This window comes from Helianthus annuus, chromosome 5 (genome assembly GCF_002127325.2).
Source record: "Helianthus annuus cultivar XRQ/B chromosome 5, HanXRQr2.0-SUNRISE, whole genome shotgun sequence".
NCBI classification, from domain to species: Eukaryota; Viridiplantae; Streptophyta; class Magnoliopsida; order Asterales; family Asteraceae; genus Helianthus; species Helianthus annuus.
The window spans coordinates 134,269,912-134,414,090 of NC_035437.2; the positions used below are offsets into that span (position 1 = coordinate 134,269,912).

Here is a 144,179-nt window from a genome sequence, read left to right on the forward strand (position 1 = left end):
TCGGATCTTTTTTTTAGTGACCATCTAATGTTATTTGGATCATGTTAGACTAGTAATGGTCACTTAACACATTTAAAACACTTAAACACTTGCACATATAAGTTTCCTAACATTACATCTAAGAATTCTAACACTTGAACACATGAAACAAGTTCACAAGGCATGTGGGACCCCCCCCCCTTTTACCTTGTCTCCACAAATATCTTGATTTTTACCTTTAGTTGAAAGTGGTTAAACCAAGTGGACAAGTTGGTGAATTTGGTGAAGACTTATAACAGTTAGTTACCATAATCAACAAAGCACATCTCCTGACTTTTCACCATCTTTTACACACACTTAAGGATCCTCTCAACATTCATACATTAACCAAGAACACCATCAAAAACCTTCATCTTTTTTGCACTTCCTTGATGATAAAAAATGGAGCTTGATGATCCTTAAGGTGATCTAAGGATACTACAAGAATAAGCAAGCCTTTTCTTCCATTCCATAGCTTCCAAACATCAAGATCAACAACTTTTCTTTTCTTTGATCATCATATAGATCATCCCTAGCCACAAGTGCTAGTAGTAAGCTTCTAAAAATCCTTTTTTTTTCATACCTATTTATGTATTATTTGTTTAAAGAACATGTAATACACTAAATAATCATACAAAATAATATGAAAATACAAAGAAGCAAAATAATAATCATGATATAAAAGTTGTATATGTTGTGATTTAAGGATGATTACATGCATATTTGATATAGTTTTGATGATTATGTTAGTACATATGTCTGTAGCTTCTGTCTGGATCGAGTCTTATGTATTTTGTATTGTGTATGTATTTTTGTATATGTATGTATATGTATGTTTGTGTCTAGACAATTCAGGGAACGGCGCTTATATGTTTAGGTGAAATCCGTCGGGCGACTAAGTGTCAATCGAATGGATGGCCATCCGAACGGATGACCAACCGACCGGGTGACACTAACTCCTTCCCTGATTGCCAATAAATAGTAGACTAGTGGTAGTTGTTTAGAACCTTTTGCTAATCATTGTAGCGAAGCTCTGTCTGTCTGACTATTATTTTTGACAAAATCTTTATTAGCATAAAAAGATTTAAAAGAATAGTTTTTATAAAAGCAAAAACTACATATAAATATATATTTTTGAGAAAATATATATTTAGTTATCTTAACAACTTAGTGGAGAGTTCAAATTAAAAGAAATTTTTAGTAAGAAGAAAAAAGAACAAATTTCAACCAATAATAATGCTTTATTTTACTTCATTTAATATAAGTATTTAATTTTACTATAAGGGTACATTGGTAAATCTACCTAGGTCATTAATTTGTAGACTTCCTCTTTAATAGCTAACTACACTTATCTTCAAAATACATATTTTTCAAAAAAATAAAATAAAATAATTTAAAGTGTAAGATAAATTACGAGTTGTGTAGGATAAATTACGAGTTGTGTATGATAAATTTCAATGTGTAGGATGAATTTTGAAATATGTAGGATAACTTTTGATGTGTGTAGTCAAAAAAAGTTAGTGTGGAGGATAATAGTCTTTATGACTAATTAATTAGTAAAAAATATAATAAATGAGATAAGAGAAAAAACTATTTAATGTTTTACAAAATTACCCTTTGTTCTTTTTCTTCTCAATTAAATTTTCTTCTCAAATCCCTAACAACTTATGTGCTAAGTGTTATTTGTTTGTATTAGTTATATACTTGAAAACTAGTAACTTGAATACAATGGTACAAATAAACACAAGACATGTTACAACTAAAGTCTTACAAGACTACGTATAAAGACACCTTAAAAACAACTTACGGACGATCCGAGTCTTCGGACACAACTTATGGACAAATCGGACTTACGGACTATAATACACAATATTTCGACGACTTGGTAAACTACATTTTTTTAAACCGAATAAGTAACTACATATTTTCTACCATATACAAAATATATTACTTATGGTTTATAATAAAAAGGTATTGTTTTAGAAATATATAAACATACATATATGTTTCTTACCATCTAAAATATATTGTTTTAGTAGAAGACTAAAAATTATATTTTAGAACTAATCTTAAAAAAAGATTATTTTTAAGATATTTTCTATACCTTTTACCAAGTACAACATATATATTTTTATGAAATATATCTTAGAATATATAAGTTTATATATTCTAAGAATACAAGAGCACAAATAACAAACACGCGGGCATACGTATTCCTATACGTGCAACGATATGCATATTCACATTCACCTAACACTTGGTGAACACACATTTATACAACTACGATACAACTAACGATACAAGAAAATATATATATATATATATATATATATATATACTTGGCGAAATATATATATACACTAAACAGTTAATACATCTAAGACACAGTTCAACGAACAACAAAGACATACAAGTCTTACACATATTCAATATAAAAGACTTGTACTCAAGTTATTACAAGACCGAAGTGTCTAACAAATATAGAACTTTTGTAGGTCATAACACTATTCAGGACGACCGCACTTGAGATCACACTTATCTACTATTCACGGACGCAATTCTATGAGTTCATGTCCCCTATTCATTTTAAATGCTTTGCAACTTTACCAATATAGGGGAAAATACATGTTCATAAGTATGATAAGTCATGGAATGAAACACCTTAGATCATGTGCGAATAGGGTTATACAACTAAGCACCATTAATCCAGTTTGGACCTAGGTACAGAGGGTTAGATCTAATTGGTTTTGGCGAGCCCCACTCTTGGCCGTGGACCCATACAGAAGAGTGCATTTGTGTCCCAGTCGATAGTAGTCGGCACAAAATCGTCTAGGTTTGGATTGCTTCCTATTTCGTCACACATATTAATGTCCTCGTGAAACATTAATGATCAACAATTTCATTGACGCTTTACATACTACATCTTTACATACAGATATAACTCACATTTACAGATACATTTTATACAACTCACATTTTACAGATACATTTTATACAACTCACATTTTACAAGATACATCTTATACAACTAAACTACATGAACTCGCCAACTTTTGTTGATGTTTTTAAACTCACATGTATTTCAGGGAATTAGTGGACCATGCAGACATTTCAGTCAAAGAAAGCAAGTATCAAGACTCCGTGCCACCATTTGAAGGGTTTGGCCGTTATATACCGCCTCTTTGCGGTAATATAGTGGTCAAAGCCTTGACATTTTAAGACTTACATTTTGATGTATAAAACAATGAAAACTTATTTTCATTTGATGGTTTGTAACCAATACATTTAACTTATGTTGCGTTCTTTTGAAACGATTATGACAATGGCATTGGAGCTTGTTTTTATTCGTTTAGTATGTTCACTTATATTGTTATGCAATGAGAACCGATCAGATCACACCTCGCGCTTCCGCTATGAGCGGGTGTGACATATGTGGTGGTTGTTGATGACTCGAGACCGGTGATGATGATGGAGGTTGCGAGTCAGAACCGCAAATGAAGATGGTTGCGACTCGAGACAACAAATGGACTCGGAGCAGTATCAACAATGCGAGATGTGTTGGTTGCGACTCAGAACCGGAATCGTGGATGTTGCGAGACAGAAGGTTCCGACTTGTGAAGATTGATGACTCGAGACCTTATTGATTGATGACTCGAGACCTTATTGTTGATGACTCGAAAGCGTGGTTGCGACTCGGAATCTAGGTTGCAACTCAAGACCTTGAAATCAATTACTCGAGACTAGTGATGACAAGGTTGCGACTCGAAACCGTTTTTGGAAGATGATGACTCAAAACCAGAAGTGAAGTTGTGAAGATGACTCGAGACCGTAGTGAAGTAGTGAAGATGACTCGAGACCGTAACGATGGAAATTTTTTAATTATTATCGAAAAAGTCTTTATCTTTTAGAGAAAGTAAACAAACTATGTCGAAAATTGTGGTGGAAAGCTCTTCTCGAAGATGCAGCCCCAAAATACAAGAAATATCAAAACAAAATTGACTTTTTACTTTATTTCAATTTTTTTTAAATACCGAATTTCCAAAAAAAAAGGATTTAACAAATCTTTTAATAATTAAAAGATATCTTTACCAATCTTTAATCAGATCAACAAACCAGAGTATTGCGATTATTTGAAAAACTCAATGAATATCAGCCTTAAACATGAAGAACACGATGAACACAAGTTCAAATCCTCAAGTTTTCGAACAATAAACTGACAATCCTTGATCCAAAACCTTCAAAAACTAATGAAAACACACTAAAACTCAATAGCTAAGAACCAAAACAGTCAAACTTTTCTTCTTTTCTTCGAATATCTTGAACCTTTAATATCACACCGAGCCTAGAAACGGGTTCTAATGGCTCTGATACCAATTGTAAGTCTCGAAAACTGGATCTTTCAATGATATCAAATAATCACCAAGTTTGTTCGGAATTCAAACTTGGTGAGATTCAAGAAAAACTGAAAATATGAAAAACGAAGAACAATACCGAATCACTTTCAACACTTGCACACGATTCTATTACTTGAATAAGCAAAACTGTCTAGTGCAAGTGTTCACAACCAAATCGAATCACCTCTCTCTAAACTCTAGAATTTTGTAACAATTAGGTTCTAACCCTAAAACAAGTTGAAAACTTGTTTATATACCTACTCAAGCCCACTTCCCTACATGGGCTCCCCTTGGGCCTGCTTGGCCCACATGGCCTAAAGCTTGGCCCAAGTGACCTATAAAGGTCCAAAACCTAATATAAACTAACCCGGTAAGGCCGAGTTCCAAACCATAGCCCGTTGTGCTAATTTGATGCGTCAGTCTCACACTTTAGGGCCTAACAGTTATAAAAATATTTTTTTCTAAACAAACTAGTGAGTTTTATTTTTATGGACTTGAGCTATTAAAAATTAGTAAAAATAGTTTGGCGGCCTTGTGTTAGGTAGAAAGAGCCACCAAAAGTTAAAAAAAACTACCAAAAGGCCCACCCATGGGTTTTAGTTAGTTCAAAAAAAACATAACCTAACCTTAAACCCTCAAATACGTATGGCAACCCCACCTCCACCATAATTTCGAAATTATTCCTTCAAAACACATTCCACTTTGATTTGTTGCTTGGATCTTGCAAGTAGTGGCTTTCTTGATCGATTTCAATACCCTTTAACGCTTACAAGTAAGTTTTCTTGATCAATTTTGATGTTTCTCATGATTTAAAAGTTAGGGTTTTGATTATAACTTGATATTGATGATACTTGGTTGTTGAATCTGATGCATTTGGGGTTATGCATGATGTACGGGTCGGATTTGGGGTAAACAAGATCAAAAACACGTTTTTGGGAAGAGTTAAAGTAAACAGATTCCAAATCTTTACAGCCGATTTGTGTTGGCTGTAACGAGGTTAAAACATAATGAAATCCACTTTTTCTTGAGTTTAAAATGTAGTGTTTTGAAATACGCTTCAAACTCCACTGGAATCATAATTTTTCGACGTGATTTGGTATTTTAAATGATTTTTTTCATAACAAAGGTCCAAGCTGCATTTTCTGTTAGAATTTTTCAGCCCATTACGAATGTCATAACTCAATGTAGGAAATAAGTTCTGCTCTAAAACATTTACTGTAGGTAATTCCAGGTGATCATGAAAATCTACCACTGGAATTTTGTAAAAAGAATGAACGAGGAATTTTAGATAATTTTTGGCGTAAACTATCATTAGAAGGTTATAAATCAGACATAGGTCTAAAGAATGATTTTTAGGAGTTTTTCAGTAAAGATTCAGGTCATGAGAAAAATATACTGGTATTCGGGGAATTAATAACATGTTGTCTTAAAATATCATAATTTTCTGAGTTCCTTAGTATTTTATATAAATTCTGGAAAACTGCATAAAATCTGACATAAAACTGCAATGAGCTGAAAGTGTTTGTGAATGTTTCAAATGTGCCTACATCTTATCAAAAGGTGTTGAATGTTACTAGAAACATTAGTAGGTGACAATGAATGTGTTTATGGAATGATATGATCATATGCACAAACTTACCTAAACATGTAATTGTATGACAACGTGATTTTGTGGCTATGTGTTATGTGACAACTCGAGTTTTCAAGGCCTTTCCTCGACGCACTATTATTCACTATTGTGTTTTGCATAACTTGTTTGCCTTGTATTTGTGCACGATTAGTTATATGTTTGAGATGTTTGTTTGATATGTGGTGTTATTATTTAAATAATGTAGTTAAGGTGTTTAGTGGCACAAACTTGTGAACTGTTTTAAGTTAGGAACTACCTCAACGAAACATGGTAGTTTCGCCACTTATACTGCTCGACGAAACACCACCCTTACACTAACACCCTTACCCGACGAAACTTGTGGAGTTTCGTCACCCCCACCTATGTTTCGTCATCACTAAGATGGACTCCCGGCCCAGACAAGGCCCAACTGTGATTCGCATACATATATTTACGTAATCTGCATGGAGATTTCTTTTAGCAAACCCTAGTATCTGATTCTCCTCTCTATCACCGACGGCAGCCATTCCCTCACACCGAGCTCTTCCCCTCTCACCGATTTGAGTATTGTCAAACCTTCGATTCTCCGGTGAGTGCGACAATGCTTGCCCTAATATGTATTGTTTGTTTAAGTGTTATATAAATTGTTGACTGCTTACTGTTGATGCAAATCATGATCATGTATGTGAACTATTGGAATATTCTATTGATGATACAGATATAGAAATCATCTAGAATGTAAATTAAAAATATCGATATGATCATACATGAAATAATCTGTTGCGAAATTCTGAAACCTGGTTGTGTTAGGGATGATCTTGTTGTATGTTGATGATCAAAGGGTTTCATGTTAATTAGGGAATGATGATAATGGCATGATATAACTGATGATTAGAATGGTTTAGTCGATGATTGAACCTTGAACGGTAGAAGATGTGGTAACTGTTGAAACACATGTTTTGACGAAACCCAGGTAGAGGAAACCCACATCGCGGCGAAATTCCTTGCTCAACGTAACCCATGCATATCGACGAAACATGGGGGGGTTTCGTCGATGAAGGATCACGACGAAACAGGAATGTTTCGTCAATGGGAGGGTTTCGTCGAGAGGTCAAACGAAACAGAGGACTAGGTTGATTTCTGTGATGGATGTGTATGATCATGCTAATAATCAAGGATGTCTACTGTTACTGAAATGTATTGTTAATGATACCTATTGTTGGTGAGGCCTACTGATAATGACAATAAATGTTAATGTGCTCACTGTTAACCATGTGTAGTTATGATCACGTGACATAAGTAACCTTTTACATCTAACACCTTTAACTGTTAAGCAATATGTTGGAACTTAAATATGACTTGTGGACTTGATGGGGCCATGTAACTGCTGTGTGTATTCAGAAACTGTTATAAACATAAACTTGTACAATGCGAACATGAACTGATTATGTATACGTGTATACCTTAGGCTTTGACTGATTAATTGGAAAACGAGTAGTTAAGCATACCGAGCAAACCAAGGTGAGTTCACACTTTCACAAGGCATGGGATTCCCAAGGGTTTGGGAATGGGTAAAGATTTAAACCAGCGGTGATCTCCTAGTTTGGAACACGTACACACCCTCTTAATTGAAGGGTGACAACATGTGATAAGGATTTAATTGGAAACTACGTGATCTCCTAGTTTGGAACACGTACACACCCTCTATACTAAAGGGTGACATAATGGATTCTAGACCAAAACTCTATCATTAAGTCCCTCATTTTTATATCGACTTAATCGCCGGGCCAATGGCGAGCGGGTCATTAGTTAGATAGCGCTATTTAGATTTGACAAGCCTCACACCGTGCCGCAGAGGACGGGCGTGAACTAATGGATTTGGGCACTGGTTAATGATGATATACATTGACGTCAGGGCACCAACTTACTTTAGTCAGTGATCGATATGGTAAACGGGTCTAGTGGTTCACATGGGGAACCCCCACCAGCTATGAATGTGTTTGGGAAACAGGAAAAATGGGGTAACTATAACCTATGAACGAACTCATGGTTTTTGAAACAACTTAACAATGAACACTAACTGTGAACTCGCTCAACTTTGTTGTTGACTCGTTGTTGCATGCCTTGCAGGTCGTTAGATGCCTATGGAGCTTGCACGAGGAGGACAAGTTGTTGTGGGATATGGACTGTTATGTCCTATGCTTAACATTTGAACTTTAAACTACGTTTTGGTTATTTAAACATTACTATGCTTCCGCTGATTTCTTAAATATGTTTGGGTTATTTTGAAACACCAATTATATTGCGTTTGGTTTTAATTACTTAATTGTATTGTTCAATATGATTGGTGGCTTGATCCTGGTCAGTCACGCCTCCAAGCGGTGATACTCCGCGAGTGGATTTTGGGGGTGTGACATGTTAGACTGCATGTAGAAATTCATAAATTAAACTAACTGAAACGGTAAACATATCAGGAATAGATTATTCATGATCATCTTTCATGTTTAATGCCAAGCAAACTAAGGTGAGTTCACAACCTTTTTCCAACAGCATGCGACCTAGTTGGGACAACACTTTTTTTACGGGAGACCTGGTTGGGGCTACACGCGCGTTCCTTGTTGGAACCACTGAAACATACTATCCACTGGAGGCTAAGTAGTACACTTGGACTAGACGAAATGCTCTATCATGAAAGTCCCTACATTTTACCGATTAGATTGTCGGGTGGGTATATGCGGGGTATTAGTTGATAGCACTATTAGGTTTGACAAAGCTCACACCGTGCTGGAGGTCGGGCGTGAACTTTTAACCTTTCTAGTTGGGACAACACTTTTTATGGTAGCCCTGGTTAGGGCTACACGCGCGTTCCTTGTTGGAACTAGTGAAACATACTATCCAGTGGAGGTGGAGTAGTACACTTGGACTAAACAAAAAACTCTATCATGTAAGTCCCTACATTTTACCGATTAGATTGTCGAGTGGGAATATTGGGGGTATTAGTTGATAGCACTATTAGGTTTGACAAACCTCACACCGTGCTAGAGGTCGGGCGTGAACTTCTAACCTTCACTCTTGCATTAATGTTGATAGACATTAATGAGGGCACAAAGAAAATGTCTGCATTCGTTACATAGTTTAGTCATGTGATGAGGGTTAGCTACCCGAGTCATACATACACCAAAAACATTTGTGAACTTTACTTTTGCTATACTAAAATTTGTGAATTCACCCACTTTATTGTTGACACGTAGTTGCATGCTTTCCAGGTCAGTAGGTACAACTGTTGATGGACGTTGCAAACTGATGGAGTGGTGTGGTTCGTTAAAACTTTACGTTTTGAAACATTTATTAAACTTGTGGTTTTTAAGTTCTTGTTAGGTTTTAACTTTATTTTTTCGCTGCAACATAATATGTGTTTTGGACAATTAAAACTTAATCGCTAATCATGTTGTTAGTGATGTTTTTATAATTTTAAATGTTTGGTTCTACATGATTTGTGGCTAGATCCTGTTCGGTCACACGGCTCGCGGAAAAACTCCGCATGTGGAAATTGAGGGTATGACAACTTATACTGATAATAATATAATGGAATATTGGATTTTAATAAACTCAACTATTCGCCGTTGACCACCAACAGTCCCAACTTCAAAAATAACCATTGACAGTCTCAACTATTGACATATTGACCACCAATGGACTTTGGCTAACAGAACCCTCACGCCGTTAGTCTCTAGTCGCCAGAAAACCGTTTTTTGCCAGAAAAAGGTTCCTGAAGATCCGATCTAAGGTTACACAGAGGTTTATGACAAAAATGTTGAGTTTTCCGCCAAAAAGTTGTATTTTCTGGCCGATAAGAAGTTTTTTGGTGAAAAAGGAGTTCTCTGGCGACTTCAATAATTGGAGCTTTTACTAGAAAAAAGGTTCCTAAAGGTCCAGAATAAGGTTACAAAGATGTTTGCGATTAAAAGGTGGAGTTTTTCAGCAAAAAAATAGTTTTCCGTCCAAAAAACGTTTTTTCGGCGACCGGAGACAAAAGGCATTAGGGTTCTGTTAGTCAGGGTCCATTGGATGTCAATATATTAATAGTTGACACTGCCAATGGTTATTTTTTAAGTTGGGACTGTTGACGGCCAACAGTGAATAGTTGTGATTGTTAAAATTCAATATTCCTAATATAATTTTTAGAGGTAATTACTATTACTATTATATATACAAAGTAATTTAGATCTGAAATCTTAAAGCTTAAATCTTAAATATGGAATTATAAAAAAATATTGTATATATATTATTAAAATTAGAAGAAGAGGTTTATATATAACATTAAATTTGGGAGAAAAGATAAAAAGTGAAAATAAAATATAAATAAAATTTTATAAATTGAATGAGAGAATATCATATGGCATTACTTGGAATCCTTTATTATAAGTTAGAAGAATATATTTAATGTTAAAGATCTCAAAATTTTGAACAAGAAGTTAATATTGATAATTATTATTTAATTATTCTTTTCAAATTTTTTTATTATGGTACATAGATATTGATTTTTTTGTTAAGTTTGATTTTTAAATAAAAGATTAAAAACGATCTATATAATTTAGTAGGGTCAAATATATTTTAAAACTTTATATATGTTTCAGTATGGATTTGATTTGATAAGGTTATTATTTAAATATATTTATGTAAGTTTATACATGAAAGATATATTTTTTCTTCTAATCCCTTTCGTGACAACCACAAATCTAAACATATCTGCAATAAAAGTTAGATATTAAATTTAATTAATATATGTGATTATAAATATGAGAATTATGGATTTATCTCCAAGCTACAGGCGTAAACGACAAACAGCCTGATCTCATATTGTTCAACACTTAAATTATATTCTTTTGATCGAATCAAAACACCATTCAAGTTCAATAAAGACATCAAACTGAATTATATCTACGCATTTCAGGTTTGGACAAGGAACAACATATGTGTACGGATTTGGTTTTTCACTACCTCGTAGTCGGAAATTTGAATTTGTTATTATGTGACTTTGAAACTGTTATTGTTATATTGTTATTATTATATTATAGTGTATTGCTATTCTGAATCTGCATCTGAAATCTGAAGCAGAGCCGGCCCTTGAGAGCGGGGAGGACAACCGAACAGGGCCCGTGATTTCGTAGGGCCTGTAATTTTTTTTAAAAAAAATCCGATATTATATATGTAAAAAAAAAAATTTTTAATAGGGTATAACCAAAAAAATATTAACATAGGCCCACTTAAAAAAAAAATCTTATTGTTTAAACTATTTAGCCCATTAGGTTAGTGAGCCCAATACCCAAATATTATCTAAAAACTAATTAAAAAAATAAAGTGGTGGGCGGCAATCACTGATCCAGGAGAAGAAACGTCGGAAGTCGGAACAGAGGATTGACGATCATCATTCATCATCAGCCGATCGGCGATCATCATTCATCATCAAGAGGCCTTCGATTTCATCATTTCAGTCACAACAAGCAGGTAAGCAGTAGGATTGATTTCGGTTCATTTATGTCGATTTCATCATTTCAGTCACAGCAAGCAAAACTTCAATATGAACTATGAAGACATAGTAATCAACTAACTTTAAACGTGTTTAATACATTTAATTTATCTAATCTTAAGAATACTTTTTATTCTGATTTTGATCCATAGACTTGTTTTTAGGTAAATGTTCATACTCATATATTTTCTAATGGAAAAACAAAGATCATGTGTACATTTCTTGTTCACAAATAAATAAATGAAATGTTATACGTAAGTTTTTTTTAAAGAGAGTACCAAACAGTTTCTAGTGTATTCGAATTCACAGCAGGTAAGCAGTAGGATTGATTTCGGTTCATTTATGTCGATTTCGAATTCACAGCAGGATCGATTTATATGTCGAAATTATTTCAGTTATGTCGATTTCGGATTTCAGTTCATTTATGTTGTTGTCGAATTTCAGTTATGTCGTTGTGGATTTCGGATTTCAGTTCATATATGTCGAATTTCAGTTATGTCGATTTATTTAGTTAACTTATGTCGATTTCGGATTTTAGTTAAAACCTAAGGGCACGTTTTTCGAGCTCGAACAAGGTACATGAATTCTCAGGGCCGGCCCTGATCTGAAGTCTGAAATCTGAATGTGAAGTCTCAGTTTAAAATTGAAATCTGATTGTGAAGTCTAAAGGTGAAATCTGAACGTGCTACACTCTGAAACTGTTATTATTTTGATATTTATATTATATATGCTATAGCTGTTGTCCTATCGAGTAAATTTTACTTAGATGTGCATATGTTTTTTATGTACGTTAGGTTACAAGTTGGAGCCCTTGAATAAAAGGCTTACAAGATTTTTATAAAGTTTATATTGTTCTGTATTTATTTTTAAAACTTATTGTAAAAAATTGTAATGATTAAAGTTTTAATAGAATTATGTTTATTATCTGATTATTGTTAAGTGACATGTCAGCTTTAGTCGGGGCAGGGTGTTACAATTATGGTATCAGAGGAACCTGAGCTCTTTCCTGATGAGTTTTTAACAAAACCTACGGGTAATGGGTGGATATCGAGTTAGAATACTAATACTGGCATGAGTTTAGGTTTGTCGCTATTATATACATGTGTTTATGTCTATAAGTTTGTGATATTTTTTTTTACTTCGTGTCACTCTCCAATGACTTAGATTTTGTATCTTCGCTATTTGCGAGCATGTTGGTATAGTATTTTTTTATATATTTAAGAAATTTCGGGGACAAATTTTTTTAAGAGGGGTAGTATTGTAACATCCCGAATTATTGAAAGTTTAATGATTTTAAATATTGAGATTAATAGTTAACCATTGTATCTAAATAAATGTATCTACTTAAAGCACATAAAATCATAACTTTGTATTGAGTAAATTGCTAAAATCGTCCCTGACGTTTATTCACATTTGCTAGATCCATCCAAAAAAGGTTTTTTTTCTTATAGGAACCACTGAGGTTTCAAAAAAGTTGCTAAATCCATCGAAAATGACTAATACTCTAACAATACTAAGTTGATAAAGGGGTAATTTAGTCATTCTTTTAATTTATTTAATTTACCCTTTTTTTAATAGGTTATATCTTGCCCCCATTTTAACCTTAATTTCAATCCTTCTTCAATCCTCAATCTGGCAACCATCTAACGTATGTCAGGTTACCTCCCTCGTATCTTAATTATGAAAGAGTAAGGTATGGGGATGGGGGTATCTTGTGATTCACTATCGAGCATGGGCTCATGACCGGAGAGTCTGTAGACATGGAGTTGTTTGATATCAATTGTTGGGTACAATCGGATAATGAAAGCAAAACAAACAACACGCAGGGTTAATGAAAAACTCAAAGATCACAAGTTACTACTCTATTTATAAGTTTATATTAACTTGGGATGGAAGCTAACTAATTTGAAATTAAAAACAATTCTGTCTCCTATCAATATGATATTCAAAATATTTAAATGAGTTGCATGCATATCAATCTCATGCATACGATGACTTAATAATCATCATATTCAACTAGGATAAACCATCTCAGTTACGAAGTGATGACTTTACATGTGGAGTCGTTCACTTGCTACAAACGCTATGGTACATCTTCAATTCCTAACATTTACATTTACATCATATAAATAAGTAACATGTTGGTGCATGGAGGCGTTGTACTCCATGCTTAGAGGGCCTTTCAAAAAAAAGTTGATATTACATTTTTAATCCACAACTATTTGAATTTTTACTTTTAGTCCAAAAGTTTACATCTTTTCAATTTAACCTCACAACATTTTACTTTCAACTTTGGTCCCATACATTTTTCATATGTGGCAAATTTTTCGTTTTGTTCAATATTTTGTGAGTTAACATGGTGCAACGTGCGTGTGTGGTTCAACGTTCTTACTTTTCGTTTTACGCTTCGTTCTAAATTTTGCGAGTTAACATGGCGCAACATGCGGGCGTGGTTCAACGTTTTTACGTTTCGTTTTACACTTCCTTCTAAATTTTGCGAGTTAACATGACGCAACGTGCGTGCGTGGTTCAACATTTTTACGTCGTTTATTTTTTCCCACTTGACAGGTTCGCCATAACACGCAGTTCCTAAATGGACTTAGTTATTATTTTCTATATTTTACGTTTGGGTCGAATTTCTTCCAATTAACACACCCCAACTTTAATGTTAGTGGTTGCTGGCGATGGTATGACATTAGTGCTATTTGTCACGGTTGTACGCCTCCACCGCAATGCGGGGGCCTTAATACTAGCTATACATAAAAATAAACATGGCAGATGAAAAGTCTCTGTTCAAATCCGTCTTCAAAATAAGGTTTCTTCCAAACTTGCCCCTGTACGGCTTTACCTCCCCTCGCCCGCTCCCCCCATTGATTAGTCAGGCTCATACATCGACGAAACTCATTATATCAAACGACGCCATTAATCCTCCAAACCTTAAATTCATCTTTACATCTTCTCTTCCGTTTTGAATCCCTGATTCATTCTTCTTAACAATTTAGGGTTTCATATTCAATCGCAAATTCAAGCAATTACGTTTGTATTTAATGTTTAACTAAGTTTTAGGGTTTCATTTATACGATCTCTGTTCCAATTAAGGTTTTCTTATGATGAATTGTGTTTGATTTTGTGGATGAAATAGAGTATGCTTTTAAAGTTGTTAAAGCAGTAGGAGTCACCTCAATCAATGTTTGAGGCAAAGACTCAGTGTGTGTTGTGACTCATAAGAAGGTCCCGGTGAGTTTGATTTCTATTTTTAGTTTTAAAGGATTTAGATTTGATGGTTTTGTAATGTTTTAATGATGGTGTAGGACTAGCGTTCGGATCAGGGGCGGACCTATGTGGTGCTGAGAGGTAGCCCGGGATACCCCTGAACTTTCTTGACATAGTGCAATCTTCTATTTAATCTCTGTTTTATTTATTGAGGATACCCCTAATCAAAGGCTAGGATACCCCTAAATGTAACTGAGAATAAGATGAAATTAAATTTGACAGATGGAAACGAAAATCTCCGGTGAGATAAACTTGAGAGTTTTGCAGCAGCACACCGGAGAAGATGAAGTTCTATTTTTTTAATATAATATCTCGAGTGTTGTTGTGATATAATTAATGTAAAAGGCAAAAGTACATCACATTAGTCAAAACTTCAATTAACTTTTTCTCGAAACAACAACCTTTACTTTATTTATTTTAAACATTCATTTATTTAATATAATTGCAAATTGCTTATTTGATTTATTTTTACTTTTGCAATCATTTATATGTTTTATTTTTACTTTCTTTGTTTGTTTATGATCAAATACTAACCATATTTTATTTAAAAATTGTAGAAACTATTTTAAAAGTGTTATTTAGCATCCAATCATATGTTCTCACGGTTTTAGGATAAATATCTCATATCATTTTACCTACATAAAAGGTTCTTTGAACATGCTATGCACCCACACTTTTCACATGTGTAGGTAGGTTACTTTTTGAACAATTAAACGGTTAAGAGCGAAAATAATACAAGAAAAAACGTTAAAATAGTTCTTTTTAAATATATGATTTAATATATTGTATTTTTTGTTTAAATGTAAAGAAATATTATATAAAATGAAGAAAATATAAATGTTTTAGCTATATGGTTCTATGGATATACACGAATAAAAAAGTTTTTCAATTCCAATTATATGAAATTAAAGATAAAGAACTTAGATACGATTTATTCTAAAGCCTAGCTAGAATTTCAAATATTAAAAAGTCATATAAGACTACATGTACATGCTTTAACAAATATTGAAGGACAATGAGTTTTCGGTTCTTTTTGTTGTAAAGATATTTTTATTACAAACTAAATTATTTATAAAACTTATAAATAACATTTAAAGTTTTATAAGAAAAAATGATAATGTTCTCGTGTGTGTAGTACACGCATTAATAAAAAAATGATAATCAGCATATGCACTTTAGAATGTAAAAAGAAGAATTTAAGGGCCCATTTTTACTAGCCGCACAAAACCCTTGAATTCTCAAGAAGGGGTCTAGGTAAAAGTTTTTTGGGATGCCCCTGAATTTTCTTTCTAGTTCCGCCACTGGTTCGGATCCAACCAGTGTTACACATCTTGGATTGTTGGCTACTTGCACTACATAGCATCAATATATCATTCTTAGGTTTCGTATTCTTTATGTGCATTTTTGCCATACCGTAGATAAATTTAGTTAACAATTGCTTATATTCGTACATTGAAAAGTCTAGTTTTATTATTAAATTTCAACTAAATTTGTTAAATCTAATCTAATAAATCCTCCGTGTGGTGTATAAGAACATGATGGAACTTGACATACATTAGATGGTTGCCAGATGTGGATTGAAGAGGAATGTATGAATGGTAAAAAGGAACTAAGGGTGAAATTAGGATTAAAATGGAGGCAAGATATAACATGTTAAAAAAAGGGTAAATTAAATAAATTAAAAGAATGACTAAATTACTCCTCTATCAACTTAGTATTGCTAGAGTATTAGTCATTTTGGATGGATTTAGCAACTTTTTTGAAACCTCAGTAGTGGTTCTTATGAGAAAAAAACTTTTTTTGGATGGATCTAGCAAATGTGAATAAACGTGAGGGACGATTTTAGCAATTTACTTCTTTGTATTTAAATAAATATATCGTACTCAAAGCACATAAAGTTTAATAATTCTTCGGTTTCCCTTCGTAGGCAGCAATCCGGTAACCACTCGCCCAACTCTTTTGATATCCAAACCTTAAACTTAAGATTTTTAAATAAATTACTAGTATCACTATGAACGTTGAACAAAGTTATCTTTTTATAACAAGCAAGTAAAAGTATCCGTTGCCGAAAAATCACCAAGTCAACAATCATCAAACGTAATTTAAGTAGTTTATTTTTCAACCTATACATCTTTTGATACGACTATATACATCTTTTGGAAATCTCAATCTAATTTTAATAAAAGACTCCAAATAATGTCACGTGTCATTTTCTCCTTTAACCTCATAATTTTTAAAGTAAACTTCTGTTTTGCTCCCTGTGGTTTGGTCGCTTTAATGGTTTTGCCTCAATCCTTTTAAAATAGTCATTCCACTCCCTGATCTATTTACTTATCTCCATTTTACTCCACGCCCCAAACGGCATTTATTTGCAACGTTAAAAATAGTCACATGCCCCTCACATGAGGGGCATTTTAGTCTTTTTCCCATATTTTTGATATTTATTATTATAGGGTGGGAGTTGGCTACAAAGTCTATTTTTCCTACAAAGTATAAAAAGTCATAAAACACCATAATGTCAACCATAAAACATACTCAAAACCCCCCAAATAACAAAGTGAAGATTGTTATAATGTCATATTTGTGGGTTTTGTGTTGTGTTTTGGATGATAAGGCTTTGATTATCGAATGACTAACATTAGTGTGTTTTATGTTGATTATCCTGTTGTGTTTTATATTCATAGTTCTAGGATGGTGTGTTTGAAGTTTTTATGGATTGTTAGGGTTTGGATATTGTGTTTTAGTGATCTTCACTATGTTATTTGTGGGTTTTGAGTGTGTTTTATGGTTGAAATTGTAGTGTTTTATGACTTTGTACACTTTGTAGGAAAAATGGACTTTGTAGCCGAACTCCACCCTTATTATTATATATAATAATACATATATAAAACATACATACACTCTATCTCTCTCTATTTTCTCTCTCTAGATGCTCTCAAATCTGAAATTAAGTCTGAAACTAATCAATCTCAAATCATATTCTGTGTTACATAACAAGTAACAACAATCAATTAAAATGTGTAGCATATACCTTTAAGCACCTCTAACAGATCTTTTTTCCTCACTCTCCAACTTTTTATCTTCTTCTTTTTTCAAAGTTTCTGCTTTTTCATATAAAATGTGTAGGTTTCCATCAATCCCAGCCAATTCTGAAAGCCCTGCATCTCCACTATCAAAAATCTCATATCCATATTTCTCATCTTCACCTACGATTTTCCACTCATTAAACCCTTCCACTCTGCCCTCACTCTCTGTCAATCCAAGAACATCATGTTCTTCATCCTTCTCCTTCGACTCGATACTGAAAAAAACCTCTCGATGTCTACTCTGTCGATGCTTTCCGATGAAATGTTCCATGAATCGGTCGATTAACACCGTTTTTGTGGTTGTTGTTGTTGTTTCCATGATTGGTGGAGAAATAGCAGGTGTTGAGTAAGAATAAAGTGGAGAAGGAGGTAGGGTTTTGGATGAGTGGAGGATTGGGGGGGGGGGTTGTAGTGAGAATGAAAGGATGAAATTAGGGTTATGAAACAGAGAGTTGAGGGTTTAGAGAGTACACGAGAGAGCATTCTGCCGGTGTGTGGTTGGTCAGATGGTTAGTGGGGTGGTGGGTGGTGTCGGCAGGTGGTGGTTAGCAGTGGTCGGTAGATGATGGTGCAGGATGGTGGTTGTTGGTGAGGCTGATTGATTGAGGAGAGAGAATGTAGAGAGCGAAAATAGAGAGAGATAGAGAAGATGATGGAGAAGATGATGGGGTGGGCCCATCTCCTTTTGTTTTATCAATAAAAAGATAGTTAAAAATATTTAGGATGGGAAAAGACTAAAATGTCCTCATGTGAGAGGCATGTGACTAGGATTTAACAGTTGAATTGGATGGCGTTAGGGGCGAGAGTGAAATAGAGATTAGTTTCATAGATCAGGGAGTAAAATGGATATTTTTAAAGGTTTAGGACAAAACCGTTAAAACGACCAAATCATAGGGAGCAAAACGGAAGTTTACTCTAATTTTTATTTTTATTTTATTAATAATTAAAATATATAAATAAATATCACTTATCTTTATCCTTATCTAACTTCTAATAAATAATTTAATAAATGCCACATAATAACTCATTATTATTATTAATCTTTTTTTGAACGGCGTACGGTTAGGATATCGCTAACTGGGTTAGTAGTTAGTATATTAGTATCACCAAGTTAGTATTAAAACCCCCTTGTCTGGACTTGAACCCAGGACCTCCAAGAGAAGCAAAGCTTCCCACCTCTCCCTTAACCACTAGGCCAAGAGATCATTGGTTTTATTATTATTAATCTAAACAATTATATCAAACCCTATGGCTTTAATAATTTATTAATTAATTAAAGTAAGATAAATAAAATTATCTCATAAACAAATTAGATTTAACATATAAATTTCATATTTACAAAGATGTCGGTAAAAAGTTATGTTGTTGCTACTATATTATTGTTTTCTAATATAATTTCTACTATTTGAGCTAATGTTATTATTTTATTATGAATAATATATTTTTATAGTATTTAAAGCATATGTTTATAATAATAATAATAACTTTTATATCTTCTAGCATGTGTTTTTGTAATTTTAATCCCTTTTTAAAATAAAAAAAATAGTTAATTTATAGATAACAATTTTTCTTGTCTTGTCTACAAATCAAATTTTAAATTTGCTACCTAATAAATTGTTACAAAAACTTTGAAACTTTTAAGATGTGTGATATCATATTTTACCTCACATCTTTTTCCTGTTCAAACCCTTATCATTATTCAATTAAAGGAATGCATTTATGAGTTTTCCTAAAAACAAAACGACTGGTAAACCATGTTTTGCATATATTGAAATTGATTTAGAAGATCTTTTATATAAGTATTAGTTAGTTAATTATTTAATTGCATTGCTATCTAAGTTTTCAAATTATGTAGTTCAAACATATAATGTTAATTGCCAATAACAATATATATTTATAATGATAAAATGATAAAAATATATAATCGTTGTCTTCATCTCTAGTATTCAAAAATTATAACTGTTCAAATTATAATATAAATCAATATAATTTCAGAACACCGAAAATTTAGAAGTGAGTGTCATATATATTCTATCCACATTGTTACATATGAAATTTACGAACAAATATAAAAAAAATAATGTGTATCTCCATTTAGACATGACATTTAGTTCCGATCATGTTTCTTGTATGGTGATTTGGATTTTACTCTTAATATGTGGATTATTATAATTATTATTGTGATATTTTTGTTTTAAAACATGTATTTTTATCGATGGATTAAATGTTTTAATATTTATAAACTTGGTAAACATTACATGTTTGATCATACCCGACACAAAAAAAAAATTATTCAGATATTTGAAAAGTGTCTCAAAAATATGGTTTTGTAATTCTAAAATCTTCATTACTAACTATTTAATTAATTTATTTATTCATCTCGTGTGATACACATGGGTTTTAACCTAGTATGCAATATAGTTCACTTTTTATTTTGACATTTTGTTAGAGCATTCACATCCTATCAAAAAAAAATTTAGTGAGAGGGGTTTTCATATTATCGAAAGTGATTGTAAGTGGTTGTGAGTAGAGAAGAGAGAAAATGTTGCTGTTCATCTGTATATTGGAGGGGACATTGTTCACCATCTATAATTTTTAATATATTTTGAAAGTGGAGGTAAGAAAAAATATAATGATAAAGATATTAAAAATATTATTTAATTGAAAATAGAAAAAAAATCTAGTTGTTTTTAGTGTAGTTATACTAATTGTGAGTTTTCAAGGGAAGACCAAAAGCGCACTTGGAAAATGGTTACGACACCAAATTCAAGGAAAATGTTATAGAAAACGGTTCCCAAAAAAAGACAAAAAGCATAAAAAGAAAACGGTTTGGACTCCTAATCAAGGGAAATGTTATAGAAAATGGTTCCCCAAAGGAAGACAAATAACGTAAAAACATGTTTATGAGAGTTTGAACCCATTATGTGAGTAGGTGAAAGAAAATAGAAATGAGTTGTTAAAAAGAAATGGCATAGTAATGCGTGGCTTTGTTAAAAGATTTATAATGAGTTCGGATGAAATACATGAGTATAAAGGATTGTAAGAAACATGTGAGACATGAATCCATATGATACACATGGTAACCTCATGTGATTGCAAAGCGGACTCGTTGTATGAGTTGGATTGAGGATTAAAACGAGGCGACTTGCGTTGTTTTATCCTACAAACACATTTTTAGAATTTCATAAATAACTAATCTTCTAAGTATGTGTACAAGATCTTAGATATATCACATGACATAACTTACGTACTCGAGATGTTTGAGCCACTTTATTCTTACCCATACCCCTAGGCCTTAACATCAGTAAACTAGATAGGATAAACAAACTAACATTAAAAATATATACTAGTGACGTAACACCTAACTAAATCTCATATATATTATTTTTATGCTCCACTAAATCATATATTTGATTAAAGTGTTGTATTAAATTTTTATGATGGTGCGTGAAAATATTACGCTTTTTGAGGAGGTTCTTCTCTATTGATCTGTCAGTGTAATTTTACTCGTTTTCAAATCATTTTATGTTAAAAAGGTTCAACATAATTTCATCAAACTACGGTTTAGCATTTTCAATGTTGTTGGTTTTGCCGTTCATGATATTTTTTGCCAAAGGCTATATATGTCTCAAATTTTAGTTGTTGGATCAATAATGAGGAGATTAACCGTAGTCGCATCTTCATTGTATTCATGGAAGGCGTTTTGATTCCATTGTTAAACATATTTTACCATTTTTAATGTTGTTTGTGAAATGATAAAATATTTATTTTGTCAGTATATAAGTTGTATATTTCTTTTTCTAATAGTAACAATAAAAAATGCGTATCAATTAGTATATAAGTTGTAGTTTCAAGTTCATTTTAGTAGTTAATTTCAAATTAGATTTGTTCAAATATACGATATACCTTTATGAATACATTAATACATTTGATAGTAAATAACTATTTAATGATAAAGAAAAAATATAGTATATAACATAATGTGTATATATTAGAAGGATTTTTTTTAACATCCTAAGCAAGAATTATAAAACATATAACGAATAAGTTAACCAATAAGACTACAACAGCATATTGAATTAAATTTTATTAAGATAAATGTATAAGGCAAATTTAACAACCGATAGGTTAAACATTTATCATTCATAACAAGCCACCAGATGTTGACCATATCATAATTTTATTAATTAAATTAAATAGGTAAACAACTAAAGGGGCCCTTGCCAGTCTAGAAGCCACAAAGAGTTCATATATGGCCTCTCAGCAAGAACAGCTAGATACTTCCTCACTATATCGCTTTTGGCTGCGATGATCATATGGTAGATTGGGTTTGGATAACCTGAAGTCTCACCACTTACCAAACTATCAAAAACAACTCTACTTTCAGGATGCCCTTCGTTGTGTGCATTCACTGCAAACTTTGCAATATCCACCATTGCTGGGTCACTCGGTGAGATGGGGCTCCATTTTTCATCAAGTTTTTTGACACCAGATGCAAGGGAGATGTTATTGATAAACATCCCCAAAAAGAAGACAACTAAAGTAAAAAGAACCTTATGACACTTTAAACCCATTATATGAGTAAGAGAAACAAAGTTAGAGATGGGGTGTGAAAAGGAAATGTGCAAAGTAGTGGTTGGCCTTGTTAAGAGATTTATAGTATTGAGTTCACATGAAATACATGGGTGTAAAGGATTGTAAGAAACATATGAGGCATGAAACTCCATGGTGTATTAATTTTATAAATCATGTGAGATATGATATGTAACACCCCGAATTATTGAAAATTTAATGATTCTAAATTTTGAAATAAATAGTAAATCTTTGTATTTCTTACAAATCATGTGAGATATGATATGTAACACCCCGAATTATTGAAAATTTAATGATTCTAAATTTTGAAATAAATAGTAAATCTTTGTATTTAAATAAATGTATTGTACTAAAAGCACATTAAATCATAACTTTATTTGATGGTTTAATAAATAATTTAAGCAATGTTTAGTAAAATAGTTGTAGTTATCTTGTTACTTAGAGTTTTAAAACAAATATGTAAAGGTATATTGATATATATTAAGTCTGCTAGGTTATAGTTTCGTGTTTTACACCGATTAAATAATGAAAGTTATTTGTTTGCAGAGCACAATAAGACAAGTAGGTGTATTTGATAATCATCCCATAATCAATACCTAACACGTTTCCAAAGTGGTTAACAACTCTCATCATAGTCATTAATTATTTAGGAAAATTCTTAATTATTTTCAGATCGTTAGCCAATTAAGTAATAAAAGAATTTACCTCAAATACATTAGAGAATTTGATATAAGGGTGGGTATTAAGGTAAAGATTTAAAAATAAGCAATATTTTCATTCGATGATATTAACCCGGTTTATTAAAGATTAAAAATCAATTTTGATTAAAAACATTTTTTTGAAGAATGGTTTAGTGTTGACACATGACATTCATTGGAATTGTTTATTAAAAATAGTATATGATAATACAAGTTTTATATATTTTCCATGTTTACTAATATACAACGTAATTTAAGTCTTTTATTTTGATTGCGGATTGACAAGATAAAGCTTTAGCCATATTGGGAAACTTAAATATCACAAACATATATTTTAAGATTACTTAACAATAATTGTTATTGTTATTTGTGTTCTATATATGACAATAATAATTATTGTTATTTGTGTTCTATATATATATATATATATATATATATATATATATAATAATAATAATATAATTTTTAAAGGTCCTTTCATAGTAATTACGAGATTGAGAAGTAAAATTTCACAAACATATACCTTAGGATTACTTAACAATAATTATTATTGTTATTTATGTTCTATACATATTTCTTGTAAAACTTATGTGACAACTGAGATTTTTCAGGTTAACTCCGTTGTCTTTAACACGATTTAAAACATTCACTATAGCATTTCACCTCATATTGGTTGGTTAAGTGTGTCGGTTAGTACACAAACCCTCACGTAACAATAATTCAGCGAATCAACCTAATTACTAAACTGCACACAAGTCTGACCCCGAACGTTGGTGAAACATGGATATAGTATTGCAAACATAGAAATAATAATATAATTGAATGGAATTATATGTTATTTGATTATATGGACTACTTGTTAGTTATTTCTCGTAATTGCGAACAATGTGCGCTTTTTGTGTGATCTAACGTTATAAAAATATTTTTTATAAACAAATTAGTGGGTTTTATTTTAATAGACCTGGGCTATTTAAAATTAGTAAAAATAGTTTGGTGGGCTTGTGTTAGCTAGAAAGGGCCACCAAAGCCCACCAAAAGGCCCATCCATGGGTTTTAATTAGTTAAAAAAAAAAAAACATAACCGAACCCTAAACCCCCAAATACGTATGGCAGCCCCACCTCCACCATAACTACCAAATTATGCCTTCAAAACACCATTCCACTTTGATTTGTTCCTTGGATCTTTCAATTGGTGGCTTTCTTGATCGATTTCAATACTCTTCAATGCTTACAAGTAAGTTTTCTTTATCAATTTTGATGTTTCTCATGATTTAAAAATCAAGGTTTTTATTATAACTTGATATTGATAATACTTGGTTGTTGAATCTGATGTATTTTGGGTTATGCATGATGTATGGGTCGATTTGGGGTAAACAAGATCATAAACACGTTTTTGGGAAGAGCTGAAAGTAAACAGATTCTGTCCAAATCTTTACAGCCGACTTGTCTTGGCTGTAACGAGGTCAAAACATAATGAAATCCACTTTTTCTTTAGTTTAAAATGTAGTGTTTTGAAATACTCTTCAAATCCCACTAGAATCATAATTTTTTGACTTTATTTGATATTTTAAATGAATTTTTCGGTAACAAAGGTCCCGGCTGCATTTTCTGTCAGAATTTACAGCCCATTACGAATGTCGTAACTCAATATAGGAATTAAGTTATGATCTAAACTTTTACTGTAGGTAGTTCCAGGTGATCCTGAAAATCTCCCACTGGAATTTCGTAAAAAGACTGAACGAGGATTTGTAAATTATTTTTTGCGTAAACTATCATCAGAAAGTTATAAATCAGACATAGGTGTAAAGAATGATTTTTAAGGGTTTTTCTTTAAGATTCAGGTCATGAGAAAAATACACTAATATTCGAGGACTAAATAACATGGTGGGTTAAAATATCATAGTTTTCTGAGTTCATTTACTATTTTAAATAAATTCTGGAAAACTGCATAAAATCTGACGTAAAACTGCAATGAGCTGAAAGTGTTTTGTGAATGTTTCGAATGTGCCTACATCTTATCAAAAGGTGTTGAATGTTACTAGAAAGATTAGTAGGTGACAATGAATGTGTTTATGGAATGATATGATCATATGCAAAAACTTACCTAAACATGTAATTGTATGGCAATGTGATTCTGTGGCTATGTGTTAGACTGCGTGTAGAAATTCATAAATTAAACTAAATTGAAATGGTAAACATATCAAGAAGAGATTATTCCTGATCATCTTTCAAGTTTAATGTTGAGCAAACTAAGGTGAGTTCACAACCTTTTTCCAACAGCATGCGACCTAGTTGGGACAACACTTTTTATGGTAACCTGGTTGGGGCTACACGCGCGTTCCTTTTTGGAACCACCGAAACATACTATCCACTGGAGGTTGAGTAGTACACTTGGACTAAATGAAATGCTCTATCATGAAAGTCCCTACATTTTACCGATTAGATTGTCGGGCGAGTATACGCGGGGTATTAGTTGATAGCGCTATTAGGTTTGACAAAGCTCACACCGTGCTCGAGGCCGTGCGTGAACTTCTAACCTTCATTCTTGCATTAATGTTGATAGACATTAATAAGGGCACAACGAAACGTTAGCATTCGTTACACAGTTTAATCATGTGATGAGGGTTAGCTACCCGAGTCATACACAAACCAAAAACATTTGTGAACTTTACTTTTACTAAACTAAAATTTGTGAATTCACCCACTTTATTATTGACACGTAGTTGAATGCTTTCCAGGTCAGTAGGTACAACTGTGGACAGGCGTTGCAAACTGCTGAATTGGTGTGGTTCGTAAAAACTTTACATCTTTAAACATTTATTAAACTTGTGGTTTTTAAGTTCTTGTTGAGTTTTAACTTTATTTTTCCACTGCAACATAAACTGTGTTTTGGACAATTAAAACATTATCGCTAATCATGTTGTTAGTGATGCTTTTATACTTTAAAATGCTTGGTTCAACATGATTAGTGGCTAGATCCCAATCGGTCACACGCCTCGCGGTAAAACCCTGCATGTGGAAATTTATGATGTGACAACTTACACCGATAATAATACAAATTTTAGAGGTAATTACTATTACTAATATAGATACAAAGTAACTTAGATCTTAAATCTTAAATAAGGAATTATAAAAAAAATATTGTATATATATTATTAAAATTAGAAGAAGAGGTTTATATATAACATTAAATTTATGAGAAAAAGTGAAAATAAAATATAAATGAACTTTTGTAAATTGAACGAGAGAATATCATATGGTATTAATTAGAATCCTTTATTTTAAGTTAGAAGATTATATTTAATATGACATTAATTAGAATCCTTTGTTATAACTGAGAAGATTATATTTAATGTTAAAGATCTTAAAATTTTGAACAAGAAGTTAATATTGATAATTAATGTTTAATTATTGGGGTAACTTTGTAGAATAGTAACCAAGTTTTAAAAGTGTTCCAATTAGGTCACTGAAGTTTCAAAAGTGTTCCAATCAGGTCACTCAGCATTCATTTTTCATTAAAATTAAGGGTTTTTTCATCCATTTCATAAGTAACCATGGTGATGTGAATTTTTGTTTCTTTTTTCCCTTTTATTTAATGCTAACTTTGAGTGATGACGTGAATTGTAACTTGTTTTTTTTAATTTTTAATGTAATTAAAGTGTTTTTATTTTTAATAAATATAATTTCATATATTAAAATAATCCGACCCCAACATCTTATTCTTCATTTTTTTCTTGACACACAGAAAAAAGGACATGACTCGATTTGAATGTTAAGTTATCTAATTGGGACAAAAATGATACGAGTGACCTAATTAGAACACTTTTGAAACTTGGTTACTATTCTGTGACATATTCCCTTAATTATTCTTTTAAAAAAATTTATGGTAAATAGATATTTTTTTTGTTAAGTCTGATTTTTAAATAAAAGGTTAAAAATATATTTTAAAACCTTAATCTATACTACCTTATTAAGTAAATTGGGTTTTTGCCCTTTTGGTAATTTGCCACACATATAAATTTTAAAGCATTGTGTACAAGAGAAAGAAGCTATGTTAGAAGGGGTGAAATGGAACATTCTCCAAAGTTTTAAGACGCCTGGAGGGCGATCTAGGGATTTCACCTCTGCTCCAATCCTTCTAGGCCTTCAACTAGAAGAGGTAATGTAAGAGATTGAATGTAATCGATTGCCTATTCACTGAATCAAGATTACAATATATACTGAGATACAATCCCCTATTCTAGGTAACAAATATTTACAATGAATGCATATAATAACCGATGCTAAATCATAGGCTAAGATAACCCCGCAGTCGAAGCTGGAGGTTTACGGATGCTGAGACTGGATCGAAAATCTTCAAATAGATTTCGAGGGAGCCCTTTTGTGAAGATGTCTGCTATCTGATGGCGAGAGGAGACATGATGCACACGAACTAGACCACGTTGAACCTGTTCGCGAACAAAATGAATATCCAATTCGATGTGCTTGGTTCGCTGATGCTGAACTGGGTTGTCTGACCGGTAAACAGCACTGACGTTGTCACAATAGATGAGAGTAGCTTTCGTAGGCGGGTGGCGGAGCTCGAGAAGAAGGTTACGTAGCCAACAGATTTCTGAAACAACGTCAGCAACGCCCCGGTACTCGGCTTCAGCACTGGACCGAGAGATCGTAGGCTGACGTTTGGACGACCAGGAGAGATGGGTGGGTCCAAAATAAACACAGTAGCCAGAAGTCGAGCGTCTTGTGTCAGGGCAGCCAGCCCAATCGGCGTCCGTGTAAGCAGTCATAGTGACGGAAGAGGATGGTTCAAGTGTAAGGCCATATGAAGTCGTGCCCTGTAGGTAACGAATGATTCGTTTGAGAGCCTGCCAGTGGGAGTGCATTGGCGCATGCATGTGCATACAAATCTGCTGAACTGCGTAGCTCAGATCAGGTCTGGTGAAAGTGAGGTACTGAAGCGCACCTGCCAAGCTACGATACAGTGATGGATCATCAAACGGCTCTCCTGATGTGGCCGATAATTTTGGTTGGGTGTCAACCGGTGTATCGACTAGTTTACATGACTGCATACCTGCAAGGTGGATAATGTCATGAGCATATGCCTGTTGAGAGAGAAACATAGAGTCTTTGTGCCGGGTAACCGTAATTCCCAAGAAGTAGCTCAAAGGCCCTAGATCTTTCATTGCGAATTCACTTGCGAGATTAGCCATGAGTTGTTGACGAAGCTGAGCTGAAGAAGTAACAAGAAGGATATCGTCAACTTAAAGGAGAAGGTAGGCGGTGTGTTGCTGATGATGTAAAATGAAAAGAGAATTGTCACTTTTGCTTTGAAGAAAACCCATCTGTAGGACATAATCTGTAAATCGCTGGTACCATGCTCTAGGTGCCTGTTTTAAACCGTATAAGGATTTCTTAAGACGACAAACATGATTCAGAAATTGCTTGTTGCGAAATCCCATGGGTTTATACATGTAAACCGTTTCATTGAGGGTGCCATGTAGGAAAGCATTGGTGACATCAAGTTGGTGAACCGGCCATGCTTTGGTGAGAGCGATAGTGAGCACCATGCGGATTGTAGCGGGTTTTACCACAGGGCTAAAAGTTTCGCCACAATCGATACCTACCTGTTGTAACCTGCCATCACAAACTAGTCGAGCCTTGTATCGTTCCAAAGAACCATCAGAATTAAATTTGTGTTTGAATAACCACATACTATGGATTACATTCATCTGCGGGTGTCTAGGAATGAGTTCCCAAGTCTCATTTTAATAAGAGCATTATATTCAGTTGTCATGGCGTTATACCATTCTGGTGAGGACAAGGCATGGGTTGGGTTTTTGGGAATGGGTGCAATGGCAGTAGTGTGAAGGTCAAAGTGTAGCTTTGGTTTACGGATGCCATCCATGGCACGAGTGCGCATGGAGCGAGTTGGCGGAGGGGGGCTGTGTTGAGGAAGAGGAGGGGCGTGGGGAGTGGGTGGCGGTGGGGAGGTGGATGTCATAGGTGTGGTAGAAGGTGTGAGTTGTTGAGTCAAGGGAGAGTAGGGCGAAAGAGTTGGGCCTGGGGTAAATGGGCCAGTGGTGGAGGTTGGGGTGGTTGGCGAATTCAAGGGGGTGGTAGGCTGGGAAGGTTGTGGGTGGGTGGTTAGTTGGGAGACAGGATTGGTGGAGATGTGAGACCAAACAATTGGGTGAAGAGGGGCGGATAGAAAATCATACTTGGGAGGGGTGGAGAACACGTGTCGAAAAGGAAAGATAGTTTCGTCAAAGATAACATGACGAGATATGGTGATTTGATTGGTGTGGAGATCGTAGCACTTATACCCCCGGTGTTGCATGGGGTATCCGATAAATACACAGGGGTGCGACCGGGGCTCAAGTTTGTGTGTAGTGGTGGACGGGATAAGGGGGTAGCAAAGAGAGCCGAAAACCTGAAGATGTTCGTATGAGGGAGTGGAACGATATAAGATTTCGGTGGGAGTGTGGTTGTTGCGAGTTTTGGCGGGAATGATATTATGTAAGTATGTGGCCATGTCAAGGGCATGATGCCAAAAGGAGGGTGGGAGGTTAGCGTGAGTGAGTAGGGTGCGGATGATGTTGTTGATAGAGCGGATTTTTCGTTCCGCCCTACCATTTTGAGAAGATGTGTGAGGACAAGAGAGACGAAATAACATTCCATTTTGAGCACAGTATTGTTTAAAATTGTGGTTAATATATTCGGTGCCATTGTCACACTGAAATGTTTTAATGGGGCGTTCAAATTGGGTGGTGATTTGGGTGGCAAAGGTTGAGAAAATAGAGTATACTTGGGACTTGTTTGAGATCGGATAGGTCCATAAAAAGTTAGTATAATCATCTAGGAATAATATATAATATCTGTGACCGCTAGTGCTTAACACTGGCGATGTCCAGAGATCACTATGGACAATATCGAATGGTGCAACAGTATTAGATGTAGAAGATGTAAAAGGTAAACGAACACTTTTTCCCAAAACACAAGAATGACAAATAGTTTTATTATCTGTTTTATCAAAAGAAATCAAACTAGATTTTTTCAATGAACTTAAAGGACTAGATCCGGGATGGCCTAGGCGTTGGTGCCATAGACGTTGAGTGAGGGCAGCAAAGGTGCTTGGTGTAGTCCGTTGCGAAGCAGGAGGCGGCAGAAGTGGGTACAAGTCACCGCTGCTGTTGCACCGGAGGATAGGGATCCGGGTCTTGAGATCCTTCACAAAAAAAACCAAATGGGTCAAATTCTATAGAAAGAGAGTTGTCGGTGCATAACCGATGAACGGATATTAGGTTTTTGATAAGTTTAGGCGAATAAAGGACATTATTGAGTTTAAAAGGGGGATAGGGTGGTGGTAAGGTAATGTTGCCTTGTCCTGTGACCGAGATGGTATTTCCGTCACCGACAATAATATATTGATTTTTACTCTTATTTAAATGAGATTAAGATGTACCTGACGGTTACAGATAATGGCCCGTAGCGCCAGTGTCCATCACAGAGTTCCAGTCTGGCGGGTTTAAGCTCAACGTGTACATAGCCTGCGCGATGTCGGTAGGGGTGTAGGCGGTGTTGGCTGTGTTGGGACGTAGGCCTAAAACTCCCTGACCCGAAGTGTTAGAAGTGGGCTGTTGAGTGGTCGGGTAGGGGCAGGGGGTGAGGCCCAAGTCGGCCACTGTGAGACTTGTTGAGAAGCATTGGGCCATGCTGGCGGGCCGTATGGCCAAGGGAATGGGGTTGAAAATTGTGGAGCAGATTGGTTTGGGTTGCGATTGCGGTTCCAGGAGGGTTTGCCCCGACCACGTCCGCGGCCGCGAGAGCGACCCCGGTTGCGGTATTCGGTAGGGGGAGTGGTGGGATTTGGCGAAGTGGTGTTGGGGTGGGAGACAGCAGGCCGAGATGCGGCATGAAGCGCGGAGCCGGCTGAGTTAGCAAAGGTGAAGGCCTGATTGGCTTTGCGGGTCTCATTCATGCAAAGTTGGGAGCGGACCTCGTTGAAAGATGGCAGGGGTTTTGTATTACCAAGGACGGTGGCCACGGCTTCGTAGGAGTCAGTTAGGCCAGCGAGAGTTTGCAACACAAGAGATTGGTCGTCGACAGGGGCTTCAACATTGTTGAGTTGATCAGAAATCACTTTGAGTTCCTGACAATACGTGGCCATGTTGGAGAAATTTTCAAAACGGGTAGAGTTGAACATTTGTTTCAGGTATAGGGCACGAACAACTTTGTTGTCTTGAAACAATGTTTCCAGGGCAGCCCACGCGTCATACGCAGTGGAACCCTTCTTCATGATGGTTTGAACAAGATCAGGGGAGATGGTGCCATAGATCCATTGCAGGACTATGGCATCCAACCGCTCCCACGAATCAAGAGGGGACTTCGGAGGAGATGTTTTGTCTGCGTCGGTGTCGGTGGTGGTTTTGCTGGTGTCAGTGGTGGTGGTTTTCGGTCTTGGTTTGAGATGGTCAGAGACGAGGAAAGCTCGGCAGTGGATACGGAAGAATTCCGACCACGTCGAGTATTGGGCAGAGTCAGATTCAAGGACGATAGGAATGCAGGTCTTGATGTTGGTGACGGTAACCGCCGGGTGAAGCTTGGAATCCATGGGAAAAAAAGATGATTGTGAAGGTGAGGGGATGAAGTGTCGACAGGAAGAAGAGGTTGACAGGAAGGGGGTGGCGGCAGATGGTGGCCTAGGGTTGGCCTGATACCATGTAAGAGATTGAATGTAATCGATTGCCTATTCACTGAATCAAGATTACAATATATACTGAGATACAATCCCCTATTCTAGGTAACAAATATTTACAATGAATGCATATAATAACCGATGCTAAGTCATAGGCTAAGAGGTAACTAGAAAGCTCTCTCAATTGAATGAGGCTTTTGAATATTGGAAACGGCTGGATGCACTAAAGAACATCAAATCGAAGAATAATCCTCCTTCTCAAACGAAGAACAGGAAATCGATTGGTGATCCGTAGACAACTAATCAAGTCATCACCCCGTTCTTTCTCCTCATTCGGCCAACAATAAACTACTCCTCACAGGTGATGATAAACACTGGGGTAGCGTTCGTTTCATGGAATGGAATTAGGAAGTTTTTCTTTGTAAAATTGATCTTGGTTGGGGGAGGGAGGAATTTGAAATCCTTCACTCTAATGAAATTTGTGACTATTTCAACATTCCTTAGAAATCCTTCACTCTAATAAAGGAATGGAATGGAATGTTGAAATAGTCACAAATTTCATTGATTAAAGAAATTCATTGGATTTCAAATTCTTCCCTCCTCAAAACAAGATCAATTTTACAAAGAAAAGCTTCCCAATTCCATCTCATTCCATTCCATGAAACGAACGCTACCTGATAGTATGATTATGGAACTAATTTGAACTTCCCTTTTTCTGAAACTTTTTTTATGGTCAGTGGTTGAAAAAATCATTAAAAGAAGCATTATCTTCGTTTGGAGATGTATAAGAGGTAAACAGTTGAAAGTATTAGACCTTGAGTGTCTGTATTTACTTTGCTCGCCAGTTGTTTGATGAAATGTTTCAATGAGAAACTGCGCATTTAAGAATGTTGCGGCTATGGGTAAACGTAAACCTTACTTTTGGTTCAATACTTCATGAGTTCATATTAACATTGCCTTGTTTGAAACTTGAAATATTTATCATCCAGTCATTCGGATGGATGGCTTGAGTGTCAGAAAACCCATAGATTTAAGCAACATATTCCCCATAAATTGTTGTAATAACGGCAGAATATGTAAATACAACCACTAAGGTTGATACAAAAGAAGATACATGCACTAAACATGGCACAACTGATTACAAAAACAACCTTGCTAATAAGAAGAATACAGGAACATAGAAGACATGCCTTTTTGGGACTTTCAGAAAGTCAAAGCTGGTAATTCTCATACCTCAGTTTGATGCAGATAGAGTAGTTTTGTAATCTTCAAATTATTTGGATTCTAATAATTGCATTATAGTGGTTCGTAATCAAAGGGCATAGTGATTTTTCTTAATCATAAAACGGCTATTTGACTAATGTTTGTACATAAATAGTCATTTTGACGGACATCTATAAATAAACATGAATGGGTGGCGGGCCAAATTGGGTCGGTTAGAAAGTGAGCCTCGCTCGGATTTAGCTCGGAAAAAGCTCGCTCGATATGGCTCAGTTTGAAAGTGAGCCGAGCCGGCTCGGCTCGGTTAGAAAGTGAGCCTAGCTCGGCTCGGCTGATGATGAGCCAAATTGGCTCGGTTTGGCTCGCTTGGTAGCTTGACTCAGCTTAGCTCGAATTATTTTACTTATAATATATTTTATTTTTATATACATATAATATATTACAAAAACATGATTATTATTTACATGTATTTAGGCTTCTAGTTTGATATTATGACATATTTAAAGGTTGATTGTTGTGCTAATGAACAAATATTGTATTTACTTTAAATATAAAACTTATTTTGCGTTGTTGAATGTGATTTTGGCTTGTAATGTATTAGGTTGAACTTATTTTGAATATGTTCTTTTGAAGTATTGAATAATATTTTAGAATATTGAATTTTGGGAGCTATGTATTAATTTTTATTTTTTCAATTGAGCCAAACGAAGCTGAGCCGAGCCAGCTCGGTTTAAAACCAAACCAAACCGAGCCCGAGCTTAGATTTTCAACTCGGTTTCAATTCCGAGCCGAGCCCGAGCTTACCCTAGCTCAGCTCGGCTCGACTCGGCTCATGAACAGCCCTAGTCAAGATCCCACTCAAAAAACCTTCAATTAATATATGTATACAATGAAAATTAATTAATTCATGTTATAATGTCTCGAGATAAATAAATGGTATCAATTTGAATTAGAAGGGTGGGAAGTTTATTTGGCTAGGAAGGCTAGGAAATGATCTTGACCATCCATTAAGTTAATCAATAGCTAAGATTAAATCAGGGAAATTGAATGAAAGAAAAGAGGCGCGTGAGTTTGTTCAAGGGCATTCTAGTCAATCCAAGCCAATAGTTTCTCTCTCTTCCAATTCCCCCCCCCCCCATTTTTTAAACGTTAATAACTCTTTCATACGACATTATTTTTTTATAAAAATTGCACCAAAAAAACGAGCGTTTTTTTATCTTTAAAACGAGTATACTATTGCTATATTTAAAAAAAAATACGTAATAGAAAAACCACCGGTTACGTAAAACGCAATGAAAAAAAAACCTAAAAAATGACATTTTTCTAAAACGCAATGGCCAGAAAACACACAGAAATGACTTATTTGTAAAACGCAATGGCCAGAAAACACACAGAAATGTCTTATTTGTAAAACGCAATGGCCAGAAAACACATAAAAATGTGTTTTACCTAAAACGCAATGCACCAAAAACACAAAGAAATGTCTTATTTGTAAAACGCAATGGCCAGAAAACACTTAAAATGTCAGTTTTCTAAAACGCAATGGACTGAAAACACATAAAAAAGTGTTTTACCTAAAACGAAATGCACCAAAAACACAAAGAAATGTCTTACATGTAAAACGCAATGGCCAGAAAACACTTAAAAATGACTCATTCTAAAACGCAATGGACCGAAAACACCTAAAAATGTGTTTTACCTAAAACGCAATGACTAAAAACACTTAAAAATGTGTTTTTTTCTAAAATGCAATAGCCAGAAACCACATAAAACTCTCTTATTTCTAAAACGCAATGGACACATAAAACTGTCTGTCACTGTGAACTGTCTGAATTGTCTACGAATTACTGTCTTCGAAATGAGCTCAACCCCAGCCAGGGGCTCTGCCCCTTGGACCCCGCCAGGGGCTGCCGCCCCCGGACCCCCGCAAAGATCGTAAAACGCAATGACTAAATCAAAAACCCAGATCGTGAAAATGAAATTAAAGAATTTCTTACATGGATCGAAGCCGATTTCTTCATCAATTGACGAAATTTGAATGATAAAAACACTTATCAACGCTCGAATCGAACGAATCGAGTGATTATCTCTAAAATCACCGGAAAAAACGAGATTTTTTTATGAAATTAAACTGGGTTTTCTTCAAAAAAAAAAAAAAAAAAGCTGAAGAACACGTTGATCGGGTTTTGAATCATTGATTGGTGATGAAAACCGCACTATAATGTAGTGATTATTGAGATAGAAAGTGAAGAAATAGTTGAAGATGGTGGGTTTTGAAAATGGTGGGTTTTGAAGTTACTGGGTTTTGAAAAAGGAAGAAGGAGTTGGATTGACTAAAATACCCTTTCTCTTTATTTTAAAATTTGCCACATGTCATAATCCTATGGTTTCCTATCCTTCCTAACGAAAATTAACTTCCTATTTTATCTTTTCCCTGAATTAGAATTCTAAACATTTTAATGTTTTATGATTTCAACAACATGATTGTTAAGTTTCAAATTTCATTCGTTTTTAGCTCGTTTTCACCTGAAATCATCGAACCTCAAATATAAACTAAATACGAGTAGAATTTTATAAAAACAATCATAAAATTACTTAAAAGTGTAGGAATATTTATATAAAAATATGTATATCTTAGATCACATCAGGACTCAACTTAACACCCGGCCTTTTCTTTAGGGACGCAAATTGTAGTTTACTCTATACTAAAAATGATAAAAATGCATGTAGTGCGGGCAACCCCAAGTCCCCAATCACCCGCAAGTAGGTCGTCCCATGCTTACGATGGTATTTAAATTAGATAATCGTAATATTAAGGTACTTTCTCATTCATATAAATGAATGATGATGTAAAATTTCTTTAAAAGAGTATGATGACACTTTCTAGCATATGAAACGTAAGAGTTCTGGTGTTGGTGATTGCTGACAGTGATTCTATTTGTTTGAACACTTTTCTAAGGGAACCCTTGACCGAGAGGATGTGATAAGCTAGATTATTATTGAGGTGCAATTTGCATACATCGACTATCATATGGAACACATATCTTTGACACAAAGCCGGCTCAACCGTTTTGGAGGCCTAAAGTAAATTGATAATTTGAGTCCTTTCTGGTTTTCATTATTCAAACTGTCGTCTTTTATCTAAACTTTGGAACAACTATCGAAACACCATTTGACATTTAAAATTCAAATAAAATGTAAACTTATATGTAAGACCAGGGGCGATGCTTTGAAGGGGCCGGGAGGGGCGTCCGACCCCCCGAACTTTTCGGCCAGTAGTGTTATATATGTAGTTTTCGTATAGAAATTTTTTGGTATATATGTTTTCGACCCCCCGGCCATTTTTGGTTTCCAGTTAGACAAGCTTAGGACCTTCTCTATGCCAGATTCGTGGGTTTGGGCTTCTTTCTGACCCGTCTAAGGAGTTTATGGTTAATTCAATGAGAAAACTTGTTTCTAGCATTGGTGCTCAGGAGGCTACTTTGGTCTTTAAGTGGAATATGTGGATTCCTTTGAAGGTAAATGTGTTTAGCTGGTGACTTTTCATGACAGATCGCCTACGAAAGATGGGCTGCGGTTTTTTTTTTTTTTTTTTTTTTTTGCCCATCAGGTGTTTGATTATGTCTGAAATAAAGTTTAATTCTTGGACCCAGTCTTCTTCTGTAATTGGGATCTTTGAGGGTTTATCTAAAGGCCTGTTGGTTTGCTTCTGGTATGTAATATGTTTGCGCATTTTTTGTGTAGCTATAGTGATGTGCATTGAGGGAGTACCACATTGCAAAATTGACCTTAGATGTGTTTGGATTAGGGTTCTAAACGAGCCAGCCGAGCAGAGCCAGGCGACCGGGCTTCCGTCGTTCATCAAAAACGAGCTGAAATGGTAAGCTAGCTCAAGCTCAACTCTTAAAAAGCTCCGAGCGAGTGAGCCTCATCGGGCCAACTCGTTTATTTTTAAGATATTCAAGTTTCGTATATTTTACACATAATATACAAAAAATATACATTACATAACACAAGATTTATAATTCTCATAAAATTAAATTTTGGGTAACAGTTTATATATATGTTATATTCTTTGCTTTAGTTTAAATGAGCCAAACAAGCGAGCTAGCGTGCCGATAACAAGGCTCGCTTACCTTGGCTCGAGCTGGCTTGTTTATATACTCGATTGTTCTTCGTTAATTGATATACTAGTTGTATTAGCAAATTGGTTTTAAAATAAATTACATGAATCACGACCCACAACGTGTGGCAAAAAAAACATAAATACCCGCGGCAACACGTGAGCATCACCACTAGTCTACGGATCATCTTTTTGTTCTTTAATATTAAGCAATGAGCAATCACATGCCTTGTTTATACTCAATTGTTTTTCGTTAATTGATATATATCAGTCGTATTAGCAAATTGGTTTTAAAATAAATTATTCATTAATTGATATATAAGTCGTATTAGCAAATTGGTTTTAAAATAAATTACGTGAACCACGCCACACATTGTACATAAATACCCACGCGGGCATCACCACTAGTCTACACAATGGATCATCTATTTATTCCTTAATATTAAGCAATGACCGATCACATTATGGTACGTGTTTGTCCATTCTTATACCATGAGTATGCATTACCTTCAATTTTGTTATTAACAAATTTCAATCAAATGGTGTATTTGAACAGAGGCATATATTACAAGAGGGCCTCATCATCATATTCATATTTCTCAATGTGTCCCCAAACACATCATCTTCTAGGTAAATTCGACCTTTGCAAGTCAAAGTCGTATTATAACCCATTTGCCTCTTCATGCCATTCTGACTTCGCCAAATCATTCATCTACTATAATTTATAAAAACAAGTAAAAAAGGGGAAAATATGATTGTTAATCAACCGAACATAGCTAATTAAACCAAACTCATCTTGCCACCCTATATACACATTATGGGGCGTCATCCCCATGCCACCTCAGCATAGTTATCGATAGCGTCCATAGCGGACGCTATAGCGAATAGTGTGGCGGCCAATCACCACTACGAGGTGCATATCGACCACATATCGAGCATATAGCGACTCCGACGAAAAAATACAACTCCGGTGATGCTTTCTGCCGGAAACCAAGAAGAAGATGAAGAAGAAGATAGCGGCTGGTTATTTTAGTTGTTTAGGCTTTAAGGGTTTAAATAACTTTATGTATTTTAACATTTAACCCCTTTCACAAGTTTCCATTTAGTCTCTAAAACTTGTAAACATTACTTAAAAAGTGTAAAATTAGTTTGTATATTTGTACATTTAACCCCCTTTATTTTCACTACTTAACATTTGGTCCTTAAGTTTATAAACTTATATATAAAAAGGTACAAAATTAACAATATATATATATATATATATAATAATTATAGATAGCTATTTTTTATTTCTTAAATTTTTAACTACCTTATCACTATACATGAAATAGCGGGCGTTATCTCATCGCGGTCGCTACGTAGCATATTCGCTATCGATAACTATGCACTCAGCCAAAAAAGATCAATAGTGCCCCACCCCCAACCATACTGCGAGCGCCATTAGAGGGGCGCTATTGAATGGATGTTATTGCAATGGCGGACAATAACGAGATTATCGTGTGTGGGGGGAGGGGGTATTGGGGCTCCATTCCAAACCTTGCAGCCTAAACACGCCTGCAATGGTTCCACAAATGAACTTGACATCGCCCAAGGATGTCCACACACGCCCAACCCCTTGCTTGGTAATCATCCTTGAACAGAATCCATAAGCTTGTCCTAATGGATAGACGGCCAACGATGATAAAATCCAACGATGGGGTTACAACTTACTAAGAGTTAGTTAGTGATACTTAAAAACTAACATTCAAACTAGGCTTAGGCCACTATCGCCTCAGTGAGCATCTCGCCTTTTAAAACCAAGGCTTTGTGTCTAATTTCCACCAAGGCTCTGGTGATTCTAGACTAAAACACTATCTCAACAACATGATTTTGCTATTAGCATCAATAATCAATTCCTATGAACTCATCAATTAGGATTATCATAAATCTAGATCTCAAAATAGGAGTTTAACAGCATATAGTAAGTATAACATAATGGGTTCCAAAACCCTAGAAATGACCATACGATTATAACAGCAATCCATAAACACAAACTCAAAATTATATTAAGTAGTTAGTAGATCTGAAAACCATAACAATCATGCATTCATCGAAATCAAAACCCTAGAGCAATATAACCAATTCAACAAACAACATTACACATAACAGACCCTAACCGTTCACAATACCTGCAACATTAGGCCTCCACCGTCGAACCTTCCTCCTCCTTCACTCCACCGTCACCGGAGGCAGCATCCACCGGTGCACCGTCGTTCACCGATTCAACAGATCTAGACTTCACAAAATCAAGCATCCTCTTACTAATCTCCTTCGAGTACGACTGCAGAATCGCAACACCGTCGTCACCGTCCGTACCAGGCGACGCAGGGACGGCGTTGAAGGCTTCGTTCTCGATGCTGCGGGCGAATCCGGCGGCTTCGTCGGCAGGAACGGTGCCGTAACGGTCGGAGAGTACGGATTTGTCGGTTAGGGTTTCGATTAGGCGTTTGATGACGGCGTCGCGAGTGCGTTGCGACGGTGGCCAAATGCTGAAGGAGGTGGTTAGGTTTTGCATCTTGGTGGTTGTCTCATCGAGGTTGTGATCTGGTGATGGTTCGGTGGCGGTTACTTGTGGTGTTTGTTCTTCCGTTTGGTCCGTCATTGTGCTGTGACCTAGTGAAGATGGAATGATGTGAATATATTATGTGGGGAATTTTTGTTAGAGCCCTTATGGTTTGATTTTGGTCAACTTCACCCCCTTGGAAAGTAGTGATGTTCAAGCTTAGTATATGTGTAACGGTTTCACGTTTACGATACCACATTACCATGGTGCGGAGAGTTTAGTAGTGTATGTGTAATGGTTTCACGTTTCCCATACCACATTACCAGGGTGCGTGTGAAACACCATCCAAGAGCATACTCATGCTAGCCTCGAACCTTGCCTAAGCCTTGGGTGACACCTTTCTTCAAATTATGGCATTTATGAGTTACATCAAGCCAAAGAGGGCATCCTCCTCCTCTGGAAAACTCTCTTGTCAGGCTACTATCGTATGGAAACAAGCCTTCTTAGAAAAACTTGGGCTTGGTGTGGACCATTGCGTGAAAAACAACTATAATATTGACGGAATATCTGCTTATCTTTATTTTGCTATAAAAGCATCTAACATACATAATTCGTTCTTACTTTAGCTAACTCCTAAACATAATTCTTCTTATCTTTATCTTTATTTTGCATTACGTTGTTTTAATTATGTCTTACCTTTTTTTAGTACAGCTAACTCACACACGCTCTCAAAATCTACTTCAAAATTTCCATCTATTTTTGTTACCTCATGATTGTAATTAATTCATAATAAAAAAAAAGTTTAAGAGGGGGTGGACACACCTAGAATTTCAAGAATGCGTATTTGATATATCTAATCTAAGTGTAAGTGTGATATATCCATGACATAATTATATAGAGTAAATTACAATTTTGCCCCCTATGGTTACAACACTTTTACTATATTAGCCCAAAATAGGATTTTTAACATATGTGCCACTATGGTCTCTATAACTAACTAGTTTGGCCCCCTGAGTCTAACTCCATCCCTTACCCTGGTTAATTATTTCACATGCAAGTCACATGATGGGTATTTTTGTAATTTCTACTCCCCTTTAAATCTAATTTCTATCATCTGCACATCATCATCTTCTAAACCAGATCTTCAAGAACACATCATCATCTGCATCTATTTATCCTTCCCCTCTTCACTTTCTCAAAACCCTAGCCCCAACTTCCCTATTTTTTTCTACAACACACACACCTTATCTCCATTTTCACCGCACATAACACACACTTGCATGTGTAGTTACCAGAGAGATCGAGAGAGAGAGAGAGAGAGAGAGAGAGATATGAAACCAGTGGATTTCTAGCCACCCATGGCAGCCGCAGGTGGCGGCGCACGATGGTGCACAACGGTGGCCCCACCATTCTTCTTTCCCCTTCGGCGGCGTGCTAGGGGACTGCGGTAGTCGCTGTGTGGTTCGAGTCTGAAGTGGCGGTGATGGTTGTTGTAACTCAGGTCTAATACTTGAAGATAAACGGAATTGTTAACTAAACTCGCCAGAATATTCCTTTGAAGAGAGTTGTTTCTTATTGTTAGTTCTATTAAGTTGACTATGAATGTCACCGTCGTCGTCGCCGGAAGGTTGCCGGGGATGAGGTTTTTGCTGACGTCGAGGAAGTTAAGGTTACTGAGTCGACTCAAGTTAGGGAACTCGCCAGTGAGTTTGTTTGTGAAGAGGATATTAATTTGTTGATTGTATGTTGGAATTTTGCAGAACTAGAATTCGTATTAATTTGTTGAAGATCTGGAAATTTAATTTGTGATGAAAAGATGTTCTTTAATTTGGGTTTTGTTTTTGATTTGTTGTTGTTCATGAAAATCTGAAAATTTGGGTTTTGGTAAGGGGATGATGATAATGGTTGAAGGTGGTCATGTTCTTGAAGATCTAGGTTTGATGATGTGTTCTTGAAGATCTGGGTTAGAAGATGATGATGTGTAGATGATAGAAATTAGATTTAAAGGGGAGGAAAAATTACAAAAATACCCATCATGTGACTTGCATGTGACAAATAATGAACCAGGGTAAGGGATGGAGTTAGACTCAGGGGCCAAAATAGTTAGTTGTGGAGACCATGAGGGCACATATGTTAAAAAATCCTATTTTGGGCTAATATAGTAAAAGTGATATAACCATATGGGCCAAAATCGTGATTTACTCTTATATATATCTACTTAATTCAAGTTGAGTTTGATTTTAATGGGTTAGTTTCCAGTACAAATGAGTCTTAACATACAAACGCTTAACAAGAGAAGTGAAGGAGGAAAATTTCATTATTTTGAATTTTTTGATTTTTTTCGCATCTTATTAACTACGTATTTTAGTCCAAAATTCTAAAAGTAAAATTGTGTATTTATACTAGTAGAGTTATTTCACATAATTACTCTATTAGAGTAAATACATGATTTTTTTTACATTTTACAACTAAACATCATGCTTAAGTAGATGGGAAAAAAAATAAGAAAAAATTCCTCCTTTTCACTTCTGATGTTAAGAGCTATTTGTATGTTAAGATCCATTTGTATATGATGTTTACACTTATTGTAAAGAGAAAATTACGATTTTAACTCATATGGTTATAACACTTTTACCCTTTTAGCCCCAAAAAGAATTTTTTATCATCTGAGCCCCCAACATCTTTTTTTCTAACCCTTTTGCCCCTAACACTAACCTCATCCATTAAATGTTAGGGGCCAAAAGGGTTAGAAGAAAAGACGTTATGGGACAAAAGGGTTAGAAAAATATACGTTGGGGGCTCAGATGTTAAAAAAAAAAATTTGAGCTAAAAAGGTAAAAGTGATATAATCACAGGGGCCAAAATCGTAATTTACTCTATTGTAAATATAAAAAGTTAGTTAATTTAAATTCAATAGTTGGCTTTGCAAAATTCGATTAATCGGGTTAGTGTTAAATGATGTATGGCGTTCCAATCCAGTAAAAAATAAAAGGGGAGGTATTCAAATTCTTCAATGGTCGATTCACTGATCCAATACCAATACAGTCGAGGCCTCCATTCACTTGTCATGGGATCAAAAAAGTATCGGTGGTGGACAAAGAAAGCCTAATAGTTCCCTTTACAACGGAAGAAATTAAATAGGTGATTTGGGATTGTGATGGAAATCAAGCAGCCGGGCAAGACGAATTCAATTTTGTCAACATTTTGTTGATCATTATTTTAATACATATTGCAGGAAACTATGTGATGACGATCGAAGAGACATATTTAGGATGGATTAGAAATACACCTAGATTTTGAACTTATGTATTTTGTTTTATGATTGTTACGTTATTTGCCAAACTTGTTGTACTTTCCATTTCGAACAATATACTTGTATTTTAGTATCAATGAAATTGAATTATTTAAATATTGTCACAATTAGTTGTAATGAAATCTCTTGCAATCTTGTTTCCGTCTCACTCCGATGTTTCCGGCATCGGTTGGGGTGTGACAGTCGGCTTGGCGGGTTGAATAAAAAACGACCAATATTTTGGCGGGTTGAATCCTGGAACCCAAACACGACCCATATTTTTATTCTTGTCAATATACTCAACACCACTCGGACACCATGTATAATATCGTGTAACCGAACATAATTCGTTTAGCCAATTTTTCTAAACATGTTGACGGGTTATAGACGGATTGATGAGTTGTAAATGGATTAACTAAAAATACAATTTAAATAACCACCATATAAATAACATATCAAAGTGATAAAGTGCAAAATCCAAATGAAATTCAACCACAAAATTTATATACATATTCTCAAAATATTCAACCACAAAATTATATCCATATTCTCAAAACAAGCAACAGTTTCCAAATCAAAAACAAACAACAGTTTCCAAATCAAAAGTTTAGATATTGTAACCAATGAGAAAGTAACTAAACTTTTTGTTTCTTCTTCTACTTGCATTCCTTTCTTCCCCACTCTAAAGTCTATTCGAATTGTCATCCTCAATATATCATCTTTGCTGATGTTCACAACCATATATTGCGGGTCATTCATGATCATCATGTGATGTTGCCATATAGAAAAATAAAAATAAAAACTAATGATCAATATATAACTTAAATCATAAGCCCATAAGGTAATTATAAAAGCTAGAGGTCACAAAAATTGTAAGTACTATCTTTTATGACAAACAACCAATCTTGTTGAAACCAGACCACAAAGAATGTCTATAGTTAATCTAGCAACATTATAGATACCAATATTGTTGCACTCTCCAATAGTCAAGAATACGGAGCGGAGAAGGTGTTTGAGTCCTTGGCTCATCAATTGATATTTTTGTTTCGAGCTTGAAGATGAAATAGTATCATACAGATCAAACTCCTATTATACAAAAAATAAAAGGGTTATTGGATTTTATCACCCTCAACTATCAGCCTTTGGCCGTTGCCACCCTCAACTAACACTTTGACACCTGGCACCCCCAACTTGACTTTTAGTTTGTGCTGGCACCACTCGGTTAAATCTTTACTAACTGAGTTTGTTTCTTATCCTACGTGGCACAAACTTGATGAGATGGATAGGATGACATGGCGAATCTTGATTATGTGGCACTATATGTATATATAAAAAGCTGCATTTTATAAAGACTTATAAAGACACTTCAGCCACAATACATTATCATCACACGACACCACACCACACTACCAAGCTCTCACTCCTCCCACATCGAAGATCATCCATGGCGGTGCAGGTGCTAATAAAACTACTCATTCTACTCCTCTGCATCTCACTCATCTTACAACCTTCACATTCTCAGCAGCTTTCCACATCATTCTACCACAAATCATGCCCCATATTCGAACAAATAATGCAAGACACCACCACCAACAAACAAATCGCCTCCCCCACCACCGCCGGCGCCGCCCTCCGCCTCTTCTTCCACAACAGAGATGCAAACCCTAACTGGAACCGATCTACTCAGGGGCGGACTTACGTACAAACTACGGGTTCCCGGGAACCCAGTCTTTTTTTAATTTTTAGTGTAAATATATATAAAACGCTGAAAAGGAACCCATAAGTATATTATAAAAGGAACCCATAAACGTAAAAAGCCTTGGTTCAACTGGTTATGCTTGCGCTTTTCTTACTAATCCACCCGAGTTCGAATCCCGTATTTGATGTTTCTGTCCGTTTTTTTTTTATTTTCTGTTTTAATTTTTTTTCTTTAAAGTAATAAAACATTAAAACCCATTTAGGGTTTAAAACCCATTTAGGGTTTAAAACCCATTTAGGGTTATATCTGAAAACATATACGCCGCACACAAACACAAGCAGCGACCAGATATCAAACAACATCAGCAAGCAGCAGCTGCAGCTCCGCCTCCTCCCTCGCCCTCCGGCAGCTCCGCCTCCGGCTGCCGAAACTTTGTTTTTCTTATCAATTTATAATCATCTCAGTGATTAAGGTTTGTTTTATCGCCTCGCCCTCGTAGTCTTCTCAGTGATTAGAGTTTGTTATACATTTGTTTGTTATACAATTAATAGAAAGATTGTAGATTTGTTAATGTGCGGATGTAGAGCACAATTAATAGATGGTTTCTCTGTCATTGATAATATTATTTTTTAATAGATTAGGACTAAAAGTGTAGAATTTTGGCCTTTTGGGTACGGATAGGAGTTACAGTTTAGTTTTGATAGGTAATATGCAAGGTCATTATAATCAACTTTTGATGTTTTAAACTTGAATTTGGTATTTAGGCATTATCTGATAGGCTATGGTCATATTTGCGATCATGTGTATGTTGTCATTAAGGTTGATGTACTAGAAATTCTTTATTCATAATTTCAGCTTTCATTTGTTCTGTTTCGATCATTGTTCTTGTCCGCAAAGTATGAAACTGAACTCTGTCTCCCCTTGTAATTCTGTATCTGAGGTATATACATGTAGATGGAACAATATAGCCTATGTTAATCCCATATTTTTGTACAAGATGACTCAAAAATTGTTTACAAAAAAACCAAAGATTTTATTTCGCGGAAAAAAATGGTCAATCTACCAAGAGTTAAGAGATTTTTCTCTCGACTTGATGGTCGGTCAAAAATCCAATTTCGTGACAGATTTTCATTGTTGGCCGTCACGGTAAGTGTTATTTTAGTAGCAACGATTTTCTTTTCATTATTGTGTCGTACTTTTATTATGTGATTAACCTTACCCGATTTGAACTGTCGAACCAACCCGGAATTTTTTATGTTCAGTCATATGAAATTGGAGTATCTAAAAAGTGAACCCAGTGAAAAAAAATTCTGGATCCGCCACTGGATCTACTCTCGTTGTGAAGATCTGATTATCGATCTATTCTATGTTTCGATTCTCGATCCGTTCGTTCGTTATGACGTCATCATCATCTTCATTGTAGTACCAGCATGACCTAACTGAAACTGAGATCGATTCAACGAACTCGTTACCGAACGCCGGAGTCTCTTCATTGCTAACTAAAACTAAGATCGATTCAATGAATCCGTTTTTGCACTCGAAACAGACGACGGGGTTGTTAGGTACGGTCGCCGGTGGTGGTGGTGGTGGTGGTGGTGGTGGAGGATCTAGAGTATTGGATACGGTCGCCGGTGGTGGTGGTTGATTTGTGTTTGATTTGAGACAAGATTCGATTTGATTTGAGTATACACAGATCTGAGGATTTATTTGTGTGAAAGAAGATAGCAGATGGAAGGTTTTGTTTTCTGTGGATTATAGCTTAAAAGAGAGAAGATATCATGAAAAAATGTCATCCTGTACACGTAATTGATAAAGTGCTACGAATTCGCCATGTCATCCTGTCCACGTAAGCTAGGTTGTGCCACATACGATAAGAAACAAACTCAGTTAGTAAAGAGTTAACTGAGTGGTGCCAGCACAAACTAAAAGTCAAGTTGGGGGTGCCGGGTGTCAAAATGTTAGTTGAAGGTGGCAACGGTCAAAGGCCGATAATTGAGGGTGATAAAATCCAATAACCTAAAATAAAAAAAAAAAATTTAAGGTTTCATAATTCATAACTTAAAAATGCTTGAAATGAAAGTTTACAAAAAAGTTCAAATACTTGATAATTCACCTTAGGCCATGGGGTGTACTATAACATTTAGATTGTTAACAATGATATGGCATGTTAACTAACAATCCAAGTCACTCTCTCCTTGTGTTAAAGAACATTAAATGGGTTATGTGTTAACATGTTAACCCAATATTAAGAGATTGAATTAATTATTCTTTTCTTTTTTAGACCAAAAACCACTAAAAGATAGGGTTAGTTGAAGTTAATGGGATTAAACCATTTCCTTAAAGTGTGACAAAGTAAAATGGGGGAAAAAATTGATGTGACACTTAGGTAGAGTTAACATAGATTAAAGTATACCCAAAGGCCTTACCACTAGCACCCCATGAATTCAAGCCTTTTGAATTGTTTATATATTGTGTATATTTATTAAAAATCCCATATAGTGTGTCCTTAACTGTTTCAAACTGTGGTGAACTATTACCATAAATAACTAAGGGCTGTTTGTTTATTTTTTAATGAGTCTCTTAATGATTCAGACCTCTTACTGGTTCAGCACTTAATGCTTTAAACTGTTTGTTCCACGAGCAAATGTCTGAATGGTTCAGACATTTGACTCTAAATGGTTAAGCATTATACAGAGTTTGAATGATTAAGACCTCTAATCTAAATTGCTCAGACATTTGCCTTTGAACGGTTAAGCATTATACAAACTATTAATGATTCAGACCTCTTATTGGTTCAGCACTTAATGGTTCAGACCTCTTATTGGTTCAACACTTAACCATTCAAATGTTGCCAAAAAGCCCCTAAACTCAACAAATGAAAGTTTATACAGAGGACCAAACAACACTAATGTGGTCTAAAAATATATTTTTTTATATAATATTTCCTAAATTTTTTACGTAACTTTTGGATTATTTTGATTAAATTCTACACCGTGGACCAAACACCACTAATGTGGTCTAATATATATATATATATACATGTATGTATATAGGATTAGGTTTAAGAGTGAACACTATTGTAGCTTGCGAACTGAGTGAATTAATCCTGGTCATACACGTGTGTAGATCAATGGCCAGGATTTGATGTTGAAATATACTAGTGTATTTTACGATTTAATGATGAGATCCTGACCATACACGTGTGTAGATCAATGACCAAGATTTGTTCACTCAGTTCGCAAATACACTAGTGTTCAATCTAGAACCCCACCCTATGTGTGTGTATATATATATATATATATATATTTCCTACATTTTTAGTAGCTTCTGGATTGTTTTTATTAGATTCTACTCATAAATGGTTTATATTTGAATTTTAAAGGTTTAAAGAGAAAATAAATTAAAATGAGAAAAATGATTCATCGATAATATGTATTTATAAAAGATAAATGTTGATAATCAAAGTGAGTTATTATAAATTGTTTTGAGTTAATTAATTGTAACAATTATGTAATTTGAAAGTTAACCATGTTATCTAATTGGTTATTAATTAATTTATGACGTAACAGTTGTTTATCAATTCTGTTTCAACATAATAGAAAACATGTAAATCATACATGTTACAGCGGACATGCCAACAGAGAATCCAGAGACAGATGCAGCCATAGAGTTTGACATGATAGTCAGCTTAATCTGGTTCTCCTTTAGGATGTGTGTCAATGATAGTAGTATCGAGTTCTTTAGGGTTGAACAACTTGAAGTAATGGAGAGAGAAGGTCGAATATGTGTGGTCTTATGATTAATTGTATAAAGCCCTCTCTAATCATCTCCTTAAATACACCCCAAGAGGAAACCTTATTAGTTAACAAGGATAAACCGGTCCATCAACAATTATCAACTAATATATTATAAGTTTTAATATATTTTGATATATTATATAAATAATAATGATACCTACTAGAATAAATATATAAAAATACATTTTTATTCTTAAAACACTAAGGGGCTGTTTGTTTACCTCTTAATGAGGCTATTAATGGTTCAGACCTCTTACTGGTTTAACACTTAATGGTTCAGACTGTTTGTTTCATGAGCAGATGTCTGAATGGTTCATACATTTGCCTCTGAATGGTTAAGATTTATACAGAGCCTGAATGATTAAGACCTCTAATCTGAATTGTTCAGACATTTGCCTCTGAACGGTTAAGCATTATACAGGCTCTTAATGGTTCAGACCTCTTACTGATTCAACACTTAATGGTTCAGACTTTTTACCAGTTCAACACTTAACCATTCAGATGTTGTCAAACAGCCCCTAAGTTTGGGACATGAGCAGTTAAAAAGGACGCAAGTTAGAAAAAGATAATAATAAAAGGATCCTAATATTTTGTATAAATACAATAACTTTGAGGGGAATAGTGTCTGACACCCCTTCATTGGTCGATTCTTTTTGTATTTAATCTTTAAACTTTCAGATTCGCTAATACACGGGTTTCGTCCCCCTGTTTTTAAAATGTTTTCTTCATATTTGTTAACTTTGTTTACATGCGTGTTTAGTCACTCTACTTAAACTTTAGTATTATACATGTTTAGTCCATCTACTTTTTATTCTTTTTAGTAAATGATTGTCGCTTTTTGTATTTTACTTTTAAACCTGCAACTTCGCTAATATACATGTTTAATATTTCTACTTTTATTCCTTTTTGTATTTCATCTTTTAGCATTTTCCCTTTGCTACCATAACCAATCAACTCGTGGGAATAGTGAACGACAGCTATTGGTGAATAATCACTACTACTCTTGGCTTTAATCAAGTTACTTTATAATTTCTAAACTTTATTAAAACAAAAAGATTTTGACATGCATATTTTTGTTTGTGTCTTTTATTGATATCGTTTTATGAGAAGTATGTACAAATAATCAAAACATATGCGTGTATATTATTAAATTGAGAAATGCTCCATTTACCGCCCTACAACGTGGTTACTTCTACATTTATCACTGCCATATGTTGAGGGGAGTTGTATTTTACATGTAAATAAAAAAGCTACTTTATTATGAAAGCTTGGAGGGAAATAAAATAAATAAGGAATAAATTGGAAGCTTGGGACTGCCGACAAAATAATTGGATAACGGCTCATGTGTGGTTAGGATTCGAAAGAAAGCTGAAATGACAGATTGCCCTTAGTGAATTCAAATATTTACCATGTGCCACCATCCTCTTTATAATATGATTTGGGCTTTGGAGCATCGTGAAGCCCAGCCTGTTTTTGCTTGATGATGCGTATTATTAAGGTAGAGTTTCTTTTACCAGAGGTAAAATGTTATGTAGTCTCGAATCACATCTGTAGAATAAGGGTGAGAGGGGCACTCCCCTCTTAGGGGAGTCCCCTCTCTTACGCACACCCAATCAGGTTATGTCACGTCAACTCCTCTCTTAAACTCCCCTCACACCCCAATTTGATGGCGGCACTCCCCTCTTAAGTGACTTGTTTTTTTATTAAAAAAAAGGAAAATACTTGATTGGTTGTTACAAGCTATGGGCCCACCATCTCCTCTCGTGACTCCTCCCCGACCCAACTCCCCGATTTGGGTCCCTGCAGGGATGGCGGCGGTGTTCCCGCTCGGGGAATGGGGTCACCGATCCGCCTCCCCGCTGGTGCCCCGCTCACCCTAAGAGGTGGGTCAAACCTCTTCCATCTGCAAGAAAAAGGCTGTTTGTTTTTAACTTCTGCTGACTGCTAAAATAAACTAAAATTTAAATAAACTGATTTTTAAACTTAAAAGAGTGTTTCAACATTGAAGAGGTGGAGGAGTGACGGAGACGAGAGGTGCGACGACGGTGATCCGGTGGAGGAGTGGCGGAGGCAGGAGGAGAGGGGTGGAGTGGCTGGTGCTAGGGTTTCATGTTTTTGTATCTGATTAATTACCTAATTGATTACCTCCTTCATTAATTACCTAATTGATTATACAATGATTAATTTTCTTTTTTTAAATAGTGTAACAATAACTAACAAAACACGAATAAATTCATTAAATTAAAAATAAAAGTACATAGACGTTGACTTGAGGAGGTTCATATAACCCATATGGTGAATTGGATCACAACCCATAAGCGAAGAATAGCCCATAGAGAAATAAAAGTACATAGACGTTGACTTGAGGAGGTTCTATATGGTGAATTGGATCACAGCCCATAAGCAAAGAATAGCCCATAGACAAAAAAACCAACCCATATGATGAATTGGGCCTTTCAAAAGTATACCTAGTTTTTAACCTATATTTCCTTCTCGATCTCTTCTTCTTCATCAAGATGCTACTCTTCATCTACATCACTAAATCAGAGAATCATGGTTACTAGGTATCTTTAATTATTAAACTAATAGGTAAACTAGATTGCAGATGATCCTCTCTTTGAACCTCTCCTCTTTCACCGCATGACCAAGACCACGAGGACCGGCCAAAATGCCCCTTTCACGAGGCGGTGGGGGGGGGGGGATCGACATGTGGTTGGGTATGAAATGCCACTTCACAAGACCCCTACGCATGGTCTTAATATAAAGAAAACATAAGCGTAAAGCAAAATTAAGTCAAAGGTCTTTACACATGTTTTCTTAATATGGCAAAAGATGCATGTGTGAAGACCGAGTAGAGAGATATTTAAATTTATTATAACTTATTTCTTTATAGACAAACAACTTCAAACCACACATGTGTTTTGTTTATTTAACTAGTATTTAACCCGGGCTTCATGGCAGTGTTGTAGTTCTTGTTTAATGTTCATACAATAGGAGTTATAACGTAAAAATAAGAAGAAGAAAAAAAGAAAGCTAAAATATGTAGAAAAAAAATTACAAAATGGATATGAAAAAATAACAAACCTTGAAAAAAAAGTAAAAAAAAAAAAGGAATTAACTAAGACAATAAAATATTGTAGTCCTATAAGTTAAATAGACCAATTAGATATTATTACTTTTCGCAATTACTTTTGTGAGCATATAGAATACTTTTAGTATATAGAATAGAAGTAAAGTATTTGTAATTGCTAGATTTTATAGAATAAAAAAAAACTTGTAGGGAAGAACTTTAAATATGTATTATATTAATTTTATTATATATTTGTAATGATATTTGACGTATTTTAATTGATTATATAAATTTAGTTTAATTATCTTTCTTTTTTATATGATCCAGTCTGACCCAACTCGAACCGGACCAAAAAAAGTTACTATAATAAAAAGTAAAATATTTGTAATTGATAGATTTTGAAAAATAAAAAAAAAAACTTGTAGAGAACAACTTTAAATATGTAATATATTTTCAATTTTCTTATGCATTTTACGTACTTTTATTGATTATATAAAATTTAATTCGATTATCTTTTTTTTATATGACCCGTCTGATTCGACTCGAACCGAACCGAACCGAAAAAAGTCATTTTATAGCGATAGACAAACAACCTCTATAAATTCCTCCCCAACTCTCCTTTTTTATGTAAAAAAATTTTGGGTCTGTCACCGCATGTAATTCTCCATAAACACTATGTTGCCGCATACATTTGTTTGTGCATGAGTATAATTTGTTTCTTAGTTAATTAACTAACTCAAAATATATTTTAAAAATAATTAAAATATTTGTGAGTCAACTCACCCTATCAATACCATTTAACACATTGTTTTAACCCGAACATATATTGACCACTCAACTACCTGTATTTATTTATACATGTACAAAAGAAATAAAACTGCTAGCTAAAGTAGGGGTTATAAATTGTATACTCACATGATATGAACCCAAAACGAAAATAATCAAGTTTTCGGTTGAACAATCTAAGGAACCCAAAACGAAAATAATCAAGTTTTAGGTTGAACAATCTAATATGTTTATGAACCCAAAACTTGTCTAACGCGTTTAACAAACTTGTTGTGTTTGATTTGTACAAAAAATTAAACAAAGAGTCATAAACCCACTCAAAATATAAAAGAAATCTAATTAAAATAAGTTTAACCTCCCAATCTGTTTATGACCCGTTTTAAGTTGCCAACATATTTGACATGGTTTGATAAACGTGAACAACTTGTGATTGGTTTACATGATTTCAAATATGTCCAAATTAGGATTGATTTTTATAATCGCTTTAAGTTTATTGACTTCAACTCGTCAATCTAATAACCTGAGTAACACGAAGTGATTCCCACCTTTGCTAAATGTAGAGATATCATGACAACATACTTCAATGTCATTACATTTTGGAATATTGGATTTTAATAATTCCAACTATACGCCGTTGACTGCCACAGTTCCAACTTCAAAAATAACCACCAGCAGTCCCAACTGTATTAACATATTGGCCACCAATGGACCCTGACTAACAGAACCCTAACGCCGTTAGTCTCCGGTCGCCGGAAAACCGTTTTTGGCCAAAAAAGGGTTTTCAAAGGTCTGATCTAAGATTACAATGAGGTTTGTGACGAAAATGTTAAGTTTTCCGGCCAAAAAGTTTAGTTTTCCGACGAAAAATGAGTTTTCCGACAACTTCAATAATTGGGGCTTTTAGTAGAAAACGGTTCCTAAAGGTCCGTAATAAGGTTACAAAGAGGTTTGGGATGAAAATATTGAGTTTTCCGTCTAAAAATAAGTTTTCAGGCCAAAAAACGTTTTTCCGCAACCGGAGACTAACGGCGTTAGGTTTATGTGAGTCAGGGTCCATTTGAGACCAATATGTTAATAGTTAGGACTGCGAGTGGTTATTTTTTTTTTTAGTTCAGACTGTTGGTAGTTAACGATGAATAGTTGAGATTATTAAAATCCAATATTCCTTTTATTTTATGTACAAACATGTGCATTTATATTTCAGGTAGAGTCCAAATGCATGGGCCTCAAACTTCATTTGTGGATGTCCTTTTGGACTGACCTGTGACGGAGTTTAACCAAAAGTTTTAGTGGGTCAGAAAGTCATGGGACCAAAAAATTTTTCCTATCGCCATGTTTCCGATTGTATGTTTGGGTCAGATATTTGATTCAGGTCGGGTCGGGTCGGGTCAAACAATAATAACTCCAAATAAAACTGCATAATTCATTCAAATGACGTGTTGTTATACATAAAACTAGAAAAGCTAAATATTGTTTAACAAAAATAATGACCAAAATATCTATACTATCTATAATAAGAGATTATGAGCTGATGTAAATCTGCCTATGTGTCAACGTCTAAGGCAGTGTTGCAAAAGTCGGATTCCTCGGCCGAGTACCCGGCGAGTACTCGGTCCTCGGACCTCCACCTTGGCGACTTCCTCCTAGGCGGTCTCAACTAGTCGGCCTCGGGAGTACTCGGTCCTAGTCGGCGCCTAGTCGGCCTAGTCGGAGCCTAGTCGGCCTAGTCGGAGCCTAGTCGGCCTAGTCGGTCTAGGCGGTCAACGTGGTTTGTTGATTTTTAATCGGTCAAACTCGGTCAAAATCGGCCTACTCGGCCTGTACTCGGACTACTCGGCCTTGTACTCGGACTACTCAGCCTTGTACTCAGACTAGTCGGACTTGTATTCAGAATATTTGAACTTTAAACATGTTTCATTTTAAATTATACCCAGTTGACATGAATTATGCTTATTTTAACACATAAATAATATATAACAATTAATTTTATTTATATTTACCATGTCCGCGTACTCCCCGAGTACTCTCCGAGTACTCCGATTACTCCCAACTCCCCAGTCGGCCGACTAGGAACCGCCTAGCGACTTTTGCAACACTGGTCTAAGGTATGCCACATGTCAATGATGATGTCATAATTCCGGTTTACAATTTACAACCACAAATAATCTATAAATCAGATATATTTATTTTTATTAGAATTAATTAGTGGTTTTTTTAGGCGGACCAATGTAAAATTCAAAATTTAAACAACTGATCCATAAAAGCTCTCTCTAAAATTCAAAATTAGAGCTTCACTTTCAGAAATCAATCCATTTCTCTCTGATGGAGTTGGTTCTCCCGTTCACTCCACCCTCTCTGCTTCTCTACCGCAACCCCTCAACGCCGCCGTGCTCCGCCGCTGCCGGCATCTGATTGTCGTATCTATAGCCGTAAACTTATCATCGATTCAGGTCACAATGTCATCTACGACCCGTGATTTTCAACTACTCAAAACAAAAACAACAAGATTGATTATCGTTCTCTAGGGTTTTCATTCTTCCAATCATTTTAATGGCTAAATTTTCAATATCTTTTGCAGGTGTTTTCTTTATTCTTTGGTTCAACCCATGTGCACAACTCACTATCACTTATTCTTTTCATTTGTGGATTTCTGCCTTTGACATAGGTACGTAGAACTAATTTTCTTGCAATTTGATTATAATATGTTCGATAATTACATTATCTGTTTGTAGTTTCTCTTCATATGTTTGCTTTAGACTTAGTTTTAAGGACGAGCACAAGCTAAAAAACACCTAAATTTATAACTACTAAATTTAGTGAAGTGGATGTTGATTTATAATTTTAATTAACCAGGTGGATATGATAAGGAAGACAAAGCAGCTAGAGCATATGAATTAGCAGCCCTCAAGTATTGGGGTCCCACCACCACCACAAACTATCCGGTAGTAACCTTTATCTTATATGACCTGAATTAATTGAAAGTAAGGATAGGCTTGCTAAAAGCTTATACACCGACTCTGATTATATTTTATATAAATTTGGATGATTTAGGTTTGCAACTATGAGAAAGAGCTTGAAGAAATGAACAACATGACTAGGCAAGAATTTGTTGCTTTACTTAGAAGGTATATATAAGTTGTGTCGGTTTCAATTTGTGAATTAAGTGCAATTGTGAGTGCATTAGGTTATATATAGATAGTGTCTAGTTAACCTTTAAATTTGTAGGAAAAGCAGTGGTTTTTGTAGAGTAGCCTAAATTTATAGAGGTGTGACAAGGTAACAAATGTTAGGTATCATATAACCGGATGTTCACCGTCCAGTTCGCCAAGTTTTTGTCAAAAATATGGATTAAACTGCTAATAATGGTTTTAGATTAAGAAAACCGAACCGACCAGGTTGGTAATTGGTTAGGCTGCCAGTCACTATCACAATGCAGTATACTCTCATTTTAATGGCTAAATTTTCAATATCTTTTGCAGGTGTCCTCTTTATTCTTTGGTTCAACCCATGTGCACAACTCACTATCACTTATTCTTTTCATTTGTGGATTTCTGCCTTTGACATAGGTATGTAGAACTAATTTTCTTGCAATTTGATTATAATATGTTCGATAATTACATTATCTGTTTGTCGTTTCTCTTCATATGTTTGCTTTAGACTTAGTTTAAGGACGAGCACAAGCTCAAAAACACCTAAATTTATAACTACTAAATTCCATAAACAAGTGTATATTTTCTACTTTATTTAATTTTTCTGCAGCTTCTATTTGTCTTGGTATACCGAATTACATTGTTGGAATTGAACCTTAACAGAGGAACAGTTGACTAAGGCCAAAACCGGTTCAGAGCAGTGGAACCAGAATAATCAGTTGTTAGGCTTCAGAATTTCCCCTTGACAGTGGTTCAAACAACTGCTGATCTATAATTCTGATTTGTTTTATCCACTGCTTAGCACAACAGCTGATGTGAAGACTAAAAGAATGCCAAATACTAAGTACTGCTCTTCGAACTATTGCCTTCAGTCAAGCATTGCTGAGAAGACCAAAGCCCTGCTTGGAATAAAGCAGTGGAATAAAGAAACAGTTGTTTACTTTGTCTTATTGTAATAGGATCAGTTGTTAGATAACAATGGATGTATAGATCAGTACTTAGAGTTAGTTAGTTGTTAGATGTCACGTTCATGGTGACGTCAGGCAAGATGCTTCAGTGGTTTGACATGCTCTATAAATGGACCAGTACTTTGTACTGTTTCACTTGATGGACTGACTGTGTTTATCTCCTCTGATCCAATCCTTTCTTCTTATGTGATCGACCAAGTAGCATCAGGCTGAGGGGAAGTTTTAGTTTGTAAGCATGCAATATAATCTTTTGATTTTGATTACAAATCTTTCGATTAATGAAAAGCATGTGTTTATTAAAACTATTTTCCTCCTTGATTGTGTTTACAAAGTTTGTGTTCATTTCCGCTGCATAAATCATTGAATCGTATTCATTCATTGTTTATCTATTACAAAAAACACAATCAGTTTAACAATCAATTTAACAATCAATTCCTCTATTACAAAAAACACAATCATGACGACATCTGAGCAGCAGATGTACAAAACAGATGTTAAAGCTCATCTACTGATATACCAACGTTGCTGATCAAATTAAACTTCAAATCCACTAAAAGACAGAAAGTTGGGTAGTGTCATATAAGAGGAGCTTCAATAGTTCAGGGAAAACAAGTTTGATAACTTGCACACTTACCAAAGGATGAGAATCTTTTGGGCAAAAAGTGGACCCTCAAAAACATTGTATATGTTGGAGTATAGTTGTCAAGATTTATACTCATCAAACTAAGCACAAACAGCAGATGTTTCCACAACCACTGTTTTGAAGAAGACTATGTTGCTGCTGCATATTGAGAAAATCAAAGTCTGTCGTAACCACTGATTGGTTCAAACATCTGTTGGTTTGTAGCTATCCAGTGTTGAAAGTCAACCTCTGTTCCATCATTTTCATTGTTTTCCAATGTTACCAAACTTCAGTGCCTTAAACCACTGACACAACTATCCACTGGTCATTTCTTATCCGTCAGATCTTTGTAACCGTTGCCACGTCAGCAATCACCTTTTTCCCTATAAAACCCTGATCAAAAACCCCAAACAGGGATTTTACTGTCGATTCGAATTCACAAAAAAACTGTTCTCAAAGCAGTTTCCATCTTCTTATCTCAAATTCATTCTTCGATTTTCTTCATCAAAATGACGAAATCAAAATCAAAATCAAAATCATCATCATCTTCCAAAGAGGTCGCTCAAACGGCCGCTGAAACCATTGAAATACCATACAAATCCCCTCACAACTACTTGGGTCTACTCACAAAACCCACCAACAATCACACCTTCGATTCAATCATCGACATCATGGCTGTATCAAAGTATAAAACTTTGCTTACAGCAGATGCTCCAATTTACCAACAAACCCATAGAGAATTTTGGAAAAACGCTACCCTCGAAAAACAAGGCGAGACCGTCACTGCCATTAATTCTTCCATACAGGGTAAAGCGATTCAAATTACTCCACAATCCATCTCAGAAGTCTTTAAACTCGATGATCAGAAAGGTAAAACTTATTTTCTTAAAAGCGAGTTGAAAACTGATTTTATGGAAAGGGGGTATGCAGATCAAATAAAAAAGGATACCTTAGAAAAAGGTTTCTTCCCCTCTGCAACTAGGTTTTTATTTCATACTCTTTTGACATGTGTTTCAAATAAAACAACTGCTTTTAACGAAATACCATTAAAGATCCAATGCCTAGCTTATGCCATTCTACATAATGAAAATTATAACTATTCCCAGGAAATCTTTCATGATTTGGTGAAAAATGTTGATAGCAAAGCATTTCTACTTTTTCCAAGGTTTCTAAGCTACTATTTCAAAGAAAAATTTGGAAAAGAAAATGAAAATTTACTCAAACAAGGTGCTTATTTTAAAATAAGTGGTTTAACCACTGAAACATTCTCTAGAATGATGGCACCTACAAAAACAAAAGCAGAGGTGCCTCAACAGAATTCAGCAGAAAACACTGCTCCTCAGGCATCTACTGTTGAGCCCATTGCTCCAGGTGATCATAGTAGCACAACCACTGCTATGAAACCCACACCTGTAATCACCAAAAAGACCAAAAAGAAATCATACAAAAAGCCCACCAAACCCAAAGCAAAGGCAACTCTGGAAGATGAGATCCCAGAGCAACTGCCAGTGACAACACAAATGTCACCAAAAACCACTGCTGCTACTTCCTCACAGCAGATGGTAGAAAGATCTCCACCCTTACCTCAAACTCCTCCTGCATCCTCACAAAAGGATCAGGTTGTAAACATAGGGACTCCACATTATGAAGCTCTTGATCCACTCGGATCCATCTTCCACAGTCCTGATCCCAAGGACATGTCTCTTTCAACACCCTTATCCTCACCTCTCGCATTACCACAATCCATAATACCTTTGTTGCATGCAGTTGATATAGCTCAGACACAAACCAGTTCCTCTCAATCACCTATCACTGAGAGCATACTCCTACAAGTGACTGGGTCTGATGATTATACCTCTGTTATCCCAGCAACAACTGAGGAGGTTACACTGCAGGAGTTACAAGTAATTCCTGTCAGTAGTTCAAGTGAAGCAGCCACTACAAATGTTGAACCCACTGGTTTACATTTGGACAGTGGTTACATCTATAAGACTTCCTTGAAGGCAATTCCTTCTATAGCACCTCTGATAACCACCAGTGAGTATGTTAAAACTACTGGCAACATTGAAGGGCTATCAAGTGTTGAAGGAAGAAGACCCCAGAACCAAGAACAAGGGGCATCAATGAATGATTTCGGGGACTCAGTTCCAAAGTCACACATTGATATAACCACTGCTGGTGGGAAATCAGATGATCCCATTAAAGTTGGTGATGATTTAAAATATCAGGAATTGACGGCCAGAGTTGAAAATCTTGAAACAACAGTTGCTGAAATAAAGGATATGGTGCAACAGCTGTTAAAAGCTCAAAAAGCACAATCCACTGCTGTTCCAGCTCAAGAACCTGCACAACCTGCACCTGCTGCAAATGAGCTATGGAGTGTTTTCCACCCCCTGCTTGAAAAACAAAAACAAATGGCTGATCAGCAGCATGCAATACATGTACAAATGCTGACAAACATGGTGGAGTCAAGGTTCAAAGATACTCAAGCAGACATCAAGGCTATAAAGGCCAGCATCCAGAACACCACTGGCAAAGCTCCTCCCACTTTACTATTCATTGATAACCCCCTTCCAGATAATGCCAAAAAGGGGGAGAAAATCAAGCAGTGGATGAAGAAGGGAATTGAAGATGGCCTTTATGTTGAACCAGAAAAAGAAAAGCAGATTTCAAAAAATGCTAGCCAAACAGCTGCCATCTCTTCAACACACACCACTATAACACACACTACAACCACTGCTCTACCTCCACCTAAAATCACCTCACCACCAAAAGTCATCACTTCAACTACATCACCAGCCATCAAATCAACCCCTGCTCAAAAGCAGAAGACATGTACTGACACATCAGTAGTTGTAATGACAACAGAGGTTGAAACACCTGTTGTTTCAACAGCTGTTTGCCAGTCATCCACCACTGCTCTCATCAATGTCACATCACCACCATCACCTCCTGCGAAAAAGCAGAAGACATCAGATGTTACAACATCTGGTGTAATGACAACAGTAGTTGAAACACCAGTTGTTTCAACAACTGTCAGTCAGCCATAATCCACCACTGCCCTCACTTCACTTCAAGCCATCTTTACTTCAATTAATAAATCACCCAAAAGCACTCCTTCACTAGAAAAAAGTTACACCAGAAAAAGAAAAACAACTCAGGCAACTGATGACAAATATGATACTAATGCTGCAAAATATCCACTGGAACTGGAAGCAATAAAAAATGAGATGAGACAATTCTACACTGATGACCCTTCGAAAAGAAGATTTCCTTCTCTCATAGGCTTCATAGTCCCAGAAAATATGGATGAATATCTCGAGCTCAAAGCAAGGCAGGCTAAGATAAGAGCCAAACTTGAATGCAAAGATCAAGGTGATGAAGCCATTTCTGAAAGAATGGAATTCTTCCTCACCAAAGTCAAACAGATGGAAGACTATGCACGAGATGTGAGCAAAGAAATGTCAAACTTACCACCTGAAGCAGATCTACGAAAAGAAATGAGAAAAGAATATGTTGCATACATCATGAAAGAAAAATTCTATCCAGCTGAAGAAAAACAATTCGAAGAATGGCCAATAGTTGCATTAAAGCATGAGGCAAACAGAATTGAAAGAATTAAAAATGATCCAAGCAAGAAGAGGACAGCTCCAAACTGGAACAAATACAAAAAGCTCATAGCTGAGCTTACATCTGAGTACAAAAGAAAGAAGCAGGAGCTGGTGGATGCAAAGGTGGATACTGCCAATGCCATAGCAAAATGGACTAAGCAGCAAACAGATGAGGCTTACGAAAGGCTTAAGAAAAGGAGGATGACAGTTTCTGACACTCCAAACAAGCCTGACTACAAAAAGCCAAAGCAGCAGATCAAAACTTCTGAATCACTGATCACCTCTATAGATACCTCTGTCACTGTGATTGACCAAGAAAAAAGTAAACAGCTGACTGTTACAGAAGAAAAGGAAAAGGAAGCTGAGTATTTTGAAGAAGCCATCAAGAAAATGGCTTTAGATAAAGATAGATCAGCAAAGCTTCAAGACCTTGCCAAAAAGGTTTTGAACAAACCATCATCACCAAACACATCAGCAGATATATCAGACATTGAGCTAGATCAACAAAAGAGACAAGAGCAGATTGACAAAGAAGTTGCAGAAGACATAGCTGCAGCAAATGAAGTCATAGACAAGGCTTTCAAACAAATGTCTGAAAATTCTGAGCTAGCAAAAGCTCAGGATACTGCTTTACAAATGTTTACAAGGCCAAAATCTCCCAACTCATCAGTAAATAAACCTCTCCCAAGAAACCCATTGGGTTCAAAAATACTAAAATGGCTCTCTGATCAAAAGACCCATGTATTGACCCTGATCAGATCCAATGGTGAAATGAAGTACATATCAAGGAAACAAGCACTGACCCTTGGTGTTGAAGATCTACAAGATCTCCTTGAACTTTCATTGTGCAGGGATGAGGATGACTCAAGTTCCAAAGATTTTGAAGCAGAATTTAAAAGACAAGCTAGGGAACTTCTGATGAGAGAATAAAGATCCAAAATAACGAAGAGTTTTGGCATTATCTGTTCCAGGGGGAGATTGTTGGAATTGAACCCTACCAGAGGAACAGATAATGAAAGCCAAAACTGGGTCACAACAGTGGATTAACAATAAGCAGTAGTTTACAACAGGCTTTCCCCTAGAAATGTAACACCCCTAAAATATAAATCTTTTATATCATCAAATTCAAAGAATTGATAAACAAGAATTTACCAACTAGGAACTTAACCTAGTTAAATTCAAGTCTTGAAATAACACATACTATGGTTAAAATAACTAAGACTTAGAGAGAATCATAGTTAAAGGGCTAAACTTGACAAAAACCAAAAGTTAATTACTAGTTGTGACCAAAAACAAACCAAACACACCAAAATTGGTGTGTCTGGTCGATCAAGAGAGGAGGGGGCGACAGGGGTTCTCCAAAACCCTAAGTTTCACACCAAAATCTCTTCAATTGAAGCCCCAAATCAGTTCCAAATCAAGCTCTAATCACATATTAGTAAACACCTCGTTGTAAGGATCAAAAGGTATGTGAAATCCAGTAATTTTGTTACATCACAAATTCTAGGTTAATTGTGAAACATGAGAAATTCAGCTTGATTGTTGATGCATGGCTGAAATTAGAAGGAGTATGAGGTTTAGGATCAAACCCTAGATGATTTCTTGACATTACCTTGTATGATACTTGTAGGGATTACTTAATCACCATTGTAGGTGATTAGAGAACCTTAAGAAACTTGTTTAATGCTGAAATTATAACTCTTGTTTTGCATAATCTGAAAATTTGGAAAGATAAGTTCTGAAAAGATAATGTCAAGATGCATGCAAAATTTCTAATATAGTGAAATTGGATGTTGAATTGTAAAGTCATGAACATGTTTATGAAGGTAGAAAAATCTGACCCACTAGGTGTTTGTAGAAATGCCTAAGTGGGGATTTAAATGTGAAATTTGGATAAAAACGCAGAATTTATAATGGTCCATAATGATGTGATTGTGGTCATAAAAAGGATTTCTAAACATGTTATAAAAACTGAATTTTCTAGGCAAAGAGTCCGGTTCATCTAGCGGACAAGCCGGAGGGAGTTCACGAGGAAAAGACGCGCTCTAAAAGGTATGCAATTTATCGTTTCATTACATTATACATATCGTTAGCTTTATGAGTTGGTTAAAGAGGAATGAAAGCATGATGACCGAGAATTTCCATTATGTCATGAATTTGGCTATTGCCCTAAACAAGTTATAAACATGAAGTCGAGCGTCCGTAAGGTGCTTATACTCCGCACCCAAACGGGTCAAACAAGTTTTGGTAATAAACACGAAGCATGACTTTATTATATTGTGCGAATAATACATGAGGTGTAGGCCGTGTAGCGAACACCATAGACAAACTTATAAGCCTTGTTCTTATTATAGATGCCAAGTTTTGGTTTGGATGCATGATCATAGTACGAAAGATCAACTAGAAGTCTTACAATTTAGCGTGAATGTTAATTTCCGTAACATGCCCAATTAAGTTATAGTTGAGTAATGAGATAACCGAAATACAAATACGAAGAACTAGCCCAGCCGTTTAACGATTCATGCGAAAGTATGCTGTTTCGACTCATAATGAACCAGCAAAAAACTGCATTTTAAACAAGGGAGTTATGTGCAGAGTCTACCGTAAATTACGGTAGTACCGTAATTTACGGTGACCTGCAATTCTGTTACGGTGGATTCCTACTGAGTTACGGTAGGCCCCCAAATGTCCAGAAGCCACCGTAATTTACGGTGACACCGTAAATTACGGTGGAGCCCTGTTTGATGAAATTTGTTTTGAACATTTTCTCGAACCAGTGTTCGGACCCGATTCGAACACGTAAATTTCCAAGAATGATAATGCTAATGCTTGTTTAAAATGTTAGTTCTCAGGTACCCAAGTAAAGGATGAAGGTCAAGCAAGCGAGCCGAACCGAACACACAATCTTTTAGAACGCTTCCGCAATTATGACTTTTGTTTTAGATACTAAGTAAACTAATGGTAGTTACCGTCTTGTATGGGGTTTTATAACAACAATACATGTATGTTGTAAATTTTTGGGTTTAAACAATGAAAGTTTTTGTTAAGTCGTCGTTTTGGCGTTAAATGCAAGGTTTTTAGGTTGTTAAATTTGGTAATATAAACTGGGTCTTACAAGTTGGTAATCAGAGCTTAAGGTTGCCAATAAGTGTTCGGTTCAAGCTTGATCAACATCCGGTAAGAGTAATTGTTTAAGTAAAATTTAAGGAGTATAGAAATAATTCACAAACAAATATGCATGGAAAAGAGTGTGTAAACACACTCAAACACAAGAAAAGCATGAAACAAGAATAATAGAATCAAGAGTGTGTAAGCACACTCAAACACAAGAAAGGCATGGAACAAGAATGATTGAGTCAAGTTACGAACTTGATCAAATCAAAACAAGTAAAACATGTATTACAAATGAAATGTTTAACAATGTATGTAAACATTTCAGTATCAAAGATGGCAAGCGGAGGTGATGGTGATGCGGTGCCAAGAGTCACCGAACAAATGAGAATAGTGATTGCCGAAGAAGTTGGAAAGGCGATCGAAAACAGTTTGTCGAACTTCATTGATAAAATCCAAAATACGGTTTTATCAGTGGTAGAAGAGAGAATCAAGAAGCTAGAAGATAATTCAAATCTAGCAAAGGAAAAATCTGGGGAACGAAAACCTTGTTCATACAAGGAATTCATAGCTTGTAAACCACCTATATATAATGGGGAGGTTGATCCAATCGTGTGTCAGCGATGGATAGGCGATATCGAGGGAGTATTCGAGAGAACCCACTGTGATGAGAATGACTACGTAGCTTATGGCACGGGTCAGTTAAGAGGTCAAGCGAAAGACTGGTGGGATAATAAAAAGAAGGAAATTGGAAGCGAAGCGGCCAAGGCCATGACATGGGAGGAGTTTAAGACACCGTTTCTTAAACACCACAGCCCCAAAGCGGTCATAAACAAGATCAAGGAAGAGTTCATGCAACTCAGACATAAGGGTGAATCCATAGACAAGATCACGGGGATGTTTATGGACAAAATGAAGTTCTGTGATGATTTGATAACGAACGAAGAGCAGAAGGTTTATTACTACCATAACATGCTAAGCGCAGAATATAGGGAGTTCATAACCCCTTCAAAGTATGAGACCCTTACCGAGATTGTCAATGCCGCTCGGGAAAGGGAGATTGAGCTGAAAAAGAGTATAGAGCGGGGTGAACGAAGGGCACAAGACATAAATCCAAGCCCTACCAAGAAAGCAAGAACGAATGAAACGACGAAGAAATCAGATGCAAAGGGCGGTACATCAAGTTGCAAAATCTGCGGCAAGAATCATAAGGGTGAATGTCGCTTCAAAGATAAGCCTTGTCCCATATGTCGAAAAACGGGACATATGGCTATATCATGCCCGGAAAAAGTGACCGTTTGTTACAACTGTTACCGAACGGGTCACAAAAGATCGGAGTGCCCAGAACTAGCAGGAAAGAAAGAAGGGCAAGACTCGAGAGGTGAAGCCTCAAAAGCCAAAGCAAGATCTTTCCAATTGACCGCTGCTGAAGCAAAGGTCGAACCTGACGTGGTCTCAGGTATATTCACTGTAAATTCAATTCCTGCACGTGTGTTATTTGATACTGGTGCGAATAAATCCTTTGTTTCATATGGGTTTATTCGGCACCCTTCATTTGTTCTAACAAAGTTACCTATGCCTTTAGAAGTAGAGATAGGTAATAACAAAAGCTTTATTGTTTGCGATGTATGTGAAAACTGTACGATAAACATTGATGACGAGGAATATGCAATAGACTTGATCCCGATGTCGATGGGAGAATTTCAAGTGGTAGTGGGAATGGATTGGCTATCCCGTTACCACGCAAAGGTGGTTTGTTTCCGAAAGGAAGTAAAACTAACGTCTCCTGGCGGAAAGCAAGTTACGATATATGGAGAAAAGGGAGGTAACCCGGTGATATGCACAATGCTAGAGGCTCGCAAACTCATGAAACATGGATGCAAGGCCTTTATGGTATATGCAAGCGAAACGGAAAAGGAACTCCTCAAAATTGGGGATGTACCGGTCGTGCGAGATTATGAAGACGTGTTTCCGGAAGAACTACCGGGGATACCGCCAGAACGGGAGGTAGAGTTCGGAATCGAGTTGATTCCGGGCGCGAAACCCGTGGCCAAGGCGCCATACCGACTTGCACCGTCGGAGTTACAAGAATTGATGTCTCAAATTCAGGAATTTCTTGACAAAGGATTTATCCGACCGAGTGTGTCTCCGTGGGGCGCACCAGTCTTATTCGTGAAAAAGAAAGATGGCAGTATGCGCATGTGTATCGATTACTGGGAGTTAAACAAACTCACGGTGAAGAATCGATACCCACTTCCAAGAATTGATGATTTATTTGACCAACTACAAGGAGCAAGTTGGTTCTCCAAAATCGATCTCCGATCTGGTTATCACCAATTGAAAGTCAAGAAGGAGGACGTACCAAAGACGGCTTTTCGTACGAGGTATGGGCATTATGAATTCCTTGTAATGCCCTTCGGATTGACCAATGCACCCGCGGCTTTCATGGACCTCATGAACCGGGTTTGCAAACCCATGCTAGATAAGTCAGTAATTGTATTTATCGACGACATTCTGGTATATTCAAAGAGTGAAGCCGAGCACGTGTGTCATTTGCGGGAAATATTAGACACACTCAGACGAGAGAAGCTGTATGCAAAATTCACGAAGTGTGCTTTCTGGTTACGGGAAGTACAGTTTCTTGGGCATCTCATTGGTGCTGATGGAGTACTAGTAGATCCGTCAAAGATAGAAGCCGTGTCGAAATGGAGCCCTCCAAGAAATCCCTCGGAAATCCGAAGCTTTTTAGGGCTTGCGGGATATTATCGGAGATTCATACAGGATTTCTCCAAAATTGCCTTACCCTTGACCAAATTAACTCGTAAGGAGGAAAAGTTCGTGTGGGGCATTAAGCAAGAGGAAGCTTTCCAAACACTCAAGGAAAAGTTGACCCACGCTCCGGTACTGACCTTACCGGAAGGGACTGAAGACATGGTGGTTTACTCGGACGCTTCTCAATTGGGGCTCGGGTGTGTATTAATGCAACGAGGCAAGGTCATCGCCTATGCCTCGAGGCAATTGAAGATTCATGAAAATAAATATCCGGTTCACGACTTAGAATTAGCGGCGGTGGTGTTTGCCTTAAAGATATGGAGACATTACTTGTACAGAGTAAAGTTTACCATCTTTACCGACCATAAAAGTTTGAAATATTTCTTCGACCAGAAGGAATTAAACATGCGGCAAAGACGGTGGTTGGAAACCGTCAAGGACTTCGATTGCGAAATACATTACCACCCCGGTAAGGCTAATGTAGTGGCCGATGCGCTGAGCCGCAAAACAGATTATACCCCGATACGGGTACGATCAATGCAACTGGTTGTGACTTCAAGTTTACTAGAACGAATTCGAGAAGCACAAAATGAAGCTGTAAAGGCGGAAAACTGGAAAAAGGAGAGAATTATCGGCCAAGTGAAGGACCTTGAGGTGGGCAGTCACGGCCTAAAGACTCGTTTTAATAGAATCTGGGTTCCTAACACATGTGGGGTTAAGAAGCTTCTACTTGATGAAGCTCATAAATCCCGTTATTCCATTCACCCGGGAGCGACCAAAATGTATCATGACTTGAAGCAAAACTATTGGTGGCCCGGAATGAAGCGAGACACTGTGAAATACGTGGAAAAATGCTTGACATGCCTACAAGTCAAGGCGGAACACCAAAAGCCGTATGGTAAACTCCAACCGTTAGAAATTCCGGTTTGGAAATGGGAGCAAATTACGATGGACCTATTGACCAAACTGCCTAAAACAAGTCGTGGTTTTGATGCTATTTGGGTAGTCGTGGATAGGTTAACTAAAAGCGCTCACTTTATTCCCATTCGTGAGACTTATACATCTGAGAAAATGTCGGAGGTTTACACCAATGAAATCATAGCAAGGCATGGGGTACCGATATCCATTGTGTCAGACAGAGATACCCGGTTTACTTCAAAATTCTGGCGTGAATTCCAAGAACAGATGGGAACTAAATTGTTCCTTAGCACTGCTTATCATCCACAAACGGATGGGCAGAGCGAAAGAACAATACAAACATTAGGTGACATGCTGCGGGCTTGCATTATTGATTTTGGGGGTAGTTGGGATGTCCATTTACCCTTGGTCGAATTCGCATATAACAATAGCTATCACGCGAGCATTAAAATGGCCCCGTATGAGCTATTATATGGCAGAAAGTGTCGGACTCCAGTATGTTGGGGAGAAGTGGGTCCACGGGGGCTAGCACCAACTGATATAATCCGAGCTACAAATGCGAAAATCGACATAGTTCGGACACATATGAAAGCGGCTCAAGACCGACAAAAGGCATACGCAGATAAAAGAAATAGGCCAATTGAGTTTCAGGTTGGCGATATGGTCATGCTAAAGGTTTCTCCATGGAAGGGTATTATTAGATTCAGAAAAAGAGGGAAGTTAAGCCCAAGATTCATTGGGCCATTTAGAATCATTGAACGAGTTGGTAAGGTAGCTTATCGACTTGAATTACCCGAAGAATTGAGTGGGATTCATAATACATTCCACGTATCACATCTCCGAAAGTGTTTGACCGACGAGACCGCTCATATCCACTACGACGATATCGAAGTGGATAACACCCTCAACTATGCAGTAAAACCAATTGCGATTTTAGATCGTAAGGAGAAAAGTTTGAGGAACAAAATGATAGCCCAAGTCAAGGTCAAATGGGAGCACAGAAAAGGGGCAGACACTACTTGGGAATCCGAAGAGGAAATGCGACGTCTACACCCGACATTATTTGGTATGTAATTCGGTTTCGAGGACGAAACCCTTTTAAGGGGGGTGGACTTGTAACACCCCTAAAATATAAATCTTTATATCATTAAATTCAAAGAATTGATAAACAAGAATTTACCAACTAGGAACTTAACCTAGTTAAATTCAAGTCTTGAAATAACACATACTATGGTTAAAATAACTAAGACTTAGAGAGAATCATAGTTAAAGGGCTAAACTTGACAAAAACCAAAAGTTAATTACTAGTTGTGACCAAAAACAAACCAAACACACCAAAATTGGTGTGTCTGGTCGATCAAGAGAGGAGGGGGCGACAGGGGTTCTCCAAAACCCTAAGTTTCACACCAAAATCTCTTCAATTGAAGCCCCAAATCAGTTCCAAATCAAGCTCTAATCACATATTAGTAAACACCTCGTTGTAAGGATCAAAAGGTATGTGAAATCCAGTAATTTTGTTACATCACAAATTCTAGGTTAATTGTGAAACATGAGAAATTCAGCTTGATTGTTGATGCATGGCTGAAATTAGAAGGAGTATGAGGTTTAGGATCAAACCCTAGATGATTTCCTGACATTACCTTGTATGATACTTGTAGGGATTACTTAATCACCATTGTAGGTGATTAGAGAACCTTAAGAAACTTGTTTAATGCTGAAATTATAACTCTTGTTTTGCATAATCTGAAAATTTGGAAAGATAAGTTCTGAAAAGATAATGTCAAGATGCATGCAAAATTTCTAATATAGTGAAATTGGATGTTGAATTGTAAAGTCATGAACATGTTTATGAAGGTAGAAAAATCTGACCCACTAGGTGTTTGTAGAAATGCCTAAGTGGGGATTTAAATGTGAAATTTGGATAAAAACGCAGAATTTATAATGGTCCATAATGATGTGATTGTGGTCATAAAAAGGAGTTCTAAACATGTTATAAAAACTGAATTTTCTAGGCAAAGAGTCCGGTTCATCTAGCGGACAAGCCGGAGGGAGTTCACGAGGAAAAGACGCGCTCTAAAAGGTATGAAATTTATCGTTTCATTACATTATACACATCGTTAGCTTTATGAGTTGGTTAAAGAGGAATGAAAGCATGATGACCGAGAATTTCCATTATGTCATGAATTTGGCTATTGCCCTAAACAAGTTATAAACATGAAGTCGAGCGTCCGTAAGGTGCTTATACTCCGCACCCAAACGGGTCAAACAAGTTTTGGTAATAAACACGAAGCATGACTTTATTATATTGTGCGAATAATACATGAGGTGTAGGCCGTGTAGCGAACACCATAGACAAACTTATAAGCCTTGTTCTTATTATAGATGCCAAGTTTTGGTTTGGATGCATGATCATAGTACGAAAGATCAACTAGAAGTCTTGCAATTTAGCGTGAATGTTAATTTCCGTAACATGCCCAATTAAGTTATAGTTGAGTAATGAGATAACCGAAATACAAATACGAAGAACTAGCCCAGCCGTTTAACGATTCATGCGAAAGTATGCTGTTTCGACTCATAATGAACCAGCAAAAAACTGCATTTTAAACAAGGGAGTTATGTGCAGAGTCTACCGTAAATTACGGTAGTACCGTAATTTACGGTGACCTGCAATTCTGTTACGGTGGATTCCTACTGAGTTACGGTAGGCCCCCAAATGTCCAGAAGCCACCGTAATTTACGGTGACACCGTAAATTACGGTGGAGCCCTGTTTGATGAAATTTGTTTTGAACATTTTCTCGAACCAGTGTTCGGACCCGATTCGAACACGTAAATTTCCAAGAATGATAATGCTAATGCTTGTTTAAAATGTTAGTTCTCAGGTACCCAAGTAAAGGATGAAGGTCAAGCAAGCGAGCCGAACCGAACACACAATCTTTTAGAACGCTTCCGCAATTATGACTTTTGTTTTAGATACTAAGTAAACTAATGGTAGTTACCGTCTTGTATGGGGTTTTATAACAACAATACATGTATGTTGTAAATTTTTGGGTTTAAACAATGAAAGTTTTTGTTAAGTCGTCGTTTTGGCGTTAAATGCAAGGTTTTTAGGTTGTTAAATTTGGTAATATAAACTGGGTCTTACAAGAAAGTACTTATAACATCTGATACCCTCCATCCACTGTCCACATACAACTGCTACTGCCCTTTAAACTGCTGATACAGCCCTGAAGAAGGAAACACTGCTGGTTAAATCTACTGATGCTAAAAGACTGCCCACTCAAAGACTGATCAACTTTGAGGAAAGCACTGTTGAAAGAAGAAAGCAGTAGTTCAGTGTTTTACTTGTATTGTATAGAATCAGTGGTTAGGATTAGCAGGGTTTGTATAAGAACAGTGTTTACAGGTTGTTAGGTTGTTAGACGTCGCTTTCATGGTGACGTCAGCTGAGATGCCTTAGTGGTTTGGTTTGTCTATTTTCCTCCTTGATTGTGTTTATAAAGTTTGTGTTCATTTCCGCTGCATAAATCATTGAATCATATTCATTCATTGTTCATCTATTTTCATATTCATTCATTGTTCATCTATTACAAAAAACACAATCAATTTAACAATCAATTCATCTATTACAAAAAACACAATCATGACGACATCTGAGCAGCAGATGTACAAAACAGATGTTAAAGCTCATCCACTGATATACCAACAGTTGCTGATCAAATTAAACTTCAAATCCACTAAAAGACAGAAAGTTGGGTAGTGTCATATAAGAGGAGCTTCAACAGTTCAGGGAAAACAAGTTTGAAAACTTGCACACTTACCAAAGGATGAGAATCTTTTGGGCAAAAAGTGGACCTCAAAAACATTGTATATGTTGGAGTATAGTTGTCAAAGATTTATACTCATCAAACTAAGCACAAACAGCAGATGTTTCCACAACCACTGTTTTGAAGAAGACTATGTTGCTGCTGCATATTGAGAAAATCAAAGTCTGTCGTAACCACTGATTGGTTTAAATATATGTTGGTTTGTAGCTATTCACTGTTGAAAGTCAACCTCTGTTCCATCATTTTCATTATTTTCCACTGTTACCAAACTTCAGAGCTTTAAACCACTGACACAGCTATCCACTGATAGTTAAAGTTACCCACTGTCCTCATTTTCATTTGTAATCCACTGATATTCATCCATCAGTGATTTCCTTAACAACAACTGTCTTCCATTATCCTTCATTTCATCAGAGGTTGGCATATGGTCAGTTCTTATCCGTCAGATCTTTGTAACCGTTGCCACGCCAGCAATTACCTTTTCCCTATAAAACCTTGATCAAAAACCCCAAACAGGGGTTTTACTGTCGATTCAAATTCACAAAAAAACTGTTCTCAAAGCAGTTTCCATCTTCTTATCTCAAATTCATTCTTCGATTTTCTTCATCAAAATGATGAAATCAAAGCCATCTGCAACATCCACTTCGAAATCATCTAAAAAGGCCTCTCAAAAGGCTACTACACCCATCGAAATCCCATACAAATCCCCTCACAATTATCTGGGTATTCTTACAAAACCAGGCAGCACCGATGTTTTCGATTCCATCATTGATACCATGACTGCATCAAAGTACAAAACTTTGTTAACAGCAGATGCTCCGATTTACCAGAAAACCCAGAGAGAATTTTGGGAAAATGCCACTCTTGACAAACAAGGAGAAGACATCATAGCCATTAATTCCTCCTTGATGGGTAAACCAGTCAAAATCACACCACACTCCATCTCGGAAGTCTTTGAACTCAATGATCAGCAAGGTAAAACTTCTTTTTCCAAAAATGAGTTAAAAACTGATTTCCTTGAAAGGGGGTATGCTGAACAAATAAAGAGGGATACGTTAGAAAAAGGTTATTTCCCTCCTGTAACAAGATTTTTATTTCATACCCTGTTAATGTGTGTTTCAAATAAAACAACTGCCTTCAATGAGATACCATTAAAGATTCAATCCCTGGGGTTTGCTATTTTATAAAATGAAGATTTTAATTATTCCCAGGAAATCTTTGATGATTTGGCCAAAAATGTTTTAACAAAATCTTTTCTATTATTTCCAAGATTTTTAAGTTATTACTTTACAAAGAAATTTGCAAAGGATGATGTTCATGTATACGAACAAGGTTAATCTTTTCAAATTAAAAGTTTAACAGCTGCAACTTTCACTAGAATGTCAGCACCTTGCAAAACACAAGCAGAGGTGCCTGAGCAGAATTTAGCAGCTACCACTGCTCCTCAGGTATCTGCTGCTGAGCTCACTGCTCCAGGTGATCATAGTAGCACAACCACTGCAATGAAACCCACACCTTCCATTACCAAAAAGACCAAAAAGAAATCATCCAAAAAGCTACCCAAACCCAGTAAAACGGCAACTCTGGAAGATGAGATCCCAGAGCAATTGCCAGTGACAAAACAAAAGTCACCAATAACCACTGCTGCTACTTCTTCACAGCAGATGGAAGAAAGATCTCCACCATTGCCTCAAACTCCTCCGACATCCTCACAAAAGGATTCGGTTGTAAACACAGGGACCCAAGATTATAAAGTTCTGGATCCAATCGGCTCCATCTTCCTCAGTCCTGATCCGAAGGACATGTCTTTTTCTACACCTATTCCTTCACCCGTCACATTACCACAATCAATGTTACCTTTGTTGCATGCAGTTGCTATAGCTCAGACACAAACCAGTTCCTCTCAATCACCTATCACTGAGAGTATACTCCCACAAGTGACTGGGTCTGATGTTCATACCTCTGCTAGCCCGGCAACAACTGAGGAGGTTACACTGCAGGAATTACCAGTAATTCCTGACAGTAGTTCAAGTGGAGCATCAACTACTAATGTTGGACCCACTGGTCAACATTGGGTCAGTTGTTCCATAAATAAGACTCCCTTGAAGGCAATTTCTTCAGAGACAACCAAGGCAACCACTGGTGTGTTTACTTTAACAACTGGTGAGTTGTTCAAGGTGTCTACAAATGAAGAAAGAAGTCCCCAGTACTAAGAAAAAGGGGCATCAGTAGATGACTTTTGTGACATATTCCCTAAGTCTGCTGCTGATACAACCGCTGTTGGTGGGAAATCAGATGATCCCACTAAGTTGGGTGATGGTTTAAAATACCAAGAACTGATGGACAGAATTGACACACTTGACACATCTGTTACTGAACTAAAAAATATGATGCAACAGCTGTTGGAAATTCAAAAGGTACCACCCACTATTGTTCCAGCTCAAGCACCTGCACAACCTGCACCTGCTGCAAATGAGTTATGGAACTTATTTCAACCCCTGCTCCAACAACAAAGACAGTTGACTAATCAGCAGCTTGACATAGATGTCCAAAAGCTGAGGAACATGATGGAGTCCAGATTTAAAGACACCCAAGCTGACATCAAGGCCATAAAGGGCCATATCTTGAACACCACTGGCAAAGCACCTCCCACTGTTCTCTTCCTTGATAATCCACCACCAGATAATGCCAAAAAAGGGAGAAGATCAACCTGTGGAAGAAGAAAGGGATTGAAGATGGTCTCCACATTGAGCCAAAAAAAGATTGTATGACTAAAGACATTCCCTTGCCAGATGGGAACAAAAAGATTGATTTTACCACAAATGCACTTGCTGATGCAAAAGCAAGTGTAAAAAGGGATAGAGAGGCAAAGGATAAATCAAGGTGGAATGAGGAGAAGAGAGCTTACATGGAGCTGGATGCACAGGGTTGTTCTGAGCCAAAGGATGTTAAAAATCCTGACCCAAAAAGAAAAAATCCCACTAGAAAAGTGAGGGAACCAAAATCCACACCATCCATACTCACAAAGCATACTCCAAAACCACCATCTAAAAGCCCTCAACATCAATCTTCCACCCAAACAGCTGTTGTATCAACAACTGTTGATACCTCAGTGGTTTCAGCAGTTGTTAAACCAACAACCACCACCTCAATGACAACAACTGCTACTTCAACATACACCACTTAAACACCTGATCTCACTAAATCATCCACCACCACTTCAACCACATCATCAACCATCAAATCATCACCTGCCACTGTGCAGAAGACTTCTACTGACACATCAGTAGTTGTAATGACACCTCAATCTTCCACCCAAACAGCTGTTGTAACTCCTGTTGTATCAACAACTGTTGGTACCTTAGTGGTTTCAGCAGTTGTTAAACCAACAACCACCACCTCAATCACAACAACTGCTACTTCAACACACACCACTCAAACACCTGATTTGACTAAATCATCCACCACCACTACAACCACATCACCAACCATCAAATCACCACCTGCCACTGTGCAGAAGACTTCTACTGACACATCAGGAGTTGTAATGATAACAGTGGTTGAAACACCTGTTGTTTCAACAACTGTTAGTCAAACACTTCTCACTTCATACACAACCACTGATCCACCCAAAACATCATCAGTCTCTCCTCAACCAAAAAGGAGAAGGTTAATTTTGATTGATGATGAGCCTTCACCTTCACCAACATCTTCACAACCTCTACCACTTGTCACTTTACCAAACCCTGTACCTCTCTCTTCAATACAGATACAAAAGCCAATCACTGATATTGCTCTGCAGGTGTTCAATTTCCTCTAGAACTTATTGCTGTCAGAGAAGAGATCAACTCCTTCTACCATGAGGATGATCCTGCAAATAGGAGTTTACCATCTATTGAAGGATATCCTAGGCCTAATAATATTGATGAATATTTAAAATTAAAGGCCAAACAAGCAGAGGATATTGCTAAAAGAGAATCAACAGGGAAGACTGACAAAGAATATCAAAGGCACTACCAATTTTTGCTTACTCAAGTCAGTTCCTTGGAGCAATTTGCAAAGAATGTTTGTCAAAAATTATCAGAAAGAGCAGATGAATCTCTGAGAAAAGACTATGTTGAGAATATCATGGCTCACAAGAAGTATAAGGGAGAGAAGCATATGTACAAAGATTGGACCATTCTTGAGCTTGAAAGTGAAGCAGCCAGGATCCAAGAGATGCTTAAAAATAAGGTTAAATACACTCCTCCTGACTGGAAAAAATTCAAAAAGAATGTACCTGACAAGGCTTTAGAGTTAAAGAGAATGAAAGAGGAGCTGATAGCAGCTGACTATGGGTCAAAGAATTCAGTGTCAAAGTGGAGAGAAGATAGGGTCAGGGCCACTTACAAAATGTTGGAGGAAATAAGGAAGAAAGATCCAAATGTTCCACAAAAACCTGACTATCCTAAAACTGAAGGTTCAAAAAGACCACCAAAGTTACAAATCAAGAGATGCACTGATCCAGCAGGTGCTGCTATTTATCAAAGAAAAAGACAAAAACAGATGGATACTGAAGCCTTGAAGGAACTTATGGCTGGTGATGAACTTGTAAAAGAAGGTATCAAGAGAATGGTGATAGAAAGGCTTGAAGTGAATCAATCTGCAGGCACAGATCAGATCTGATGGTGATGTGATTCTCCTTGATCTTCAACTGTGCAGGAATGAGGAAGATACAGATTCTGTTTAGCCAATTCTACTTTTTTACTATATAGTTTTTTTTCTTTTTAAGGTTGAATTACATGTTAAACTCACGAAAAATTATTAGTTGGTTTTCAATGTTGATGACACTGATGGCCAGGTACATTATGTTATCATGACGATAACTGGAATAGGTTGATCAATTCTTCTTTTTTGGCTTTTTGTAAATTTTTATCATTTAGTTATGTTGTATAGAAAAGTAAAATATACTAAAACTTCTTGCTAATAAAGTAGAGCTAAAACAAAAGTTTCATTGACGATAACTGGAATAGGTTGATAAATTTTTATCATTTAGTTATGTTGTATAGAAAAGTAAAATAGTGCACATGTCACTCCATTACACATGGCTACCAAAATTTAAATGATATATTATAATCTGTTTTTTAGTATTTGATTTCGATCATTACTAAACCTACCCGTGTGGTTACACGGGTCCTACACCTAGTTTATAATGATGCGAGATAAATAGTAAGTAACTAGACGAAAAATTACAACTCAACCCGACGACCTTTAAGATAAATGGTAGGTACATTTAAGATAAAAAGAACACTCAACTTTGATTTATATATAAAGTAGTACCAGAATTTACTTAAAATTTATAAACAATTATAAAAACTTACTAATAATAGGCCGTTCTTCATATTTTTTAACCCAATACGAAAATATGTTCAAATATTTTGGACTATAAACTTGGTAGAGACGGTGGATTTTTAGGCAAAGTAATTGGCGGAGACGGACCTAGATAATTATAAATTTTTCAGACGAAAAACCGAAAATATTACAATTATAACCGAAACATTCAGGGGCGAGTGCACCCCCGTCCCATAAAAGCTACGTCTGGAACTGACAACCCCATCAAAAACATTGAAGGACAATGGATTGCGTGATGTAAAAGTTATTGGGTATCATTGGTTGAGTCACGTTTATCCCTCCACCATGCATCTTAGATGTTTGTAATTTAGTTGATAAAAGCTAATAAAGCCGAAAAAGAAATTTTTGATATCATGCATCTAGGTAATTTTCGTTAGTAAAATATCGGTAAATTCTTTTTTCACATCATGTTACATTTTTGATAGAGTAACAACGACAAACTATTGACTGGATCCATTTTCATTGGCGGATACGTAGGTATTAGTTGTGTTTTCTAGTGCGTTGATGTTTCGGAAGGCTTAAAAATCTTCTTTAACAGTAACTGGTATCATGCATCTACCATCCATTCACCTTTCTACATTGTTGGTGAGCATCATATTGTTTTCATAGCTTCTTTCGTTTATCATATCTCCCAACTTCCACTTTATTAGTGTGCCATTTTCCATATCTAGATAGATATTGCTCCAATGGTGATGTAACTCAAGTTGTCAAAATCACTTTTATATTAAATTGGTTATAGCGTCATACCAACATATCTTATAAAAAGACTTCTTTCAAAAAAAAATTTCAAATTATTGGACTTTGAAATTGCATCTTCTATGCACAAAATATTCCTCAAAGGTCTTGTTACCCTAAGCTCACAAGGAGAGGAACCTCCCCACCCAAGGCTCATATAGTTTACTACTTTACTGATTTGATCACTTTGTTATTTGTGAAATTTATTGAGTATGATGATGATGATTTACTGATTTGATCGTTAAAGGGTGTTTCTCGATACTCCAATCTCAAAGCATTAGGTTTCTCTACTTGATGCGGCTTAATCCAAGCTTGGAAATGTTGGATATTGTTTGCCAAGTGTACTTGACCCGCTAAAGATTATAACAACATTTGAAGTCAACTTTTAGTCGTTAAAGCCTCAAAAGCATTGTCGTATATGAACATGGTTTGATCTACACAACTTAGCACCCGTATAATACATGATAATTTGCCTTTTATATATGGTCTGAAAAATATCTTTTCTTCAGATCATAAATGAAACTAAAAATACCCGATATCGTCTGATAATACAACCAATTTCTAAAACTTATAAGAAATACATTTATCTATATGATTAAATATTTTTTAGAAAAACATTTATTTATCGGATTAAATATAAATGAATAAAGTGTGTGGGTATAGGTTAGATATGGAATTGGGAGGCTAGAAAGAAGATAAGAAACTAACATAGGAAGAGAAGAGGAATTGATTCAATGCATGGCCACATGAAGTGATAAGGAAAATGGTGGGTATATTCCTTCGTATTTGTTTTTTTTTTCTTTTATTTTAAAGTGATAAGGAAAATGGTGGGTATATGCCTTCGTATTTGTTTTTTTTTTCTTTTATTTTAATTTGAAAAACAAAAAGAATATGTTTTTAAAATTTGATAATATTATCTCTTACATCATTTAATATTCAAAAGTGAATATTTGTCTCCTATATTATCATACAAGAATAAATAAAGGGTTATTGAATTTTAATAATCCTAAATTTCACATGTTAGTCGATAATAATCTTAACTATAAAAATTCCTTCCAATAATCTCAACTTGTGAAAGTTTGGTCGTCATTGATCCTTTTCTAACATAGGTGCATTTAAATCAGTTAAGGAATCTCTAGGTGTAATTGAATCTAATGAGGAGACCAAATTCTTATATGTTTGAAAATGATCAATTGCGGCCAAACTTTTATAAGTTGAGATTATTTGAGAGAATTTATAAAGTTGAGATTATTATCGGCCAACAGGTGAAACTTAGGATTATTAAAATCCAATAACTCATAAATAAACTATGTTTACTTAAATATAAATATTAATTAGGCAAATTGGATTCAAATAATCCCAACTCACTGTTATTGGCCAATAATAATCCCAACTCATTTAATCACCAATAATAATCCGAACTATTCACTTTTGTTTGTAAAATACTCCCAGTTAAAAAAACACTAACTAGGTTAAAAATTTGCTGATGTGGCATCTGATGTGGCCCTTTTAGCTGATGTGTCATATGACGTGGCAGTTGATGTGGCATTTTTTGATGACGTGGCAGCTGATGTGGAAGTCTACGTGGCATTTTTATTACGTGACAGCTGACGTGGCAGTTGATGTGGCATTTTTGATGACGTGGCAACTGATGTGGCAGATGACGTGGCAAGCCACATGAGCAAATTTTTAACCTAGTTAGTGTTTTTTAACTGGGAGTATTTTACAAACAAAAGTGAATAGTTCGTATTATTATTGGTGATTAAATGAGTTGGGATTATTATTGACCAATAACAGTGAGTTGGGATTATTTAAATCCAATTTGCCTATTAATTATCGTTTTAAAAAAACATATCAACAATTATTATTTTGAGTTAAAAAATAAAAGTATTTTGTTGCATATTTATACATATTAAAACAAATAGGCCATGAATAGTGTTTTTGACTTTTTAAATAATTGTTTCACTTTTTTCTAATGATATTTCATTTACAATAAAATAATATATATTGATATGTATATATATAATTAAAATAAAGTTTTCATAGATAATGGTTTTGATTTTTTAAATAATTATTTCAACTTTTTAATAATATTTCATTTATAGTATATTTTGATTATTTTCCTAACTTGCGTTCTATTTTTATTTTTTCAACATTGCGATATAAATTTATTGAAAACGGATAATGTGCTACTATTGTACTAAACCGAACTGAACCCGATTGTTTTTTTTCAACATTGCAGTATAAATTTTGTTGAAAACGAATATTGCCCCACCATCGTACCAAAAAAGAACAGAAACTGAGCGAATATTATATGTATCGATACCCGTATTTATTTATATTGTTTTTGATAAATCGGCATTTATTTATATTGTTTTTGTTTTCAATAAACTGACATCGTATCACTAATATACTGTGCCAAACAACATCGTTATTTGTACATGTACTCATTTGTATAGTTTCTGTTTGGTAATGAATTTTGTGCTGCTATCGTAATTAGCAAAACCGAAACCGACCGAACAACATCGGTATCAGTACCGCTACTTATTTTTATTGTTGTGCTTTTGATAAATTGATGTATCCTATCAAATAACATTGGTACATGTACCTGTGTTCATTGTTATGGTTTTCAATTTCGATAATTTTCATTTATACAACTCTGTCTGTGATGATATCATTACCACTACCATGACGATCTGAACAGATCGACGCCGTTCGGACAACATCGTTGTCGGTACGGGTGTTTATTTTTTTCGTTTCGGTCCATGTAAAACATGTGTTGATTTCTAAATCGAGTACATGTATTATACCACTGTTATAACGAACCTAACCGATACCGATCGGATGTCTGAGATAACGTATCGCCGCAACGCGCGGAAAAACAACCTAGTGTAATATGAAAATACAAGTGGGTAATTGGCATTAAACGAAGGTTAATAGAACAAATTTTGACATCATCTACTTTGTTCATGGTTTACACGATTTATCTTATATAAATATATAAGAATGTCCCCTTTTTTTATAAGACATGAATTAGGTTTTATGTTCAAAATTGTGAAAAAAAGTGATTAGGTTGTAGGAAAAATATGTTCAAAATTGTGAAAAAAAAAAGTGATTAGGTTGTAGGAAAAATATGTTCAAAATTGTGAAAAAAAAGTGATTAGGTTGTAGGAAAAATACATGAAAAAGTGATTAGGTCGTAGGAAAAATACCTAATTATGTTAGATATCATACCAAAACCGTATTATGGTTTTAACATGTTAACTCAGGTCTTTTTGGTTTTGTATGTGACGTTAAAACAATGTAACTTTATACAAAGAAAATTACAGAAATGTCTGAGTAATATTTTAATTATTAAGAAAACAAATTTACATGTCTAATTCATACGATATAATGATTAATTCAATAAGTAATAACATGTTTGTGTATGCATAATTGTGATCTAATTATCTAAGCAAATACTTGTAAAATGTTTGTGTATTCATAATTGTGATCTAATTAATCATCTAAAAGTGAGAAAATAAATGAAAATTCATGTAAGCGTAATGTAGGTTAAGAGATCGATTTTTCACATTTGACATTTGTAAAAACATTTGATCACAATCGTTATGAACTAAAGTAAATTATTTATTAAGTTGATGATATAGAACTATATTGTGAAAATAAGTTCTAAATGCCTTTAAATTAAATTGATGATACAGAACTATATTGTGAAAATAAGTTCTAAATGCCTTTACAAAAATAAGTTCCAGATATATTTTAACTTAATAAAAAAAACTAAGAGTAAACTGCTAAAATCGTCCCTGAGGTTTGACTCAAATTGCTAGATCAGTCCAAAATCAACTTTTGTTGCTAAAACAGTCATTGAGCCCAAGTTCTGTTGCTAGATCAGTCCAATTATTTAACTCTGTTCAAAATCTGGGTTTGAGAGGAGGGCAAATTAGTCATTTTCCCTTTGGTCTCTCTCTGCATATATAATTCAGTCCATACAGAACTCTCTCACTCTCTCATCTTTCACTCTGCTCTCTCTCTCTCTCTCTCTCTCTCTCTCTCTCTCTACACCACACCACCACCACCGTACCTACCACCACCACTAGCAAAGACTTAACTTACTGATGAAAAGTGACATCTTTTCTGAAGTTGGGGCATCTTTGAAGGGTAGCAAGGGTTCAATTCCAGCTATAACACTTGATGGGAACACTGCTGATGATGTTCTTTTGGGTGCATTTGGTACTTTTGGTGATGATGATGCACTGTTCAAACAATTCAAACAATTAAATACATAAAAACAAGATCCATGCCATCAAACAATTCAGCCTTCAAACAATTCAAACAATTACTCAAAAACCTGATGTCTTCTCTCCTCCGGCAGCCTCCGCCGCCTCCGCAGCCTCCTCCGCCGCCGCCGTTGGCGACGATGATGATACGATGTTGATGATGATGATACGGTGGTGGTGGTGATGATGATACGGTGGTTTGAAGTCGGATAATGATGCTGATTTGAAGTCGGATTTCAAGAAAGAGAAGAGAGACAGGTGGCGGTGGTGAGATTGAGAGAAGAGAGAGAGAGACGGTGGTGTTGATGATGATGACTTGACGGTGGTTGTTGGTGCACGGAATGTCTGTTGACTTCGTCTGCATTAAGTCTTAGGTCAAGTTAGGTCAAGATTGGAGCTTGAGAGTCAAATTAGGAGGTTTAGCTTATGTGTACATAGGTTTAAAGGAGGTTTCGCTTTTATGTACATAGGTTAGAAGTAGTTCCGCTTATATGTACATATGGTTCCGCTCATGTGGTCATCAGGTAGTTCCGCTTATTTGTCACTTGGTAGTTTCGCTCATATGGACTGCCATAAGAGCGAAACCTTCAGTCCTATAAATACCTGATGTGATCATTATTCGTGTACGTTGGAGCGGAACAGGTTCATGCTTGTGGTAACGAAACTCTGTCAAATTGTAATCAGAAAGCATCAATAGAGAAGAAATTAAAGAGGAAAAGCTGTGTAACTTCATGTGCATTGATTCCGCCTTTGTATGTGAAGATGAACGTTCTCAACTGACTGTTTAGGGTCGGAACTCGGTCCAACAAGTGGTATCAGAGCTCAGGACGAGGAGTTCATACTACTACAGCTTGATTCTACCAAATTCTCTCATTTCTACTCACTTTCTCTCATATTTTTTTCGATTTGAATTGGTTCCTACGGTTGAAATGGCCTGATTTTTTAGTATAACGTGTGAAACATACAATTAACAAACCCTAGAAAGTTTCAGGTTAAAACACGGCTTAAAAATGGTAAAAATCAGTTAAAAACCTAGTTCCGCTTATTCGGACATCGCAGGTTTCGCTCGAAATACATAGGTTTCGCTCGAAATAACTTGATAGTTCCGCTTATTCGAACAAGTTAGTTTCGCTTATTCGAACAAGTTAGTTTCGCTTATTCGAACAAGTTAGTTTCGCTTATTCGAACAATGTAGTTCCGCTCATTTGTACAGTGTAGTTCCGCTCATTTGTACAGTGTAGTTCCGCTCATTTGTACAGTGTAGTTCCGCTCATTTGTACAGTGTAGTTCCGCTCATTCGTACATTGTAGTTTCGCTCATACGTACAGTGAGTAGTTCCACTTATTCGGACAGTGAGTAGTTCCACTTATTCGGACAGTGAGTAGTTCCACTTATTCGGACACTGATAGTTCCACTTATTTAGACACTGATAGTTTTGCTTATTTGTAATAATCAGACATTGATTTGATTCCGCTCGAGTGTTCATTGTGATTGTTTTTTTTTAAGTGATCTTGTTTGATTGTACAAAGCTTGGCAAAAATGTTTGATGAACAAGAAAACAAGAATCTTGAAAATTTAAATAACTGGACTAAGGAATCTTGGTGTGAGATGAGATATGGTAAGGATGTTTATGTTAAAGATTCGAAAATTTTTGATGTATGAAGAATGAATCTGTGGAGATGTTGAAAGAAAGGTTTTATGAGTTAATCATCAAGTTAGAAAAACATAAGATATATCATTCAAATGATGAAAGAATTTCAAAATTTGTTGATGCTTTACCTTTGGAATGGGATAAATTCGTGAATGAACTGAAACGGGATTCTAGTTTATCACGCTTTGATTTAAGAAGTTTCATCAATACAATAACAAATCATAGGATTCATGAAGACTCAAGAAAAAGGGAGTTATTGGATGAAATAAGAAAAGAATGAGAAAAGATAAATTTGGATGTAATCATTGAAATGAGAAAAAGAATCTCTGTGTGTCTTGAAGCAAAAAATGTTATGAAATACGATATTAAGAGGGGTTGTTATATTGATAAATATATGAATCCTCTTGATTTTGTTAAAATTTTCTGTGCAGGAACATACAAGATGGAAACAAAGAAAGAAGCTGATGATGGAAAGATGAATGGAAAATGCTCGAAATGTAAAAAATCAGAAGCAGACAATGTCAAACTCTTGAAGGATGTGGAGAGTTTGACATTGGAAAACAAAACTTTGAAGATTGAGAAGAAAGCCGATGATGAACAGATTCTGGAGTTACGCTTGAACTGTGAAAAGCTGAAATCTGAGAATGATAAACTGTTAAACGATTTGAACAGTTTGACATCAGAAAACAAAATTTTGAAAGAAAAAGAAAAAGACTTTGAAAGCAAAAGGAAATCTTCAGAAAATGAAGATTTCTGGATAAAACTGGAAAACAAGAATCTGAAAGAAAATGAAACAAAATTTCAAGAACAGTTAAAAGTTTTGGAAAATGAAAAATCTGTTCTTGAAAATATTAAAATTAAAAATGAAAAATCAATCAAGTCTCATCTTGAAAGAATATCTCAGCTTGAAAATGAAGCTGAAAATTCAAGAAACAAGATTGATGAACTTGAAAAGAAATTGAAAGGTTTTGTGACTTCATCAGATAGTTTGAATTTTCCCTGTCCAAAACCGATCCATTCTGTTCCAATAAGTGATAATCTCACAAATTTTGACAAAGTCAAAATTGAAGATTGTGATGAAATATCTGATGATGAAAAAGAAAAGAAAAGAAAAATATTTTTAGATTTACAAGAAAAATTTCAAAATACTGTTTTGCAATCTACTGAAATAGGTGAATGCTCAAAGCAAAAACCTGTTAAGAAGAATGCAGAACAGAAACAAAAAGATAAAAATTTGAAAAATTCTAAAAAAAGAAAATAAAAGCTCATCAGATAAGTCATCCAATCATTTTCAAAAATCACAAAAATCTAAAAATGAAAACTCACAAAATGTTGGTAATAAGTGGTGGAGGTTTGACCACAGTGCTCAAAAGTCAAATCCAGCATTGAAGAGGAGAAATGATTATAACCAAGCCAAACAATGTTATGATCTGAAGGTTTGGACTGAAAGAAGTGAATGGTACGATAACAGAGTGTGCTACACCTGTGGTGTGAGAGGACACATTGCTGTTAACTGCCAGAATTGGAATTATGAAACAAGACGATGCTATAATTGTCATATCAGAGGTCATATTGCCAGAGATTGCCCAAGGAGATCGATTGACAGATTGAGGGCTAACTCTCAAAATTGGCAAAGATTCCAGTCAATGTCAAGCCCCATGAACAGAAGGTTCTAAAACCCAAAGTTCAAGAACAGCCAATTCAAGAAAAGAAAGTGAAGCTTTCTCAAGGGCAGAAAGACAGACTGAGGAAGAAGAGGAAGAAGGCTAGAGAATATCTGGAGAAGATTTTGTCCTCGGGTTCACCGGACAGGTTGAATAAGAGTTCTGATGAATCAACTCACTCGATTGCAAAGTCAAACAAGACGAATTCATCGGATGCAAATCTGAGGACAAAAGAGAAAAAGAAGAAAAAGAAAGTTGTCGGCGATGAATCTGGCTCATTAAAGTCAGACAAGCCACACTCAGGCAATGATTCTGGTGTGTCAAATCCAGAAGAGCCATTTGTTGAGGTAAAATCTGAGAATTCAGGTTTAACAATGGATGATGCAAATTTTCCACCATTGTTGAACAAGAATTCAAAATCACCCAAGGACCGTCAGGCTTGGGTGAAACTATTCAAATAGAAAAACCTGACTTGCCAGAGTTCCCAGGTTGGTAAGCGTGGAACATGAATCGGCACATTTCTTGAGAAATTTCACTATGGTGATTTTTTGTCTTACATGTGGTAAATCAGGGACATTAATGTCACACCCCGATTTCCACGTGTCTCACCGGTGGGCCCGGTGGGGGATTACCGTGACGTAGTTGGCAACAATATAGTCAAACCACACAATTATATGAATGCACATCGGAAGCATAAAGATAAATATATTTCAACATTGAATGTAATATCAAGTATCACCATTGTTGAAATAAAATCCACAGGGGATCAATAACAATAATAAAAGTATTGTTCAACAGACGTAGGCATCTTAAGCTTGCGAGACTCTTTATTGATGCTAAGGAGAAATATCCAGCCAATTACGCTTAGTACCTGCATTTAGTCTTTTTGGGAAAATACGTCAGTTTACACTGGTAAATACATTCAACCGACACTTTTGTAAAATGTTTAATAAAATTGATTTGAATGCACAAGGCACAAACTCTTTTATAACTTGGGAGAATTATTTAATATTATAGTCTTGTGAACGTATTACATGTTTGATATTCGCTAATTTACACATATTTTAGTCCCCCGTTTTACCCCCATTTTATGCGTTTTCGGCCGTAAAACCGTCATTCGGATACTTATTTATCTACATTTTTGTTTACAGGCCTAAAACTGCATACCAGACAAGATGAAATCGAAAACGAGGACTTTCCGGACAAAACGACAAAGCTGCGAAGATTCTGTGGAAAAACTGACCTGGGCGTTTGGCACGGTCATGCGGGCATCCGCACGACCGTGCATATCCGACAAACAAGAAAGTCCCGGCGGTGCACCAGGCGTGCAAGCACGGCGTGCAAGGCTATGAAGGCCAATCCGAATTGGCACGGTCGTTCCGGATGTGGAACGGTCGTGCATATCCGAGAACCAACATAACCTCGGAACTGAACGGCCAAGGAACAAAGCGTGCAAGCCAAATGCCGGTTTGGCACGCCCGTGCCAAACCTGGAACGTCCGTGCGTGTCCGAAGACCAGTCAACGATCTGTGACGTCATGCGGTATGGTGGCCCACCACCAATAATGCTTAAAGTGCACGGTCGTGCCAAACCAAGAACGACCGTGCCGATCAGAAAAACCATTTAAACAGAACAGAAGCATTTTAGACGTAACTCTGGACATTTTGGGAGCTCTGCAGGCGATTTTGAGGCTCCGAAGGCTGCTGCTTTCACTCGGATTCAAGCCACATTGCCCGGTTTTGCTCATTTACTATCCAGATTCTCATTCTTATGCTTGTTTATGGTTTGGTTTCTCAAATCTTTCCATACTTTTGTTATATTTCAAGCATTTAGATTGATTATTATGTATTAATGTAAGCCTTTGGGCAAAAACACAACAATCCCTTGCTTGATTAGTATGTTAATCTATGTTTGTAATGACATTTTGAAGTATTTTCTATGACTATCTTTGATGATTAGTTTGCAACCTTGTTATTGATATTGATTTCTTGATTATAAGTAATTGTGTTGGATGATTGGTGCTTGGTTAGGTAAGATAGTTGCAAAACGAAGCTTATTTAATCATGTATTAGTAAACTTTTAATTTGGTTAACTAGTTTAACTTGGTTAAAATGTAGGCACCATGATACTCTAACGGGTTAGTGGTTTAATAAAATGCAATTATTGTTAATCAAGAGAGCTTGCCCTCACGGAAGGACTCTAACGGGTTAGATGGTGTTGTTACGGATTCTTGCCATGATTTGTTAGCCTAGTTAGTAGTTTCGGCCAAAATTGCTATCTTGGTGAATTTATGTGTAAGATTTGTAAAATGAACTCGGTTGTGATTTAATCTAGTTTATGCTTGTCTCGGTGGCTGCATTGTGTTTATCGGTGTTGCTTTCCTTGATTAAGTGAGGTTAGAAAACTCCTAACGGATGACTAACTTATTTTTAGGAGATTTTTGTAGACATTTATCAATCGCACGTTAAAGAACAATTTTAGGTGGTTAAAGTGTGTTTATCGTTTTAACTTTCCGAATGATTGTCATGTTAGGATTCCCGAAAGGGATACTAATTGTCTCGAAATGGAAAATTGACCGAATGCTTCTAAATGTCAAAACTGACTTAGTTGACATGCTGTGGTTGTGTATTAAGCAAGGCTATTAATATATAATTTACTATGTTTTATAAGTATTTATTTATGCTTATTTTAGTTTGATTAAAATCAAAACAACGTATGTTTTTACCGGTAATTTAATGGCAAAGGTCTAGTATTATTTCTCCGCCCATTTCCGTGGATCGATACTTGGTTCTTACCGATACTTTACTACATATATGACGGGGTACACTTGCCCTTTCGTGTGTGTTTTGATGTAAAAGTAATAATCACTTTTATAAATTTAAAACCAATTCGTGTGTAATTTCATTGTAAAAATATGTGTAGTCGCGCACGTACCAAGTTTTTGGCGCCGCTGCCGGGGAATGGCGAGTTTTAGGAACGACTCGAGTCATTGTGTTATCGGTGTATATACTTGTTAATATATGTGTATATTTTCGTGATTGTTTATTTGTTGATTTATTTGTTGATATTTCATGCTTTCAATTCAATTTATTCGTTTTCATGATTCTTTTGTACACTTGTAAATTTTTATTCTATTTATTTGTTCTAATCCAGATTTATTTATTCATTTATTCGTTGAATTTTCGGCTCTTAAAAATCGTTTTTACACTAGCCGATTCGATTATTTTCATTTAATTTTTATAAAATTTCGGGCCCATTTTCGGATTTTTATAAATTTTTCAGCCCATTTAAAATAATATTCTGTTTCTTTTCAGCAAAAAAAAAAAAAAAAAAAAAAAAAAAAAAAAAACATTTTTTATAATAATATTATATGCATGTGTGTCAATTTCTCGTTTGCAGGTTGTTGTCCTCAACCCCCGCTCTCGACGCTGCTGAGCCTTAAGACGAACCCGAGCGTGATCTGAGGAGACGTCTTCATTAGAGATCCCGTGCGGTTGCGCTGCAACTCGCAGCAGCTGTGGACGAGCAGGTGGTATCCGCTGAGACAGAGGGCCCAGCCGACGAAGGACACATCATCATGACAAACGACAAGAAGCGTGTTTACGAAAAAGCTTCATTCACATTGGACAGGACCATACACAGTAAAAGAGGTATTTCCTTATGGGACTGTTGCAATAGAGAACGCGGACGGCGTTATTTTCAAGGTAAATGGGCATCGGTTAAAGGTTTACATTGGAGGGCCGATCGAGTCGGCGGTGGAGGTTATCGAGCTCCACACCCCGCATACAGCTTAAGTGTGGGGACATGAGTCTTGCTATCGACTCGCCGACAAAAATTTAGCATGAGTCTTGCTATCGACTCGCCGAAAAAAAAAAATTAGCATGAGTCTTGCTATCGACTCGCCGACAAAAATTTAGCATGAGTCTTGCTATCGACTAGCCGACAAAAATTTAGCATGAGTCTTGCTATCGACTCGCCGACAAAAATTTAGCATGAGTCTACGCTACTGACTCGCGGATTAAAAATGTAGCAAGAGCGTCAAAAGCGCTTTAGGGGTAGTATCGTCTTTTTATGTGTTTTTTCTAGTTTTAGCGTAATTTAGAAGTGTTTGGTAGTTTCCGTTTGTTTGTACAGTTTCGATTCGTGCCGGGCGAGGGTTCTGTATTGCAATACTGTTAGAACAGTTGGGGTGTCGAAAAAACGGCGAAAAACGGCCGAAACAGTTGCTGGAAATGGCTTCTGCAGAAAATTCTGATCTGCAGCTGATGCACGACCATGCCAGAATCCGCACGACCGTGCGTTTCCGGGGTTCTGGCACGGTGGGTCGCACCCTCGGTGCATCACCGAGGAAAATGGAAGTCACCGGCACCGCACGACCGTGCCATTCGGCGAACGACCGTGCGGCTCGCTAAGGGCATTTTTGTCATTTTGCACACTATATATACCATAACCTGTTGCAAAAGCCCTCATTCGCGAACCCTAGCAACTGCAGCCGTTCTAGAGCCGTTTTCACACGAAATCGCACGTTTCCTCGCACGATCTCGCGCCCAACTTCGCACGGTACGTCTCTAGTGTTAGATTTCCTGTTTCTTGCGTTCTAGGGTAGGTTTTCTCCGATTCAACAAGGGATTTCTTAGGGTTCTCTTCATAAACAAATCGAAACCCTAACCCTTGTCGAATCGAAGTATCGTGCACACCCGGTTGATTTTCGGACCCCTGTTGACCCAATGCTTGTTAAAATTTTATGGAAATCAGGTTATTCTAAGTACAGGGGTCGAAAACTGCAGAAACTGAACGGCACGGTCGTTCCTCTGGTGGAACGGGCGTGCGATTCCTACTTTTTCAAAGTTTCTGTTGTTGATCGGTGATGCACGGTAGTGCAACGTGTTGTCCGACTTTGAACGGTCGTTCTGCCTGAGGAACGGGCGTGCCTGGCCGACAATCACTGGGCTTGACTGATAGTTCTCGGATATGCACGACCGTGCATTTGGCCGCACGACCGTGCGTGATGCCCAGATCAGATTCACAGTAGCTTCATAATGCGCTGCTCGGTTATTTTCAAATTCATTTTCTGCTGTTTCTGTCTTTCTAACAATATTCCCCATTGCAGATGAATCATCCCTTCTTACAGTTTGACCCCAACGACGAGCGTGAAGCTTTATGCATTCCAAAAAGAGACGAATTATGGGCCCGGAGGGGGCAATTCGGAGTCCCAAGATGGCTTGATTGGGAAGTGATGCAAGAACTGAATCAATATGATCGTTTGGAGAATATGATGAGTCGTCCATTAATAAATTTGGTCGGTTGCAACCGACCCGTTTACTTGGAGCTTACCATCGAGTTCTTTGCATCGTATGCTTACGAGAAGCCAGTTGCTGCTCGACGACCCAAATTCCGCTACAAGGATCGCATAGCTTTCAGATTGTGTGGAAGATGGCACAAGTGGTCAGTCGGTCGTTTGGGAAGGAGACTTGGGATCTACACTAGGGAAGACATGGATGATCCCAATGTCTTCACAGATAAATTCACCTTCCCGTTTGATGCAGCTAGGGATGAGTTTTGGGCTGAAAACGCTGTTGGGGATCCATACAACCCCAGAATGTCAAAAGCTTCACGCCTTAAAGACCCTCTGGTGCGGGTGATGCACCATGTGTTTAGCCACACCATATGCGGCCGCATGGACAGTCTTGGTAACTGTCCAACACCAGATCTGATTTTTCTTTACGCATTGGTGGAGAAGGCGCCAATTAACTTAGCGGCGCGTATGGCTGAATACTTTATGAAGTGTTCAGGGAGGACTGCTAGCAGTCAAATACATGGCGGTCAGTATGTGACCGAAATTGCTTACAATGAGCATCTTATGACTGATGAGGTTCTTCAGAGTCTCACTCTGATCACTGAGGGGGTCCATATAGACATCAGGTCGCTGAAGGCAATGGGTTTGATTGTAGAGACTGATCAGGGGGATAGGTTGAGGGGGCTGAATAACGAGGTCTGGGACCCGTTACCTCCGCTCCCATCAGAGGAAGAGGAAGAAGATGTAGAGATGCATGAGCAGCATCAGCCACAGACACCGCCACACCAGACACCGCCACACCAGCCGCAGCACCATGAGTTCTACCAGCACCAGGACTGGCCTGACTTTTATCAGCAGTTCCAGCAGATGCGAGTTACGCAGGAGCAGCATGGGACTTATATCGACCAGATTAGGACTAGTCAGGACCAGATCAGGGCTAGTCAGGATCAGCTCAGGGCCACTCAGGATCAGCTTAGGCATAACCAGGAGAGTTTGTACCAGGGAGTGAGTGCTGGATTTTCATACTTATTCGGGGAGATGCATCATGCATATCCCGACTACTTTCAGCACCCCCCACAGTTCCCACCGTGGAACCCACCTGGTTAAGGTGATGCGGGCCCGTCCTTCACAAGAGATGATGATGGTGATGACGAGTAGGAGATGGTGGTGATGTTTGTTGGTGGTTTTTATTATTATTTTAGTACTTGTTATTTCGGGTGTTCTTTTTGAGTAGTATTTCAAACACCCTCGGATTGTATTGTACTTTTAAACACTTTTCTTTATGTATGTTTTTATTTGGATTATTAGTATTCATGTATATTATGGTCTATTTGTATTTATTCTGTTGCTGTTCGGTGTTGCTGTGCCATATGACATATTTACAGGTTTTGGCTATCAAGTCTTTGACCGGAGCAGATCACAGATTCAGCTTTGGAAGTCTCGTTTCATAACATCATCTTGAGGGGAGTATTATTATCCTTTTTCTCTATATTTCGGGTTTCGCATTGGGGACAATGCGAAGTTCAAGTGTGGGGAGGGGGTTAACTTTGTTAACTTTGTTTGTCCTCAATATATATATATATATAAAAAAAAAAAAATCAGAAAATTCAGAAAAATCATTCAAAAATACCTTTATTTTGTATATATATTAGTAAATAAACCGGTTGGTTGTGTTTTAGAAAGCTTCGGACTTGATAAAAACTTGACAAGCAAAATATTTTTGAAAAAGGAAACCGGAAAGCGTGACAAACAAAGAAAGACTTGCATGATAGTTTTCATACTTTTACCCATTCCTTCCGTTACGTGAGCATGTTTGAGCCTTGATATTGTTATATATTTGTTCATTTCGGATATAGGAGTGAGCCGGATGTTATGTGTAATTTAGAACTTGTCACTAGTATGCTTGTTAAGACCATGAATGTGCGGATTTGTGTAAAAGTGATAGAGGCACTTAGATTACCCTTTGTTGTAAACCTTGTTCTTTGTGTTGTGCTTCCCGTTCACCTTATGTTACCCTTTAGGATTAACCATGTCGAGCCTTCCCGTTTACCTTTGTTTACCCACATTATCGCCCACTTAGCCAAATTTAGCCTTTGTATGTTTTAAACCCTTTTTAGTGTTAAAACTCGGACAAAATAATCGTTTAACTAGCGTTTGTTTAAGTTTATTGTATAGTATGTTAAAAAAAAAAAAAAAAAAAAAAAAAAAAAAAAAACAGAAAATAAAACACCCTAAAATAGGGTGAAGTTGATAGAAATCGAGCGATTTTGAATGCTTAAATGTTAAAATTTCGTTGATAAGCTCGATTGCGCTTTAGTCGCCTTTTAAAGGCGTTTGTATGTATAGTTGTATTATTTTCTTGCTAGTTAAACGCTAAAGCCGAGTTTTAACCATTTTCGCCATTTTAAATGTCCACTTCCATACCCTTCGCCCAAGCCTAACGTTACAACCCGTAAAGACCTCTTGATTTACACTTATTTGCATGTTAGTTGGTGGAGACGAGATCTTATGACAAGCTTATGATATTACATGTTTCATTGACTAGGCGTTGAGTGTTTGCACATACACATTTTATGTATGTTTCATAAATAAAACCGAGTGTGTGTGAATATTGTGAGTCGTGTGAAGATTAACATGTCGAGTCAATTAAATGTGAAGTCACGGCTTTTTGGTTGTCGCTATTATAATTGCATATGCTTGTTGGGTTTTAGTCTTTTGATGATGTCTTTCGACAAACCGGCTAACCGTTTATAGTAGTTTTAAATAAAATAGTGTGTAAATTATCGTACTTGTTTGTTTCCTTCTTTTATTGCTTTTTAGTTCAGCTTGCTTGAGGACAAGCAAGGTTCAAGTGTGGGGAGATTTGATATTCGCTAATTTACACATATTTTAGTCCCCCGTTTTACCCCCATTTTATGCGTTTTCGGCCGTAAAACCGTCATTCGGATACTTATTTATCTACATTTTTGTTTACAGGCCTAAAACTGCATACCAGACAAGATGAAATCGAAAACGAGGACTTTCCGGACAAAACGACAAAGCTGCGAAGATTCTGTGGAAAAACTGACCTGGGCGTTTGGCACGGTCATGCGGGCATCCGCACGACCGTGCATATCCGACAAACAAGAAAGTCCCGGCGGTGCACCAGGCGTGCAAGCACGGCGTGCAAGGCTATGAAGGCCAATCCGAAATGGCACGGTCGTTCCGGATGTGGAACGGTCGTGCATATCCGAGAACCAACATAACCTCGGAACTGAACGGCCAAGGAACAAAGCGTGCAAGCCAAATGCCGGTTTGGCACGCCCGTGCCAAACCTGGAACGTCCGTGCGTGTCCGAAGACCAGTCAACGATCTGTGACGTCATGCGGTATGGTGGCCCACCACCAATAATGCTTAAAGTGCACGGTCGTGCCAAACCAAGAACGACCGTGCCGATCAGAAAAACCATTTAAACAGAACAGAAGCATTTTAGACGTAACTTTGGACATTTTGGGAGCTCTGCAGGCGATTTTGAGGCTCCGAAGGCTGCTGCTTTCACTCGGATTCAAGCCACATTGCCCGGTTTTGCTCATTTACTATCCAGATTCTCATTCTTATGCTTGTTTATGGTTTGGTTTCTCAAATCTTTCCATACTTTTGTTATATTTCAAGCATTTAGATTGATTATTATGTATTAATGTAAGCCTTTGGGCAAAAACACAACAATCCCTTGCTTGATTAGTATGTTAATCTATGTTTGTAATGACATTTTGAAGTATTTTCTATGACTATCTTTGATGATTAGTTTGCAACCTTGTTATTGATATTGATTTCTTGATTATAAGTAATTGTGTTGGATGATTGGTGCTTGGTTAGGTAAGATAGTTGCAAAACGAAGCTTATTTAATCATGTATTAGTAAACTTTTAATTTGGTTAACTAGTTTAACTTGGTTAAAATGTAGGCACCATGATACTCTAACGGGTTAGTGGTTTAATAAAATGCAATTATTGTTAATCAAGAGAGCTTGCCCTCACGGAAGGACTCTAACGGGTTAGATGGTGTTGTTACGGATTCTTGCCATGATTTGTTAGCCTAGTTAGTAGTTTCGGCCAAAATTGCTATCTTGGTGAATTTATGTGTAAGATTTGTAAAATGAACTCGGTTGTGATTTAATCTAGTTTATGCTTGTCTCGGTGGCTGCATTGTGTTTATCGGTGTTGCTTTCCTTGATTAAGTGAGGTTAGAAAACTCCTAACGGATGACTAACTTATTTTTAGGAGATTTTTGTAGACATTTATCAATCGCACGTTAAAGAACAATTTTAGGTGGTTAAAGTGTGTTTATCGTTTTAACTTTCCGAATGATTGTCATGTTAGGATTCCCGAAAGGGATACTAATTGTCTCGAAATGGAAAATTGACCGAATGCTTCTAAATGCCAAAACTGACTTAGTTGACATGCTGTGGTTGTGTATTAAGCAAGGCTATTAATATATAATTTACTATGTTTTATAAGTATTTATTTATGCTTATTTTAGTTTGATTAAAATCAAAACAACGTATGTTTTTACCGGTAATTTAATGGCAAAGGTCTAGTATTATTTCTCCGCCCATTTCCGTGGATCGATACTTGGTTCTTACCGATACTTTACTACATATATGACGGGGTACACTTGCCCTTTCGTGTGTGTTTTGATGTAAAAGTAATAATCACTTTTATAAATTTAAAACCAATTCGTGTGTAATTTCATTGTAAAAATATGTGTAGTCGCGCACGTACCAATGTTCCTTATGCGTTCAGTAGCCCGGATCTTGTCCGGGTTAAAGATTAATAGACGCACCACATCAACTATTTATGCACTGACGAGTGTACGCCTACACTCCGTGCTTAGGTCGTGGCCATTTCGTAAAATGCTGCCAGGGATATCCGGGACATGGTCATTAACCCCCCAAAGGCTTTAAGTAACAAGACTGTTTAAACGAGCCGATCAAATTTATTCAATTACCCACTCAACTGTGGAGAATTTGATGCCCGATCAAGCTGTATGCTATATGCCGTAACCCAAGCCCGTATAACGGAAAATAAGTTAAAAGTATTTACCTTTGCAAGTATGAATCCTTAATCGAATAAATTGCAAATAGCTTTTACTGGTCTCCTATTCTGGAACGAAGGTTTTAAAATAACCTATTAGAATCCTAACGGGTCTTTAATTTAGCCGTAGCTTAGACCGGTCAGTTTCAATGGATAGTTACGGTTTAATCGCGTGAAAGGCAAAAACCGGGAATGGAATGTGATTTGGACCCAACAAGTTTGAAGACTTGTTTTATATGGGTATAATAACCACACTCTGGATTTTGGGGTCAAAACAATAAGGTTTGACCCGTTTCGGCTAGTTTATGTAAACTAGTTACATAAACCGAACCGTGCGCGCAAAAGGCGTAACGGGTAACCGTAAGAGTCCTACACAGGTTTCCTAAGTCAATATGCTTTAAAGAGGTTGTGGTATCAGTAGGATACCTTCCATAATGCCCGTAACGAGTTTAAATCCAATTTATGCCCCGTAGGGGTATTTCGGTCATTTTAAAGATTTATAAAAGAGGTTTCTGAGTTCTACAGGAAATCTGAGTTTCCCAAATAGTTTATAAAGTCCAAAATACTTTATTCATTATTTAAAATCAGTAGCAACTGGAATCGGGTCAAAAGACCTTGTAGAACTCATGTTATGGCCGAAAAGGGTATATTCGGTATTTTACCGAACCGTTGCCATAACCGCAGGTTATGAGCAGGTTAAAAATAATTAAAAATCTTTAAAAATCCCAAAATATTATTTTACATCAATGTGTAAAAGGTTTGGTGTCGAAATCTGGGTTTAGATAGGCGTTATACTAATTGCGCTATTTAATTACTAAAGTTTCCGTAATTTGCGCTATTTAGCATAACTCCTATTCTGGACCTCGGATTGACGTGAAATTTTAAGGACATGCTTAGAAATCAGTAACCAAGGTTATGGTCCTTTCACATGTCCGAAATTCTCGTTTTAAATTAAAAAGGGCGTTACGGTCAACTTTTAAGCATTTAACGGAAAGGTGTAAAAGACTCGGACAAACAATGAACCGGTCACAGAGGGTATACCATCATGTAACCTGGTCCTAAGAGAGTCCTAAGGCATATCTAAATCATACTTTAACGGGTCAGAACTGAAGTCAAAGCAAAAGTCAAAGTTTTGCGACTTTCGGCTCCGAACCAGGTGGAAACAGTAAATGGTCGGATCAAACAAGCTTAGACTAGTTAATATACTTATTATCATGTTTTATGAGTGTTAAAACAGGTTGCACACCATCTACATTACTGATTATGCATAAAATCGCAAAATAGCATTTCTGTTGACTTTTTCTAAGCACGTTTGACTCGACATTCGGACTAGTTAGATTGGGAATCAGAGGGTGCCCTTTTAGGGGTTTAAAGCCCACATGATTACCAACATATAACTACATTTGATTTGAAAAACCACTGGACCATTTGTGATTTATCGTAAAGTTAATCGTTAATTACGACGGATTGACTTTTAAGCTAAACTATGCAAAAACTAAGCCATAAAAGGGTAGGCATACTTACAGAAGCTTGGTGCACGACTACTGATGTTAGAAGAATGCTTGAGAGCTTTAGAAATGATCAAGAAGGCAGGTTTGAGGTGTGTTGAACAATGGAACACTACCTTGCCTTTCATAGTGAAAAATTTAGCTCAAGATCATTACAACTCAACCTACAATGGTTCATGGATGATCAGCAGGTGTCCCTGGGTGCTAGGGGACATGTAGAGGGCGCCCATGCTTCAATTAATGCATCAATGATCGTTTACAAGCTCAAACAGTGAATCTGTCCAAGTTTCTGCATCTGGCACTCTCACGCGGCCCGCGTAAAGGATCAGGCTAGGCTCACGCGGGCCGCCTGAATCCTTAAGTCAGTAAACGAATCTACAGGTGGCTCGCGGCCCGCGTTAGCTTGCTTGTTCCTCTAACGCGGCCCGCCTGAGGCCTGTAAATCAAGATTTACATATCTTTTGTAATCATTGACCTGACCTTTCGGTTTCGAAGGGGTAACTTTTGCGATTTGGCCCTCGATTAATTACGAATAAGGGCCTCGTGACTTTTACCCGCATTGTTAAGTCCCCGGTTAGTTTAATTACTATCCGAAAAGCCTTAACTTTTATTGTTGACGCTTTTAACCCCTCGCATACGAATTTGATCATAACTTTCTCGTTTTAAAACGGAACTTCGCGAAATTTATCTCGTATAGTTTAGTGAGCGTACTTTACTGTTACAAAGTCTCGGGTTCGTCAAAGGGTCACTCAGAGGTATAAATTTAAACATGTTGACACCATTAACCCCTGCAGTTTGTAATCTCTCACTTTCTTCCACATTTCGCTCCGTACGATCCATGATTTATTCGTTTGAAGGTACGAGCATCATTTAGGGTTACTATACAGAACATTTACCCCACGTTGACATTTTTAACCCTCGAATTTACATACTTTCAAGGTTTGTCAACTTTAGTCCTTTATTTAGTATTTATTACCACGTGTAACTCATGACACGTGTCAACACATTATTGGACACAAAATTTCGAGGTGTTACATCCTCACCCCCTTAAAATAAATCTCGACCCGAGATTTACTGAAATAAATAAGGGTATTTTTCCTTCATTGTGGATTCAACTTCCCACGTGAATTCGGGACCTCTACGGGCATCCCATTTGACCTTTACAATAGGTACATGCTTCCTTCGAAGCTTCTTTACCTGTCGATCTTCAATCGACAAAGGTTTTTCCACAAATTTTAAGCTCTCATCTATGTGCACATCTGTATGTGGTATTACCAATGATTCATCAGCGAAGCACTTCTTTAGATTGCAGATGTGGAACACATTGTGAATTCCACTGAGCTCCTCCGGTAAGTTTAACTTGTAGGCAACCGATCCGACACGTTCGATAACCTCGAAAGGTCCTATGTATCTCGGGCTTAGTTTGCCTTTCTTACCGAAACGCATCACCCCCTTCCAGGGTGATACTTTAAACAACACTTTATCACCTACTTCGAAGTGAAAATCTTTACGCTTTGGATCTGCGTAACTTTTCTGCCTATCTCGGGCAGCCTTGAGATGGTCTCGAATCTGGACAATCTTGTCCGTCGTTTCGAAGACTATCTCTGGTCCTGATAATTGGACATCTCCAACTTCCGCCCAACAAACGGGCGATCTACACTTTCTACCGTATAATGCCTCGAAGGGCGCAGCCTTAATGCTGGTATGGTAGCTATTGTTGTAGGAGAATTCGATTAATGGTAGGTTCTTATCCCAACTACCACCCAAATCGATCGCACATGCACGTAGCATGTCTTCCAACGTCTGAATAGTACGCTCACTCTGACCGTCTGTCTGAGGATGGTAAGCCATACTAAAATTCAAACGGGTGCCCAAAGATTGCTGGAAACTTTTCCAAAAATGCGACGTGTATCTAGTATCTCTGTCAGAGATAATAGACACAGGTATGCCATGTAAGGCTACAATCTTATCAATATATAACTGGGCTAACATGTCGGAGCTATAAGTCTCCTTGATGGGTAAGAAATGTGCTGACTTGGTCAGTCTATCAACTATAACCCATATTGTATCATTTCCTTTCCTCGTCTTGGGTAACTTGGTAATAAAATCCATAGTTACACATTCCCACTTCCATTCGGGAAGTTCAGGCTGTTGTAGCAAGCCTGACGGCTTTTGATGCTCAGCTTTGACTTGCGCACAAGTCAAGCATTTGGCTACATAAGCGGCTACAGACTTTTTCAAGCCTATCCACCAATAATTTGCCTTTAGATCCTGGTACATTTTATCTGCTCCAGGATGAACAGAATATTTGGAACTATGGGCTTCCTGGAGGATGACATCTCGAAGTCCTCCGTAAATTGGGACCCATATGCGTCCATTTAATCGTAAAATTCCGTCCTTGCTAAGAGTTAACTGCTCCTCAGTTACTCCTAACTTTTCTTTAGGATAGTTAGCTTCCAACACAGCTTCCCTCTGTGCAGCTAACAACCTTTCAATCAAATTATTCTTCACTTCAATGCTCTTGGCATTGATTCGGATGGGTCTCACCCTTTCCTTTCGACTTAAGGCATCAGCGACAACATTCGCCTTGCCAGGATGATATCTGATTTCACAATCATAATCATTTAAAGTCTCCATCCAACGGCGTTGCCTCATGCTTAACTCCTTCTGATTAAACAGGTGTTGAAGGCTCTTATGATCAGAATAGATCACAAAATTGATACCATACAGATAATGCCTCCACAGTTTTAGTGCGAACACAACGGCACCCAACTCCAAGTCATGGGTGGTGTAATTCTTTTCATGCACCTTTAACTTTCTTGAAGCATAGGCAATAACTTTGCCTTTCTGCATAAGCACACATCCTATGCCAATGTGTGATGCATCGCAGTAGACTACGAACTCTTCGGTACCTTCAGGCAATGTCAGTACAGGAGCGTTGCTCAACTTTTGTTTCAGAATATCAAAGGACTCTTGCTGCTTAGGGCCCCAAACGAACTTTACTTTCTTCTTGGTCAAGGAAGTTAAGGGCGCAGCAATCCTTGAAAAATTTTCAATGAAACGCCTGTAATATCCTGCTAACCCCAGGAAACTACGAATCTCTGTAGGCGTCTTTGGCTCTTGCCAATTCATGACAGCTTCCACTTTAGCGGGATCCACTTGGATACCACGCTCGCTGACAACATGTCCTAGGAACTGGACTTCTCGAAGCCAGAATTCGCACTTAGAGAATTTGGCATAGAGTTTCTCATGATGCAGGAGTTTGAGTATACAGCGAAGGTGTTTCTCATGGTCAGCTCGGTTTTTCGAGTAGATAAGAATATCGTCAATGAAAACGATGACGAATTTGTCTAAGTACGGCTTGCAAACGCGATTCATGAGATCCATGAACGCAGCCGGTGCATTAGTGAGCCCAAAAGGCATCACTAGGAACTCATAATGACCATAACGAGTCCTAAATGCGGTTTTATGTACGTCTTCATCTCTGACTTTCAGTTGATGGTAGCCTGATCTCAAGTCAATCTTCGAGAAATAACTTGCCCCTTGTAACTGATCGAACAAATCGTCGATCCTCGGCAAAGGATACCTATTCTTTATCGTGACTTTATTAAGCTCGCGATAATCGATGCACAGACGCATCGATCCGTCCTTCTTCTTGACAACAGGACTGGTGCTCCCCAGGGAGACGAACTAGGTTTAATGAAACCTTTGGCTAGTAGTTCATCTAGTTGTGTCCTTAACTCCTTCATTTCAGTTGGTGCTAACCTGTAAGGTGCTCTAGCAACAGGTGCTGCCCCAGGGATAATATCAATCCTGAATTCCACTTGCCTATCTGGTGGCAAACCAGGTAGATCTTCAGGGAAAACTTCTGGGTATTCAGAAATGACGGGGATGTCTTCTATCTTCGGTCTAGGCTCATCAATAATCACTTGTGCCATGTAGATGACACAACCCTTCTTTAAACATTTTGAAGCCTTGAGCATAGTTACTTGCTCAGGTAATCCATACTGGGTATCTCCTCGAATGGTAAGCGATTCACCAGACGGAGTCTTTATCACCACTTGCTTTCTGTTGCAGACGATTTGGGCCTGGTTATGAGATAACCAGTCCATACCCAATACTATGTCAAAACCGGCCAATTTAAAGGGAAGTATAGATAGGGGAAAAGAGTGGTTCTTAATGGATATCACACACCCATCTAATACGGTAGAGACGGTTTCGATGGTGCCATCTGCTAACTCTACCTCATAGTTTATACTCAAGGTTTTGACAGGCATATTCAGCAATTTGCAAAATTTATGATCTACGAAAGACTTATCAGCGCCTGAATCAAAAAGTACTCTTGCAAAGATATCATTTACAAGGAAAGTACCTGTGATCACGTTATCGTCTAGCACAGCTTCTTTCGCGTCCATCCTGAAGACTCTTGCATTGGTCTTCTTGGTCTCTTCAGGCTTCTTGGAGTATTTAGGGCAGTTGGTTTTAATGTGCCCCTTCTCATTGCAACTGTAAGAAGTTGCATCTTTCAGCTTTTTGCAATCCAAGGTCTTGTGGTCCTTGGACTTGCATATCCCGCAAGCAAATGACTTTGACTGAGTCTGCGAGTTCGATTCGAGTCTGCACTTTCCAAAGTGTTGTTTCTTGCAATTCTTGCACTTGGGCTTCTCACCAGATTGTTGCCCATCTTTCCTTGACTCAGACCCTCTCTTGTTGTCACCGTTTCCACGGTGCTTCTTGCTCGACCTGCGTGAATTATCGTCTTTACGCTTTCTCTTCTCAGCCTCTTTGTTCCTCAGCGATCTTTGTCTGACCGCATCCAGAGTGAGGGACAAAGATATGTCGGCTACAGATCTAAAGGTCGCTGGCCGAGAGGCCTTCACGCTTGCCTTTATTTCGGGGGCTAAACCACCGATAAAACGAGCTATTCTCTTTGGTTCCGGGGTTACCAGATACGGAACCAACCGGGACATTGTGTTGAAGCTCGTGAGGTAAGCTTGACATTCAAGGTTCGTCATAACCAACGATAGGAAGTCGGACTCGATCTTCTCAACCTCATGTTGAGGGCATAATTTTCCTTGATGAAAGAAATGAATTCCTCCCACGTCATGTTGTACAGAACAACCTTCCCCGAGGCCTAAACCAGAGATCTCCACCATGCAAAGGCTTCACACTTGAATGACTGCGAAACAAACTTTACCACATCTTTCTCTGCACAACCACTGATGTCCACCACGGTGTCCATCTCGTCTAACCAAGTCATGCAATCTACCACGCCTTTCTCCCCAGTGAAATCTCGGGGTTTGCAAGATACGAAATACTTGTAGGTGCAACCCCTGGCGCGAGATGCATCAGTAAACACTTTTTCCTTAGGACGGGCTCTGATACCAACCTGTCACACCCCGATTTCCACGTGTCTCACCGGTGGGCCCGGTGGGGGATTACCGTGACGTAGTTGGCAACAATATAGTCAAACCACACAATTATATGAATGCACGGCGGAAGCATAAAGATAAATATATTTGAACATTGAATGTAATATCAAGTATCACCATTGTTGAAATAAAATCCACAGGGGATCAATAACAATAATAAAAGTATTGTTCAACAGACGTAGGCATCTTAAGCTTGCGAGACTCTTTATTGATGCTAAGGAGAAATATCCAGCCAATTACGCTTAGTACCTGCATTTAGTCTTTTTGGGAAAATACGTCAGTTTACACTGGTAAATACATTCAACCGACACTTTTGTAAAATTTTTAATAAAATTGATTTGAATGCACAAGGCACAAAATCTTTTATAACTTGGGAGAATTATTTAATATTATAATCTTGTGAACGTATTACATGATCCTTATGCGTTCAGTAGCCCGGATCTTGTCCGGGTTAAAGATTAATAGACGCACCACATCAACTATTTATGCACTGACGAGTGTACGCCTACACTCCGCGCTTAGGTCGTGGCCATTTCGTAAAATGCTGCCAGGGATATCCGGGACATGGTCATTAACCCCCCAAAGGCTTTAAGTAACAAGACTGTTTAAACGAGCCGATCAAATTTATTCAATTACCCACTCAACGGTGGAGAATTTGATGCCCGATCAAGCGGTATGCTATATGCCGTAACCCAAGCCCGTATAACGGAAAATAAGTTAAAAGTATTTACCTTTGCAAGTATAAATCCTTAATCGAATAAATTGCAAATAGCTTTTACTGGTCTCCTATTCTGGAACGAAGGTTTTAAAATAACCTATTAGAATCCTAACGGGTCTTTAATTTAGCCGTAGCTTAGACCGGTCAGTTTCAATGGATAGTTACGGTTTAATCGCGTGAAAGGCGAAAACCAGGAATGGAATGTGATTTGGACCCAACAAGTTTGAAGACTTGTTTTATATGGGTATAATAACCACACTCTGGATTTGGGGTCAAAACAATAAGGTTTGACCCGTTTCGGCTAGTTTATGTAAACTAGTTACATAAACCGAACCGTGCGCGCAAAAGGCGTAACGGGTAACCGTAAGAGTCCTACACAGGTTTCCTAAGTCAATATGCTTTAAAGAGGTTGTGGTATCAGTAGGATACCTTCCATAATGCCCGTAACGAGTTTAAATCCAATTTATGCCCCGTAGGGGTATTTCGGTCATTTTAAAGATTTATAAAAGAGGTTTCTGAGTTCTACAGGAAAACTGAGTTTCCCGAATAGTTTATAAAGTCCAAAATACTTTATTCATTATTTAAAATCAGTAGCAACTGGAATCGGGTCAAAAGACCTTGTAGAACTCATGTTATGGCCGAAAAGGGTATATTCGGTATTTTACCGAACCGTTGCCATAACCGCAGGTTATGAGCAGGTTAAAAATAATTAAAAATCTTTAAAAATCCCAAAATATTATTTTACATCAATGTGTAAAAGGTTTGGTGTTGAAATCTGGGTTTAGATGGGCGTTATGCTAATTGCGCTATTTAATTACTAAAGTTTCCGTAATTTGCGCTATTTAGCATAACTCCTATTCTGGACCTTGGATTGACGTGAAATTTTAGGGACATGCTTAGAAATCAGTAACTAAGGTTATGGTCCTTTCACATGTCCGAAATTCTCGTTTTAAATTAAAAAGGGCGTTACGATAAACTTTTAAGCATTTAACGAAAAGGTGTAAAAGACTCGGACAAACAACGAACCGGTCACAGAGGGTTATACCATCATGTAACCTGGTCCTAAGAGAGTCCTAAGGCATATCTAAATCACAATTTAACGGGTCAGAACTGAAGTCAAAGCAAAAGTCAAAGTTTTGCGACTTTCGGCTCCGAACCGGGTCGAAACATTAAATTGTCGGATCAAACAAGCTTAGACTAGTTAATATACTTATTATCATGTTTTATGAGTGTTAAAACAGGTTGCACACCATCTACATTACTGATTATGCATAAAATCGCAAAATAGCATTTCTGTTGACTTTTTCTAAGCACGTTTGACTCGACATTCGGACTAGTTAGAGTGGGAATCAGAGGGTGCCCTTTTAGGGGTTTAAAGCCCACATGATTACCAATATATAATTACCTTTGATTCGACAAACCACTAGACCATTTGTGATTTATCGTCAATCGTTAATTACGACGGATTGACTTTTAAGCTAAACTGTAACACCCCCAAATTACCACCTGCGGAAACTCCGCGAGGCGTGTTACGCATCAGAGTCTGAGCCACCAATCACATTGAACCAATGATAAATATTAAATTAAAACATGTCATTAATTACCAATAGAAAAATATCAAACATAATATTAATTCCCAAAGAGTTGTATAGCGGAAGCATGTAGTAAACCGTTTAACAATTGTTTCAAGTGGGCCAGTCCAATAACAGAGTGTGCATGTTCTCGGTCTCGAGTCGAGACTAGACGGTCTCGGGTTATATTGATTTCGAAGTCTCGAGTCGCAACAGAGAGTTCTCGAGTCATCATGGTCTGGTCGAGACTACACGGTCTCGAGTCGCAACCGGACTCGCAACCGTGGTCTCGAGTTGTGTTGTTTTGTGCCGGTGTTATGGTCTCGAGTCGAGACTAGGAGTTCTCGACTCGCAATCTCTTGTCGAGACAAGATGTGTAACTGATTTCCTGATTTGTAGCCCATGATTTCCGTAACAAGTTGTAAACAGATTTGGCAGTTTCAAATCAAATCAATTAACAGTTTTGCTATAATCCAAACGAATCAAACAGCAGTTTTTATCCAGAATCATGCATGTTCATATCGTTATCAAGAACCAAAAATCCCGAATCAATCAAACATTCATATCAATTCCAAAATCACTAATCAATAACCTATGAACATGTAACGAGATCATGTGATAACGGATTCAAGAACTATCATGCAGCCCTAAACCATGTGTACAATATATCAATCAATACTACAAACCATAACAACACATCCCAACATCCATCCGGATCATCTCACAACCGATTAGTAAGCTTTCGTTTAACCATCATCTTAACATAATTCGGACATCATATAATCAACCGATTACTTGGTCAAACAAGTCGTCGATGCGTGGTAACGGATAGCGGTTCTTAATGGTTACCTTGTTGAGCTCTCGATAATCGATACACATACGGAATGACCCGTCTTTCTTCTTTACAAACAGAACTGGGGCTCCCCAAGGCGAGGAACTGGGTCGAATGAAACCTCTATCCAACAATTCCTGTAGCTGATTAGACAATTCCTGTAACTCCCCAGGGGCCAACCGGTATGGAGCTCGAGCAATTGGGGCCGCTCCCGGCGCAAGATCAACCTGAAATTCTACTTGACGATGAGGAGGTAACCCTGGTAGCTCCTCTGGGAACACATCAGCGAATTCTCGCACCACTGGTAGATCCTCGATCTTTCTCTCTTCAGACTGAGCGTTAGTAACCAACGCTAACATTGCAGGATACCCCTTTTGTAGATACTTCTGCGCATGCATGGCCGAGATGATACCAACCATCGTCCCACTACGATGTCCTTGAACTGTTAATGACTCTCCATCGGGGAGAGGAATACGCACAACTTTTTCCTTACACAAAATCTCCGCTTGGTGCTTAGACAACCAATCCATGCCTACCACTATGTCAAAACTACCGAGCGTAACGGGAAGAAGATCGATGTCAAATACCTGACCCACGAGATCTAGTTTACACCCGAAAAGGACATTCAAAGCTTCTATCGTCTTACCATCTGCTAGTTCTATTACTTGCTTAACTTCTAAGGGTGTTGGGGTTATCCCTAATCGTTGACTAAATTCTAGGGACACATAACTCCAATCGGCACCGGAATCAAATAATACAGAAGCAATACGATTGTTTACAGGAAACGTACCAGTTACAACGTTGCCGTCATTCCTGGCATCCCCTGCTCCAAGCTGGAACACTCTGCCTCGAGCGCCATTTCCCCCATTGTTGCCGTTGTTGTTCCCAGCATTGTTGTTATTCGGGTGGTTGTTGTCGTTAGCGTTTTGATTCAACTGAGGGCAATCTCGCTTAAAATGACCCTCATCCCCACACTGATAGCATCCCTTCCTGAAACCCTGGTTCTGCTGGGGTGGTTGTCCCTGTTGTCTCTGGTTCTGCTGGTTCTGTTGCTGCTGGTGTTTGGGCTGTGGGGCCCTACAATCCCTGGCCTCATGGCCCGCCTTACCACACCTGTTACACATCCGACCACATGGCCCGAAATGATGATAGCCACACTTGTTACACCGTGGCTTCCTCCCTGCATACGAACCCTGACTTTGGCTACCCCCTTGGCCTTGATTGACAGAAGATGACTGGCTGATGCTGCGGTTGTTGTTGTTATTATCTGGTCTTTTCTGTGTCTGACTCGCGCTAGAGGCTTTATCATAGTCACTCCACTTCCTTTTGTTATCATTAGCGGGCGCAGTGGCAGTGGGTGCAGCAGCAGTAGTGGTTGAAACACGCGGCGGTAACGAGTTACTCTCTACCTCTTGATCCACAATCTTGTGGGTCAAACGAACAATCTGTGTCAAATCATTGAGATGGGCTGCAGTGACCAAACTCTTCACACGCGGAGGCAGCCCCTTGATGAATAACTCAATCCTCCGGGACATGGGCCGGGACAAGTTCGGGCACATGTCGGCCAGTTCATACGATCGCTTCACATACGCTTCGACTTCAGATCCAACCATCTTCAAGTCGTAGTACTCGTTTTCCAACTTCTGGACCTCATCCCGAGGACAATACTCCTCCCTGATCAGTTCTTTAAAGTCATCCCAAGTTGTGGCATTCGCTGCCTCAATGCCCAACAACTGCACCTGGGCATTCCACCACGTTAGGGCACCATCCGCCAAGGTACCCGCAACATATTTCACCCTGTCCCCAGCGGGACAGTTACAAATAGCAAACACGGACTCTGCTTTCTCGAACCATCTCAAGAGTCCCACAGCCCCTTCAGTTCCGGTGAAGGTCTGTGGCTTACAGTCCATGAACATTTTGAATGTACAAGCAGGTTGGTTGGGTTGGGGTTGCGCGTGCTGACCTAAATGACGAAAGGAAACACATTATAGGGGTGAAAGGACGTGTACACGGTATAAGAGTAAAGAGTACTTGGTACATTCCGTACCAGCTTGATAGGCTGCTAAGGCCTCAGCCACACGGGTATTGATTAAGTCAGTCAACTCAGCCTGAGTCATGTTGATGTTGCCACGTCCGTGTCCTCGTCCACTCATGATTCTATATATAGATATGAACCGATTCAGGAAATCGAAACGAGATGGAAATCAAGTATCGTGTCGATATCTATGTACTACCAAGTTCACACATAATAAGGCAGAACCCTTCTCACGCTCAATAAGCCTCACTGGGACTTGCATGCACCCCACGTTATTATTAAGTGTGCACCCATAATAATAAGGCAATTTGCATGCTTATCTCAATGCCTCTTAGCTTGCGCTCGAAGTTTCCCCCGTTCACACAACACAACGGATGGTATTACAGGTTTACTATTCACATAAGTTGAAGAGTAGTGTCACACTACCATAGTATCAAGTGTATCGCTTCATGCAAGTCATGAGTGTGTGACTACTAAGGAAGTAATGCATAAACTAAACAGAAGACGAACCTTGCAATCTGGGGCTGAGTGTCATGATCGATTCTTCGAAGGTATTCGGTTATAGTCTGGTTTTATAAAACGTTTTAAAACCTAGTTCACTATAACCAGTGGCTCTGATACCAAACTGTAACACCCCCAAATTACCACCTGCGGAAACTCCGCGAGGCGTGTTACGCATCAGAGTCTGAGCCACCAATCACATTGAACCAATGATAAATATTAAATTAAAACATGTCATTAATTACCAATAGAAAAATATCAAACATAATATTAATTCCCAAAGAGTTGTATAGCGGAAGCATGTAGTAAACCGTTTAACAATTGTTTCAAAATAATGCTCAAAATCAATGTATCACTTATAAGTTAATCCAAGAGCCTCGATCCATGACCACTCCAGCACTCCCAGATAGCAAGTCCATGTCACGAATTCTAACGACCTGCAAGCATGCAGACAAGTGTGTCAGACGACGCTGGTGAGTTCAAGGTTTTGTTAACGTGTTTTGTTACCAGATGTATGTTAAGCCAGTTCAACGTTGCGATACGATGTTGCTTTATAACATGCTAGATACCCTAGGGAGTGTGCCCATATGTATCCGGGGAGTGTGCCCCTTAACAACCTGGAAGTGTGTCCAGTCCCCAATGCCCCTAACCAAGCATTGGTAATGATGCCCAGATAATTAGTTCACGCCCGTCCTTACGGCCCGGTGTGAGGTGTACAACCTAATAGCGCTATCAACTAATTACCCCATTGCCCTACAGGCAATCGAATAATGATAGATTCCATGTTCAATAATCAAAAACCCGATTTAACTGTTTACCCAAGTTTCCCTTCCACATGTTTACTAGTTGTCCCAAACCACCAGGACACATGCTTGAGAAATGCAATGAACTCACCTGGGGGTTGCTCGGTATGATACACAATAGTTCAATTAAGCTACAAAGTGATCAACCACGTCCTATCACAGTTATCATACCAATCAGATTCGTACACTAGTATTGCACGTATGTTCCACGTATATATAACAAGTTGTGTACAAACATTGATCATCATGTTCACGTATAAGTATGGCAACTCTACAGTAACTTCACATAAGCAAAGTCCAAATACACGGCCCAATCATTTGGGCTGGTAACAGTGGGCCAGTCCAATAACAGAGTGTGCATGTTCTCGGTCTCGAGTCGAGACTTGTCGGTCTCGGGTTATATTGATTTCGAAGTATCGAGTCGCAACAGAGAGTTCTCGAGTCATCATGGTCTGGTCGAGACTACACGGTCTCGAGTCGCAACCGGACCCGCAACCGTGGTCTCGAGTTGTGTTGTTTTGTGCCGGTGTTATGGTCTCGAGTCGAGACTAGGAGTTCTCGACTCGCAATCTCTTGTCGAGACAAGATGTGTAACTGATTTCCTGATTTGTAGCCCATGATTTCCGTAACAAGTTGTAAACAGATTTGGCAGTTTCAAATCAAATCAATTAACAGTTTTGCTATAATCCAAACGAATCAAACAGCAGTTTTTATCCAGAATCATGCATGTTCATATCGTTATCAAGAACCAAAAATCCCGAATCAATCAAACATTCATATCAATTCCAAAATCACTAATCAATAACCTATGAACATGTAACCAGATCATGTGATAACGGATTCAAGAACTATCATGCAGCCCTAAACCATGTGTACAATATATCAACCAATACTACAAACCATAACAACACATCCCAACATCCATCCGGATCATCTCACAACCGATTAGTAAGTTTTCGTTTAACCATCATCTTAACATAATTCGGACAGCATATAATCAACCGATTACTTGCAAAACATACGATTTACATACAATATAGAACATCACGATTGATCACACAAGCAACCCTAACCGTTTAGTCAAACATGGATTTATAACAATATAAATCAAACACGTATCATGAACACTAACCGAGTTAAAGCGTGTAGAGAGGATGATCCGAACACAAGGATCTTCGAGGGTCGAGAAGTGTTGTCGTCGGGTTCCAAGAGAAACGAGAGAGAGGGAGAGCTTCTAGGGTTTTGTGTAATTTGTGTGCTTGCAAGTAACCAAAAACTACACCCCCTATTGTTCATGTAACGCCCTGCGTTTTCAAACTTCCTACATTTAGAAACCTTACGTGAAATTCTAACTTTGGAAATCTTGTGTTCTTATAACCATTCTTTCATTGTAATCGTTGTAAAATACGGAACTTGCTTCGTAAATAAAACTTGTACATTACACTTTTTACCTAGTTAAATCATGTTTTATTTCATATTTCACCTTGTTACAAGTTAGGGGAAACATTGTTGCACATTATTACACAACTTAACTAACAAAATTACTCATTATAATGTTTTAAAAAAATAAAAAAATAAAGAAATATGGCAGCCCCAATTCAGCAAAATTCAGCCCATATAGTTGGGTTTTGTGGGCTAGTTTCAAGGTGTAACCCCTTCTAAACACTTCCAAAGCCCAACCCATTGAAACCCTAATCCTTCCCCCTATAAATACCACTTATAACCAGCCTCCCTACCACTTTTGCAACCCTAAAAACTCACAAAACATCCACCAAACCGTAGCTGAAAGCAAGGGTTCGAGTAGATTGACACCCCTTCACGAAAATGAGCATAACTCACTCAATTCTTATCCGATTCACTCGATTCTTTTTCCTACTTGCTTGTATAATCATGGGGTTCGATTCCTAGACTTCTCCTTGGAGAAATCAGACCTGGAAATGCCCCGAAATAGTCCATAAACTTTCTGTTTGTTTTTATGTTCATCAAAAACTTGTTTAAACCTATGCAACTTGTGTCCAACACATCTCATACCTATGTCCTAATGCTTACAACTTATCCCATGGTTGGTTAAGCTTAAAAACAAGGTTGAGACATTTAAAATCAGAGGATTAAACCTCATAAACTTGGTGTTTTGTTTAGGGTTTTTAACCCACAAGTCATGTCAAACTTTGTCTTTGATACATGAGTGATTATGGAACAACTTGGGTTGTCCAAACATACAATCCTCACATGATTTGATGATTTCTCTTAGTTAGTGTGTATATTTCTTATTCTTTATTGTATGTTCATGACCCTCCTTGGTTGTTTTTTTTACATCAAGTGTAGTGGTGAACACATAGAGGTGCCTAAATGGAAGACTTGATCTTCCTACCTCCTACATGACTTCTATGACATTTAGAGGTACCAAAATGAAGATTTTAATCTTCTACCTCATGCTTGAACTATTGGACATATATTATATAACCTAAATATATTATTCGAATAATCGAATCTTTGATGATGAACTAGTGTTCATATGTCGGGGTACTAGATTACATCATCCTAGACTATGATAACTTGTCACGATTCTAATGGAACCTTGTTCCATGAAAACATCTAAACTCCTTCGAGTTTCCTAGTGTCAAGAACAAGCATCATATGTACTAAATGATTATTTTCCATGTTATTCTCATATCTTATTTTTACGTTGTTTTAAACACCGAATCTCGACTCTAAACATACTTGAACTTTAACCCTTATACATTCGGACTCTAAATCTCTACTCGTCAACAATTGGATAATCGGAAAACATATGCAAACTTTGTGAGTATACTCGTATTCCCCCTTTTACTTTTATCACTTTTGGGGTGTAACATGTTTATCTATCAACAAACTTACACATGAACTTTTGCTTAAACACATGAACATTCCTATAACATGCTTGTATACGTGATGACTTGATACTTTAAACTTGGGTTATTCTTATGTGTTGAACTTATCATTAACTTCGTACGAGCCAAACCTTGACATATGTAGCGCTATAGGATTAACGACCCGCCCGTAAACTTGAGGTTATGTCTTGAGCATATTGCGTTTTCTTGGTTTGATATGTTAGACACATGCCATATTTAAGGTTTATCTTGAATCATATGCTTGCCATGAGGAATTGATCACACTTTTTAACTTATGCTATGTACGTACCAAACTTGTATACTCGCCTTTGCTTTTGCATTGAATTGTATTTTTAAACATGTTACAGGTTGATGATGATGAAATGAAAACGGATAGCAAAGATGCCTAAATACTCACTTAGACGTTTAGGTTTAAAGTGTTGTATCAATTTTGTTTATGTTATGTTGAACAATGTTGTTATTTGCTTTTCTTGTAATGTTTTGACATTTATTTTGGAAATGAAATTTGGATTATTAAATTATTGTCACAAATAGCGTTATGATGTCTCGAGCAATCTTCACACTTCGTCTCATCCCGATGTTTCCGCCATTGGTTGGGGTGTGACAGATTGGTATCAGAGCCATAACTATAGGGAATTAGGAAAAGTAGGAATGCTTTAACCTAGTCTATAGTTCTAGAGCTTTATTCGTATGTTTTACTTGAAATTACTAGCATGCTATCTTATTTGCTTTTATTTATTCTCTTTTGATCTTGTAAGCATATGTGTCACTTGTGGGTTAACACTTAACATGCTATACTTGATTTTATTATGTGTTAATACTTGTTTCTTCATTTTATCCTTTATGTGTGTTCTTGACATACTTTTTATGCATTAATATTCGTTTCATCATTTCACTTTTATTGTGATGTTCTTGACATGTTATACTTGTTTGTTTAATCTTTAATATAAACTTTTCCTCACGCGTTTTACTCGATTATTCTAAATCCGACAACACACATATTACACAAACGTGACGAGTTCACCAAAATAGGCGTGAAACCCATAATTTGGTGAACAACTCTCAATCCATCCACTTTCCTTTTTTTTTACATGAAATTCACCATCAAGTTAGGAGTGAAATCCTCACCTTGATGGAGAAGTTCAAATTTCAAATTCTAGTGGACCCTCGTCAAAGTGTTGAAATTAAATTTTGACCCGACGAGTACCAACCACACTTAGGATACGAAACCGTCAAGTTAGGGGTGAAACCCGCACCTTGGCGACTAGTTCCACTCCTTGATTTTTTTTCATAAATCCCGCCAAGTCTCGAAATTTCGATTGATTTGGGACATGTAGTAACCGGAAGGGTAAATACCGTTAACCGACTTGTCGGCGAGAGTATTTTACCTATTAGGCCAAAGCATGCTCCTCAAATTCAAAAGACTTTTCGACCACTTTGGTTAGTCAAAGTTCCGTTTGGAACACTCCAAACTTTGGTCAAACATGTGTTCCTAATATTTATTTTATACGATGCAATCTTTCAAACTCGAGTATACTTTCGATATTCTCTTTTCATGCACACAACATACTGAACCTTTTCCATACATTTATATATATGCATGATTTCATATAATATAATTTCATATTCCTTGTAACGACGAGTGGAGACATATCATTAAGATTGGAGTGATTTCCTTACCTTGACGACTAACTCCACTCCCCTTTTTCTTAAAAAAAAAACGACATCACCAACGAGTTAGGGGTGATTCCCTAGCTTAGGTGACCGTTACCAAAACTTCTCTTTTGAAACATCTTATTATGCAAACTCGATCATACTTTATACCCAAATTGTTTAATGTTATTTAAAAATACCCACTCATACAGATTTCGAAATACATTGTTTTATCAAACGTACTTTTTATTCTACAATCTATTTTCACTCAACTCATATACGCGAAATTCATAATCATGTCTTAAAACGTTTTATTACTCAAACTTCAAAACCTTACGAAATGCTACCTATCAATTTAATCGGCCCAATGAAACTCTTGCCCATGAACTTCGTATTCGACTTAATCACTAAAACTTGCTCACATTATATCGTCATACTAGAGACTTCCATTCTAAATTGAAACCAAACCAACCTTTCTCAATTACCTATAGGATCTTATAGATATTATGAGATCGTTTTACCAAAGAATATTTCCAACATCAAGGAACCATTTGTCTAAACCCTTTAAAATGAACACTAAGACCTTTGATAAATCCCTTTTCCAAGGATCAACGTATTCACAAAAAACTCCAAAATTTCTTGTTAGATGAAACGAACTTACCTTTTCCAACACCTATTTTTCAAAACACGTGGGCAAGAAGACTCCATGGGGACCGACCATCTTCGGATCTCGTAAACTCTTTTAAAACAAAGGTAGCATTTCCATTCATTATGAAATGCGATATGCATGACCAATAAGTACTTTATATACTCTTACATATGCAAACTATATTCTACCCTTTTAAACCAAGCTCAATCTAAATTTGATTCAATAAACTCAATGTTTCGTTTAAACAACTATACATGCATATCATCGTACACATTTTGGTCGATACCTCGCGATAACATCATTTATATCATTCGTATTACATACTCGACCTTTTGAATGCTTTATACACTTAGATCCGTGGTGTCCCAACAAACACTATATACGCAATATTTATTTTTCATACCTACACCTATGTTCATACGTTTTATGCTTCTACTTATACGCATACTACTTATACGTTTTGCGCTTCTACTTGTACACATACTACTTACACGTTTTATGTTTATGCTCATACATACATGCGTATTCATACTTAAACTTATGCTCATACTTTCATCCTTACTCATGATTCGTACATTCGTACCTATACGCGAGCGTAATCCGAGGGATTCGCTTACGTGGGTCCCATACATGCTTAAGCATAAACATGCTTACATACGACATTCTTCTACGTACACATTCTTATTTTCAAATTCATGTATACCTTGATTCATACATAACTAGTACAAGCTATGTGGATCATGCGACGATCAGTATAATCACGGGTGCACACGGGATTATAGTGATAGGCGTATGAGAACTATAGAGTGTACTACTGTGTATGGTAAGACACGGAACGTAACATGACCCCGAGTAACGAAACTGACGTAATGTGGTTAAAACATGGTGGATACGCCGCTGGTACTTCCTATATATAAGTGTTTTCACCATGTTACCAAACTTTCGTAAAACGTGCCATGAGAAATTCAGTGTGTTGCAGACCTTTTGGACCTAATACAACTTCACGCAACTCACAAACGCATTATATCCGATTATTCATGACGAGACTTCATCCTTAACACACTACGTTTATCTATCCAACACTTATGCTATTCACATACTTGTACTCTTTAAGAGCCATTCTTTCATTCTATACTCGTATTATTTTATACAAAACTCGTTCGCAATCCAGCTTGCTTAAACATTTGAGTCCTAACTTACCTCATTACCTATAAAATAGCCTCCCTATTCTTGATTCTTGTGTAACTATACTTAGTATCTCTCTATTGCTTTATTTAAAGTAACAAACCTTTTCGTTCCTCTCAATAAACAGGTTTTACGAAAGTATGATTTTTTATACTATCCTTAAAAACTTCCCCTTGCAAATCTACCTTGATGTTCTCCAAAATTTGGTACTTTTCAAAACTTTCAAACTTCCCAAGTTTCAATTCTTAATGATCACCGTTATGCCAAAAACTCTTTCAAGCCTTCCTCTTGAATAAATTTCGGGACGAAATTTCCTAAAGGAGGGGAGACTGTAACGCCCTGCGTTTTCAAACTTCCTACATTTAGAAACCTTACGTGAAATTCTAACTTTGGAAATCTTGTGTTCTTATAACCATTCTTTCATTGTAATCGTTGTAAAATACGGAACTTGCTTCGTAAATAAAACTTGTACATTACACTTTTTACCTAGTTAAATCATGTTTTATTTCATATTTCACCTTGTTACAAGTTAGGGGAAACATTGTTGCACATTATTACACAACTTAACTAACAAAATTACTCATTATAATGTTTTAAAAAAATAAAAAAATAAAGAAATATGGCAGCCCCAATTCAGCAAAATTCAGCCCATATAGTTGGGTTTTGTGGGCTAGTTTCAAGGTGTAACCCCTTCTAAACACTTCCAAAGCCCAACCCATTGAAACCCTAATCCTTCCCCCTATAAATACCACTTATAACCAGCCTCCCTACCACTTCTGCAACCCTAAAAACTCACAAAACATCCACCAAACCGTAGCTGAAAGCAAGGGTTCGAGTAGATTGACACCCCTTCACGAAAATGAGCATAACTCACTCAATTCTTATCCGATTCACTCGATTCTTTTTCCTACTTGCTTGTATAATCATGGGGTTCGATTCCTAGACTTCTCCTTGGAGAAATCAGACCTGGAAATGCCCCGAAATAGTCCATAAACTTTCTGTTTGTTTTTATGTTCATCAAAAACTTGTTTAAACCTATGCAACTTGTGTCCAACACATCTCATACCTATGTCCTAATGCTTACAACTTATCCCATGGTTGGTTAAGCTTAAAAACAAGGTTGAGACATTTAAAATCAGAGGATTAAACCTCATAAACTTGGTGTTTTGTTTAGGGTTTTTAACCCACAAGTCATGTCAAACTTTGTCTTTGATACATGAGTGATTATGGAACAACTTGGGTTGTCCAAACATACAATCCTCACATGATTTGATGATTTCTCTTAGTTAGTGTGTATATTTCTTATTCTTTATTGTATGTTCATGACCCTCCTTGGTTGTTTTTTTTACATCAAGTGTAGTGGTGAACACATAGAGATGCCTAAATGGAAGACTTGATCTTCCTACCTCCTACATGACTTCTATGACATTTAGAGGTACCAAAATGAAGATTTTAATCTTCTACCTCATGCTTGAACTATTGGACATATATTATATAACCTAAATATATTATTCGAATAATCGAATCTTTGATGATGAACTAGTGTTCATATGTCGGGGTACTAGATTACATCATCCTAGACTATGATAACTTGTCACGATTCTAATGGAACCTTGTTCCATGAAAACATCTAAACTCCTTCGAGTTTCCTAGTGTCAAGAACAAGCATCATATGTACTAAATGATTATTTTCCATGTTATTCTCATATCTTATTTTTACGTTGTTTTAAACACCGAATCTCGACTCTAAACATACTTGAACTTTAACCCTTATACATTCGGACTCTAAATCTCTACTCGTCAACAATTGGATAATCGGAAAACATATGCAAACTTTGTGAGTATACTCGTATTCCCCCTTTTACTTTTATCACTTTTGGGGTGTAACATGTTTATCTATCAACAAACTTACACATGAACTTTTGCTTAAACACATGAACATTCCTATAACATGCTTGTATACGTGATGACTTGATACTTTAAACTTGGGTTATTCTTATGTGTTGAACTTATCATTAACTTCGTACGAGCCAAACCTTGACATATGTAGCGCTATAGGATTAACGACCCGCCCGTAAACTTGAGGTTATGTCTTGAGCATATTGCGTTTTCTTGGTTTGATATGTTAGACACATGCCATATTTAAGGTTTATCTTGAATCATATGCTTGCCATGAGGAATTGATCACACTTTTTAACTTATGCTATGTACGTACCAAACTTGTATACTCGCCTTTGCTTTTGCATTGAATTGTATTTTTAAACATGTTACAGGTTGATGATGATGAAATGAAAACGGATAGCAAAGATGCCTAAATACTCACTTAGACGTTTAGGTTTAAAGTGTTGTATCAATTTTGTTTATGTTATGTTGAACAATGTTGTTATTTGCTTTTCTTGTAATGTTTTGACATTTATTTTGGAAATGAAATTTGGATTATTAAATTATTGTCACAAATAGCGTTATGATGTCTCGAGCAATCTTCACACTTCGTCTCATCCCGATGTTTCCGCCATTGGTTGGGGTGTGACAGTTCATGTATGCGTACAAGGGATGAGTGGGCCGAACCCATCATTGGGCCGCCCTTGGGGTCTCGGGTTGGGTAGGTGGTTGCGAGTGAGGTTGGGCCGAGTGGAGGATGTGCGACCAAACAAAGTGTGCGGCCCAATTTTGATAACACATAACATTTCATTCAATTAAACGCTCACGTTCATATAGTCGTATCATGCATTCAATCAACCCATATAGTTCACATAAACACGTAACGTTACACAAAATAGGTTCGAAATACGGGTTGTCACATCATCCCCAACTTGAAAGAAATTTCGTCCCGAAATTTGATCAGCACACCACAAACAGAAGTAAATCACAAAACGGTGCAATGCTAAATCAAGATGGCTGTGCATTTTCTGCGGGTGTCACATAAACTATGCAAAAACTAAGCCATAAAAGGGTAGGCATACTTACAGAAGCTTGGTGCACGACTAGTGATGTTAGAAGAATGCTTGAGAGCTTCAGAAATGATCAAGAAGGCAGGTTTGAGGTGTGTTGAACAATGGAACACTACCTTGCCTTTTATAGTGAAAAATTTAGCTCAAGATCATTACAACTCAACCTACAATGGTTCATGGATGATCAGCAGGTGTCCCTGGGTGCTAGGGGACATGTAGAGGGCGCCCATGCTTCAATTAATGCATCAATGATCGTTTACAAGCTCAAACAGTGAATCTGTCCAAGTTTCTGCATCTGGCACTCTCACGCGGCCCGCGTAAAGGATCAGGCTAGGCTCACGCGGGCCGCCTGAATCCTTAAGTCAGTAAACGAATCTACAGGTGGCTCGCGGCCCGCGTTAGCTTGCTTGTTCCTCTAACGCGGCTTGCCTGAGGCCTGTAAATCAAGATTTTCATATCTTTTGTAATCATTAACCTGACCTTTCGGTTTCGAAGGGGTAACTTTTGCGATTTGGCCCTCGATTAATTACGAATAAGGGCCTCGTGACTTTTACCCGCATTGTTAAGTCCCCGGTTAGTTTAATTACTATCCGAAAAGCCTTAACTTTTATTGTTGACGCTTTTAACCCCTCGCATACGAATTTGATCATAACTTTCTCGTTTTAAAACGGAACTTCGCGAAATTTATATCGTATAGTCTAGTGAGCGTACTTTACTGTTACAAAGTCTCGGGTTCGTCAAAGGGTCACTCAGAGGTATAAATTTAAACATGTTGACACCATTAACCCCTGCAGTTTGTAATCTCTCACTTTCTTCCGCATTTCGCTCCGTACGATCCATAATTTATTCGTTTGAAGGTACGAGCATCATTTAGGGTTACTATACAGAACATTTACCCCTCGTTGACATTTTTAACCCTCGAATTTACATACTTTCAAGGTTTGTCAACTTTAGTCCTTTATTTAGTATTTATTACCACGTGTAACTCATGACACGTGTCAACACATTATTGGACACAAAATTTCGAGGTGTTACAATTAAGTTGTACTTGATTTTCTACAAGTGATGTTTGAGATTTAAAACTAATATTGTAAAATCTGTTAAGTGTTTAAAGGAGAACAATGTGATGAAATAACCCCGAATTTGTAAAATGACACACAAAACTAATTTTCCGGAAAAACCATTTTGATTAAAACAAAATTAAATGTTTTGAAATCTAAATGGGAAAATAGTTTGTTGTCAGGGGGAGTTCTGATTGTTTACGCCAGATGGATGGAGAATTGAAGTGATTCTCATCAAGTTGTCAAATTTATACAGTTCGTTTTCAAATTTTCCTTGAAAATCAAAATTGAAACATATTTTGATTTTAGAGGGATAAAAATTTTAAAAAGAAATTAGCAAATTTGAAAAAGTCAATAAAATTTGAAAAAGTCAAAAACATTGAAAAATCAAAAATGAGTTTTGTTGCGAATAAGAGGAAATGATAGTAAATCAGTGGACTATCACAGCATGCTAAAGATATGAAATGTCAAATGTGATAAACGGTTTTACTGATGATGTGTCGATATATTTTCACACATTTAGTAGATTTATTCGGGATATAAACCTAAAATTTCAAACTTGCGAAATTTGTGGGGAACACTACTTGGATATATAGGTAACCCCTGAAATCTCGTTTGAAAGGTCTCGTATTCTGATATACTAGGTTTTTATACTTAATGATGTCTGGGGTATTATTCTAGGACTTCTGCTGAATGGAAGTTCTGACCTAGTCCTTGGATAATACTTTTCGTAAATGCTTGAAACACAGCATAAGCCCTCAGCTGATTAGACAATACAATTGATAATCATTGTTGTTGTAGCTAAAAGATCCTCTAAAGGGGACATACCAAAAGTCGAAACTGATATCTCTCTGCGCATACGGAAGTATCGACCTGAGATCTCTCAGTTCTCGCATTTAACCCCTAATTTATGTACAGATATCATTGTAGTATACTCACCTGTAAGACTGAATATTGAGATTCTGGATACGGGAGTATATTCAAGAGGTGGGACACATGAATGAGTTAAGTCTTTAAAACATATAATTCGTATCCTGAATAGATTGAAATTTGTGTGAGAATTTAAGATGGATCAGTATATCGACAATCAAGGTGAATCGTTTAGAACTTAAAATGATTAAAGCTTAACGGTGCTTGTGATTTGTCTCATAAACTGATATGATCCTCTTATACAAACTCACAAAAATATTGTTTGTATATATTTGTTTTACTGCATTTCATTCAAAACAAAAAATTCAAAAAGATTTTGACAACTGATGTTGAAGAGCTGATGTTCAAAATACTAAATGCTAAACATGATGAATTGGATTGGGAAATTTTGTTGAAAATTCTTTGAATGTCATATACAAATGTTTTTTAAAAAAATTGTGTGCTTAGTTAATCAAGGTCATTCATTTGAACTTGATGTAACTAATATGTTTGCTGAATAAATGATGTTTACCAATAAGTTTACTAAATTCAATTGTTATAAATTTGTGAAACTTATGTTGAGGTAGAGAATGTGCAGGTTAAACAGGTTTGGACTTCATCATTCCCACGGAAGCTAATTGTCAAAGCTTGAACCAGATCAAGACCTCAGATTCTAGCATATCGAGAGGGGGAGTCTGTGAAAGGGGGAGTCTGGATCAACAGTCAAAGGGGAAGTCTGAAGATGGAGCCAGGACAAGATTGTGAACCTGTGAAGATAGAGTGCTTATGATGTGAAGACAGAGAGTTGGAGAAAAGACCAAGACTGAAGACTCGGAGCTGAAGACTTCGTCAACATCCAAGGGGGAGTCTGTTGGTGCACGGAATGTCTGTTGACTTCGTCTGCATTAAGTCTTAGGTCAAGTTAGGTCAAGATTGGAGCTTGAGAGTCAAATTAGGAGGTTTAGCTTATGTGTACATAGGTTTAAAGGAGGTTTCGCTTTTATGTACATAGGTTAGAAGTAGTTCCGCTTATATGTACATATGGTTCCGCTCATGTGGTCATCAGGTAGTTCCGCTTATTTGTCACTTGGTAGTTTCGCTCATATGAACTGCCATAAGAGCGAAACCTTCAGTCCTATAAATACCTGATGTGATCATTATTCGTGTATGTTGGAGCGGAACAGGTTCATGCTTGTGGTAACGAAACTCTGTCAAATTGTAATCAGAAAGCATCAATAGAGAAGAAATTAAAGAGGAAAAGTTGTGTAACTTCATGTGCATTGATTCCGCCTTTGTATGTGAAGATGAAGGTTCTCAACTGACTGTTTAGGGTCGGAACTCGGTCCAACAGTGGTGCCAACGACGGCGATGTTGATGATGATGATTTTGACGGTGGCGGCAGATGGATGGTGGTGATGATGATACAGTGGTGGTGGGGGTGATGATACGGTGGTGGTGGTGGTGGTGGTGATACGGTGGTGGTGGTGGTGGTGGTGGTAGGTACGGTGGTGGTGGTGCTGATGATACGGTGGTGGTGGGGGTGATGATACGGTGATGGTGGTGATGATACGGTGGTGGTATACAGTGGTGGGGGTGGTGGTGGTGTGGTGGTGGTAGCAGAGAGAGAGAGAGAGAGAGCAGAGTGAGAGATGAGAGAGAGAGTTTTGTATCTGTGATTTGAGTGGGTGTGAGGGTTTAAATAAATTAGAAAAATAATTAAAAGGGATAATGACAACTTTGCCCTCCTGTCAAACCTAGAATTTAAACAGAGTTAAATAATTGGACTGATCTAGCAACAGAACTTGGGCTCAGTGACTGTTTTAGCAATAAAAGTTGATTTTGGACTGATCTAGCAATTTGAATCAAACCTCAGAGACGATTTTAGCAGTTTACTCAAAAACTAACCAAAAAATAGTTTAGTCATATTTGGTTTTGGGTACCTTCCAAAATCTTAGGACTAACTTTATGGAATTAAGGATTAAAATCACGTATACATCTAATCTTATATCTTATAAATATTAATAAAAGAATCTGATTAGTACTACATAGCAATCTCTTTTTTTCTTTATCTTTATTTTTTGAACGGCAAATTTAAATTACTGAAGTACAACTAGAGTATCATCGTGCCATCAGCGGAACCACCCGCTCATATCCATCTCCATTAGACATAATGCATATACACCAATTTAGAAGGAAACCCATTAAATATGGGAAAAATCACACTCGTGTCAATCTCACTTCAATCTTAAAATTTTAAATTTAATTTATTTTATAAAAATTTATTTTTATTATCCTTATAAATATTATTATTATTATTATAAATTCTCTCACTTTTAATTTCAATATTATTATATTATATATGAAAATAATAATAATATATTTTACTTTTATTTATTTAAAAATAATCGTTATATTTATTATCATTATTTATTATAAATTCTCTCAATTTAAATTTTAATATATATATATATATATATATATCAAGTAAATTTTACCATAAATTTTGGTAAAACTTACGAATGTTATAAAATAACAATTATACATATTATCAAATAATTATTATAACAGAGAATATTATAAAATAATTATTATAAGAAAGACGTTATATAATAATACAATAATATTATAATTTTAACTTATAATATAACACCCCCGCACAAATCATATAAACAAAAAAAAACGATTGAATGTATCACAGGGAAATTTTTAATAATATTATAATTTGTGAAACAATTGATACACTCATCAACAATACCCATATTCAACCATGTGATAGGATTATGATATTATTATATTTAGAGTTTACATTTATTAATGGTGTTAGACATTTTTATAAGATTATAGTTCATATTTTCTCAATCCGTGTAGCAAAATTCATGAATTATGAATATATAAGATAATAATATTATTACATTCTTTAATCGTGCAATAAGGATTATATAGGAATTTATGATTTAATTTTTTTATATATTCAATCCGTGCAATACACAAGTTTATAAAACCTGCAAATAAAATAATTGCCTAGATTTTTTAATCCCGTGTAATACACGGATTTATAAGCTAGAAAGGTTTTAGAGATCTTAGGACACCCCAAATGTATAGTAACATGATCAAAAGTTAGTGATCAGTTAACGACGTGGTGACAGAACACACTAAGTGTTAAGTTGGGGGTGACAAGCGTCAAAGTGATAGTTGAGGGTGGCAGTGGCCAATAGCCAATAGTTAGGGGTGAGAAAATCCAATAACCCTTAATAAAATTGCCATCATCTTCGTTCTATCATGTTTCAGAAGTCCAATGCTCATGATTATTATTAGATCGAATACAAATTGAACTGATAATTATTTGATATTTGAGTTTAGTATCCAATTGTTTGGATGTTAATTTTTCTCTCATGATTCACATAACACACAAATCGTTTCATTGCATTAATCGATTTGTTTGATTTGAAAAATAAAATGCATAGAACGTATGAAATTAAAATTATGATAAGGTAAAAATAGTATTTATTGTATTAATCAAACCTCAATGTGTCATTAAAGCCTTTCAGGTAACCAAGTTTATTTAAGTTCAAATCAATAACTTGAAAGATAGTATGAAGTGACTAATTCTATTCTATTCTATATAATAACAATTGATGAAGGATGTTAGCTACAATAGAAACTTTAACCTTGATATGAAACTTAATTACAACAATGACATTTGTTTATTTTCTATTTGATGTGAATTTGTTTGTTTATACTGCTATTGTCTGCTTCACTTTTAGATAGAGATGGTGGGGTAAAATATTAAAATATCAAATATTTTTTATACTTTTTACGAAGATCATATTATTTTATTAATAAGTGGTATGTATCACTTTTAGAACTATATTTATGATTCATCAGTATAATCAATTGTGTCGGTATAAATTTGAGTTTATATGTTTGACGCCGGTTCGTGTTTGTCTTTGACTTCGCTTTACGTCACGTAGCGGTATAAATTCACAATTTTGTTTTATGATTTTTACCGGTTTTGATCGATATTTGCTTACAACTTAGCGTGGGACGGGGGTTAACCAAACGAATTCCCGCCGCATAGCGCGGGGTCTTTTTACTAGTTATAGTTATAATGGATGACTTTTTATATAATTTTGCAGGCTCTGGATATGTAAACAATGCAAAATTGGGGATATGGTGGGGGTCTCGGTGAAAGATGGAAGGATTGAAAGGTGTAAATTAGGGTTTTCGGGGGATGATGTTTGTTATAAGGGTTTATAAGATACAAAATTACTGTATTGCCCTTGGTTTTCAAAGTAAAAGGACATAAATGCCCAAATCAACTAACAGTTGACTAACAGAAGTTGAATTATTTCAAATGAGGGTTGAACCTGTGATTGGACGTAAATCCAAAGGATTGAAACTGTCCTTTACTCTATCTATAAATTGTAATCGTAATTTGATTGTATATTGTTCTATTTAATAATAATAATTCAGTTATATAAAAAAGATTACACATTGTAATATTAGATTACTAGTATTAAGCCCATGCGTTGCAACGGTTGTCGTAAAACTGTGTCAAGTAGTATCAATGCTATACCACTATCAGCGATCACCAACACCGGAAAAGCTCGTAAAAACAAAATAAATAAAAATGTAAAAAATAAAGTCGAGCGAAAAGCAGGTGTAAAATCTTTGAATCACGCACGCTCGTTGCAGAAAAATTAAACCGAAACGTATAACATAGAAAAAATAACTAAGTCAATCCAGGACCCGCGCGTTGCGACGAACTTGTCAAACGGAGAAAAATAGACGTGTTGCGACGGGCCAAACGGGAAAAAATACATGAAAAATGTTGAACCCCACACGCACGTTGCGGTGCATTAACTCACGAAATTTAGAACGAAACGAAAAACTTGGGAATGAAGAAAAATATGGTGGGCCAAAATTGAAAATTAAAAAGAGTTGGGGTTAAATTGCAAAAGATGAAAAACTTTAGGTTAAAAGTAAAAAAAAAAAACAAAGGGTCTAAATTGCAAAAGAATAAAAGTTTTGGGTTAGAAATGAAAAAACCCTGTAAATGAGGTACAACACCAGAAATTAAAAAAAAAGGTTAAAACTTTTATTTTTGAAAACTTGAATAAACTATTATATTAATTGAGTAAACTCTAGTTAATTGTTAAATACTTATTTATTATCTGCATAATACCCGATATGGTTTCAAATAATTTATTATTCTTTGATTAGTTTAATATTTATGAAATTATGACTGATTTTTTAGTATTAATTCAAAAGATATTAATAATTTATTAGATATTAGATTTAGATATTTATAATATTATTAATTGAATTTATTAATATTAAAATAAAGATAAGGATAAAGATAAAGATAAGTGATATCAATATATTGGTTATTAATATTAAATAAATATTAAAAAAAATTATAAGGTTGAAAGAGACAATGACATGTGACATTATTTGTAGTATTTTATTAATATTTTGATTTTGATTTCTATTTTCAAATTCGTGTAATATAGAGGTGTATAACGTAGATTATAAACAAATTGTGGCACTCGCAAATCAAACTTACAGATTGAAATGGGCATAAACGTTTAATTCCAATAGAAAAGGAAGGAATAGCACATGGTGCTTTGTATTATTGTTGTGCTTTTAATTCTATGGCATATGTGCCAAATATACCGAATTAGCTTTATTTCTTTTACATCGTATCCACGTTTAATTGTAGCTAAACATTTTTAAATATAAAATTGATTCTAAATAATAATATAGCACAAAAACGAATGTGGCATCATGCTTCAACTTAAGAGGATCTCATTTTTAAAACGTCAACTTTTATCTATTTTACCCATTATAAATCTATATCTATACTATATAATAAAAGAAACCAATAAGAGGACACTTGTCATCATATTAGGCCATCTATATTTCACAATTTATCTCTTATTTTATTTTCTTAACTACCTAATAACAATAAATAAAATTCAAAGTTTTGAGATAGATTTTCACGTAGAAGTAAACATTTAAAAATTGTTTTCCTATTCTTTAGCTTTTTGCACCAAAACTGTCCCATTAATTAGAAATCAATGAAAGGATATTAGGCCATCTATATTTCACACTTATCTCTTATTTATTTTTTTTAACTACCTAACAATAATAAATAAAATTCAAAGTTTTGAGATAGATTTTAACGTACAAGTAAATATTTATTTTATTAAACTAAAGTAGTTACGGGTAGAACCTATTTCAAAATTGTTTCTAACGGGTAAACAAAAATATTGATAAATGTTTATTGGCTTTGTACTTTTATTTTCATGTTCAACTTTCAACTAAAATATGGTATTCAATGTGCGTTTACATGACATTTAGATATAAACTTTATAAAAAACAAATAACATTAAGAATACACGGGGTTATTAAAGATTTTTTTTATTATTTGGTATATAAAATTAGATTTATTCAACCCATACAATACATGAGGTTTTTAAAGATGTAACGTTTTTATTTATTAGTATACAAAATTATATTTATTCAACTCGTGTAAGACACAGGGTTTTTTAAGATATAACTTTTTTTTATTATTTAGTATATAAAATTACATTTATCAACCCGTACAATACACGGGGTTCATAAAGATATAACTTTTTATTATTTAACATATAAAATTACATTTATTAAACTCGTGTAATAAATGAGGTTTTTTTAAAGATATATGGTTTTATTATTTAGAATATAAAATTATATTTATTAAACCCGTGTAATACACGGGGTTCTAACCTAGTAAAATATAAATTAATTCATTCATTTTTTTACTTTTTATTTTTATTTTTAAATCAACCCCTATAATTAAAATACTTTATCATCAACATTTCAGTCACTTTTACAATACGTTTGAATCATATTCGAATACATAATATTAAAATAATAAAAGTTCGATTTAATATATCTTTAAGAAAATGTTATTATATTTTAGAAAAAGAATTAGAAAATGTTATTATATTTTAGAAAAAGAAATTGTAGTCCACTAATTCAATAATAAAATGTGGTAGAGAATATGAATATTAATATGAATGGATGGGCAAAAACGCAAAATACCCACGTCAAGCCATCTTCTTCTATTTATTTCACATCCACATCTAATAGAAATACATCACGGAAATACCATGACCATATATTAGCTCATTAAAATTAAATTAAAATGCAACCAAATTATATTTTGAAAATTTCAAACTAATAATTTTAAAAAATGCATTTTAAATGGTTTTATATAATATAAACTAGGTTATAAACTCATGTATTACACAGGGTTGTACAATAGAAACAATATCATTATATAATCTGTAAAAAAACTTAACATAACTAACTTATTTTCATTACCATATGACAGTTCACACAACTAACTTGAGTTTGTCACAAAAACCGGCCTATGCTAAAATATGTTCTAAAAATAATTTACATATTTCTACAATCAATTTAAATAAGTTTCTGTGCTAAAAGGTAAGTGTGCAAAGTGAAAAGAATCTTATGTATTCACAAAACAATTTTAGTAACTAAAAGAAGGCATAATATTGTCTTGTATGCCAAAAGGCCTTTATAAGGCATCAAAGGCCTCCCACATATCTGTTTCAAACCAAGAAAGCTTCTCCTCCTCCCATCACCACCACCACCACTACCACTGCCGCTAGGAAGCGGTAGCGGTTTTGAGATGGCAAGGAACGAATGGATAAACGGGTACTTGGAGGCGATCTTGGACTTAGGAGCAAATTTGAAGACTCAAAATGGAGTTGATACAAAGATGAAGCTGGAAAAGCTTCAAGACAACGTCAAGCGCGATAAACACTTCAGTCCCACCAACTACTTTGTTGAAGAAGTTGTTAATAGTGTTGATGAATCCGACCTCCACCGAACCTGGATCAAGGTTTCATTCATCCCTCTCAATCTAGTTCACTATAAAATTGTGTATTCGTGATAATTTCATATATCCTCTTCAAAACTCGTTTAAGTATCAAATCATAATATCAGATATACCTATTTAAAAAAAAAATGACATGGGTCAGATTATATATTGTACATAATGAAATAGGTAAATATGATACAAATGTTTTTAGTTGGTTTACTGCATAAAACTTTCAAGGTGACTAACCTTCGATAAATAAAACGGAGATGTGCAGGTTATAGCAACGAGGAACACTCTTGAAAGAAGCAACAGGCTCGAGAATATGTGTTGGCGGATTTGGCATCTCACCCGTAAAAAGAAGCAGGTTTGATCCCCCTACCTTCAAAAGCAAAGCAAAGCATATCAAAAGTTCATCAAGGTTATAATCACTTTTTGAAAAGAATACTATAAATTAATATTTCATTAGTAATAATTCAGTCATAATGAATCTTTTTGTTGATTATTAATGATTACTTAAGTTAATAATTTTCACTTTTGTTAACAAGATTGAACTTAATTTAAAGCATATCGACTCTTTTATCACTTTCTAACATGCCAATGATAGATGTTGTGCTATCTTGTAAAACGAGATCTCATTATCATGAACAAAAAAAAAATCATAAGTGTAGGCATCTAGGGATGCCAGTTTCGACCCGTTCATATACAAATGGATCGATGTGGTAAATTCTAATGGGCCAAATGGGTTAAACTAAAAAATTAAACTAAATTAAAGAAAAAATGTCAAATGGGTCAAGCGGGTCAAACAGGATTAAAGTCAACAAAAATGTATATAATTGCAAAAAAATAAATAAATAAATAATAAATAATAATAATAATAATTGCTTTAAAAAAAATAAAGAGTAGAATGTTATCGTAAGGATATAGTTGGGTAATCATACTTCACATATTACTCGTTTATAAATAGAAAAATTATCACCTGACCCGCCCATCTTTCCACCACTAGTAAGCAGTTAAATTGGTTCTTTAACTCAATGGCAGATAGCAGTAGATGATGCACAAAGACTGGCAAAACGCCGTATTGAACGGGAAAAAGGTCGCCATGAAGCCGCAGAAGATCTTTCAGAACTCTCAGAAGGCGAAAAAGAAAAGGATGAATCCCAGCCAATTAGCAAGATTTCACGAATAAACTCTGAAATGGTAATGTGGTCAGACGAAAGCAAATCTAGACAAATTTATATCGTTCTCATCAGGTAAAGTCACCTTTAGTTCTCCATCGTTTCAATGAGGTGCGGTTAACCATACCTAATACATGTCATGTACCGGTGTAGCATTCATGGGTTGGTGCGAGGCGAAAACATGGAACTGGGGCGGGATTCTGACACGGGTGGGCAAGTGAAATACGTGGTAGAACTTGCACGGGCATTGGCTGACATGGAAGGTGTCATACGGGTTGATTTGCTGACTAGACAAATAGCGTGCCCGGATGTGGACTATGGTTATGGTGAGCCCATAGAGATGCTCTCGTCTCCACCTGAAGGTTCCGGTAACTGTGGAGCCTACATTGTTCGTATCCCTTGTGGACCCCGTGACAAGTACTTCCTCTTTACACCTCAACTTTTACCATGTCCATTAGATGTGCCGGTTTCGACCCATTTACTTATCAATGGGTCAAAATGGGTTGTGGTTTATACCCAATGAGTCAAACGGGTCAAGTAAAAAAAAAATCTAGCTAAAAGAGAAACGGGTCTAATGGATTACATGTATATACACACATTTTTATATGTATTTTTTAAGTAGACAAGTTTTAACACCTTTTTTCGACCCATATTTTCAAGTAGATAGGATTAATTGCCGGAATTTACAAGTTTTGGTCAAGAATCTGGCCGGAATGGCTAGACTGCCACCGATTTTTGGTCAATTAGAACTGGATTTGACCACTATTGACCGCCTACTGATTAATTGGCCGATTAGAGAAAAAATACTCGGCGGACCTCCGACTAGCGATCAATCGGAAACTAATCGGAGGCTAGTCGGGATTTTTACAACCATGATTAAAATAAACAATATGTTTGTGTCAACCCGGCCCGATCCTCTAATGTGCATCGCGGAAAAACATGAATACCGTAGCCCCTTAATCTTTACGCTTGTCTCAGGTATGTATTCAAAGAGTCACTATGGCCGTACATCCCAGAATTTGTCGACGGGGCACTAAGCCACATTGTCAACATGGCAAGAGCTTTAGGAGAGCAGTTCGACGGTGGGAAGCCGATGTGGCCGTATGTGATTCACGGTCACTATGCAGACGCAGGTGAAGTTGCGGCCCGTTTGTCTGGTTCCTTGAATGTGCCTATGGTGCTGACTGGACACTCGCTTGGAAGGAACAAATTCGAGCAGTTACTAAAACAAGGAAGGCTTTCTAAAGAAGATATTAATTCAACGTATAAGATAATGAGAAGGATTGAAGGTGAAGAGTTAGCATTAGACGCTGCTGAAATGGTGGTGACTAGTACACGACAAGAAATTGAAGAACAATGGGGTTTGTATGACGGTTTTGATGTTAAGCTCGAGCGGAAACTTAGGGTTCGGAAGAGAAGAGGAGTGAGTTGTCTTGGAAGACACATGCCTAGGATGGTGGTAAATACATATATTCATGATCTTTTTACTATTCGTCTCGACTGATCTTAAGTATTGATCTACACTAATGTGTTATGGTGTTTGAAAAAAAAATAGGTAATTCCACCAGGCATGGACTTTAGCTATGTCAAGACCGAAGATTCAATCGAAGGTGACGGGGATCTTGAATCGATAATTGGTCGTGACAAAGCGTTAAACAAAATGGCAGTACCTCCTATATGGACTGAGGTTAAACATCTAAACTTGGCAATATCAAGGCACTTAGTTATTAATGGGTTGATTTGGGTTACGCTTACCTCTAACATATCCTAATAGCTATAAATAGGGGTGTAAAAGAACCGAACGTTCAGCGAACAGTTTGTGAATTGTTCAACGAGAAGTTCGTTTCGTTTAACAAATGAACGAACATGAAAAAGAAATTTCGTTCGATTAGTTAAATAGTTAAATGAATGAACATGAACAGAGGTCTCTTTCGTTCAATTGTGTTTGTGAGCGTTCAGTATCGTGTTTGTGAATGTTCGTTCTTGTTCATTTGTTTATGAAAGATTTTTATACTTTTATAAATTTTATCTAATATATACCCGACCACCAACTCATTTTCCCGTCTCTACATACGTACATTGTTTTCATTCGCAATGATATTGATCATTTTTCAATACTAATCTTTTTATGCCCGATGCAGATCATGAGGTTTTTCACAAATCCACACAAACCAATGATCCTAGCATTGTCGAGACCGGATCCTAAAAAAAACGTTACCACGTTGCTCAAAGCTTTCGGAGAATGTCAGGCGCTTCGAAAACTAGCTAACTTGGTACGACTCATATATCTATCTTGATTTACGAATTTACATACCAACTTGCACGTCTTAAAGTTTAATCAGCTTAGAAAATTGTTAACTGCAGACGCTTATACTTGGGAACAGGGATGACATAGAAGATATGTCGAGTAGCAGTTCAGTAGTTCTTACGACAGTTCTCAAGTTAATCGACAGGTACGACTTGTATGGACAGGTGGCATATCCAAAACATCATAAGCAGATCGAGGTACCTGATATTTATCGTCTGGCTGCAAAAACGAAGGGTGTTTTCATCAACCCGGCTCTGGTGGAACCATTCGGCCTGACTATCATAGAGGTAACGGCACCAGCTGATTATTTTAGGACTCGAAATAACTGAAAGTTATCCCCCTAATGCTTCACGTCACTTACAGGCATCGGCTTATGGTCTACCAGTCGTTGCAACAAAGAACGGTGGCCCCGTAGATATACTCAAAGTACGACTTATTATAACACCGTATCATTATTCATCGAACTTTTATTATGTTTTAACTGTTTTCTACCTCTAAACACTCGTAAATGCGTTGTAACGAAAGATAACTAATGAATCAGGCACTAAATAACGGTCTACTAGTGGACCCACATGACCAAAAAGCCATTGAAGAGGCTCTACTGAAGCTTGTTGCAGATAAAAACCTATGGATCGAGTGCCGTAAGCATGGCCTAAAAAACATCCACCGTTTCTCATGGCCGGAACACTGCCGGAATTACCTCTCGCATCTTGAACATTGCAGAAACCGCCATCCAACCACCCGTCACAAGATAGTTCCCACCAACGAAGAACCAATGAGTGAGTCGTTACGCGATGTTGAAGATTTGTCTTTAAGATTCTCCATCGATGGTGACATAAAAGCCAACGGAGACGTAGATCCAGCAACCAGACAAAAAGAACTTATAGAAACGTTCACCAAAATGTCTACCACAAATAGAAAACCAAACACGAGCTACAGTCCGGGAAGAAGGCAAGCACTTTACATAATAGCCGTTGATTCTTACGATACCGATGGAAACCCGACGGAGACGTTACCGGTAATAATTAAAAATGTGATGGAAATTGCGGTTGCAAATCCGGGGGAGATAGGTTTTATATTTTCGACAGGGTTAAGTTTACAGGAGACGAAAGAATTGCTAAATAAATGCCAAGTTAACGTCGACAAATTTGACGCATTGGTTTGTAGTAGTGGAAGTGAACTATACTACCCATGGCGAGATCTAACGGTTGATGAAGACTACGATAATCACACCGAGTATCGATGGCCACAAGAAAATGTGAGATCAACGATCATGAGAATTGCGAGGTTAGAAAACGAAGATGATGATAATATGGTGGAAGAAACAAAGACGTATAACTCTCATTGTTACACATACATCATCAAACCAGGAGCCAAGGTACTACTATACCAGTAACGAGATAATTAAATAATAGTAAGAGATTAGTACTTACAAACGTGTAATCATATATATAATATATGTATATTATGATTGTAGACCCGGAGGGGGGATGATCTGCGCCAGAGGCTAAGAATGTATAGCTTCCGTTGCAACACTGTTTTCACACATGCTGCAAATAGGTTAAACGTGATACCCTTATTTGCATCAAGAGCTCAGGCATTAAGGTACGCAACTTTTTTCTTTAACGGCGTTAGTTGACTAACTTGTTTGTGTATACATAACAAAAGCATTTTTTTATTGTACTAGACTACTGTGAACATATGCAGTTAAATTGGTGATATATCACCGGTATATTGGTGATATGTTACCGGTATATCGGTGATATATTTCCGGCATATCGGTTATCGGTCCTCACTTAAAATATCGGTGTCAAATATCGGTCAGAATATTGGTACGAATATTATCGGCGAGATATTGACCGATGTTGGACCGACCGATTTTCCCGATATCAGTACCTTTCTTCTTAGTTCTACCTTCTTATTGCTGCTATTAGTGTTTTAAGTCTTAGTTGTTAATTGTTAGGGTTAAATGTTAGCGTTTCGCAAGTCGCAAAAGGTTAATTTATTAATGGTAGGAGAGTATACTGAATTGTTAGTGTTAAATTGCTATATATTAAAATTCTGCATGATATTAAAATTACCGATATCCCACCGCGATAATCGATATCTCAAATATCGGTCCTTGACCGATATCCGATATTTTACCGCATTAACTACTTAGGTTGTGTACACATAACAAGAGAACAATTTTATTGTACTAGACTACCGTGAAATACAGATCGTTTGGATGAATTTATGTAGGTACCTATCAATTAGATGGGGAATGGATCTCAGCAAAATGTTTGTGTTTGTGGGCGACAAAGGGGACACAGATTACGAAGATCTCCTTGTGGGTCTCCACAAGACGGTTATTCTAAAGGATTCAGTGGAATACGGCAGTGAGAAGCTTCTTCGCAGTGTAGAAAGCTTTAAGAAAGAAGACATGGTCCCTGCGGAGAACACAAACATAGTCGTTTCAAACGGGTATGAAGTGCATGATATCAGTGCAGCTTTGAAGACTCTTGGGATACATTGATTTCTTTGTAACGATATTTTATCGTATTATGTCCATTCCTTGGATAGGAATGACATGTTCATATCTTATAGATAAGACGAATAGCGCTTAAAACATAGCTCTACAGAAAAGAAATAAAAAAATATATACGTGATTATACCATGTTGATAAAATCACTAGCCAAAGAAAATGTAAATTCTGGGTTCTCTTCCAGAAAATTTTGTCACCAGTCAAGAATTCATATTTGGACATAACACTAAATGGTTTAAACGTACAATCGGGAAGGACATCCATAAGCTGTTTTATAGAATGCTAATTTAGATGTGTGTCGTGTCATTTCATCATGATACCAATCATACCATATGTTAAATGCGAAGGTAAAAGAGAGACTCTATTAAGCTAATGTGTTTTGTTAATGAAAAATCTACAAATATATATAGACAGAAATACAGCCTAACTAAACAATTAAAAAACAGCTTAAAGTAGTTCTTTCTACCATCAGAGTCTACACATATTCCACAAATTAGCAAGAGTAACGAAAAAATCAAACAAAAATTGAGAAATAATCGAACATCACACAATAAATCAACCCAAAACAGGTTAAGAAGCATACAGGACAGACTAATAATATGATTCCAACTTCAATTTTAACTAAATGAATCACCTTCAATTGTTTAAACATATCAGAGAAATCGTTACCTCAATCAATAATTAAGCATTTTTTGTCCGAAAATTATACTTCAATTATTCAGAATAATAATGAAAACCCTAACAATTGATAGAACACGGATTTCTTACCGAAATTGCGCCCACAACAAGTGACAGCAAACCAACAAGAAGTATAGTTATCCACTTTCATCTCTTGGAGCCTTCAACTTTCATGGTGATATAAGTTAGCGATTAAGTTCAAAAATCACCGTAATCGTTTTCTGATTCTATAAATGTTACGCGAAGAATAATGATAGGGAGTCTAACTAATTGTTTGGGTTATTTACTTATTTATTTATCGACGTAATATGAAGGAAGGAAGTCAGATTTGAAGTTTGAAATTCTCCTATCTTCTCCAAATAGGGTTTAACCCTATCAAGGGCATCAGAGCCGTTCCGATCTCCGGTCGGAATTACTTTCGATTACCATGACTAACACTCGCAATCAAGAAATTGATAGCACTCTCAAGGAACATGGCAAGGCAATCTCAAATTTCCAAGAAACCCTAGCCGCCATGTTGAAACAACAAGAACAATCGATGAAACAACAAGAAGAGATCTTACGAGCACTCAAGGAGCATTCAAGCGGTGGCAGTTTTAGCGGCGGCGGAGGCGGCTTCAGCGGCGGCGGAGGCGGCCCTGATAAAGGGTTGTTTAGCGATGATTCGCGGACGGGTACTCGGAAGACAGAAGACATAATTGTTGTTGATGAAAATATTAACAATGATAATTCCATTGTTGCACTACATGAGACAGTGAAAAAGCTCCAGCCCTTCAATGAAGACACCGTTTTTCATAAAGGAAGAAAACATAGAGACACACTTTGCATAATTCTTGCTAATGGCGCTTGCGAAGAACCCAAAACTAGACTATACAATGTTGTTAAGGCTGGCCTACTGGTTCCGAACAGTGATGTGGTTCCTGTTCGTCAAGGTCTTCATGTCAAATATGGTAGGAAGTTTGATACCCTTCCAGATGATGATATAATTGACGTTGTTAACAACAATTTTTTTGGTGCCTGTTTAAAGGCAAAGGCGAGTTCCGTAAATGATTGGCGCCCACCATGGCGCATCGCTAGGATTTCTCCGATTGCAATCGGAAGGACCGAATGGCATCCACCCTGGAATGAGTCGACCCAAAAGAACTCATGGATGCTGCATTTTTTTCTATTTTGTGATTCTTGAGGTCAAGAATCTTTTAAGGGGGAAGTATTGTTACGTGAAGAATGATAGTTCAGGGGTATTTTGCTAATTATTAGTAGTTTAGGGAGTCTAATGTAATTGTTTGGGTTATTTACTTATTTATGTACGTAATATGAAGGAAGGAAATCAGATTTGAAGTTTGAAATTCTCTTATCTTCTCCAAATATTCTCCTAGTTCTTCTCTTTTAGGGTTTAACCCTATCAATAAACTAGGGGTATGCCCGCATTGGCTATAGCAATCGAAATAGAAAAAATAAAATAAAATAAAAAAATAAAGTAGTGATGTATTAAAATGGATATTGATATAAATTAAAATAAAAAATAAAGTAGTGATGTATTAAAATGGATATTGACATGGGTTTTACATTAGTAATAGAATGAAAATGGATAGGTCAGAACTTAGAATTGGTTCGGTTCGTTATGGTATTGGTGATACCGGCCCTTGCTATAGCTTCAAATAAGCTAAACACTCTGTTTTGAATACAGCCTAATTTCAGTATTGTTCGGCCTGAATTAGAACAAAGTTAGGCTTTATTCTAACTTTTCTCCTTCGTCTTATTGTGCTACCAGACGCGGCCGTCGGCAAGCAACCAATGAGTACAGCCCGTTCATATTTCTCATTCCGGCAAGCCTTCAAACAGTAATGCACTCTAACTGTCAGGTGGATTTAAGCATATTTGTGGTGTTTATCTGAGACAAATGTTTAAATGGGTGGCACAATTGGAATTTTATAATTAAGTTTTTATTAAGGGTTATATACATTTAAATGGATATTCGAAACTTCGGATACGGATTCGGATATTTAAACGGATATCCGAGTTTATAAAAAAATCAAAAAATCTATTTTGTGCATAGGTTAAAACTCAACTTGTGTTCGCTTATCTAAATTTCCATAATTGAAAACGAAAAAGCATTCGTAAATCCACATTTGAATCCAGTTATTGGGAAAAGATCAAATAGGAAGTTTAATTTCGCTAGGAAGAATAAGAAGCAATGAGAGGATGACATGTGGCAAAGATAAAAAACATAAGGACGGGCATTTTGGTCAAAACTCACCATCTGCAAAAAAAACCCAGCATCTGCAATTCATTTCTCTTCCCCGTATACTCAAATCCACCATTTTCCAAACTATAAACTACCACATCACAACCAACACCACCACCACCTCCTCCTCCTCCACCACCACCACCACTACCACCTACGATCGCCACCATCTTGCCGGAAACTAGATCTGAAACCACCACCACCTTCAACCACCTGTTGGGTTTTTCAGATCTGACACCATCATTCCACCATCCACCGCCACCGCTCCACCGCCACCAGTTTCCCCATGGTGTATCAGAGTTTTTTTTTTTTCGCCCACCGTCGTTAATTAGAGTTCTTTTGTAAGTTGTGTTATTTTTTATTTTCATTGCGTTTTTCACTTCATTATGTTTTAGTTAGAGTTCTTTTCATTTTTTGTTCTTCTGGATGTTAAAGCAGAGACATGACCATGCTAAAATCGGAGCATGATCATGTTGGAATAAAAGGCTTGACCATGTTAAAACTCATTGCGTTTTAGAACCTGCAGTGCAAAGAACATGATCATGCTTAGACAGAGGCATGATCATGTTGGAACTAAGGCATACCCATGTTAAAACTACACTGCTTTTTAGAACCTGCAGTGCAAAATATGATTTTGGTTTTATTGCGTCTTACAACCTGGTGTGTAAAAAACATGATCATGCTAAAATAGAAGCAGGGTCATGTTGGAACAAAAGCTGACCATGTTAAAACTTCATTGCTTTTTAGAACCTGCAGTGCAAAATATTGATTTTTAGTTTTATTGCGTTTTACAAGCAAAGAACATGATCATGATAAAATAGAAGCATGATCATGTTGGAACAAAAGCATGACCATGTTAAAACATAAACATGGCCATGTTAAAACTCTATTGCTTTCTAGAACTTACAGTGCAAAATATTGATTTTGGTTTTCATTGTGTTTTACAACCTGAGGTGCAAAGAACATGATCATGCCAAAACAGAAGCATGGTCATGTTGGAACAAAATAATGACCATGTTAAAACATAAACATGGCCATGTTAAAACTTCATTGCTTTTTAGAACCTACAATGCAAAATATTGATTTTTGGTTTCATTGAGTTTTACAACCAAAGAACATGTCATGCTAAAATAGAAGCATGGTCATGTTGGAACAAAAGCATAACCATGTTAAAACATAAACATGGTCATGTTAAAACTCCATTGCTTTTTAAAACATACAATGCAAAATATTGATTTTTGGTTTCATTGCGTTTTACAAGCAAAGAACATGATCATGCTAAAATAGAAGCATGGTCATGTTGGAACAAAAGCATGGCCATGTTAAAACATAAACATGGGCATGTTAAAGCTCCATTTCTTTTTAGAGCCTACAATGCAAAATATTGATTTTTGCTTTCATTGCGTTTTACAACCTGGGGTGCAAAGAACATGATCATGCCAAAATAGAAACATGGTCGTGTTGGAACAAAAGCATGACCATGTTAAAACATGAACATGGCCATGTTAAAACTTCATTGTTTTTTAGAATCTGTAGTGCAAAATCTTGATTTTAGGTTTCATTGCGTTTTAGAACTGCAGTGTAAAAGAACATCAAAGAACATGATCATGTTAAAAGGGAAGCATGATCATGTTGGAGCAAAGACATGACCATGTTAAAACATAAGCATGACCATGTTAAAACGTAAACATTACAATGTTAAAACCCATTGCGTTTTAGAACCTGGATATTGGAACAGAGGCATGACCATGTTAAAACAAAGGCATGACCTTGTTAGACAAAGGCATGACCTTGTTAAAACAAAAACATGGCCATGTTAAAACAAAGGCATGGCGGGTTAAAAGAGAAACATGACTGTGTGAAACCCATTGCGTTTTAGGTACGTTTTCTTCAGAATTTGAGTGCAGAGAACATGGTCATGTTAAAACATAAACATAATCATGTTAGAATAGAGGCATGGCCATGTTAAAACATAATCACGGCCATATGAAACCCGATTGCGTTTTAGGACCTGGGTTATAGTGTCTTGTTCTATCCACTGCGTTTTACGCATCTGGGTTTTCGATTTTTTTTCAAAAGTATAGCAACAGTGTGCTCGTTTTAAAGATTAAAAAAACGCTCTTTTTTACGGTGCAATTTTTATAAAAAAATATTGTCGTCTGAAAAAGTTATTAACGTTTTAAAAACGATGGGGAATTGGAGGAGAGAGAAACTATTGTCTTGGATTGACTAGAATACCCCTAAACAGACTCATGCGCCTCTTTTCTTCTCTTCAATTTCCCTGATTTAATCTTAGCCCTTGATTAACTAAATGGATGGTCAAGATCACTTCCTAGCCTTCTTAACCAAAAAACTTCCTATTGTATCTCCACCCTCCAGTTATTTACTATTTTTTTCATATATTTAAACAAAACAGAGTACTCATATAATATATGTATTTACTATTTTGTTTTTAGTTTTCAGAAATCGAATAATTTGATTATCCAAAATCTTTAGAAATTCATATCTGAATCCAAATCCGAAAACTCGGATTATCCGGTTTTCTGATATCCAAAATTTCGGATATTTCGGATTCAGTTCCGGATCCGGATATTTTTTTAACACCACTATTTAGGTATAAGGTGACAGTGGAGTTGCTTTTTTTAAAGAATATGAAGAGTACGGGTAACAGTGACAATAATAATTGCGATTAAGAATGGAGATGCTGAAGCTCATAAGCATTAATAGAGGCATATACTTTCATGCTCTCAAAAAGTTTGTTTTGATCAATTGTTTAATAAGTTATCTGTATGATCTTTTTGTTTGATTCAGGCAATTGGTTCTCTTTTAGGAAGATGATTTATCAAAGTAGGATTAACTTTCTTCAAATCCCGTTCAAGTTATTGAAAATCTGTAGATGATTGTATTTCGGTTAGTTGAAAGTTGTTTCATGTTTCTGTTTCTAATTACTGTAGTAATAGCATGCAGTTAAAATAGTTTTATTTCTTGTTGTAATTTAGGGTTGGAGTTGTAGTTAGTTAGTATTGTTCATGATTGTATTGATCAATTAGTTGATGCATATCATTTCATTCTACATTGTATCTCTTTCACATTTTGATCAAAATAATTGAGCATTTTTTTTTAAATGAGAGCTTTAGTGTGCACTTATAAGCAAGTTTCCTTCATTCTTTTTTAGACACCCATTAGCTACTTGTATATGATTTAACATGTATTTGTTTTTTCTTATCTAAATTAGCTTAAGAGGAAATATTAAGCAAAGATTTATTGAACTTAGACTTGTATTATCATGAAAACATTACTCGCACAAATCATGTTATGTGGACAATGTTGAATATAGAGTCATGGTTTCGGATAATAGACAAGTTTACTCATTATGTCAATAAAATTAGTTATTTTGTCAGTCCTTTATACAATTTGCATTTGTTTGCTGTTAATTTCATTTATTATCTGTTAGCATCCAGATCAGAATGTTTAGCTAAAAAAATAACTGGTCGAATTGATTTAAACGGGTTGGAAGTTACTTAAAGTGAAATTTTAATGCATACAACCATCTAAGTTGCTTTTCAATATGTTTTTTGTAATCATGGTTAATGCATAATTACTTAAGAAATAAAAAAAATGACCTAAAATTGGTGGACTATTGTCACTTTTACTGTATTTTTTGTTGTCTATAATTCACTGGGGTGGAACAGATCTGATGTTATAAGACTTGCAGTAAGTATTACGTTAGCTTTTCCCCTACTAATACTGATATGAGATGATGTTGTAGAACTTACTTAAAACAAGTCATCGTTGATTTTTCATATGCAATGTTTATATGATATGGGTTGTTACTTTGTTTGTAAACCAAAGAGGTCATTAGCGAAAAGAGTTATCTAATGGAAATTGTTAGAATAAGTGAATAATAGAATGTGCTTTATGTCCAAACCAGTACAGTGGTACCATATAACCAAAAATACATGCAATATACTAGAAAACACGAAAAGACTTAATGGAACATAATATCATATAAGACCACGGGAGTGTAACCAAAGATTTTCGAAGCATATGATTAAGCAAACACTTGAATGTCATTAATACTATTAATATCGAAGATTTTACAAAGCGTTTTACAATCTAAAACCATAAATATTTAGAAACAGGCCTACATTAATAGACTAAAATGTGATTCTTCCAAAAGCTCGGTATCCTAGTATGCATGCATGATTAAAACTAAGACTCTCCATCTCGGATCAAACACCAGTGTACAGATGGCAACCACATGTTGATCCAAATGACCGCAACGTGCATAGTCTTCGTGTTAGCTCATTTTCTAGTAGGTTAAGAGCATGGATGGAAACTTTACAAAGTAGGTTGCGAAACAAAGGAATCTCAAGGTGGTGGTTCATTCGCTTGGTGTTACTTTCTTCCAAGCATTTCTTTATTTGTGTATATTGTTTTAATACCAAGGTGTCCACCTTTTTCACCAGGGTTTCCAGACTGCATTTAGGTGTAGTAAGCTATTTTTTTCCAGACTGCATTTAGGAACTGGCGAGCCCCACTCATGGGTCCGTGTGGCCGCATGTAGTGCTTCTGTGTCCCAGTCGAGGTTAATCAACACTAAATTGTAAAGGGTTGAGTGCTTCCTATGTCGGCACACATATTAATGTCCTTGAAAACATTAATGATCAATGATTTCATAGACTTTTTACATACCACACTTTTACATACTGGTTTTTGATACAATAACTTTCAAATGTTTTGAAGATTCATCTGATAATAGAATAATAGATTAAAACAACTCATATCCACAGTGTAACCAATAAAAATAGTTTCAGCCGTGCCCGTGCTAGTGTCGCAGTCCACGCAGTGATAGCCCAAGTATCCTGATGCTTTAGCGTTTACCCAAGACTCAAGGTAAACTAGAATCCTCCTAACAATACCCCCCCCCCCCCCCCCGAGAATAATGGGAGAGGTGCATCTCCTATAGCGCTACTATTGTTAAGGCGGGACTACACACTCTGGATTAAACGTCACATAGCACAAAGAGTCAAGAATCAGGAATCACAAGTTTCACGTACACATAGGATTGAGTATAAGTTTCAAAAGATTCAAGTTTAAGTTTCATAGAACACATGTTACACCCCAAAAGTTTAAAGTAAAAAGGGGATTGAGTATACTCACAGTGATTTTTAACAATCGCAACTGTTATTGGATCAAAGGGAGCTCTTTTTAGAATTAGCCTGATTAGATTACAATAGGATAAGAATCGGGCAGAGTAACGAGTTTGCACAAGTGTCAAAAAAGTCATTGGATCGGATGGTTGTCCGATCAGATGGCCATCCGATCGGATTGCCGGTCGATCGGGTGACAATTGTGTGTGAGAAGACGGATGGCTGCCCGATCGGATGGCCCTCCGATCGGGTTGCCACTTGCTTTGAGATTCAAGTGAGGGGGTAGGGTGGCTGCCCGATCGGGCAGCTGTCCGACCGGGTTGCCACTCGATCCGGGTGTAAATGATAGGTCATCTCAATCGGGTGGCACCTCGATCGAGTGGCTGTCCGATCGGGTTACCACTTGATCAAGGTTTCCAATGTTTTCTGAAAAAGTTTCTAAGTGTTGGGAAAGTTTCAAGTTTCAAGGTTCAAGGATAAGTGTCACCTGATAGGGTGGCTGTCCGATCGGACGGCTGTCCGATCGGGTTGCCGCTCGGTCGGGCGACCCTTGTTCTTGTTTACCATTTTTTTGTAAAAATTTCTAAGTTTCTAGCTTAACGGTGACGGCACGATACGTATTGAGACAACGGTAAACCCCTTTAGTACATAGGCATTCTGATCGGGTGGGAATCACCCCTGTCCGATCAGTCGTCTGTTTCCTAGCGAGTTTTATGTGGGAATCCATTGTCATGCTCGTCTTCACCGGTAATAACTCAGATCCAAGCCGACTTTAGACTACTTAACAAGTCCACAGCCCGTTTAGACCCGGTTTCCACCGATTTAAGGTAAAAGTTTGAGAAAAAGATGAAGATACTCAAGTTTTATAGGAAAAAGTCTGGATTTAGCTTGGATTTAGTGTGAAAACGCATGAAATTCCTTAGATCTAAGCTAGATCTTGCTCAGAATGACATCACATGGCAGTTTGTACAAACCCCCATGATGACATCACCCTCAAGAACTCAGATCCAAGAGATTTCACGGTGAAAAGTGTGATTTCAAGTGAGAATCACGTAGAGAATGAAGTGTAGATCAAGAAAGTACAAGAATCTAGCCTAAAACGTACCGAAATCGATGAGAAAATGAAGAAATGAGGAGATAGCGTGTATGGTCGAGCAGAGCTGTCACATCACTGAAAATGGTGATGTGACAGGTATATTTATAGTGTGAGGGTGTGTGTGAAGGAGGCAAGGTGTGCACGGTCCGGGTGGCAGTCCGATCGGATGGTCATCCGATAGGGTGGCAATCCGGTCGGGTAGCAATCCGATCGGATTGCCACTCTGGCCAATCCAACCTTTCCGTGTTCCCGTCTTTGATTCATTTTGCGAGTTAGATTAAGCGTTGCGTATTGTTGAGCATTAGAATAATTAGATTATATCATTAACACAAAAGTCTCACAAGTTTTCATAGGTTCCGCCAGTGACAGGACTCTAGTCTCTCGTTCAACCAAGAATCAAGTCTCACGAGTCTAAAGAGTCAAGCACCAAAGTATCTAAAATTAGACATTCCAAGCACATAGAATTAGACATTCCAAGTATATAGACATTTAGGCATTCCAATCATATAAAATTAGGAAATCCCAAATATAGACATTCCCACATTTAGGCATTCCCACATTAGGCATTCCAGATAGACATTCAAGCATAGATTTAGACCTTCAAATCATATAGAATTAGGCATTTCCAACGTAGGCTTAGACATTCCAAAAATAGACAATCCAACATAGATTAGGGCTAAAATAATCAAAAAGTTAAATTCCAGGGACTAATCTTGACAAGATCCTAAAGTTTAGGGACGTTGGGCGTTACAGAAAACTTGTGACTCTTTCATAGTTAGGTTTGTCAAGACATGATTTTGTTCTATGGGACAACTAGAAGGTTTGCTTCCACTCATCCCATATTCATTTAATAAGTCCATACAGTACTTTCTTTGGGATAGGCAAACACCTTCATTTACCTTAATCACTTCAATACCAAGAAA

The 144,179-nt window shown here is 36.6% G+C and overlaps 5 protein-coding genes and 3 long non-coding RNA genes across 10 annotated transcripts; 3 read left to right on the plus strand and 5 right to left on the minus strand.

Annotated features, from left to right (window-relative positions):
* Positions 1 to 22,118: 22,118 nt before the first annotated feature.
* On the minus strand, positions 22,119 to 22,484 carry LOC110939188. Its single transcript, XM_022180976.2, has one exon. The coding sequence runs from the start codon at positions 22,482 to 22,484 to the stop codon at positions 22,119 to 22,121; it is 366 nt and encodes a 121-aa protein (XP_022036668.1).
* A 5,012-nt stretch (positions 22,485 to 27,496) lies between these two features.
* Positions 27,497 to 28,411, minus strand: LOC118492167 (uncharacterized mitochondrial protein AtMg00810-like). The gene has a single exon (XM_035989983.1). The coding sequence runs from the start codon at positions 28,409 to 28,411 to the stop codon at positions 27,497 to 27,499; it is 915 nt and encodes a 304-aa protein (XP_035845876.1).
* Positions 28,412 to 30,801: 2,390 nt separating this feature from the next.
* LOC118492168 lies at positions 30,802 to 31,812 on the minus strand. Its single transcript, XM_035989984.1, has one exon. It carries the CDS (start codon positions 31,810 to 31,812, stop codon positions 30,802 to 30,804), a length of 1,011 nt encoding a protein of 336 aa, XP_035845877.1.
* A 7,447-nt stretch (positions 31,813 to 39,259) lies between these two features.
* Positions 39,260 to 39,900, minus strand: LOC110941360 (MFP1 attachment factor 1). The gene has a single exon (XM_022182978.2). It carries the CDS (start codon positions 39,879 to 39,881, stop codon positions 39,417 to 39,419), a length of 465 nt encoding a protein of 154 aa, XP_022038670.1. The 5' UTR covers positions 39,882 to 39,900; the 3' UTR covers positions 39,260 to 39,416.
* Positions 39,901 to 62,112: 22,212 nt separating this feature from the next.
* LOC110939189 lies at positions 62,113 to 69,629 on the plus strand. Of its 2 annotated transcripts, none has more exons than XR_002592048.2 (3): positions 62,113 to 62,242; positions 62,761 to 62,828; positions 69,590 to 69,629. It is a non-coding gene; the product is annotated as an uncharacterized LOC110939189 (long non-coding RNA). The 2 variants fall into 2 exon arrangements; XR_002592047.2 differs by lacking the exon at positions 69,590 to 69,629 and adding an exon at positions 63,622 to 63,823.
* Positions 69,630 to 77,138: 7,509 nt separating this feature from the next.
* LOC110939190 lies at positions 77,139 to 78,466 on the plus strand. The gene is made up of 2 exons (XR_002592049.2): positions 77,139 to 77,378; positions 77,776 to 78,466. It is a non-coding gene; the product is annotated as an uncharacterized LOC110939190 (long non-coding RNA).
* A 49,151-nt stretch (positions 78,467 to 127,617) lies between these two features.
* Positions 127,618 to 133,104, minus strand: LOC110941363. 2 transcript variants are annotated; one of them, XR_002594045.2, is made up of 3 exons: positions 132,994 to 133,104; positions 128,324 to 128,456; positions 127,618 to 128,208 (listed from the first exon to the last, which is right to left on the minus strand). It is a non-coding gene; the product is annotated as an uncharacterized LOC110941363 (long non-coding RNA). The 2 variants fall into 2 exon arrangements; XR_004893278.1 differs by lacking the exon at positions 132,994 to 133,104 and adding an exon at positions 129,054 to 129,186.
* On the plus strand, positions 127,667 to 134,222 carry LOC110941362 (probable sucrose-phosphate synthase 4). The gene is made up of 12 exons (XM_022182979.2): positions 127,667 to 128,098; positions 128,352 to 128,441; positions 129,116 to 129,327; positions 129,406 to 129,669; positions 130,231 to 130,711; positions 130,808 to 130,939; positions 131,394 to 131,525; positions 131,617 to 131,847; positions 131,924 to 131,986; positions 132,102 to 132,938; positions 133,038 to 133,165; positions 133,802 to 134,222. Exons 1-12 carry the CDS (start codon positions 127,886 to 127,888, stop codon positions 134,073 to 134,075), a joined length of 3,057 nt encoding a protein of 1,018 aa, XP_022038671.1. The 5' UTR covers positions 127,667 to 127,885; the 3' UTR covers positions 134,076 to 134,222.
* The last annotated feature ends 9,957 nt before the right edge of the window (positions 134,223 to 144,179 follow it).

Coding starts and splice junctions, on each gene's coding strand:
- LOC110939188 (XM_022180976.2), bottom strand. CDS start 22,484: ATGGGTTTAAAGTGTCATAAGGTTCTTTTTACTTTAGTTGTCTTCTTT.
- LOC118492167 (XM_035989983.1), bottom strand. CDS start 28,411: ATGGCTAATCTCGCAAGTGAATTCGCAATGAAAGATCTAGGGCCTTTG.
- LOC118492168 (XM_035989984.1), bottom strand. CDS start 31,812: ATGGATTCCAAGCTTCACCCGGCGGTTACCGTCACCAACATCAAGACC.
- LOC110941360 (XM_022182978.2), bottom strand. CDS start 39,881: ATGACGGACCAAACGGAAGAACAAACACCACAAGTAACCGCCACCGAA.
- LOC110941362 (XM_022182979.2), top strand. CDS start 127,886: ATGGCAAGGAACGAATGGATAAACGGGTACTTGGAGGCGATCTTGGAC. Junction 128,099..128,351: donor TCCACCGAACCTGGATCAAG/GTTTCATTCATC, acceptor GGAGATGTGCAG/GTTATAGCAACGAGGAACAC. Junction 131,848..131,923: donor TCGGCCTGACTATCATAGAG/GTAACGGCACCA, acceptor CGTCACTTACAG/GCATCGGCTTATGGTCTACC.